General features: G+C 39.8%; 1 protein-coding gene and 1 pseudogene across 25 annotated transcripts; both read right to left on the minus strand.

Annotated features, from left to right (window-relative positions):
• Window positions 1-3,209: 3,209 nt before the first annotated feature.
• Trim9 (tripartite motif containing 9) lies at window positions 3,210-116,639 on the minus strand. Of its 25 annotated transcripts, none has more exons than XM_042677957.1 (15): window positions 115,699-116,556; window positions 57,963-58,058; window positions 54,972-55,094; window positions 41,797-41,907; window positions 40,550-40,703; window positions 30,676-30,833; window positions 27,490-27,628; window positions 17,804-17,822; window positions 15,611-15,624; window positions 14,503-14,691; window positions 11,744-11,785; window positions 11,293-11,316; window positions 9,604-9,853; window positions 7,130-7,292; window positions 3,210-5,220 (listed from the first exon to the last, which is right to left on the minus strand). In XM_042677957.1, the coding sequence occupies exons 1-15, from the start codon at window positions 116,518-116,520 to the stop codon at window positions 5,158-5,160; spliced, it is 2,367 nt and encodes a 788-aa protein (XP_042533891.1). In that variant the 5' UTR covers window positions 116,521-116,556; the 3' UTR covers window positions 3,210-5,157. The 25 variants fall into 25 exon arrangements, with proteins under 25 accessions (XP_042533891.1, XP_042533883.1, XP_042533889.1 ...); XM_042677949.1 differs by having other exon boundaries at window positions 9,550-9,853; XM_042677955.1 differs by lacking the exon at window positions 17,804-17,822 and having other exon boundaries at window positions 27,474-27,628.
• LOC122106557 lies at window positions 68,366-69,639 on the minus strand (annotated as a pseudogene).
• Window positions 116,640-144,179: the final 27,540 nt, after the last annotated feature.

Below are 144,179 nucleotides of genomic sequence, written 5' to 3' on the forward strand. Positions count from 1 at the left end.
TTGCTGTAAGAGAATTTGAGGAATAATGTGTGTGTGTGTGTGTGTGTGTGTGTGTGTGTGTGTTTGTGTGTGTGTGTAAGTATGTGCACTTCATTTCCCTTTTGGTTATTTTGCTTGTATCATTTCTGTTAATTGAATTACATATAACTGGAAGTAAAGAGCATCTTTAGAAAGTAGATGAAAGCCTTTAACGATCTGGACCCTGAAAGAGTACCTTTTACCTATCAGTTGGTCCCAACCACTTTTTCATATGAAATCTGTGATTGATTCTTAGCATTTTTGGTACTTGTTTACTGCCTTCAGTTGTATTTTCCAGTGTATGAATGTTTATTTTGTGCATATAAATCTTTTGTATGCTGCATTAAAATAGAAACTTCTGTGGCGCTGTGGCCCAAGTGGTAGAGTGCTTGCCTTGAGCTGAAGAGCTGAGGGACAGCGCCCGGGCCCAGAGTTCAAGCCACACAACAACAACAACAAAAGTAGAAACTTCTTTTTCCTGTACTGATTGGAGAGATGTTAAATGTGAAGAACATGTTCCTTAATTGTTCCTTTTTTTTTCTGTTTTCAATTACCCTTTTTTTTTTTTTGCCAGTTCTGGGACTTGAACTCAGGGCTTGGCCAGTGTCCCCAAGCTTCTTTTGCTCAAGGCTAGCACTCCCATGTGATTTTTCTGTTTATATAGTACTGAGGAATCAAACCCAGGGCTTCATGCATGCTTAGACAAGCACTCTACCACTAAGCCACATGACCAGCCCCTCAATTATCCTTAAGCAGTTGCTCAAAAGGGTTTCAACATGTCAGTTTGTGAGTACAATGCATCTTGGTCAATGTCACCCTTCCATGGTTCTCCCCTACCTCCCCAAGCTCATGGTGTTTCTGATAGTTGCTGTGAGCAGCATGGCCAGTGTTTCCTAAGTTTCCTTTGGACCTGGAAAGAGGCTTATGGGTGAGTGAAACACAATGCCAAAGGCTTCCAGAAGAAAAACAAACAGAAAAGAAACAAAACAAGATCACGGTGTAACATAATAACTTCTTGTCACCAAGTTACTCAAGTGTCCTGCACCCTGTGGCAGCCCCCTCCGCAGGTGCTCCTTGCTTCATCTGACCATTAGGATTCTCTCCCTACATCCCCAAAGCACAGAGTGGAGCTGTTCAGATTCTCTGAACATCAAGGAAAAGCCTTTCTCAGCTGAGGCAGTGGACTGCTAGCTAGCCAGCAGTGAGTGTGTTATAGGTAAACACTGTGCTACACTGAAATTCTTGGGCTGAGTTAAACTGAGGATGTGGAGTTAGATGGAGGAATTGAGTTTCAGCAGTACCTCAGAAAACTTTAAGAAATATTGATCTCTTGAAGATAGTTGTGATCTTCTGCTGGTGCATGTGTACATCACTCTGTCTAGACAAAGATGTATGCTGTAAATACTACTGTTTTTGCCCAATGCTAAGGATGAGAGCAACCTCTGGAGAAGGTGCAATTAACCTCCACTTGCCCATCAATGTCAGCTTGCCATGGGATAAGGCTGGAGGTCTCATCTGACAGCTTTTCTGCCCTGGAGACCATTAGCAAAATGTTGAGATCATGTGGGAAAAGCAGCAGTACAATAGGCATAATTATGCTGCAGATGAACTTACTCATTATATACTCATTAGCACTAGATTAGAAAACAGAGTCAAGAACCAAAATGGAGCCAGGTGCAGGTGGCTCACCCCTGTAATGCTAGCTACCCAGGAAACTAAGATCTAGAGGACTGAGGTTCAAAGCCAACCCAACCAGAAAAGGCCATGAAACTCCATCTCTAAAATAACCAGCAAGGGGCTGGAAAGTTGGCTCAGTGGTAGAGCGCTTGCCTTGCATGCCTGAGGCCCTGGGTTCGATTCCTCAGCACCACATAAGCAAAAAGAAAAAAGCTGGAAGTGGCGCTGTGGCTCAAGTGGTAGGGCACTAGCCTTGAGCTGAAGAGCTGAGGGACAGTGCCCAAGCCCAGAGTTCAGGCCCCACAACCGGACCAAAAACAAACAAACAAACAAAAAACAAATAAAATAACCAGCGAAATGCTGGACTGGTTCAAGTGACAGAACACCAGCTTTGCAAGCATGAAGCTCAGAGTTCAAATCCCAGTATCACTAAAAGTTGTATTTGTCTATATGTAGTTTTACTTTTAGATGAGCAATTTTGGAATGATAATCTTTCACTGTTTTGAAATGTTCATCATTGCCTTCTTTATGGTTCTCTGTTAAACATCTATACAAATCTCTCTCTTTTTTATTAGCTATACTGCATGTTGAATGGCAGGGTGCTCATGCCTAGGGACATGGGAGGCTGAGATTAGAAGGATTGTGGTTTCAGGCCAGCCTGGGCCAAAAATAAGCTCTCCAGACTCCAACTCAATAGAAAAGCCATCCTAGAGACAGAAGGAAATATAAATAGAAGGACTGTGCCCTGGCAGACCCTATTTCAGAAATAATGGGGAATAGGGGTGGAGGAATGGGTGGGGGTAGAGCTCCTGCTTACCTAGCATAAAAATGCCTTGATTTATAACCCTGATGCCCCCCCCCCCAAAAAAAAAGAGAAAGAGGGAGGGAGAAAGGCTGATAATAATGTAAGATAGTAGGTAATGTTGGGGCTGGGAATGTGGCTTAGGGGTAGAGTGCTTGCCTAGCATGCACGAAGCCCTGGGTTCCATTCCTCAGTATTGCATACACAGAAAATGCTGGAAGTGGTGCTATGGCTCGAGTGGTAGAGTGCTAACTAGCCCTGAAGCACAGAGGAGCTCGAGGACAGAGCTCAGGGTCAGAGTTCAAACCCAGGACTGGCAAAGAGAAAAAAAGAGTAGATAATGTTGTAATTATGCAAAAACAATAGTATTATTTAGCCATTCAAGGACTCACTACAGGAACTGACAGGATATGATACTTTTGCAGCACAAGTTTGTGGCTTTTTAGTAGCAGATTTGGAGGCAGATGCCAGAAGACACACGCTTCACAGCACGTTCAAATTTGGGTGAGAGGTAAAAAGAGAGCTAGTACCACACTCTGGAGGAAATGGGCAGAATCATGCTTTCAAGTACTGGGGAGCCTTCTGATTATACTGTGCTGAAGAAACACTGCTCTGAGAAAGGCAGGTGTCCCCAAGCCCTCCCATAGGTAAAAATTTAAAAAAATTCTATGGAGACATTTTTGTTCTCTCATAAAAATCATTTTATTGGCACACTGGAAATGACATGGTTTTCTTTCTAGTACAGTAGCTGTATGCATTTATAATTGCAATTCAGTGTAAACTAAGTGTTACAAGTCACTAGAAATCTAATTAGCGGAATGGATTTCATAAAGAATGAGAGAAACTAGGAGTCTACAGCGGCCCAGCCATCGAGTCTCATTGGAGCGTAAATCAAATATCAAACTAGTGTTGTCCTGCAACTGAGAATTTCTCTAGCCATGAAAAACGAAGATAGACATAAACAGGATAGCACCCATTTAATAAATTAGGTTCTAACTAGAAAAACAGTATCACTGACTGAAATCATCTAACTAGAAGAAGCACAGGAGTAAATAATGAGCTATTTACATTTATTACTTTTTTTTTTTTTTGCCAAAGCACTGTTAGCTTTCCCATCTTACTCCTTCCTTTTATTGTTATTCCTGGCTGTGGTGGTGGTGGTGGTGGTAGTGGTGGTGTGTGTGTATGTGTGTGTAATATCACAGAAAGTAGTCAGTGAATGAGAACTTTTATTTTTATTTTCCCAAGTCCTACATTTTCTAAAACTTCATGTCAAACTAAAGAATCAGAAGGGTGTCACTCTTTAGAAGTAATATGCACTATTATTCTGCCATCAGTCCTAGAAATGACTCAAATTCAGGTTTTTCCAAACTTGATTTGAACTTCTCTAGAAAGTCAGGCTGTGCATGGCAGCAGGGTAGATGGATTTTGGTTGTCACAGCACAGACAGTTCATGTGGAGACAGCATTTTTGTCCTGAGAATGTAACTTAAGATCCCCATTGGTGACATGGGATCTGCCCTCTGCTCACTATTTTGTTTTGAAACTGTTCATTTTTTAAGGCTTGTTATGATTGCAGCATGAAGGAGTCAGAATGCTGACATCGTTTCTGCCAAAGAAGGGCTCAGTGATGAAGTAGCAGCAGGGTCGAATATTAACATAGTGCAGTTGGAAAGGCATCGAACTGGTACATTCTTAGTGCTACCATGACTAGAATGTGGGGGTTTTATTTAGCCTTGTATTCTAGGAAACCTGAAAGAGCTTGGCAGTGACCCTTTTTGACTCTTGTCTGTTCCCTTTCTGTTACTCATAACAATGTGAAACAGTGTGTAATTTTTGCTTTGTTCTCCTACTAGAGTACATGCTCCGGGGGGGGGGGGGGGGGCAGAAGCTGTGCCCATCTGTCTGCTTATTGTGTGTTTCCACCGTGTCTAAAGCATGACATCTAGAATATTGCCTGGTCCCTCATAGTTTTGATTTAAAAACCTGTATTAGCTAAATGAATAGAACCATGAAATCCTGTGTTCTGCCTCTGTACAGTGTCTGGTCTGTTTCCTGGGCTATCCTGAGGATCCTGCCCTGCTGTGAATCTGTGCAGCTGATAGTTTTTGTGCTTCAGAGGGTGGTAGACTTCTCAATACCTGATGCACACTGCCCATCTCCCAAAGATTAGCCACACATAGCTAATGTTGCCCAAGAGGTGTCAGGGCAAGAACATTCTAGAAGGTAAACTGCAAGCTCCAAACTCAAGTTTGTTCTTCCCTACCTCCTGCTTCAATCTCTGTTTGACCAAAAGCTTAAGAAATAAAGATTGTAAGAGAACTTTCTCCTGGCAGTGCCACTTCAGGAACATGATCAATAAGAAAATGAACTCACCTATATAAAAAAATTAAGTTCAAGAAAAGCTACTTTTGGGAGTGGCGAAAGAAACATGGTTGGGCTGCCTAGGTCCTTTGTTGGTTAGAATCGCAGGGGGTGGCAGGGACTCGGGTGTGGCCGAGTGGAGAGACTGGAGGGAAAGGGCAGAATGGTAGTTGTGAAGATCATAGAGGACCAGCTGTTTTCTCCTTCTCTCTCTCCAGCCAACTCTGTGTTCCGCCACGGCTGACTGGGCTTCTGGTTGTCACTCTCCCCGGCAGCCGGTGCCTCCACAGCACATCCTTAGGCTATGGATGCTCTGCTGGAGTAGAAGTCGGGGACTGGGAGCCCGGTGTGAAGTGTGACCTGGGGGACAAGACTGTGAGTTCTGCAAGACACCGCAGGTCTGGACCCAGTGCCCTAAGTCACAAAGCCATCTCTTCACTTATCCTGAATGTCTGTGCTAACAGACATCCAAGTGGATTCTAGCTGTGCTAAGAGCCTCATTCCAATGGTGGGCTTACAAGTCCTGGTGACACTTGATGATATGGTTCTCAGCCACCTACCTTTTAAAAAAGACTCAGGAAATTTGTAGTTCCTCCTGACAGAAGACACAGGCACTGGTTTATAGGTAATGAAACCTGGTTCCACTTGGTTGGCCACACCAAGTCCAAAGACAGATAAGAGATTAACCTGTCCACTAGCTCCTCAGCTGGGATACACCTTGCTTCTGGGATGGCATGAAAGACCGATGACCAGTTATGAAGAAACATGGGCATTTATTATGTTACTTCCATTTCTTTTCAACCTTAAGCCTAGAACCACTTCATATAGTACTCTCCATCATTTCCTCCTTCATGTCTGTCTTCTCTGACTAATAATCTCTTATCTGAAGACACTCAGAACATCATGGAAAACCCTGGTGCATACCTACTATGATATCCTTTAAAAGAGAAATGGCTGAAACATAGGAACCTTTGAGTGAGGTTTTTTTCTGAGACTCACTTCTAGGACAAGGAATAATTCTCTTTTTTCTAAAGTAGAAGTCAAACTCTGGACAATTAGATCCCAGCAGCCTCCCCGCTCCCTCTCAGTAGAAAGTCCTATCTATTTACAGGAAGATAGGAGGATAGGTAGCACTAGGTTGTGATCATTTATAGTACATATATTGATAGACAACGATGAACTGTTTTGAGATAAACTTCAAGACTATGGTTCTCATAGGGTAAAAATCAGCTGTCGTGCTTTTCTTCTTCAGACCTGCCTCCAGGCACTCATTTGTTGTGTGAGGTGATAATTGTTAATAAGAGGCCCAGCTCAGGAAGGCAGAGAAACCCCAAGTCTTGGCTGGTAGGGGATGGCCTTCCATGATTGCATGGTTCTAGTCTTCCTCCCCATGATCCCCTTACCCAAACCCACAACTTCATTCCTCTGCTCTGTTCATCCAAGGCCATTTCCCCTGTCTAGAAGGCTCCATATGGCTCCATCCTTCATCTTCATTATGGCTCAGCTCACCTGGGAGTCCCACAGGGTCAACCTGTACCAACCATCCTACTTAAGGCTGCAACTACCCTCCCCCAGCCTCAGCAATCCCACCCCCTTTCCCCTTTCCTCTGTTTGACCTATCAATTTATCCATACATTGAAGAGAGTATCATTGTACTATTGTTTCTTGTTGGTCTCCTCTAACGTGAACATAAGCTCTAGAAGGGAAAATTTATATCTGTTTTTCCCCTTACTGATGTACACTGAATATTTGTAATTGTTTCTGATGTATTAGGGGAACCCTGTAGGAATTTGTTGATGAATGAAAGAGAGAATAATGCATAACAGAACTTGTGTGCAGGGACTATGTCTGCTCTTCCTTTTGCACTCAGCAGAGAGGAACAGGACCCAGAGAAGGTGCTGAAAGGTTCTCTATTTTCTGACGGGACTCACACTTTTATCTCATAGTTCCTTCTCAGACAAGCCGGGAGCTTTGTGTGAGTCATCTCAGTTGTTTGGTTAAAGGCATTCATTTCTACTTAGAGACGAAACTAGAGCGGCCCATGAATAGAACAGAACCGTTGAGTTTCCCATGGGCTGCTCACTAGAAAGTATGCAAGGACAGGGAAGGGCTTCGGCGGCTGTGGAATCCTATCAGTCAGCCATATTGACCCCTTTCTCTCCTCTCCTCCACACCTTGCTCTGCATCTTATGTTATCCACCTTCTTTGGGGAGGGGTTTATAACTGCAGCTAGAAGAAGCTGCATTTACACCCAGGGGCCCATGCTTACCTGCACATTCCTGTTCAGGCTGACGGCAGGGAAAAACATGCCCTCCACATTCTCAAATGCTATGGGGCCTTGCTGCTCATCGTTGATGAAGAACGTCAAGGTCTTTCGATTTAAGTCAAGGAGGACCCCAATGGTGGCCCCCTTGGTGATCCCTCCCTCCGTTCTGTGGGAAAGAAAAAAGTGGGGTTAGCCTTGCTTGTTATTCTGACTGACACACACACACTCATTCTTTCTCTCTCTCTCTCTCTCTCAGGTACGGTGAAGCCAGTGTTTCACAATCTGTTCAGAATGTTTGCCCCTTCCTCACCTTTTAACATATTTTTTCTCTAAGCACATTTTTTAAAACGTAAATCTTAATGCCACAGGCAAACTGTATACCTCTTTATGTACTGTATGTATAGCTGGGCTTTCTATGTAAAATATAAGTAAGATTTTTTTCTTCACCCCCACTAATTTCCACTCTCTTGTGGGAGACAACCACCCCTGGTGGGTACACAGGCTGATCCACATTGTTGAGGGTGAATTCATTCATTGGGGGTCTTTACCTCTGAACTGCAGTAGTAGAAAGCCAACCACTAAAGTCTGGGGGGGGAGGATAGCCTTTTGGCTATCAGAGCTCTGACTTAACTATAGTACATACTTTGCACAATGATGTGAATTAAATCATTAAATACAAAATGACTTCATTTGAAAGTTAAAGAAGCACTAGGTTGAACAAAACATATGCATGAGTAATTGGAGTGTGGGAATCTTTTTCTTTCCATTAAATCATAAAAGTCATCCCTGAAACAGTAGTTTTTAGCATGTTGAATTTGAAATAAGAAGCTAAGAGGTTCTCTGTAAAATGACAATATCGAAGAAAAATCTTTTCCATAAAGTGAACAATTATATCACAGGCAAGTTAGAGATTACATACAAATGTCATTTTACAAATTGTGTCTTGGGCTTCAGTTGATGGTTTCACAAAATGCCATTAGGTGGGGATGACTGATGTGTCTTCCTTCCTGTTTTGAGATGTAGCAAGACTGACTTCATCCCCCTCTCAGCAGCACACAGGCATTCATAGGCATTGCTTGCTTCCTCTTGCATGCAGAATAGACTGTACTCAGCTCACAGAGCCATTAGAAGACAGGTTTACAAGTTGTATCTTGTTCACAGGCTTAACAACAACACAAGTGACACACACACAGTTTGCATGCAAGCAGATGTGTTCAGCTTGAAGAACATGTTTCTCTGTGTAGTTTGATGGTCATGTTCTTATTCATTCTGTCACCCCCAATTAAGATGTCAAGCATATAGTATATGGGAGATGGCATCAGGAACCTAGTGACACAGTTCCTTAAAATGGAAATCACTGAAGGTGATTATCTATATCCAGTAGGATTCGAGATCAATTTGAAATGGTGTGTGCTCACTTCAAGTGCAGCTAACACTGCACATATGAATGGAGTTGTACAGAAGCTATCCAAGGGAGTAGATGGCTACAGGAATCTAATCTACTGGCTAGAAAAGGGTCAGTGAGATGCTGACAGAAAAAGCAGAAGTCATGATGTCCAATTATCCTCTCACTGTTTAACTTGCTTTCCCTCTGATCTCACTAAACACAACTGCATCATTACACGAGGCACAATGAAGAATGCATCCTGGGGAACGTTTTGGAGTAAGGAGGACCAGTATCTATGAAAGATACTTTTTGGCTTAGGAAATCCGAAATAAAATACATTAGAAGCAAACATAAGCAAATGAAAAGGGAGATCTACAGGGAAATTATACCAAATGATCAAGTATAATTGTCTTTAAGTGATAGAGGAAAATCTTACGCAGATTATTACACTCTTTCTTCAACAAACTGAGTGTTCTAATTCATACAATAATAAGAGAGTTCTTCAAGTATCAAACTATCCAAATTGGCAACCATAATATTTAGTTGAGTAACTGGCTTCTATTTTGAGCGGTAATACTGATGATGGTTATAACAAGAACAAGGGCTTCTATTTCAAATGCCTCCACTGTGTGAAATGTTTGTACGCCCCACCAGGCATTCAGAACACCTCTGAATGGAAAAATATTATGATCTTTCTTTGGAGGGTTTGCAAACTCAGGTTTGGAAAAATGAAGTCCTTGGGCCCAAAACACTTTCCTGGTATGTCCTGATCTGGGTTATAGAATCCTGCCGTGTTTTCCTAGTGTGAACATCCCTGGGGATTCTAGCTTCTAGCTCTGGGTGAACTACAGCAATGAAGGGCCAAGGGAAATGCTTACATCTCTTATCATTATGCAAAAAGCAAAATGGCAAGATTGGCTCTCCTCTACTGACCACCTACCCATCATCTATGTTATAGATCTTTGAACTGGGTAGGGTTCTCACTGGTGACCAGAAGCCAACCTGAAGAAGGCTTGGTTTGAGGGCTTCAGGGTACCTGTTGGTGTGCGAGTTGTTGTGCATGAACCAGCTCCGGTTATTGTCCACATACATTGCCCAAGCTTTGTCGTCCTTTCCTAACATCACATCCTTCATCACATCCATGCGAGCCACGCCAAAGGCAGGATCAGGGTGGTTGTCATAGCGATCTATCGTTAGCTCCCAGTAGTGGACGCCTTTGGAGAAGCCAGTCTTCCCTAGCACCACCCGGTCATCGTAGCTGCTGCAGGTCACTGTCAGGTTGTCATTGGAGAAGATGATGTCCGAATGTGCTGAGCCAGGGTCGAAAGCAAACCAGGCCACTGAGAATAACAGAAAGGAAGTGGTTATTAAGACACACTTGAAGAGCTCAGAACTCCTGGGCTATATGGATACAGTAACACTTTTCATGCTGCCATGCAGGGAGGAGATGTCTGGGGTCCAAGTTGCCATGAGTGGATGGCACGTCTCCTGGGAGATGGTACTTTGTACCAGAAGTGGACAGAGGACACACGACCGATTCAGCAGGGGTTACCTGACTCAGGCTGTACTCCCAACCAGGTGATCTGGGAGAGTGAGGTGACATGGAGTTTGGAAGGTTCAAGTCCCTCCACCTGGTCACTGGCAGAGCAGTGCACCAGAGACAAGAGGGGACAGGGGATAGGCTAAGAGGCCTGGGTGACCCCTGATGCAGGGAGGCTAGACCTACAGTCCTGGATGGAGGAGGGATAAAACATACTGGGTGAAATCTGGAAACAGTCCCTCAGCAGATTTTCACAGCTGTCTTGCCTGCTGTAAGTTATACAGATTAATTTTCATGTGTGATTGGGAGTGATTTGGATATAGGACAAGTTGCTTGCTTCCTAACTTAAAAATGCAAGTTATTCCTGAAACGGACGTGATGTATTTTGCTACAGTTGGAGGTAGTTTGAATGTCAAATACAGGTACAATTCTTTTTCCTTAAATTGTGTGTGTGTGTGTGTGGTTTGGGGGTTTGAACTCAGGGCCACATGCTTGCTAGGCAAGTGTTCTACACCTTGAGCCATGCCCCCCAACCCTTTTTGCTTTTAGTTGTTTTTTTTCCCCAGTCCTGGGGCTTGAACTCAGGACCTGGGCTCTGTCCCTGCAGCTTCTTTTGCTCAAGGCTAGCACTCTACCACTTGAGCAACAGTACTACTTGTGGCTTTTTCTGTTTATGTGGTACTGAGGAATCAAACCCAGGGCCTCATGCATGAAAGGCAAGCACTCTACCACTAACTACATTCTCTGCCCTAAAAGATTCTCTTTTTGTTGTTGTTGTTGTTCATGGAGCTTGAACTCAGGGCCTGTGCGCTGTCCCTGATCTTTTCCCACTCAAGGCTACCACTTTGAGCCACAGCTCCACTTCCTGCTTTTAGTTTTTAGATAAGGTGTGGCACTTTGGCTGGGACCGGCCTTGCAACGCAATGTTCCTACCTATATTCTCGCTTCCTAAATACCGGAGGTTATAGACCTGTACCACAATGCATGGTGCATGCTTGTTTGTTGAGTTAAAATGTCACTATCTTTTTGGCCTGAGTTGGCCTTGAGTCATAATTTTCCTATCAGCTAGCATGGTAAGCATAAGCCACACGTCTAGCCTACGATGCCCTCAAGTTTTAAATGCTGCCTACAGATAACACACTCTGGAGAGATGGAATCTCTGATTTACTGAACCTGTGAGCCATCTCACATGTACACTTCAGTCTTTGCTACTTGTAAAAGAATAAGGGCATTCCATACCTGCCAACAGCTTTTTAATGTCAACTGTTGTCATTCCAATGAAAGGCATGGGGAGAGAAACAGGAAGCAAAATTGACATTGATAAGAAAACATGTCTCTTGATAGACTAATACCCAAAAAGGGCTCCACTGAAAATGCTATACATGCTAAACAGCTGCTCTGATTTGTACTTTTATAGGTATTTTTGTACCTAAATGCAGATTTAGTGCTCATAAAGAGTGCTTTGCATTGATGCATAAGAAAATTTGGGGGGAAAGGTAAGGTTCAAGGTGTAACATTAAAACAATGAGGCATTTTTTTTCACCCAAGAATTTGAGAAACTATGATGGGGTTAGAATGACCATTAGACAATTTTATTTACATAATATAAGCTGCCACCATTTATTTCATGAAGGAAATTGACATAGCAGTCACATAAATAAAAGATAACAATTACAATAAGTATACTTGCCTAATTGAGAGTAAGGTGCAGACTGTGTCTCAAAATTGCATCCTATAAAGAGATACTACACATCAAAGCTATGCAACAAGCAGTATGATAAAAAATATTTGTATACATTTAAAAAGCACCAACTAAATATAATCACTGGAGGCCTGATTCATGGAAAAAAAACAAAGCCCTTTCAACGTTCCTTCTTTGTAGGTATGTGTGTGTGTGTGTGTGTGTGTGTGTGTGTGTGTGTGTGTGTGTCTGTGTGTATGGGTACTAGGGCTTAAATTTAGGGCCTCATGTCCTCACTTGGTTTGTTTTGCACAAGGATCACACTCTACCACTTGAGCCATAGCTCCAGTTCTAGCTTTTGGTGGCTAATTGGATATAAGACTCTCTTAGATTTGTCTGCCTGGGTTGGCTTCATACCCAGAATCCTTAGAGCTTAGCCTCTTCGGGTAGCTAGGAATAGATGGGCAGAAGCCATTGGTGCCCAGCTAATTTTTTTTTTTTTTTGCTGTTCTTTCCCAATGAAAAGCACATGTTCTTACACTTTAATAAATCATTTTCCAGTTGATGAGAAACACTATAGCTTAAATGTTCATTATCTTCCATGTTCAATCATGTCCACACAATTTTCTGTACTATGAGGGCTTACTGTTTTAAAAGTGAAATAAATTTTGCCAAATTGAAATGGAAAAATCACTGGGTTTTGATAAATTCGGCTTTATTTTATCCTAGCTGTTCTAATTTTGGCTGTGGCCAGAAGTTTCTTTTTGTTATGCTTTAAGTCCAAGTAAAATGAAACATGTCCTAAATGTGTAATATAATCCAAACTACATGTGAATACATCTGATACTTTTTAATAATGACGTAGATGTAATGTTTTTTTAAAACAACACGTGCCTGTTTCTTGAGGGAAAAGAGTAGAGCTACTGGAAGGGGCTCAGAGAGCTTCTGGAATCACAGATGGAACTTTTCCCAATCCCTTCTGTGAGGTCTGAATAACCCACCTGATGAAGATGTACTAAGGTAGAGGTAGGAGGACTGGCTTTAAAATGCTAAAGTTTTCAACTAGGAGCACTAGGAGAAAAAGGATCATGCGATGTGTTTCCAAACTAAGAAGACCCTTCTATATGTATTTCCACGGCAACTGACGTGTACTGTACTGAATGACTTAAAAGGGCTTTAAAAGAATTGACAGCACAACTTATTATAAAAGAAGACTGAATTAAAAACAACACTGAAAGCTTATGACCTTACTTTGGCTAGCTAATTTGATTTTGGGATGAATGCCCATGCAAGAGACTCATTTTCTCCCAACTCATGACTACTTTTATGTCACATTAATCTATATTGTTGAGTTAGAGAATAATACAGAACACTCAGAGTTTTAAAACTCAATTTCATATCCAGCATTTGAAATAAATTTGCATGTAGCATGTGAATAGGGCTTTTAACTTTTTTACATGAACCATACCTTCTGCAAGTCTTTGTTTCTGAAACAAATGTTCTGAAACCTTTGTACTACTTTTAACACAGCATCATACATGGAAGATTTCAATGATACAACTAAAGCAGTGATATTAAATATACCCATCAAATACCCCCCAGGCCCACATTTCATTTTATTCTTGAGACAATATACATTACAAAGACTGTAACAATAGTTCAGTACATTAGACACAAGTGAAGAGTTCCATAACAAAGCATGTGGGAGAGCCAGTAGTGCACAGAAAAACAATAAGAAACAGAAAAGCACAAAGGAAAATGTCATTGTCAAGAGAGCTTGAAGTCCCTGCATCCCTTTTTGCACTGTCATGCGGTGGCCTTCTTCATTCCAGGATGTGGGATGAGCCAAAAAAATAAAAGAAAAACCAAAAGAAACCTTGGGAAATGGGTAATGTGCATTGCATGTATCCATGATTATAATATAGTCCTGAAGAGATCAAATAGATGTGCAACGCAGATATTTGAAGAGCTACATTTGAAGCTAGACAGAGCTTACTGTGACTACCACAGGTCTAGCTTCCCTGAAATTAGCCCCGGGTCCTGTCACAACCAGCTTGACTGTGAGAAACTTTCTGAGGCTGAACCATTTGATTACAGGATCTTTAGGCATTCAGCATCAGGAATGAAAGATTTCTAATTCAGCTAGCAGTGGTCCTTGCCCTTGATTGACCATAAGCCCCAGATCCTACCAGCAAGTGCAGGCTTTTGCAGAAAAATACCTCCAACTTTCTGCCCTCAAGTTTGCCTGCTCTGTAGGATGCATTCTGCTGTTGATGTGCTTTCACTTTTATTTTATCAAAAAGATCTCTTGAGTCTATGTTTAATCAGACCACTCCAGGCTGGATGCACTGATCCAGTCTCCCAGACACCGCTGGTTTTCTGGATACAGAGGGTTGCAAACCTCTAAACTACTGCCATAGCCTCTGCTTAGCCGGTGCCTGTGCCGTGCTGTGCCACTGAATGTGATGATAGAGCAAGTTACCCAAGGTGGTACCAGCTTTGTGCAAAAAAGAACAACTTTGCTCATCACTTTCCAGTGCTATTACAGATGGAACACAGCTCCATGGTGGGTCCTCACACCACACAAACAAGAACACCACAAAGCTCCATCATCCCAAAGCTCCTCACACTGGAAGCAGGCCACAGACACAGAGACCAGCTCATCCCCCTCACCACGCACATGAATGGCAAGAACAGAACATGAGTTTCAGAGAGAGATGCCTTCAAGGCACAGAGATGGAGAGGAAAAGTCTGACAGCTCAGCTCACCGGGTGCATTGAGAGACTGTAAAGAAGAATGCAAGCTCAGCTGGTGGGGTGAGGATCGGAAATCAAAGTAGGATCTCCCGGGGAAGCTGGGTTGTAGATTAAGGGTGGAGGAGAAAGGACTCATTCTACGGAGCGGCAATCTTTCCGAAGGCACTGGAAAAGGGAGGGTCTGTTCTTCTGAATCTGTGTCTAAATGTAAGATCAATGCAAACTAGAGATCAGAAATCTGCTACCTTTCCATGCCCAGTTCCCCAACACCTCCTGACCAGTGCATTCATACAAAGCCTCATCTGCCCACATGGCCACTGGTAGGCATTAGCAAAACTAAGGTATCCAGGGGCTGGCAAGGAATTCTTACCAGGTCAGGCCCCAACACCAAAGGACACTTCCAACATCACAGGCAATCATTTTTTTCATTCTCCTTCTAAATTTTTTTGATAGCAAAGTGTTTTTTTTTTAAAAAAGATTTCTTTTAATTAAATGAAATATTTTGAGTTGATTTTAGAGGTAAATTTGATCCAGTATGACCAAGAAGAAATTAATACTTTATGAGCATCAGCTACTTCAGAAATGATTATTCATTTAACAATATTCTCTAAAAGGATTCTATTTAGGAAATGATTTTACAAATGGTTCCATATTTCCCCTTCCTTGGCAAATAAGTTTATTTTCCTTTGATGGATGAGATGATTTTTTTATATCAGCAACTCAAGATTTCATCTTTTAATAGAGAAGAGACATGGCATTGGCCTACAAAGAGGGCGCTGGGAAAATAATCAGAGACTGAGCCTTACCTTTGTTCTGAATTATGATCAGACTCTAGGGATATCTTCTCAGGTGCTCTAATAATAAACAGACTGTGAGCAGCGAGAAGGTACATTGGTATAAAGTGTCTAATTCTTTTCATCTAATTCTTGACGTGGAGATCATTATTATATCAGAGAAAGAACTTATTAATTACTTAATTATCTTTTTTCTTTGTCAAACAATAGCTGGTTCATGCAGTATTTTGGGTCTTTCATCAATAGGGGCCTTCTTAAAACTCAGTTTAATAGAAGTAGTTCAGGAACTTTAGTTAGCATAATAGGTAATGTTTCATGTCCTAAACCCCCAAGGGGCTTTCTTTTCATTGAAAAATAATTCAGTTTTGGTAGGAATTGTTGGCAATATTTTTCTGGCTTGAGTTTGTTAGTAGCTCTTTGTCATCATATATTCTTCTCCTATCAAAATGGGACTCTGTGTATTTCAAACAGAATATAAGCAGAGTGCACGTGTGTGTGACAACACAATCCTATTTGAAGAGCTGAGGAAAAGGGCTTTGGAAAATTTTAATATGGCCAAGAAGCACCCTCATTTTTATTCCTGAACTCACAATATTAAAGTTAGCTTTTCAGACTTTGGACTTATCCTTGGGGGTATTTTTTTTCTCTAACTATAAGCCAGATGTTGAACAAAAGGAATTTCTATTTATGAAGGTAAGGCTTTACATTCCCAATAGTAATGGAATGAAATTTTCTACCTAAACTTTATATTGTTTGGATGACTTGGCATGTATGACTGTCTCTTAGCATAGATATAGTCATATCCCACCATCAAAAATTATTAATGTCATGATCAACTTGAGGGGGAAATTAACCTCTTTGTTTTAATGGGAAAACTTGAAATACGATGACATGGGTTTCTTTTAAAAAGAGAAGGTATTTACAACTGTAGTTACCTTAACAAACACTTTTATTAACAAGAAACTTACTTGATTTCACCAGAACTGATAATCATCTCATTGTACTAAAATACTCATTGCTTTGAAAATTAAGGAAAAGGATATATGTTGCAAGATGAATTTCAGAGCAAATCATTGGAAATCCCATGAAGAGATGTGTACTGAACCCAGGATTTGAGAATGAGAGCCAATTGTGTAACAAGTTGTACTCACCTTTCTATTTTCAGCACCAGGAAGAACTCAGAGTTGGTAATAACACCACTTTGAGGCCTAGAGACTGGTAATGATAGGGAGCCATAGGTCTACCACGGCTCCATAGGATCAGTAAGTTGGCACTAAAATGGCATTGTTCTTCCTATCCTTTCATGTGGACCCATTGTTTACTGGTAACCCAAATTTTCTATGACTTCTTTTATTCTTGAACCCTATGCTCTCTACTCAGGCAAACATTCAATATTCCTATTACCCAATGATTCCATCTTTGTTCCTAAATTTTTATTTACTTATTTTTTCTCTACTTATTCCATCTCGTTGTCTCATTCCAGTTTAGCTCTTATCCATTTTTTTCTAAGCAGCATTTTTTTTTTTTTTTTGGTTGGTCGTGGGGCCTGAACTCTAGGCCTGGGCGCTGTCCCTCAGCTCTTCAGCTCAAGGCTAGTGCTCTACCACTTAAACCATAGTGCCACTTCTGTTTTTTTTTCTGCTTATGTGGTGCTGAGGAATCAAACCCAGGGCCTCATGCATGCAAGGCAAGCATTCTACCAACTGAGCCACCTTCCCAGCCCCTCTAAGCAGTTCTTTATAAAACCAAATAACAAAAAAAAAACAAAAACCCCAACCAAACAAACAAAAAACAAACTCTAACTTACCATGAGAACATTCTAAATAAATTAGAGAACACTTTCCAGCAACTAGACTAGACAATTCTCCCTTCATATCACTCCCTATGATCACGTGCTACAAGTGTAGACAGTTAGCTGTCTCCAGGTCATCTGAGCTGCTTCTTAGGATCTTAAGTTACAAAAGTCTTAAAGGGAAGCCATGATCTCAATAACATCTGTAGTTATTGTCTGTAGTCATTGCTTATGTTGGTTCCCTTGGGGAGCTCCAGTCACTAGGCAGTGTTACTGTCTGGGGCTACCTGTAATAGATTGTAAGAATCTGAGGTCAGTCACCAAATCCCTTACTATCTCCCATTTTCTGGGCTAAACAGAGTCTATTTCTAATTTTCTATTTCAACCATTCTCCTTCACTGAACTAGTCGTGTCATTGTGAACACACTGAGACATGAACCAAAAACAATATGACAATATTGAGAATAGTATTGCCGCTTCTTGGTTTAGCCAAATAATACCTACGTTCATATGGAACATAAGCTAGACTAGACTATGTAGCCTAGTACATATTCTGTGTTACAGTCAAGGAACTTAAGAAGAAAGGTATATCCCTCTTCTTCATCAAGGAGTGTAAGAAGAAGGCATATCCCTCTTCTTAATCTTCCCTTTATTTATTATTTGTGTGTAGGTGTGTGTGTGTGTGTGTGTGTGTTTTGATAGTAAGGCTTGAACTCAGGCCTCATGCCCTTGGTGGGCAGTTTTTGCTCATGGCTGGTGTTCTACTACTAGAGCCTCATTTCTACTTCCAGGCTTTTGCTGGGTAGTTTATAATAAAAGTAGCTAAGATTTGTCTGCTCAGGCTGGCTTCAAATCTTGATCCTTAGATCTCAGCTTTGTGAGTAACTAAGATTATAAGAATAAACCCTGATACCTAGCTTCCCTTTATTTTTATTTTGTAGTGCTAAGCACTGGATTCAAGGCTTCCCTACCACTTGGGTGACACCTTGTCTTCAGCCCTTAATTCAGAGAAAGCATGTCATTCATTCATTTATTATTTTGGCGGGGCTTGAACTCTGGGCTTGGGCACTGTCCCTGCGCTCTTCAGCTCAAGGCGAGTGCTCTACCACTTGAGCCACAGCGCCACTTCCATATCAGTCATTTATATCCTATTAGTCAGGAGAAAGGGGAATGAGATTCATTTTTCTGGCATACATGATAAGAAAATATGTTTCAGTCCACAGCTGATGTCCATGGTAAAGACAAGAAGCTCTTTAATAGATGGCTATTATCTCATTGTATTTCACCACATGAGTGAATCCTGCCTACTTGAGCCTTGCTGGGCTAAAGGAGGTTATTATAAAAGAGCAATGGAGTGGACATATTCAGGAGTGGCTGAACATGGAGACTCCATACATGTTTATGACTCTAGGATAGAGACTATGTTCATAAAGCAAATAAATGTGTTAAAATATGTTTTCCATGTATTCTGTCAATGACTGTCATTTTCTTCTTGCTCTTTCCAGGACTTCATTCCCTTAGCTTGTGGCAGAGGCCTCTGCTTGAAAGAAGCACTCAAGAATTATCAAAGCAGGCTGTGAGTAGTGGTTTATGCCTTTAATCTCAGCTACTCAGGAGGTAGAAATTGGGAGGATTGTGGTTTGAGGATAGCCTAGGCAAAAAGTTAATAAGGCCCTGTTATCAACCAACAAGCCAGGCATGCTGCTTTACAAGCGTGATCCCAACTCCTTGGTAGCTAGCAGATTCAAGCTCTGAGGCTAGCCCTGGACATAAACATGAAACTACCTGAAAAATAAAAGTAAAAAAGGAGCAGATGTCATGGCTCATGTGGTAGAATGCCTACCTAGTAAGAATGGGGCCAGAAAAAAGAGTTAGCAAAGGCAGATCCACTGGAGGACTGTATGACTCATCACTGACTTTTGGGTTCATGGAGAAAAAGGGAATATCTTGATGGTATACTCTGGCTCATTGTATATTTCTTTCATTTGTTCATTAGCTGACACTGTATATTTGATAAGCACTGTGTGAGGATTGAGCAGTTGGGTTACATGAATAATCAGGGGGAAATGTGTCATTTATTGTTCTTTTGTTGTTGTTGTTGTTGGTCATAGGGTTGCACTCAGAGCCTGGGCTCTTTCCCCCAGCTTTTTGGTCAAGGCTAGCACTCTTCTACTTTAAGATACAGCACCATTTGTAGTTTTTTGGTGGTTAATTGGAGGTAAGAGTCTCATAGGCTTTCCTGTCCCAGGGTAGGCGCTGATCCTTGATCCTCAGATTTCAGCTCCTGAGTAGCTAGGATTACAGGAGAAACCCACCAGCATCCAGCTGTCATTTATTATGGATTAGGTTATATATTTCTCATGATGGCACTTTGACCAACATGTAGAGCATGCTAAACATTTTTTATCCTGCAACATGATAATTATTATAATCTTTGAGGTGTTATGTTGGGGACTAGAAGAGGAAAAGCAAAAGGATGGAAGTTTTTTATGATAATGTACACGAATCCAACTTCCTCTGACCCTTGGTGGAAGTCCTGGGTGTCTTTCCTGTCCGGCAGTAAACAGCCTCATAACTGAGCAGCCCAGAGGCCCTCATCCAATAAGTGGACTGCATTTTAGAGCAGAGTAAAGCAAAGTATGTCACTGAGAACTGTACAGTGGTGTTAAAGATAAGTTTCAGTTCCTTATCAGCCAGCTGTAACATAATATGCTTTTGTTGGGGATTTTAAAATAGACAAAGAAATGAATGAAGAGAGAGGCTCAGAATTGTTAAATGATCTAATAAGAAGCCAAAGTCACAATTATGTTCAACTGGTACATAATTTATAACAACAAATGGTATTTTAAGCTTTCTTAAGTGTGGCATTAATTATAGTGGAGAAGTAAGAAACAAATCTGTTTTGAAAACCTCATCTTAAGAAGAATGAAATAGCCCTTCTCTCCCCAGGACAGCTACACATTTCATCACCAAGTCCTCTGCTCCAATTTAGAACACTGTGGCATTATTATAAGCAACTATAATCAAAAGAACTGAAATTTCCCTGTATTTTAATTAGACACACAAGCTTCCAAAGGATTAAACTGCTCCACTGAATGTCAACTGCTATGTACAAGTACCAGAACCAAAAACAGTTTTGGATCCAATTCAGTCTTATGGAGAAATTTAAAAAATTCTTGGGATATTATACATGCTGTCAAAATTAAAAGAAGTCAGACACTGGTGGCTCATGCCTGTAATCCTAGCTACTCAGGAAGCTGAGATCTGAGGATTGAGGTTCAGAGCCAGCCCCGGCACAAAAGTCCCCATAAGACAGTGCCCAGGCCCGGAGTTCAAGTCCCACAACTGACAAAAAAGAACAAAGAAAAAAGAAGGAAGTATTTTTCTCTTATGGGCTGTGAAATCAATCAGGATTTCTCTCACTTTGCACATTATAAAATTTACTCAAATTTGGTCAGGTATGATTTACTGACCTTGAGGATTTTGTCCTAAATGCATCTCCTTCTAACTAAAAAAAGTTTTTGAAGAGGTCCAAGTGCTCTGGATTAGGAAAAGCAAAGATAGACCTAGAGAAAATATCTTTATTGGCCCATATACTTTCCTTATATAATCCTTTATCTATTATTTTTTATTAGGGTTCAATTTTTCAGAATCCTAGGCAGAACTTTTAGATTTACTAAGGCCCTTGGAGGGCCCCTCTTCTTCCCAGTTGAGATCTAGAAATCCAGAAAGCTTCTGTGAATAAATAGCTCTGGAGTAGCTTTGAAGGACCTCAAAGATGTAGATCTGATGATATTCCCTTTCTTTGACTGACAGTAACCCATCCCTGCAGGCCAAGACCACTCATGGCAGCACTTGGGGTGAAGGAGCCTCTCTGGGAGAGCTGCTGGCCTATGGATGGGCAAGAGAGGTGGAGGAAGCACAAAACCCTGGAGATGCACAGGAGCTGCAGAGGGGCTTGCATATAATGGTGGCTATGACAGCCACTCCCTCATTTTCTTCCTGAAGCAGGGATGTGATTCTTTTTGACAAGTCTAACATGACTCAATGAAAGCATTAGAATCCTACTTCTGGCCTTCTAGATACTCACATACGGTGGCTACATACTGTCATACTGTGGCTTGGATTTGACAGGATGCTTTTAGACACAGTGCAGGTGGACTTAGGCCCATTTCCCCTCTCTTTCCTTTGCTTAAATACAAGTGGCCATTATGCGAGTGCACTCACTGTGCTGGGTATTGAAGGTTGAAAGAACTGAATTGGAAATGCTACATAACCTCTCAGAAGCTCAGCTTCTCTACACAAGGAGTAAGATAGTAATAACTTCATAGGGTGTGGCAGATAGAAAAATGGCCCACCAAAAATGTCCACATCTGAAATGCAGATATGCCTAAATTAAGGCTCCTGAGACAAGGATTGTGTCTGGCTAAGCAGAAGCACTAAAATAATCCTTACATAAGAAAGGCTGAGGGTGTGGTCAGGAAGATAGTGCTGGCAATTATGCTAGAGGAAACAGCCATGAGCCATGAAAGGCAGATGGTTTTAGAAGCTGCAGAAGGGAAGACAAAAATGCCCAAAGGGGGTACAGTCCTGCGAATATCTTATTTTTTTAGCCCACTAGGATATTGAGTTCTAGAACTTGAAGATAATAACTGGGCATTGTTTAAGGCACTAAATTTGTGATGATTTGTTACAGTGGAAATCGAAGACTAATAACACATACTGTGAACCTGGAATAATGCAACTACAGAGTACAGGAGGGATTTATACATTTGCATTGGGCGCAGAGATGTAGTCTGCTGTCTATTTTGCTGTCTTAGGGAGGACAATTTTTTTTGTGTAGGACCTTCTAGTAAAATATGAATGGATAGATTTCATGATTGCTCTGCTGAATTTCAACATCCAAGAAGTATCTGCTGTCCCTCATATGGCTGTCTTCTTTTTTTTTTTTTTTTTGTCGGTTGTGGGGCTTGAACTCTGGACTTGGGCACTGTCCGTGTGCTTTTCAGTTCAAGGCAAGCGCTCTACCGCTTGAGCTATAGCACCACTTCTGCTTTTCTAATGGTTTATTGGAGTCTCATGGAGTTTCCTTCCCGGGCTGGCTTTGAACTGTGATCCTCAGATCTCAGCCTCCTGAGTAGCTAGGATTACAGGCGTGAGCCACCGGTGCCCGGCATGGCTGTTCTTAATTGAATCTTTTGATGGGAAATGAAGAAAGTTCTCAGTGACTTGACACAAAATGAAGCAGAGTTTAATGTAATAATTTTCAGAGGGAAGTGTACCAGGGGATTCCATAAAGCCTTCTGAATATATTCAACTGAGGAGTGTGGAGAACATACTGGTTTTAAATGCATTTGATGTAAACCTTCCTAAAATGTGCATTCTCTCTCTCAACATATTTTCTTTTTTTTTCTTTTTGCTTATGTGGTGCTGAGGAATTGAACCCAGGGCCTCATGCATACAAGGCTAGGGCTCTACCACTGAGTCACCTTCCCAGCCCCTCTCTCAACATATTTTCTATAGTATGCTTCCTTCTTTTTTATGTGTCCTATCTTAGTGTTTAGAAGTTATCTTTCTTGCTCAATTTACTAGTAGTATCTTTTTTGTTTTTTTTGTTTTTTGTTTTGGTGATAATACTAGAGCTTTGAACTCAGGTCCTTGTGCTGAGTTGTGCATTCTGTCATTGGAGCCATTGAGCCCTGTTTGTTTTAAGTTAATTCTTAGAGACTTATATTTATCCAGGCCAGGATGGCCTGCGATCCTACTTCCTGTGTAGTTGGTACTATGAGCACACCATCACCTCACCCAGTTTATTGATTGAAATGGTTCTTGCTAACTTTTTGCTGGGTTAGTCTTAAACTACAATCCTCTTCATCTCTATGTCTTTTGATTTTAGCAAGTGGGTCAATGAGCTCAGTGGACCTGCAGTTCATAAAATAAGAATGAGCATGGACTTTGTATTCCTACCTTCCCAACAGGAAATTAATTGTTCTTACTTCGCTGCTGCAAGATGGCAATCTAGATTGTCAGGTAGTTTTCTGATTTCTAGAGAGGTAAATGGTACTATAGTTTTCCGGTGATATGATCAAGGTGTCATTAAGTTTGGGCAGGAGGAGCAGTAAGGCCCCAGATTCTAAATCAAATGTTGTGCTTATTCCTGTGACCTGGGCCCAGCTTAGTTGCCTAACCTAATTGAAGCAATCAATAAAAAAAATTTAGATTCTTTTCTTATAGTATAAGCTCAAGGCAGATTTTTGAAGTTTTTGCCTTGTCTGTTTGGATGTCTCTCTTCCCTACTTCCTCTGGGAAGTCTTCCTTCCCTATTAGATGTCAATTTCTTGGGTCATTTGTTGCAAATTATTTCATGTAGCTATTAGAATATTCTATGGAAATATAAAGTAAAATTCTTCTAGAAGCAATTTTATTTTTACAAGAGTCTGCCCATTGACCAAAATTAAACATTTAGCTGGGCACTGTTGGCTCATGTCTATAATCCTAACTATTCAAGAGACTGAAATCTAAAGATGATGGTTCAAAGCCAGCCAGGGCAAGAAAGTCTGTGGGCCTTTTATCTCCAATTAACTACCAAAAAGCCAGAAGTAGAGCTGTGGCTTAAGTGGTAGAATATCAGCCTTGAGCAAAAAAGCTCAGGGACAGCATCCAGGCTCTGAGTTTAAGCCCCAGAACCAGCATACACACACAAAAATATTAAGCCCTTGATAGAATTAAGGTGATATACCACAATGGTTCACAAATTGGTGGTGGACAATCTATCTGGAAAACATTTTGGAGTCCAGGACTTTTGAAATATTCAGACCCTCTCGTCTAGTATCTACTTCAAAGAATCCGTCCAAAGAAAAGAATCTTTTTACATAGAGAAGAGCATGTCTTGTGTAGTGGTTGAAATCCTCCATCTTCTGCTTTCCCTGAGGACTGGTGGGAGATCACCTCTGCTGGGAGCAAGTGGGGGAAGCAACCCTTTGGCTTTGAGGGCTGAGAAGAGTGGCATCTCAGGAACCTTTTCTCTTATCCAGTAAATTGAACCTTCGATATATTACCTTTGCTCTAGTTCACGTCTCTCTAGATTAAAAAAAAAAGTACCTTCTGTTTAGATAGGCAGAAATGTACTAGGGAAAAATAAACAGGAAATACCCTACCCTGTTCTCAGCCTTGTGTCATTATTTTTGGTGGGAGTAAAGTCTGTCATGCAGAATGAGCCTCAGCACACTGTGTTAAGACGTCCTCGTTACATAATGTTCACAGCAGACACTCTTACAGATGCGTTCCAAGCCTGGGACATGGCTGTAAATGACTACTCCATGACTTACTTTAAAACTATGTAAATCAAGTTGGCGGGCCTTATTTTAAAATTTACGAAAATTCTTAATGACTTAACAGTTATATTTCTCCTCAATTTAGGAGAACTTGGTTGTGATCTAGGACCAGCTTTATCTCTATGGATATTGTAGACACCCTCCCAGGAATGTGTTTTCAGAGAACTAACCAAACTCGAACTCATGTAATAATGTAGTTTCCTTTCTTTTTCTCTTATTTATTTCCATTGAAATAAATAAGTTTTGCTTGTTTTCCTGATTAATCAGTTTCCTATAAACCACGCCTTCCTCTCATCTTTTGTTCACATGCCCACCAGTGTTTGTAGGTACCTAGATAATTATGTGCTTACTTGTTTTGGTCTGGCTGCCTTTCTCACCTGTAAGCTCCACAGACCAGAGGAGTATCTGTTCAACACTCTTGCCTATACATTAGCACAGGGAGCAACAGCAAGCACTGCTCAATAAATAGACAAGACAGATCAATGTGCTTTTGCGGGAAAAGGATTCTAATCCATAATATGTCCATTCAGTCTCTTCTGTGTAATGTTATCTTTGGCTAGCAGAATACTTTCTGATGGTTCAGAGTATTAGTGATAAGTGATTTAAACTTCAGACTAAATGCACGAATTAAGTTAGACTTGCTATAAAGCCTATGATACAGACTTCATGACCTAGAAAGGAGCTCCTTATTGCTATGAAGAATGTGAAAGACTTATAGTACAAAGTCAAAATGAAATTCCCCCAATACTGACGAAGAAACAACATTTTAAAAGTGAGCTTTCCAAGAACTGTAAGAAACAACATCTTTAAAGTGAGCTTCCCAAGAACTGTAAGAAATAACACAAATAAAATATCACTGCAATGAACTTATCAGAAATCTATGATAGGACTTTTCTCATCAATTTGAAAAAAAAAAACAAATAGAGTTATAAATATTTACTACTATAGGCTTTTTCTATAACAGAGGGATCAAATCTTTGTCAAAATAAATATTATTAGCTTGCTTTCTAAGTCTCCTTAGAAAGAGGGAGAAACAAATAGAACAAACCAAAGTTAAGGAGAAAGTATGTGTGCGAACTTTATTTCATCATGAGAAAATCACTTCTGTGCAGTAACAGAGAATACTGGTATCTACATGATGATAAGTGTTTGTTTTGTATTCCGATACATACCTTATATTTGTACACAACATATAAAATCCATGGAGGAATTGAACGTCTACAGTACAGTTTCTTTGTTGATAGAGAACTTGTTCCATTAGTTTCATTTGGAAAATGACCCCCCAATTCTGTGACTGTGATACCAAGGATCGCAGTTTCAAATCCTGTAATTTGTTGTTAGACACCATAATCTTATGAACATGGAAAGAAACTTAAGAAATTACATCTTCCTATAGGACGAAAGGAGCGACAGAAGCACTCAGAATGCTATGCTAATAACTGACTTTAGTGAAATAGTTATGATTTCTCTAATATATTATGAATAGAGATGGTTTTCCTATAGGTCTGATGACATATATTAGCAACACTGTTGCACGGTATCTCTGCTGGCATGCACTGAACTTTTCAATCTGACCACCTTGTGCACAAGTGGAAAATGAGGCCATTGCCATCGTGACTTCTGCATTGGTTCTGGGGAGAAAAACAAACAAACAAACAAAACCTTGGGACAGTTCTTGCCTTTTAGCATGGTATTTTGGGAAAAGAAGCAACTGCTCTCAAACTGATAGGTCACCAGGGGGAGAAGTTGCTAAAATGATAATTAGAGGATAAATTCTAGCTACCATGCTACTGCAGTCTAAATAAGAATACATCAAATGGGCATTTTCCCTTCAACAAATACTTCTCTTTGAACAGTATCATTCAGACTTACAACTCCCAAAGCACTGTTCTTCACAGGTCAGAGCCTGCCCCCTTGCTGTAGAATTCAAAGTTGTGCTTGTTTTTAACCATGTGGACCATTTTAGGGGTGACTGACACATGCCGAAGTTTGTAGAAAGTGGGAAACCCCACCACAATTCTTCTAGCTAACATCTTGAAAAACAAAACAAAACAAAACAAAAAACCCACCAAATCAACATACTTAGTTGTGCAGAGGTAAGTTCCAGAGAATGGCAATGGGGTGGGAGGTGATTTTTATGATTAGAGTGATACCCCAGAGTCTCAAAATGGTTTGGCACCAGTCACAAATACCTCTAGATAGGTTTAATATTATTAATAGCATGTGTTGTAATTGCTCTTAAGATGAAAATGTTAGACGCCTCAGAGGTTATACTTGGCCATCAAATTCAGGCCTCTCCCCTGAGGGGATTATTTTTCTTTGATGACAAAAATATTTACAGATAGCCAAGGAGCAAATGTCCTCTAGAGATTAACCTTGTGCAGTGGCCTTAGGCAACCTAACCACTACTGGAGGGACTGGCAAAGATGTAAATGGCGAGGTATTGTGGAGTTGCTTGTCTTTTCCTGTTTGATGCCCACAGGAAGTCTCAGTCCTAGTGCCGAAGGCCTGGGCTTTGGGTAGGAAGTGGTATCAGTCCATGCTGGTTAAGCCAAGAGTGGCCAGCAAGGCCCTCTATGAAATGGCTCTAGCACCCCATGCCCACTGGAAACACATTCAGTCATACAAATACACAGCTGGAAAGAACCTATGTCCCCCACCCCACAGAAACAAGCAAGCACTACAAAGAAATTGAGAATCATCTGGGCAAAACTGGCAAGTGATGTGGATTGGTGGAGAATGGGAGCCTGCTCTAGAGCCTAGATACATCCGTCTTATAACCAGGGCCTCATTCAGGCCTTCAGTTTCAACTTCTTCAACTGGAGCTTATTTAGTGTTATCAAAGGAAGCCGACGGCCCAAGCCATTGGAACTGTCGATGTGGAATCTTTGGTTTGCTCACATCCACATCCCATGAGCTCTCTAAAGGCAGGAGAGGAACAGCGGCTCGGTGGCCGAGTGCAGAGCAAGTCATGGAAACGCTTGAGGAATGTGGGCAGTGGTGGGGTTACCTCCGAGCTGCCAGCCACGTTAGATGCCACGCAGTTCTCGCTCTGAGGGATACTGCTGAAGGGCCTTACCCTCAGACGTCTGCAGGACCAGGGTCTTGCTGTATGGGCTGACTCCTGTTTTGTTGAAGGCCTTGACTCGAGCATTGTATGTGCTGTTGAAATGAAGACCATCCACCGTACACATTGTTTCTTTTCCGACATATACTTCCTGGGGGTCAACAAACAACAGGATGCCATTTAATATGAACACTTGTGATGAGTGAGGAAAGGCAGGGATGTTGACTGGTTAGGAACTGGAGCTTTGCATCATCAACCTGATCTGGATTTGAATCTTGTGAAATTCTGGGCTTTTAACCTTGTCTTATTAAAGCCTCGGTTATCCAACCGTAAAATAGACAGGAATGCCCACCTCGTTGGGCATTGGTATAGGAGTATATAAGGGAATAGGTGCAGACTGATCGGCACAGAACCCTTCATTTCACAAGGGCTAGGCAGTTTAATGAATGATAATTGTTAGCAGTGAGGAATTATAAAATTAACTTAGAGATGGGAGTGGTGATGTATGCCAGTAATCCCAACATTTGCAGAAGAGACTAGAGTTTGAGGCCAGTCTGGGCTACATAACAATATCTTGCCTCAAAAAGTGAAAAACAACAAAACAACAACAACAGAAAGCTCTCAAAACAATTTGGATATTTATGCTAGGGCCATGCTTATTCATATTAATTTGGTATTTCTATAGTATTTCTATAGTATGTTTCTGCTGAGTTTTCCACTCATCAGTGTGATTTGCAAAAGCCATGTTTGAAACATGAGCACATGAGGTGAGCTCTATGCTGTGTTTATATACTGGTGGCTTCAGAAACAGTTTTCACAAAGACTCAAAAGCCATAAGGGTATAGGTTTTCATCACAGTACAGAGAGGAGGAAGCTTGGCATTTCAGAGGCTTAATAATAAACCCTAGCATAATGTATCTTTAGCACAGGTTAGGCTTTTGCTTCCTGCTCCAGCTGTACAGGGTGCAAAATTATGCTGATGTAATAAGTGAATATATTTTACATTCAAATCACAGCCTTAAAATGACAACTCTCTGGTATGCTACTAAGAAGACTGGGCTCTTGGACTGTCCATCAATTCATTAGTACTCCAGCAGTTACAACAATCTGAAATGTTACGTCCCTCACTGAGTGCTTCTCAAATTTTATGAGTCACCTGTGAATCTCATTAAAATGCAGTTTTGATCTGGTAGGTCTTTGGGATAGGCTCTGAAATTCTGCATTTTTAATGTTATAAGAAGAAGTGGAAACAATGACTGCATTTTAGTAATAAGGCAAGATATAACCTGAAGCCTCTTCCTGGGGTCTTAAAGTCATATCCCCATTAAAGGTCACATCTTATGGCAGTTCTGTAAGTAAGAGGAAGTGACTGGATATGAGCACCAGGACTTGATAGCAGGGGATCAGGGAACTCAATGGCTTATTAATGTTATTGGGCTTAAAAAAATAAGGAGGAGGGGGGAAAGGAAGGAGGAGGAGCCACGTGATACTAAGATACTAATATCTAAGAAAGAACACTGGAATGTAGGGAAAACAAAGCTAAGGGAGCTGGGAAGGTGGCTCAGTGGTAGAACGCTTGCCTTATATGCATGAGGCCCTGGGTTCGATTCCTCAGCACCACATAAGCAAAAAAAAAAAAAAAAAAAAAAAGAAAAGAAAAAAGCTGGAAGTAGCACTGTGGCTCAAGTGGCAGAGCCCTAGCCTTGAGCTGAAGAGCTGAGGGACAGTGCCCAGGCCCAGAGTTCAGGGCCCACGACCAGACCCCCCCCCCCCAAAAAAAAAAAAACAAAGCTAAGTTGTCAAAGAAAATTATAGGTTTATTTTAAAGCGAGTTTCAGAGTACAGAAATGGAAAATTCTATACAGGTGGAAATCGGGGCCTGAGCCTCTGATGAGAAACATGTGTGGAAAAAATGGACTTGGGAGGTGTCTGCATCTGGGTTGGTGAGGAGGCAGGAGGAACATACGGCCTCAGGACTATAAGAGATGGAGACTATTCCCAGGATGATTTCATGAATAGACAGATTATTACAGAGAGAGAGAGAAGTGGGAAGGTAGAAGGAATGGGAGAGGGAGAAAAACACAATACCAAAGATATAAATTGAAATGAAACCTAAGACCCTTAATTTGGAAAAGCAGAAAATTTGATTTTTCCTTGCCTATCAGTGAATGCGTATGTAAGAAAAGGATTCCCTACTAAACAGGTGAGCCTTTGCTCTTGAGGACAGTTGAGGAAGACATAGATCCTGCTTCAAAGTGTTTAAACCTAGTGCTTGACAGGCTTTGATCTTGCAAGCTAGTGGCCCAAGTTTGACCATGGATGGCCAGAAAAAAATCCTTATCCTTGGGGCTTAGGGTATGGAGGGGCAGTATGAATTCCTTTTCATCAGTGCAGAGACTGGTCTCAGAACTCAGAAAGGCTAATATGTTTGGGGGTCACAAGCAAGGACTCTCCCAGGGAAGAAGACTCAGACAAGACTGAGATAGAGCAGGTTCAAATCAAGGCGGGAGGAAATAACAGGTGAGAATGAGGTGGTATGTGCATGGACCAGATGCAGACATGTAGTCACACACAGATCATCAACCTGCAGGCAGCATGGCCATGTCTCACCAAAAAGATGCTTGTCTTATTTTCAAAAGGGATATCCTGGGATGAGGACTCTGTTTCTTTGAGGAGGTAATGATCTGCTAACACTAGCTCTGTTTGGTTAGAGGGCCAGAAAGTAACAGCACTCTGCAACAAAAGTTTTAAAACCGAAGGGCTATAATAGGAGAGCATGCCAAGTACAAGGAATACAACCCAAAACAATGATTTATGGTATTACTAGCAATAAATAAAAATGTTAATAATAATAATAACTACTACAGGCAGGTTGTTGTTTACTAGGTAGCATGTTAAAAGTTTTATATGGATTACCTAATGGACTTTTAGCAACCAGATGTGACATACATGTTATAGGTCTTCCGCTTTCTGCAAATGAGGATCTGAGGTTAAAAGAGGTGAGAACGGGCCAGGCCACAGAGCTAAACTATTTCTCTGGAAGTTTTGGCTGTTTTAGAGACTCTTTCATCATTAATGAAATAAGAAGGCAGGCCTCAGTTTTAGGGCAGGCAGACTTGCCAGGGTGGCTCAAGAAAGATGATGAAGCAAGGCCTGAGACTTCATGGTAGATTAACAAGTAGCAGATAGTTTACTTACCCGGAACTGACCACCACTGCCATCATCCAACTCTAGAATGTATCCATCAGCTGGCACTGTAGACAGGGGGGGCTGTTTCCAGGACAGTGTGGCGCTGTTGTTGTGGGTACAACACTCCTCCAGCTGTAGGATGGGGGTTGCTGGAACTGGAGAGGAAGCTAAACAGAAATTATAGTTATTCTGACTTCTGTCAAGTTGCAAACATTTCAGTATCTTGAAATAATAAACACCCCTGATAAACAATGGTTAGAAGGAGCCAATCTCAGGGTAGGTAGAATGGTCTTCCCTGAGTTTCCAGGGATAGGGTGAGTTCCTGAAGTATTGTGAGGTCTTGTCCTAAGCTCACAGTGCCACTTGCCACCTTAATTTTGTGGCTATAAGTATAGGAATATCCACAGAACTCTGATTTTATACCTTTCCCCATGTGCATGGAAGACATCACCCCTCAAGGAAAGATGTTACATGGGGACTAGATTTCCAGCCCAGCTCATTAAAGCCTATTTACTTCATAACATGGTAAACTGGTGCGAATGAATCTACCACAAATTTCAAAAGCTGAAATCTCAGAGTTTTTTTTTTTTTTTTTTTGGTCAGTTGTGGGGCTTGAACTCTGGGACTGGGTGCTGTCCCTCAGCACTTCAGCTCAAGGCAAGCACTCTACCACTTGAGCCACAGCACCACTCTGGTTTTCTGGTGGTTAATTGGAGATAAGTCTCAGAGACTTTCCTGCTCGGGCTGGCTTTAAACCGTGATCCTCAAATCTCAGCCTCCTGAGTAGCTAGGATTACAGGCATGAGCCACAAGTGCCTGGCTTTGAAATCTCAGTTTATAAACTGCAGACTACCTATTCTGAGAAGACCTCTGAAACCACTCCACAATAACGATAGTGAGGTTTTGAAATCTGGAGCCAAGTGACTTAAGCAGCCATCTCCCCACCTCGAAATTTCTGAGGAACCTGATTTTATAGTTGGGAAACAGCACAAGGTGAAGACCACTTGTTTGTTTTGGATATAGAACACCTGACTTTGAGCCTAAACATTAGTACAGGATAGAACAAGATAGAACAGGCAGATCCACAGGTTTTCACAGCCAGGTGGGAATCTGTCATGGTTTTACTAGTTACAATCCCCAACCTCCACATTTTATGCTGAGCTTTTAAAAAAATATTTCAACTGCCAAGTCACTGAACCTCATATACCCAGACATAGAGATGTTGGTTGAGAAATAATCCCTGTTCTTCACGTATGCACTCAGTATATGTAGCTGAGCACAGTGTTTCTATTAACTGTTAAATTATGTATTTTCTAGTACCAAAACATGGATTTCTTTTTTTTTTTTATAGCATTTTAGTAACAAGAGAGAACAGCTTGGATCATATTCAGGGGCAGTGAGATGAACAAATGTTAATCATGGAACACCTGGTATATTGTCCCAGAATTAGACTCTATGTGTCAGCCGTGCATTGAGCTAAATCTGCTCTTGTCAGCAACCCCAACCAAGAAGATATTTGATTTAACAGCAGTTCAGCAAACAAGGTTTATGGTATGTAACCTAGAAAACAAAAGCAATGACCACAACACAGGAGATAATGGACAAAGAGCAAGTCATTCATATTATACTTAAGAAAAGAGTGTAATACATTATAATAAAACCATATTTCACTTTTAAAATCAAGCATAAGTAAGTCAGCTTTAGTGTTAAGGTCATTGGAAGTAGACAGTTTAATGAGGGAAGCTGTCTTTCAATGGCACAGGGTTTGGATGAAATCTTCATAGAGGCCTGTGGTTTCTGCAACCTCCAGGTCCCAGAACATTGGGTTTGGAGGAAAAGGATATTAAATGCATTGTCTTGTTCACTAAAATAAACTCTAGGACTAGACAGAAAGAGGGAGAAACATAACACATACTCTTCTGACATAGACGTTAGGCAAGGAGCTAGGACATCTGATGGCTGGGAATGATGGAGGTTGATAAAAATCATATCCTGGCCAGCTGATATTAACTGAACAGAATGACTCATGACATACAACAGAGTCTTGCTGATCCATATCCTCTGTCATCCTTTGGTAAATAAAAAGTCCCAATCTGACCATCTAAGGCCAAAAACTCCCCTGTCAGATGTGTGAGAAGAATTGATACATGAGCCAATCTGTAGGAGTTAACCCAGTGTCCAGGAATGGCCTTCCTCATAGATCTCAATCAAACCTTGAGACCTTGGAACCCTTAAGGCAGTTACTCATTTTTGAGCCTTCCGACTACCTCTGTCTAGAGAGTGTCCTTTCACTTTGTTTTGCCTTCATAAGCTTGTTCCGGCTGAAATTCCTCTGTCCTTGAACTCTTTTTCTGATTAAGATCAAGGACCTTCTGCCACTAGACTTGGTTTGACCCAGAAGCTCTTCTGATGATTCTAATGAACACCCACAGAAACAGGATCAAACAGGAGTTGTAACTGTAGGGCTAACACTAAGTTGTTGAAAGTTTCCTTTACAAGAGAACACATTTGGTCATATTTGCTGTGGAAATAAAACATGACAAAGTCTAAGCAAATCATTCCTTGAAAGGCTTGCAAAGACATGAACAATCCTCCCTGGTGAATTTGTTTTGAACTGTTCTTATTAGTTAGAGCCTACCTTACAAACACTTCCTTGAGACCGTCTTATTAGTCCATATTAGTTTTTCCTTTCCCCTTCATTCTTGTTTCAAGCAAATTTACATTTCATTAATTATAAGATCAAAAAATAAGATCACAAGATGATTTCACTTGAGTCATATAAATGCTTGCAATGTCTTTGGTAAGAAACTCAAAGTTCCCTGTCAGATGTTGGTATAATTAAAAGATTAATTGAAACACATAATGTCACAGGTAATTAATAATATTGGAACTTCACTTATCTGAAGTCCTCAGTGGATGTACTTTAAAAGAATAAAGAGGGCTGGGAAGGTGGCTCAGTGGTAGAGCGCTTGCCTTGCATGCATGAGGCCCTGGGTTCAATTCCTCAGCACCACATAAGCAAAAAGGAAAAAAAAAAGCCGGAAGTGGTGCCGTGGCTCAAGTGGCAGAGCGCTAGCCTGAGCTGAAGAGCTGAGGGACGGCGCCCAGGCCCAGAGTTCAGGCTCCACAACTGGACCCTCCCCCCCCCCCAAAAAAAATTAAATAAAAATAAAGAGATCAAGAAAAAAAATATAACCTCTCACTTAATTTTCAGACTTAATATTGTCTCAGATTTAAACAAATAAGAAAATAAACCAAAAAGCAGGAGAGGACAGGAGGAGAGAAGTTACTCAGAATGTTTGTATGTTTCTAAATCTATTTTTTCATGTGCCAAGAATTGTTTTTTTTCCCCTATTTATCTTTTCTTTTTTTAATCCCAAAATGATGTTATATATAAAAGAGAAATGTGACAAAACCACAGTCTCATTAGCAAAGGGTAAGATTGACATGTGAAAAATCAACTTTATAGTAAGAGTTATTTCCTTATTTTATTAGGTATAAAAATCAATGACTTACAAAACATCCAAAGAAGTATCAAGTTAACCAGTGTTATTATGCCTTGGAAGTGGCTGGCCCCACAGTTCCTGGGCTGATATCTAAGACTGAAAATTTGATTTTTTCCCCCCAGTCCTGGGGCTTAAACTCAGGGCCTAAGCTTGTCCCTGAGCTTCTTTGGCTCAAGGCTAGCACTCTACCACTTGAGCCACAGTGCCACTTCTGGCTTTTTCTGTGTATGTGGTTCTGAGGAATGGCACCTAGGGCTTCGTGCATGCTAGGCAAGCACTCTACCACTAAGCCACATTCCTAGCCCCAAGTGTTACATTTTATTGAAGCATCCGTCACTAGCCAACCACAGCTTGATCTTTCAATGCTCAGTCCCTGTCACCTTTCTTTTTTCCCTAACATCCAGCTTCTCCAAAATTTAATATTAGCATTTTTTTTTATCTTGTAAAAACTTCAAGCTGAAGATTTTCTGGGATGGCAGCCATGTTCACTGGCCTTCGTGAACAGGTTGGTGTAGCTGCCAATATTTTCAAATGTTTTAATGTTAGAAGGTTGTTGCATGTCAATTTACAGTTCACATTTTCCTTTCTAATGCTCCAGGTTGAGAACAGCTGCAGCCCTTCAGAATTCCTCTGTGAATGAACACTAGTATGGGAGGTCAGGGAAAGGAGAAGCATGCCTCCAGATCTTTGCATGGAGCGTCAATCCTAAGCCACGCTTTGTGAGCCCTTGGCCGAGAACCACTCTGCAGGGTAGGAAGCTTACATGTTTAAGACACTGAATTTTCACAACAACCCCACATAGTAAGTACTTTCTCTATCTCTGGTTTGTAGTTGAGGAAATGGAAATCCAAAGAAGCTTCACGTCTGGACATTTGAAAGTACTGACAGAAAAAAAAAAAAGAAACAAGTAGAAAACAAAGATGCCTGGGAATGAAAAATCTAGGTTATAAAAAAAAATCAAGGTAAACATTGCCTAGTGACAGGAGTATCAATAATATCTAAAGCTCAGTCATAGACATCAGCCAGGAACTGTAGTGCTAGCCACTTCCAATGCATAGCAGATGACAGATTAATTTGAAATTACTTTGGATTTCTTGTAGATCATTTCTTTTATACTTAGTAAGATAAAATAGGGTACATGACACACTCTATAGCAGCAGGGTTGGGACCTGGTCTCTGTGCTTGCCACTGCATTAAGGCTCTTCTCCAGTGTGGTGCCTGACAATAATGTGCTGAAGGCAAGCCTCCAGGCCTCATTCTGGAAGCTTCTTCCTGTTTCCTATAATGTGAAAAACAAGTGAGTGATATTAGTGAAATAGTTCATCTTCAGAGCTATAGTGTATGCATCTGCATGTTGTTTACTGGATGATTTTTACTGCACCCTCTCTGAAAGCTCCTCTGTAGACTGTCATCAGTCTCTATTTGGGCTGGACAATAGGAATGGCATTTAGATTTACTTCAGGCCATTCCTGGAAGGCCATCACTGGCCCACCGTGAATGATGAACATCAACCTATGTTCTGAAGACAACTTCCTTACATGAACAGATTATGTGTGCATGCATGTTCACCCATATCTCGCAGCTCCTTTGCTAATATTTATAAGAATATCTTTTCAGGTCAAACTGTCCTAGTTTATGACCTTGGTACAAAATGCTCTTGTATTCAAGATGAGTTAATGAAGATAAATTTGCCCTTAGGGGTGGGTATACAAGAATAGAGGCACTTAAAGGAATTAATAGCCATTTGGTCCAGTGCTAAAAAGGGTTGGTGAAGTTTTAGGTTGTGTTGCCCTGGTTCAGCATGAACATGCTGACACTAGATATTAGCATTACAACTCATATTTGGAATATTCTGTGAACTTACTTATACACAATCCTAGGGTAATATTCTTCTGGGAGGATATAGATATCTGAATTCTTCTTGGTAGACTAGGAAAAGACTTAAAATTTCCTCCTCAAGCTGGAGGGAAGAGTTGACAATATCAACTTAGAATTAAGGGGAAATTTTTAAATTACTTTGTAACAAAACCAGAAGACAATTTCATATGTTGTTTTCTATTTTTTTAAAAAAGGTTAAGAGTAGTTCTCTCTCTCTCTCTCTCTCTTCTGGGGTTTGAGGCCTGGGTGCTGTCCCTGAGCATAATTTTATGCTCATTAGTACTCTACCACTCGAGGCAAAGTTTCACTTCCATTGCTTAACTAGACATAAGAGTATCATAGACTTTCCTGTCAGGATGGCTTCAAACCATAATCCTTAGGTCTCAGCCTCCTGAGTAGCTAGGATTATAGGTGTGAGCCATCGGTATCCAGCTATGTAAAGATTTCCTAGTCAAGATATAGCCAGAAAACATACCATTAAAGTTTAGGGTTATTAGAATAAAGAAAGTACCAATATTCTCCAGATAGCTCTCACTTGTTGGGGGTGATAGAGATCAGAAAGAACAGACCAGTTAAACCCTTAGTTAGTAGGAGAATGACTTTAGGCTCTTGAAAAAAGAGCAGCTAACCTAAACAGAAATATGTAGAAACCAACAGCAGACCTGTCTTTTTTAATGTCAACAATGAAAACAACAAGAATAAAAAAAAGCTTTTGAAATTTAAAAAACAGATGCTTGATAGTTTTTGAGTAAACCAGTAAACATACTTTAAAGGTAATTGGAACACAACTTTAAATGTATCTGTTAAGCAATTTTGAAAATATTTTAACTTTATACTCTAATTCACTTTGTACAATTAGAAAACATATAAAATTACCTTTATAGTTACATTCAAGTGGCCAGATTTCAGTTAGCAGCATTCCAAATGCTACTTAATTTTGGCCATTTATACAGATTTAGGGTGCAGCTCATTGGGATATTTTTTACTGACATATTGGGAAAGTGCAGTTCATTAAACTAAGAATGAGAAAAGTCAGACTGTACTAGGACAACTGTATATGTGTTAATAGATATTATAGAGGCCAGTAGGAAATTTCAAACTACAGCCAATCAAGCTCTATTGTACCATGACCTTTGGCTTTTTCTTTCCATCACAAGCAGGACAGGTAAAAATTATGCTGAGTCCAAGGAGGACTGGACTCTCACTGAATTAATTAAACTTAATGAGCCCAAAGCAAAACACATAAATTAACAATGAAGAGTGATAATAAGCAGAAGTAAATTACATTAAGATGAAGTGTTAAACTGAAATTAGATGAATCTATTCTCATACCAAATGGTCTGTTTTATGTATTTCATAAATACTTGTTCTAGATATTCTGTGTTCCAGGTTGAGTTGTTGCTGTGAAAATGTTCTGCATTTTGATCTTTAGAGTATTTGGCATTCTTTGCTATATGTATAGACTTCAACAGCCTGAAGACATAGCTGTGTTCACTCTTACCTTCTGTGTCAAGTGGCCCAACAATAGTGCTTTAGAAATGTGGTGTGTGGTGCCAGCGGGCACATGGACCAGCGGTCCTTATATCAGTTGAATAGCCTGCTCTTTCAAATATAACTGGTGCCATCCTGCCAACTGGCCTGGACTTCACCATGCTTAAATGGACAGAACTCTGAAGGGCAATTAATGTAGCAGATGGGGAGCTCAGTCAGCTGATCAAAGCATTTCAAAGCCCTGAGGCCCCTGCCCTCCGACTGCCCTCTTCTGCTTCCTTACCAGGCCTAATTAGGTTAGCTCATTTTTCTCTTTTCTATCTAGTCTTTTTTCTTTTTGTGACACATTTCTTCCTCCAAGTTACTTGTAACTTGATTATATTTCATTGCAAAACTTGGAGACTAAAAGAAGGATTTCCTGGGACTCTAAATTCTATGAGGGATGGATTTAAATATTAGGTTAGTGTATAGGTGTGAAGGAAAAAAATTTTAAACAGTATTAAGTGTACTAAAGGAGTTAAGGATGCAAAAGGAATTTCCATTAAGAGATGCACATTAAGTATACAAAAGGAATTATTTTTATTAAGTGTATAGAAGGAATTCCCAGGAAGAGCTACATAGGATGGCCCTAGTTTCACAGAATAAATTAGAAGCTGTATGAGTGTGTTCTTGAATTATTTCCTGGGTGTGAATCCAGGCCTTGCCACTCACTAGCTGTGTGAGCCTCAGGCAGGCAGTTCAGGGTTCTTGTGTCTCAGTGTCTTAAGCTGACTACTAGTGCTGTGGAATAAAATGAGGAACCATACGTAAAACTTCTCTGCACTTGGTGAAGAGGGGGATCTGGCTCAGTTAGCACTCAATAAATGCTCAACATTTTTTTGTTACTATTGCAAAATAAAAGCATTTTAATTTATCATGTATCAACTACTTCAAAAATTGGTTAAGACATCTTCCCAAAGCAATACTTGTTAAACAAAAGATGAGAAAATTGAAAATAAATGAGAGCAAACATACATTAAAATGATGAAAGAAGTACATATGACAACTAGCAGGATGAATTTGACTATGGAACATTAGATCTAATAGATAGCCCTAAAATTTGTTAGGTGACCAGGTTCTCCATGTCTGAGAGAGAGCACTGCTGTGTGCCAGAGGCTCATACCCCTAATCCTAGCTACTCAGGAGGCTGAGATCTGAGGATCAGGGTTCAAAGCCAGCCAGGGCAGAAAAGTACCTGTGAGTCTCTTATCTCCAATTAGCCACTCAAAAAATTGGAAGTGGAGCTGTGCCTCAAAGTGGTAGGGCTTAGCCTTGAGCAAAAGACCTCAGGGACAGGGCCCAGACCCTGAGTTCAAGCCCCATAACTGGAAAAAATTTTGTTTCTGACGTTGAAGGTGTGGCCTTGCCAATGCACAAAGTGGCCAAGTTTGTGTTGTGGTCTCAAACCTAAAAAATGTTGTTTCTTTGGGAAAAGCTCTGCTTCCTATTTTGGGGGGAAGTTGGGAAGTTGTGGAGCTGGGTGGGCCTGGGTGGGCAGTGTCACTGAGCTTTTCTGCCCAAGGCTAGCCCTTCCACTTTGAGCCACAACCCCACCTCCAGTTTTTGAGTGGTTAACTGGACATAAGAGTCTCATGGGGACTTTTCTGCCTGGGCTGGCTTTGAACTGTGATCCTTAGATCTCAGCTTCCTGCAGAGCTAGGATTACAGGTGTAGGCCACTGGTGCCCAGCTAGAAACAAAAAATTTTAATGCTCTGAATTCTGAGTCATTTTCTTTAGTTTTAAAAATAAGATGATTCAATGGTAGAGATGGAGTGGGGTTCGTGGAGGGGAAAAATAAATGGAATACATTTGCTGGTTGTTCTTTTGTTTGTCCTAAGCCGGCCAAGGCTGGCCTTAAATTCACAACCCCGCTCCAGTCTCCTAATTGCTGGGATTATGGCATTGCTCAGCTCTCCCATAGTTGTTTGTGCTCATTGTTGTGGTGGTTTTATGAATCTACATGTTATAAAATAGCACAGGACTTCACATAGACTGTACAAATGTCAGCTTCTTGGTTTTGGCATATTATAGTTCTGAAAGAGCAGGAGGACTTTTCCTTGCTATTTTTGTAACTTCCTGTGGATCCATGTTTTGAAATCAAGGATCAGAAAAAAAAATATTCTTCCAATGGACATTAACAATACTATCATAAAGTATTGTTGCACAGTTGGTCTGAATTTTCATTTTTCTTTGAATGAGTTATTTTCTTAAACTAAATTAAGTACTTGTACTTCCCTTTAGTCTTCATCCCTCAGAATCTCAAAGAGACTTTGTTGTATTCCTCAGTTATATAAACTACTTTTAAAATTTATCTCATAGTTTCTTTTTCCTTCCAGGCTTGTACTTCCTGCCAGATCAGAGGCCAGATGTGATTCTCTCAAATTCTCATAGATCCAAGCCCAAATGTTACTATCTTTATCTTACATGAAGATAGTTAACTCTGGACTCCCTCATTTATATCACTGTTTCTGGTTACTATGTGCAATAAGGTTTTCTTTCTTTTCCTTTTTAAAACAACTATGTATTTATTTATTTAATCTTTAGGTAGTTGTACAAAGTGGTTTCAGTTCAACATGTCAATTAATGAGTACAATGCATCTTGATCAAGGTCACCCCTTCCATCATTCTCAACCATCTCTTTCATCTTCGCCAGTCCCTTGTTATACATAAAGGCTTTCTTTACGTGCAGTGATGTTCTTTTTATCCTTGCCTCTTTTCATGTCAGCTGTTCTCTGTTGCTGAGTATGTGGAAGCTAAGATTCTCAGAATCAAACGTAGAGTTTTATCTGAATTTATCTGATATGCTCAGAGGTAGATGACACAGCCACAAGGAGACAGTTTCATTACCTGATGAGATAGGAGTCACTTCAGATTTCTGTAACATTCATCACAGGGGTAACTGACCCTGCTTCAAGCACCACCATCTATGAGGGATGATGCTCTCTGACTAGGCAATGCAAGCACATACCTTTCACCTGTACAAAGTCCAGCTGGTGAATAGACTGTAGCAAAGGGCTGTTGTCCAGACTCAAGTCAAAGTCGGTGGTCATCCTGGGGGTGAGTGTGCCTTTCCCCCACTGATCCTCAGTCAGGTGCACTCTTCTTATGAGGGCATCAGAAATCTATACACATCAAAGACCACAGCCTAAGAAATGCAGAACCACCCTGGGACCACAAGATTGTTCCTTGACTGTCTCTCTGGGAATGCAACGACCACTTCCTTGGGATTTACAACCTCCTGTCTCATAGCTATTGATGAAGAGGATCCTAGCTGACTAGAATGATACACAATTTATCTAAATACTTAGGTGAGTGAGAGATAGGATACTATAATTAGGAAGTATTCGTTGATCTTATAGACAAATGTGGATATATGATCATGAGATTTATGACTTTCCCCCTAAAATCCAACAACTGTAAAGAATAATGTCATGCTAGTGATTAATCCTATTACAAGATACAGATTGAGGCTTCCATTTTGAGCTATGGGTAGCCTTCTAAGACTTGAAAATGAGTTTAACAAATTAGCTTCAAGTGGTTTGCATATGGAATTTCTTACATTTTAACACACCATCTTTTTGTAGTTATGACTTTTATTCTTTGGAGGAGCCTTTCATTGCATGCATTCAGTGGCACTCTCATTATTGACTAGTTTAGTAGAGTGTGAGCTATAAGAATCTACAAGTCCCTTAACAAAAAGGTTCCATATCATTGGTTTCAAACTTAAGTGAAATCTAGCATACATCATCTTAGCATTTAGTTAAAACAGTTAACACTGAAAAAAGTGAGAATGCAAAACAAAAAAGCCTTCCCTACATTTTAGAAATCACTGACTTACTGGCCAGTAGGAAGTGACAAGGAGTTTGAAACCTTGCACATTCAAATGTTGTTGGCTGAAAAGCTGTCCAAGAGATGGTAATGGAGATATAATGGGTGCCAGTTCTTAGGCAAAGCAATACTCTACACAGGAAGAACTTAAAGGGGATTATGTTTCATGATTAAACACAAGAACAATCATCTCCATTTCTCAACCTTATCAGCACTCCTTGGAAGTCAGTGGAGTTTGCTTTGCAGGTACCCACATACCCAGTGCAGCATGAAATCAAGTCCTTTTATTGAGGTACCTATGCTTTGCCAGCACTGTTGGATGTCCCATTTATGTGTCCTACACTCAGTCCCATAGGCCACCTGGAATCTGAGGCCAAAACTACTTACCTGCAAAAAGCCACTGGGGTCATTTTCCTTAATCACCTCCAAGCAATATTCCATGAGACCTGTGGTCTGGCGTAATTTCACTGTGCAGTGAGAGATCTGATCTCGAACCACCTAGCATTAATGAGAAACAGAATGGTCCACAATGGTTGAGTAGAAGAGAAACAAACTGTATCTTGAGAATGTTTTTTCAAACCAGATTTTAAGAGCATTATGGAAATGGAACTGAATTTATTTGAATAGTTTGTGGCAAGGTCCACATGAACCGTGAATCTAGAAGACAGACTGGAGGAGTCTTCTGGAACCTAATAACAACAAGACCCAACAGAAAGGAGCACAGAGGTTGGGATCCTGTGATCCCTCTATAGGATCCCTGTGCCACTCTTCTGGGAAGATGACTCTCCTGTGAGCTGCTCTGATTCATGGGTAAAGATGCTACAGCTTTCCAATAAGTGGCTACAGAGTTGTATAACACTGCCACCCACTCTTCCCACCTCTGCCTGTCCTTCTAAAGACATCATCATCTGAACCCCAGGGGTGTTCATTCTGATGTATTTTCATTCACTGGGAGAGGGCCCATGTGGAGTTTGTGGGAGACGACGAAATGAACTTGGAGAGATGATAAATGGATGAGAATAACCCATTTAGAATTATTGCCCTCATTCTAGAACTCACTTTTATAGGCTGCCCCATTTGGCAAGCTATATCTGCTTTAGCCTAGATAGGCATCTGTCAAAGCCTGCAGTTTTGCCTCTAGGAAGTTGTCTTTGCCTGTTGACAAACTCATGACATACTCTGAAAAGTTTCTTCCTTCAGATGTGTTCGTATTCCTGTCCTCTGCTCAGTGACCTGCATCCTGAATGACTTTTGAAGCAGAGAAGGAAACTGAGATTTTCCAGGAATCTTAATGACTTTCTTCTTTGATATGTATACTACTTTGCAAAAGCCTTAAAATATCCAACTATTTGTATTTTATAGATAATTACTAGAAAAAGATAATTACTAAAAAGGATGGTAATGATAAATATTAAAATGTTTTATATTAATATTAAAATGTTTTCTGTCACTTTTAAATTTTTGATTATAAACTAATTTTCCATTAAAGATGAAGTAGATGAAAATAAAGCAAATAACCTCACCATCCTACTGTAACTTTTTTTTTTTTGGTTGGTTGTGGGGCTTGAACTCTAGGCCTGGGCACTGTCCTTGAGCTCTTCAGCTCAAGGCTAGTGCTCTACCACTTGAGCCACAGTGCCACTTCCAGCCTTTTCTGTTTATGTGGTGCCAAGGAATCAAACCCAAGGCCTCATGCATGTGACGCAAGCACTCTACCTCTGAGCCACCCTCCCAGCCCCCTAATGTAACTTTTTTAAGCAGATCGATATTTCCTTTCAGTCCTTTTATTTTTTCTGAAACTCTACATACATTAAACACTATATCACAGGCATTTTCCATGTAGCCACCATGAATAAGTCCTTTTGGCTACATACATATCTCATCAAGTGGGTAATCATAATTTAATCATTCCTATTCCTCTATTATTGAACTTTTAACTTCTTCCTAATAATGCATTCACTCATTGTTTCTGTTTACTTATTTTCTATTCTTCTATTGTGGGAAAAATATAATAAAATATCCCAGTTTTGACATTTTTAAGCACACAGTTCTGTTGCACTAAGCATATGCACATTAAGTATAACTAACCACTGCTGACCTCCAGATGTTTTTGTCTTCTAAAACCAACATTGATATTCTATACACACTTAGGGTCAGAAAGGTTCAGTCTATAGGGTATATAAGAGCCAAGAAACCATTTCATACATGATGAGAAATACATGTAGGCTTTTCATTGGCTGCCTGTAGCCCATGTACTGGTATTCATAGTTTCATATAGCCTAGTTATAAATACCCAGATGGTCCTTGGCAGATAAAAGATTCCTCACCCCTAAAGTTAGACTACAACTCTGCATTCTCCTCCTCTAGCAACTGCAATTCTACTCTGTCCTTATAAATATGACTAGGCTAGAAACCCCACATTAGTGGGATAGCACAATAATTTATTCTTTTACAACTAGATAATTTCACTTAGTATAGTATTTTAAGGTCTATCCATGTTGTATCCATGTGTGAATTATTTTGTCTTTTAAAGACTGAATAATATTCCAACATATACACATTCCACATTTTGTTTACATTTCCTCCTGTTTCAAAAGTTGCCTCTGCATTCATTTGATAGTATCCTTTGAGGCATTTTGATAAAGTCCAGTTTACCTTTTTTTTTTTTTTTTGCTGTTCATGATTTTAGTATCATATTCAAGAAATCACTGCCAAAGCCAATATCCTTAATATGCTTATAATTTAAGATCTTAAGTCTCAGTCTTTGTTCCATTTCTAGATGATTTTTGTATATGGCATTAGGTAAGTGTTTAACTTCATTTTTTGAAAAAGCAGTACTACATTTTGAACTCAGGTCCTTGCACTTGTTACGTAGGTAATCTTCCTATAAAGCCATACCCCCAGCAATGATTTTTGCTGGTTATTTTTCATGCACAGGTAAGTGCCTGGGTATGACCTAACTATGTTAGGTTTCTTGGTAACTAGGATAACGGGCATATGCCACCATATCCAGCCATTTGGTTGAGAATGGATAATGATCTCAACAATCTTAGCCTCCCATGTAGCTAGGAAGATAGATGTGAACCACTGGTTCCCAACCTTACTTCAATTTTTTTCACATGTGGATATCTAGTTTCCCATTTGTTAAAAGGATGGTTCTTTCCCCATTGAATGACTGGTACCTTTGTGAAAAATTATTTGAACATATACATGGGAATTTATTTATGGACTATTCTAGTCCAGTGGTCTATATATTTGCCTTTATTCCAGTAGTGTTTTTGATATGGTAGCTTTGTAGTGAGTTTTGAAGACAGACGTCTGAACAATACAAATCTGTACTTCTGTTGCCATGATTGTTTTGGCTATTTAGGTCTCTCAGCTTTCTGACAGATAATTTGGTATTGGTTTTTAACTTTAAACAAGAATTTAGAGAAAGAACAAAGTGTTAGATTAAAAGAATCTATTAGAAGCTGGGCGCCAGTGGCTCATGCCTGTGAACCTAGCTACTGAGTCTGAGATCTGAGGATTGCGGTTCAAAGACAGCCCTGGCAGAAAAGTCCATGAAACTTGTATCTCCAACTAACCACCAGAAAACCAGAAATGGTTCTGTGGCTCAAGTGGTAGAGGACTAGCCTTGAGCTGAAGAGCTCAGGGACAGTGCCCAGGCCCAGAGTTCAAGCCCCATGACTGACCAAAAACAAAACAAAACAAAACAAAAAAAATCTATTAGGATTGGCAAAAAAAAAAAAACTACTTTGATGTAAAGGTGATCGTGTGATTTTGTGTGTGTGTGTGTATGTGTGTGTGTGTTTAGGAGGATGGGGATCAAGTTTAAAATTCACTGGTTTGCTAGACACCACTAGATCACACCTGTAATCCTAGTTACTCAGGGGGCTGGGACCTGAGGATCATGGTTCGAAGTCTGCCAGGGACAGCACCCAGGCCCTTAGTTCTAGCCCCTAGGACTGGCACGCGCGCGCGCACACACACACACACACACACACACACACACGCACACACACACACACACAAAAACTAAAATTCACTGGTTTAGTTTGGCTCATAAAATGCTTGTAACCCCGCTATTTGGGAAGTAGAGATAAGAGGAATATCTGTTAAAGGTTGAAGCTATTAAAATTAGCAAGACCTCATGTCCACAAATAAACTGGACATGGTGTGTGCCTATGGTACCAGCTTCATAGGAGGCTTAGGTGGTAGGATCACTGTAAAAGGCTGACCCGGGGGAAAAACTTGAGACTCTATCACAAATAATTAAATGGGGCTAAGGGTTGGCTCCAGTGGTAGAATGCCTGCTTAGCAAGCTTGAAGCTGAGTTCAAACTCTAGTAAGGCCAAGTAAAAAAGAATCACTGAAAAATGATTACATCTATTATTTTTTTATATTTCTGACAACCACCATCACCATGTTTTGTTCTGAGCTCAAGAAATTACAAGTTAATTTAATTTTCCCACCAAATAAAGAGGAAGGTTAGGCATCTGCTTCTTGGGGAGAAAGTTCTAAACTTGTTCTACAAGTAAAGCTTAGAAATGCAAGATATGTGACCAATAAGTAATTCATTACTTCTTCCTGCTGCATGAGCCATTAGTTTGATCTTATATTTTAGTAGGCAGTGCATCCCTGTGGCAGTGACAACTTTAGTGTCCTAATGGCATTAGCCCTGCTACTATTGGTTCCCCCAAGCCCAAACAACAAGCCCAGACTGGATCTGAATACAGTCACCCAAAGAGAATCTGCTTTTGGAACAAAACAGAATGAATTGTGTTTAGTTTCTAAATGATCAGCTCCATAATAATCTAATGCCATCCATGTACTGAAATAAGAACATCACTCATCTATAAACTTCTTTGTCGAACAGGGCTGGGGGTAGGGGAGATGTTGCTTTCTGAGTATTGGGGCTCTCTGCCTAGTCTTGAGAACCTTCTTTGCTGACAGTGAGTTCCAGCAGACACTTGCAATTGGCTCTTCTATTCTAGGCCTTGGCTACTGGGAAGAACTCAATGTCTTCCCAGTTCTGGCTCTCAACTGCCACTGTTGCTAGGATAGATTTTACTCTGCTGTTTTACATTTTAATCAGCCATTTGGTAAGAGTCATAATAGTCTGTGATAAAACTCAGGGCTGAAAATTAAACGAAAGGGTTCTCAGAACCATATTTTTGGGGTGTACTGTAGTTGATTTCCAGTTTTTGAATTAATTGAGCAAGATTTCTCACCTTATAGAAATCAGCCAGATAATTAGGTCTTTTAAAGAGTTGAAAAAGATTTTTCTTCTGATTGAGAGACTTTTATCAGCTATTTACAAGCTACCTTCTGCAACCTGTATTATTCACACTCATTTTTTATTACTGCTTATTTTTGTACTCGTGTTTCTATGGAAATCAAAAGTAAGACCATGCCATTTTTCTTCTTTGAATTACACATTTATGTGCTTTGGCCCTGGAGCCCCAGAGAACCCCTTGGCTCCATGTTTGCAGCTGGCACAACTCAAGAGCTCCTTTTGTTAGGAACTGCTCAAGTCACAGGAATGACACAAACAAGGACAGACTTCCTGCTATCATTGCTACTGGAGCCTAAGCTAGTTCCCACGGAAGTAGTTCATATTTCAAGGAAAGCTTTCAAAAATTTATCAGTAGAGCAGCCATCTTTTCTGGATGGCATGTGCCCCGTTTTGTTAAGTGGCAAATTTAAAAAGGTCTATTCTTGAGTCAGGATATGACATAGACATCTATTTGGAAAAGGAGAGTCTGAAAATGGACTGTTGTCCATCCTTTGAATTCTCAGACTTTCTCAGCAGCACGAAGTGAGTCAGGAGAGCTTGTTCAATACAAATGTAGGTTTCTTCTGCCTGTTGACAACCACATTCCCATCACTGACAAGCCAGACTCCTTCCTTCAGTCAGCTAGTGTTATCTAACCATTGACTAAGAAGAATTTTGCTACTTTATACAACTTTGGCCTTGACAACTTTCTCCCATCTCCATTCACCTCTTCATTTCACATGGGGCTCTTCAATATTTTCCTTTCTTTATTCTTTTTCTCATCATGGGATGTGGAGGTTTAAGACATAAATGGTTAGTTTAAATAAATGTTCACCCTTTCTCTCCTATTTCAAAAAATTCTTTTCTAAATATAGTGCCTTTCAATCACAGTTTAAAATGTTTTCTCTCTGAGGCTGGGAAGGTGGCTCAGTGATAGAGCGCTTGCCTCGCATGCATGAGCCCCTGGGTTCGATTGCTCAGCACCACATAAGCAGAAAAAGCTAGAAGTGGTGCTGTGGCTCAAGTGGTAGGGCGCTGGCCTTGAGCTGAAGAGCTGAGGGACAGCGCCCAGGCCCAGAGTTCAGGTCCCATCATCAGCCAAAAAAAAAAAAAAGTTTTCTCTCCAATGAAAAGGGTAATCCTTTATTGTTTGCTTGTTTATGTTTAAGGCACACACAAAGACACAAATTTGAAGGATTTGTTCCCCATAAGTTTTGTTGGTAGATGGTGGTTGGTGGGGGAATTTTTTTTTGCAGGGGGAGGGAAGGCTTGAGCTCAGGGCCAGGGTGCTTTCCCTTAGTTTTTTCACTCAAGGCTGGTGCTCTACTACTACCACTTCTGGATTTTGGTTAGTAAATTGAAGATAAGAGTCCCAAGGACTTTTCTGCTCAGGCTGACTTCAAACCATGATCCTGAGTAGCGAGGATTACAAAGAACCACCAGTGCCAGGCAGTGGAATTTCTATGTGTCCCACCAGGTTCTGAAGCATGATAAACAATTAATGCTAAATAGTGACTCATGTGAATTAAGGGTAAAGTGCTTTGGCTATGGATTATTTGTAAAATAAAGAACTTTCTTAATTTTTTTCCTTGAGTAGAGTATTATCTACTTTAGAGGAATCTAAAAAAAGGTATTATAGTTTCTTATATATCACTATTCTCCCACAGAGTTCCAAGCAAATATTTTCTTCCTCATTCTCTGTTTATCTCCCTCTGTGTAAGTGTTTTCATTTACCTACCCAGGCAACTGATAATTTCAAAGACAAGCTTGGAGCTTTGAGTTGTTACTCAAGAAGAGGATCATGTAGGCCTATTAAATAAACAAAACAGGTACTTGTTTTAAAAAAAAATCTTGAGATTTTAGCAGTAAAATTGCAAGTCTTCTCAGCAAGCACTGAGTGAAGTACACAAAGCATGGAGTTTTGTGTATAGAAATTATATCTTTGTATAGAGAAGGTAAGGAAGAAATGCAAGGTAATAGGGAGAGAAGCAGTTTGGTGAAGTCCCACCCACGAGAGAACATCTATCACAGAGTTGGCAGCAATTGAAGTGATACTATAGGGTGTTTTGTAGGATGCAAGAGGTAATAAAGTACAGAGTAATATTTCATCATCTTCAAAGTATAAGTTTGGTACCTCCTAGATGTACAAAGTGTCACTCATATCTAGGTGTAGGCAAAGAGTCTGAGGCTGTCTGTCATTCATTGGCATTGCCAGAGTGGGTTGGGGATTTTCAAGGTTGTGCCCTTAATGTGTGAGAGCCCAAGCTGTGTCTGGTAGCTCCCTAGTTATTCCATAGAAACTCTAGGCACTGTCTCTACATGGACTTTGTGACCTTTGTTCCTACATGGTGGAAAGCAGAAGATCCCTGAATTTGTCAGACTCATTAATGATGGGCTTTAATCAGTCATAATGGTAGTTAAATTAGGGTTGGTACCTAGCAACTTCTGCTGATGGGCAGCTGAAGGTTTTAAGTTGCTCCAGGTGCCTATTTTTGTGATTATCAGCATGTCATTCAACTAATTCCAAATATGAGCAAGAAGAAATATTTTTCCTCTCCAGCAGCTTTCTGACATTTGCTTTATCTCCCATGTTTTTGGAAGAGACTTGTGACATGCAGCATTTTTCAACCACAGGATGGCACTGACTATAATTTAAATTTCAAATAGGATTCCTAAAATTTGACCACATCTGCACATGTCTCAAAATCTTTTTTTTTTTTTTTTTGGTCGGTTGTGGTACAAACTGGGCCTGGGCGCTGTCCCTCAGCTCTTCAGCTCAAGGCAAGCACTCTACCACTTGAGCCACAGCGCCACTTCCAACTTTTTTTTTTCTGCTTATGTGGTGCTGAGGAATCGAACCCAGAGCCTCACGCATGCAAGGCACGCACGCTACCACTGAGCCACCTTCCCAGCCCACTCTCAAAATCTTTTTGCATAATAGCTTTTCAAACTTCTAAACTATTTTATAGCTTAATAGTATACTCTTCAGTATATCTTCAGTCTTCTCTCTCAATGGTAACAATAATAGCTAATATTTAATAAGTACTATGCTAAGTACTTTACAGTACCCCAGGAAGTGAGAACACTAATTCTAGTATTTTATACATAGCTGAAAAAAACCCCCCAAAACAAAAAACTAAGCCATTAGACATGTCCAACCTGGTAAACAACAAGGTATAACTTTGCACCCTAGTTTCTATGACATGGGACCTGGAGTTTTCTCTCATTCAGCAACATCTGGCCCCGCCCAACCACATCTGGGCTCTCAGAGAGTGTCACGATCAGTTTACTAAGACTGGAAATGTACACTCACTTTCCAGCATCCTGTGTCTTTTCAATTGCTCAAGGAGAGTTGCCAGAAAAACATACATACAACTCCTCTCTTTGTCAGCCAAGAGCAGCCACAGAGGACTGAGCCAAAGAGAAGCGGAAGAACTCAAGATCAGCAGCAGCACAGAGTGGCTGAGGCAACAAAGACAGAAAGAAGTACTGTGCTTGGCAAGGATGTTTGTAACAGGCCAGTCTTTTCTCACAACTCTCAGTAGCAACAAAAGTGACAAGAAAGGAAAAAAGACAGGGACAAAAGAAGAAGGAGGGAGCGACTGTGGCCTGTATCAGTAGTCAGGCAGCAGCCACATTATTGAGGGCTGCTTTTAGAGGCAGTGACAGATACAATTGTCTGAAAAAAGAAGAGAAACCAATCACATCAGACAGAAGACAGAGCAGCTTTGCTGCCATAGGGGACAACCAGCCACCTGTCTCTGCTTCTGCTCTCTTTGAGGTCTAGGGCAGGAGCTCTAGCCTGGGCAGGGTGAAATGGGGATTGGCAGGTTCTCTGCTTTGCATTCCCAAGGCATCAATGTGCCCTGCAGGGAGGTAAGTCCCCAGGAGTAAGTCTGGAGGGAGGGAAAGAAGCCATTTTCAGCTTGTATTAATGCCACTCTCATGCAACTACATATGCATCGATGTCATAATTGATTTTTACATGGTTCCATTCTGCACTGGTAGCAGTAAGCCAGGGCAACTGGAGACTTTTCATAACCTTTGCCATTCTCTGACATGGATCCATTATGCCTTCTCAATCTTTGATTCCCTCTTTCTTCCAGATTGCAGCTCCTGTTCACCACCCCGCCCCCACCTCCATTATAGAAAAGCTGTAGTGTCACTACATTCATCATGTGATTTATTACAAACCATTCACCATGTTCTGTATAATAGTGCCAGATAATGTTTGCAATGTTTTGTAAAAGAGATTTCCACTGAGGAAAAAGTTAAAAATTTTATGTATAGATATTTAAAGGTTGCTCTATTATTTAGCAGAGAAAATTCCAGATGTCCAGTTCATTTTCCAAAGATATTTGGTTTTACTTAATGTGATTCAGAAGGTATTTTAGAAATTGCTATAAGAAAACTCTATTTCTGAAGGGTACTGACATGCAGCAATGATGAGAATTTTTTTTTTTTTTGTTGGTCATGGGGCTTGAACTCTGGGCCTGGGCACTGTTCCTCAGCTCTTAGCTCAAGGCTAATGCTCTACCACTTGAGCCACAGTGCCAGTTCCAGTTTTCTGGTGGTTAATTGGAGATAAGAGTCTCATGGCGTTTACTGCCCGGGCTGGCTTTGAACTGCAATCCTCAGATCTCAGCCTCCTAAGTAACTAGGATTACAAGTATGAGCCACCAGTGCCTGGTTTGATGACAGTTTTTTTTTTTTTAACTGATGTTAGAGCAGAAGATGGAAACAGGAAACACCTATCCATCCCTCAGGACTAACTGGATGGAGTAATATAATACAAGCTGTGCTAAATACTGTCTTCTTTCCTGAAATCTCTGCCCAAATCATTGCAGGCAGGAAAGTGGTAGTAACTCATGTCTCTTGCAGTCTGGGATACTAATAACTCTTGCATTAGAGAATCTGTAACTATAAGTAATTCTATCCTCACCTGGAAGCTAGATCTCTACCCGTGCTGCAGTCATTTGTAGGTGTGGTTTGCTTCTTCCACTGAGTCAATTAAGTGCCCCTTCTTTCCCTACGTTTCTGTTGAGGATTGAGGTGTGCGTTAGATTTAATGAAGGAAAGGGAAAGGCTGAGAGGATTCACAATCTCTGCATTGTACTTCTACCTGCTATCAGCAGTGCAGTGCTGATTTTGGGCTCTGTAGCCAAGTTCCCAGCACACAAATTCTGTTTCCTTATACCAGTTCATAATATCTTGGTGCTATTGCTTATTTATCTGTATAATAGGAGTGATTCAGCTGATCCTTACAGCACAATTCATATAGAGTTGTCTCAAAGAAAATGTCTGGGGGGGAGGGGCGGTTGAAGGGAAGGAAAGAGGGAGAAAAATGAGGGAAGGGGTAACAAGTTAAACAAGAAATGTACTCATTACCTTACTTCTATAACTGTAACCCTTCTAATATCACCTCGACAATAAAATTGCAATTTTTTGAAAAGAAAATGTCTCTAAACTTCAGCCATTAAATGATTAAAGGAAGGACTTGGGGACCAAGAATGCTCATTTGTGTTGCTCTCAAGGCAACATCAGAATCATACGCTGTAAAATTCACAAACTTTAATTCAGATAGAAGGTGGTTCAGATCTAACCTAAGTATCTTGGATGAAAATATTTTGGAATAGAATCATTTTCCAGATTGTTGCAGCTAAATCAATTAGCTTGCTATCCACTAAACAAAACTTTCAGAGAACTATCTAGGTAAAAACAATACTGTTACAACATTTCTCAGTTTCTACTACATTTTAGGAATCAGTACAAGTTACCATGAATCACAGTTCTTTGGCCCTTCAAAACCAAATAACTTGATTGGAGACATTAGGAAGCAGAGGCCTAGAAACTGATGAACTGGACAAAGCAATGTAGGTAAATACTCTCCATCACTGGCACCTTGTAGATTACAAATGCTCAGGCCATAAGAAGTGTTTCACTAGGAAAACTCTAGTTCTTATTCCATCAGCTTTATGAAGGACCCATGTGGCTGAGGCTGGTGTGCTCTCCTACAGGAGATCAAGTTCATCCTAAAATGAATCTAAAAGGTCTTCTAGTTAGACTTACCACCAGGAAACATTAATGACCACTCTGGAAGGAGCTAAAGGATTGCTTTTGTTTGCCGCCCAAACCAACAGGATAGAGTTCTTTGAACATGAGCACTCTGGGTACTTTTCTTTATAAACTTACAGTTCATTGTGATTTTAAGATGCACAGTTTTATTTATTTAGGAATTTTCTGTCTCTCTTCTTGATAAAATTGTGCTATTGCTGACCTCATGGGCAGCCAAGGAAGCATGACACTGTAAGCACTAAAGGAGGTCAGGTGGCAAACTTCATTGTAAGGTTCAGCCCTCATGAGCCCTTTCTGGACTGCATGGACCTTGCTATCCGTTCAGCCTCCTGTCTGCTTCAATTCTACAGGTACCCCCAGAGTGACAGCCAGACAACTCACAAAGGTAGGGGAGAGAGAGCTTTATCTTCCTGTATATCTCAGTCTGATTGGGGAAGGAAACAGCAGGTTTGCAAACATTAAATGGGTTTTGAGGGGCTACAGGTAAGGGAGGGTAGAGAAACCCAAGTGAAGGAGCTACATTGGGGCTTTGTTCACCCTTGGAGGGAACCATGAGGCTTTCCAAGGGAAAGAAAGGTGTTCCTGTTCCTGCTCCTGTTCCTTCCCTTCCCTTCCCTTCGCTTCCCTTCCCGCCTCCCTGCTCCTCCCGCCCTGCCCCACATCATTCCTATGGCTTGATGTCAGGTTCTGAGTGCCATTCTTGAGCTTTTGGGTTCTACCACTTGAGCCACAGCTCTACTTCTGGCTGTTTGCTGGTTAATTAGAATAAGAGTCTCATGGACTTTCCTGCTCAGGCTGGCTTTGAACTGTGATCCTCAAATCTTGACTTCCTGGGATTACAGGTATGAGCCTCTGGTGCCTGGTTTTCTTTCCTTCTTTCTTTTCTTTCCTTCCTTCCTTCCTTCCTTCCTTCCTTCTTTCTTTCTTTCTTTCTCTCTCTCTCTCTCTCTCTCTCTCTCTCTCTCTCTCTCTCTTTCTTTCTTTCTTTCTTATACTGGCTGTCTCTTTCTTCAAACCAGAGTTTTTTGGGGCTCTGAGTCCTAGTATGAGGGTGAGACACATACTAATGATTGGCAGCTCTGCTGCTCAGGGCTCAGCATTGTCAGTCTTGCCACATCCTTTGCCCAAGTCTCATGCCCAGGTTAGTTACTTGTCTTATTTCTGGTAAATATAAATTAGGTACAGGCCCTGCTCAAAGAGTCTCTCGCATCAGCTTTTAGCCCCAAATTTTGTGAGCTGTGTTTATCTTTATCTACAGTCTTAAAGCTCTTTTTGGTTTGCAAACTAGAACTCTATTCTTTAGAAAGGAGTTCTACTGTTCTCCAAGGACAAGCGCCTGCTTCAGACCTGAAAGGAGCCATCAACCACTATTGAGCCACTGACTACACACTAGCTTCTCTGAGGTTGCAGCCACTCAGCGTTCCTATCAAACTTCCTAATACAAACTTTCTGACCAGCAGAGTCTTTGGTCAGACCCTACTTCTTATTCCACCCTAAAAGCAGGCCCACTGTGTACCCTGTACCTCACTAGACACTCCCTGAGACATGGGCATGTGACTGCCCACTGCTGGTTTCCTTTCTGATCCTCTTTTTCAATCTATCAGCCCTGCCTCTCACAGCTCATTGCCTAACTCCAACGGAAACAGACAGGACATCAGATGTCTTCCAGAATGATCAGCCCTGCCAATTGGACTCTAGAGTTATAAGCAATCAATTTCATTTGTAGTAAGAACAGTCTATACTTCTATTCAACTGCAAAGTTCAATTAAGAAGTTAAGCAAGTAGAGACCCTATTTATTTCCCTATTCAGAAATACATTTTGCCTCTATGTGTCCACTTGGCCACCACAGCTAAAATTTCAAATCTCTTCCCTTGTGTTCACCATCGCTTTATCTGCATTTAATGCTCAACATGTTTTACAAACATACGATACAACTCATTTACCTTGCTTACTGTTTATCCCTTCTCACTGACTATAAGCCACATGAACACAGAGGTTTTGATTTACTTTCTTATTGCTCTGTACCCAGAGTGTATTCTGGCCCACTGGATAGGAAAATGAAGGAGTGAATGAAGGATGTGTCTGCTCCTTTCTGGACATGCCACATGGCCATGGAGACTAGACTGTATCCTCCGACCCAGAGCAGGGAATTCTGCCAGCCTGTCATCTGCTGGCTCATCAGCTTTCTGCTGTCCCCACGGTCACACTCACCTTCAGCTTGTGTTCATGCTCTTTGTTGACACGGGCCAGCAGCTGAGCCTTTCTTCGATTGAGGGCATCGATGAGGGCGTCACACTGAGCCACCAGACAAGCCTCAAACTCCACACTGTTCTCCTATGTGACAAAGAACAATTGTCAGACACAAAGTTTTGGGGAAGTTGGGGTAGCTAGAGAAACCAGGGCTCCCCTGACCAAACTACTGAAGGGGATGGACGGAAAGGAACTCTGTTCTCAAAACACATTGTGTTTTTAAAGTAACTGGATAAATTGTATTCTACAGTGGTAGTGTTTTGCTTTAAATGTAGATAGGAAAAGATAAGTATGTATTCTTTAAATTCAGTTTTGTCAAAGGGAAACTACCTCTGCAGTATGAGTTATGGTGAATTCAATAATGTTCTAGAGTCCAGAGTGAACACAGGTAAAAAATGATCTTCAGGAGGAGTGAGTATAGGAGAAACAATCCTTCAATGGGAGGAAATAGAAAAAGGATGGTAGTGACCATCACATTGGAAATCACAATGGAAATGCCAAAGGTATAAGAATAATGAATCAAAGTACTTTTGACTCTCACTAGGGATAGCAATAGTACAGAATAATGAATGTCTGTAGCAGGCATTACTATGTTGGAGAATTCAGCTACAAAGCAATAGCTTCTAGGGGAAAGTAAATTAGCTTCCCCATTATGTTTGAATTAAATGTGGGCTATAAATTTTTAACTTGACTTAAATCCATATATATCTTTCTTCAAGCAATGCTCTCAACAAATTACAGACATTTATTAGAGATAATCTTTTTAATAAGTTATATATGAGATTTTGATTCTTAAATCATAATCTTAAAAATAAAACCCCATGCAATTTATAGCACATAAAAGCTAAATACACTGACACCAGCACTTAAAAAACAGCACCCAATTGAGTAAACTATAAATCTGGGGGTGACTGGCAATAAAAGAACAATTTAGTCTATCAAATTTTATACCCAAAGTCATAAAAAACTGTAGCTCTTTATATAATGGTCCACAGATCTTTATTTGGCATTTTTTTCAAATATGCAGATCTGTGTACAAGGCACTAGTAATTGCTTGAGCAATGGCTCTTATAGATGCTAATTCTGGCTTTCATGGCAAGCATTTTTGAGTTGTTAGGAAAGGCTCTTGGGAAACATTTAAGAGGTCTCTGTGGCCCAGTAGGGTAAAGGTGGTGGGAGGGAGCCTTCCCCTTGAAAGCCTCTCTACTATTTTCTTGCAGAAAGAATGCTTTACTGAGATGGAGGGGCAAGGCTCAGGCAAGCCTGGAGCTGCACAGTTTATGCCAGCAAAAGCAAAGAAAGGACTGATTGATAAACTCTGCTGCTTCAGAAACACAGAAGGAAGTGTACAAATCTGTTAGGCTGTTAGGGAATCAAAGTCTTAACATGGACATGCATGCCAAAAGAAAGGCATAGAAATCAGTGTATAATGCTTTCAAAGGCTGGCTTACATTTAAAAATCCATTTCTGCTTCGACGTGGGTTAAATATCAACTCAGAAAGCCCATTTACTGGAGGCCAGAGCTAAGGTTATTTCTCTGAGTCAAAACTCAAAACCCAAGAATGGTAAACAGTACAGAGGGTCATTATCTTAGTGTCCCATGAATTTTATGGTTTCCCCCTCTCAGCTATAGTGGAGAATTTATGGCTTCTCAAATGCTTGCTGACCTGCTGGTCATTGTGTCCAGATAAAGCAATCTGAAACCACTGTTGCTATGGGATCATAGCTGGGTGATATCCAAATACCTAAGTAGAGGAGAAGCATTACTATGGGACAGGAAGAAAGGGAAGGAAGAAAGGAAGAAAGAAGGAAGAAAAATGTAAGAGAAGGGAAGCAAAAGAGAAAATGTGACCTGTTAATGTTAAATAAGATAAAAATCATTACAAGGGGTTTGAGAAATCTATAGAGCTGTAAAAACTAAATAATACCTTGTATTCACAAAGGAGATAAGCTTCTTTCTAAATACACAGTAGTAGAGTACGAGGATCCTGAGTGTGGAAGACCGGTACCACTTGAAAAATGAGGCTCTGTTTTTGGCTTGCTGGCCAAAGTCAACCATCTCCAGGATATCTGAGATGGTGTGTGTGTGTGTGTGTGTGTGTGTGTGTGTGTGTGTGTGTGTGTGTGTGTGTGTGTGTGTGTGTGTGTGTGTGTGTGTGTGCGCACATGGATAGAAGAGATCATATAATAGGTACAAAGAAAATATTTTTGCTAAAAAGTGCTGACTCCTTACTTGGGCCTATGAAATAACTAAAAGCAGGACAAAAGCTTGGCATCTCTGTCTCCATTTTGTATCTGTATTCTTTTGAGCCATTCTTTCTGTAGTTACTTTGCAACTACCCTGGAATCCAGGAAGGACAAGAGTGGTTGATAGCATCTTTACAATGAAAGGAATAGCAGAGCCTGAGCATGGCAGACTAGACAACCCACAATAATTTGCTTAATGTAACAAAATCACTCCCTTCAACTGAGGAGAGCAATAACAGCTGGAGAACCCCTTAAAAATGATCAACCAGATTACAGTTTGACCGTTAACTAATTATACATTTATAAAATTAATAAAAATAATGAATAGTTACACCCTTGCCCTATTTTTCTTTATTTAAACCAAGAGCTCATGTCTGTATGCTATAGATGAGCTGAAGGGCTTCTTTGCCTCTTTCCAAACCATGAAATAAATCTCACCACTACTCGTCTGTTTATTTAGTGTGTTGACTGGACCTGACATATGGAAACTCTGGAGTTGGGCCTGGGGCCTAAAACTCATCTCAGTAGAGTAGAAATTAATCAACAGGAAATTTCTTTAAATATAGGCGAATATAGAGGAGAAAATAAAGGAGAAAAAATAAAGGAGAAATAAAGGAGAAAAAAAAACAAGTCCCCTCCTCCCACTACCCCGTTAGGCACCAGCTGGCTGGGTTTGTTTCTGTCCATCTCAGGTGCTGTCTGTACCTGGATCTGCTGCACCATGTTGCGAAGCTGCACCAGAAACTCCTTGGCTTCTTTGGCCCTGTCGGACAATCCATTCAGTGCCTGGGAGAGCTGGTTCTGCAGAGAGAAAGAAGGAATCTATGGAGCTACAATCACACAAGGCTACATAGGGTTCTTTTCAGAGCGACAGGCCCCAAAACCTAGAGTCACCATCTTCCTGAGAACAATTGTCTGAGGTTGACCCATCAAGCCACACAATTTGTACTCTGATACCAAGGGCATCCACCCCTTCCATGGGCAGTCAAACATCCTCACCAACTGTTATCTCTCTAGTTTCCTCACCTTATTAATTAATTAAGCAATCATTTACTTAATGCATTACATAAAAGAAAAGGAATTAAAAAGAGTAATAGGGGGGTTGGGAAGGTGGCTCAGTAGTACAGTGCTTGCCTTGCATGCATGAGGCCCTGGGTTCAAATCCTCAGCACCACATAAGCAGAAAAAGCCGCAAGTGGCACTGTGGCTCAAGTGGTAGAGCGCTAGCCTTGAGGTGAAGAGCTGAAGAGCTGAGGGGCAGCGCCCAGAGTTCAGTCCCCATGACCGACAAAGAAAGAAGAAAGAAAGAAAGAAAGAAAGAAAGAGTAATAGGGATAGTGAATATGATTAAAGAAAATCATTTGCATATGAGTGTCATGATGAAACCCTTTACTATCTCTAATTTAATACATACAAGAAATATGAACAAATAAGACTTAAAAAATAAATACACCCCCAACAGTGACTTAGATGCTCTGATTGTTATTGATACTACCTACCCTAAAGGAGTAACTGGACTGGGGTTGAGGTAGAAAGAATGAAGAGTGTCAAGGAAAGAATTCTTGCACTACTCCATCTTCCTAGGACACACTTCTGCTGAGGAAGCAATGTGTCCAAGTAAGCACTTGCTTCACCAGAGTCACTGCTGGGCAGCCATAGCTGAACAATGGGATCTGGATTCGTCTGCGGGGTGCTGGAGTGGCTGGAAAAGTGTTTGCTTCTCTGCAATGTGACTGGTGTGTTCTTTCTCCTTTGATTCCTGCCTTTGTGATACATTGTGATGGAAGAGCAAGGGTGAAGGAATGGGGAGAGAAAGAGCTTGGGTTCTAGCATTTCTGGGCACCAAAACCAGCATCTGAAGCCTCTCCCTCCTAGGCTTCTTGTTATGTGAGAAGAACAAATTCCTATTTAAGTCCCTGTACTGGACTTTTCCATTACTTGTAGCTGTTAGTATTGCACTTGATACAAAATTCCATTTGTATCAACCTGGGAAAATCCTTCTGTTCCTCATAGAGCAGTGATAGAATCCCTTTTCTATAACACTATCTGTGAAAAAGTAAACCCAACTATCTTCCTTATTAGCCAATCTCCAAATTGCATCTCTTGGTCCTGTAAATACTGTGTTGTTGTTTTTTTTGGTGGGGGGGGGGCTTGAACTCTGGGCCTGGGCATTGTCCCTCAGCGCTTTGGCTCAAGGCTAGTGTGCTACCACAAGAGCCACAGTGCCACTTCCAGTTTTCTGAATGGTTTATTGGAGATAAGAGTCTCACGGACTTTCCTTCCCAGGCTGGTTTTGAACCATGATCCTCAGATCTCAGCCTCCTGAGTAGCTAGGATTACAGGCGTGAGCCACTGGGGCATAGCTTTCCTGTAAATACTTTTATATTCACCTCATTGAATACAAAGTTGGAGCCAGGCACCAGTAGCTCACACTTGTAATTCTAGATATCCAGGAGACTGAGATCTGATGATGGAGGTTCAAAGACAACCTAGGCAGAAAAACCCGTGAGACTCCATTTTCAATTAACTAGCAAAAACTGGGCTGGAGATGTGATTCACATGGTAGAGAACCAGCACAGGAACCAAGAGGAACAAAGCTTGAAGCACTGAGTTCAAGCCCTCAAAATGGCTAGTAGTAGTAATAATAATAACAATAAAAGGTTGGGCACGGACTCTCTTTTAAAATATGCATGTCAAATGCTGGGTGGTAGCAACATGTTCTAGTATGAGAAAGACAGACTTTGATGGGGCACAAATTCTGACCTTGTCTCTTATTAAGTAGGGTCCTAATAAAGTTACCTCAACCTGAATTATTCCAGTGGGAAACCATTGGAATAATAATACTTTATCATTGGGTTATTGTGAAGGTTGAATTAATCTGTGTGAAAGCTTCTGCTAATAAAGGGGAGTTGATTAAGGTACTACTCTGAACTCATAAATGCTGCAGTTACAGGCTGTTCAATCTTCCAGACATAGTTTTACCTCCTACAAAAAATGAGAAGAACAATACTATTCTTGGATGCTGTGGGCATTGCTTGAGATACTATATCAAAAGCCCAGAGGCATGTGGGTGTACAGTGCATAAGGCACTTAATAAATGTTGCCTGGCATTCATTTCTTCCAGTTTTCTTCATTCTTTCTCACATAAACACATGCAGACTAGATGGCTTTGAAGAATAGATTCTGAGGACAACTGTGCTTTGCTCTATGTATCAAGGCTCCAGGAGGGTAGAGCTACACAGCTGAGTAAGAAAAAGCACACAGTGAGCCTATGGCTTCAAAAGGAGTTACAGTTCTTTATTCCTAGGTTTCAGCAATACCATCATTTGGGTAAATGTTTCTCCACAAGAACTATTAACAGGAGATAAAGATGGAAAAAAAAGACTTATTTGGAAGGGTAGTAATAAAATGAGAAACATTTTAAAGAAGGATTTATTTTTCATTGTCACTCTTAGAACTCATGTCTGTTTATTTTTATCCAAATGGATAAAAGTGTGTGGGGATATCACATTTTACTTCCACTTAATATTGTAACCTATGCCTTTGTAATGAAACAGAAATTTGGGTACAGAAATTAAAATCATTTGGCTATTTAGAAATGAATTGAACTGATTTCTTACATTTCTGATCTTACAAATAACTGTGTATATATAATATACATCAGACTGGACACTTAAAAAATTATTGACCATGTGAGGCTATATTCTTGAAAAAAATTAGTAGGAGACAAAGAAAGCCGGCTTCATAGAGGACTTTACAGGCAAAGCAATAAGTAAACTGAAAAACTGAATTCTTTGGATGTACTTTCAGGCCCAGTGCCTTTTACCTGCTAATGACTATTCTGGGATTTGATAAAACAACTGCATTATAAGATAAAGATCTAGAAATTGCTTTCCTAAGCTTTGTCTACTTGTGGAAATGGAGCAGGAGACAATGAAAACTCCTGGAAATCTATTTATCACTAGAAAATGTCCTTGTTTGTAAGGATTTATATGTACATTACTTTTATAGAATGATTTTTACCACATTTATAAACTATATCTGATGTGGAAGGACATTATTATTGATTGATCTTGTTTCTTACAAACATTTATATTCCTAGTCTGGGCTCACAGAGCCATTCTATATTCAGGACAGAAAGCAGCCCTGCAAATTCACCATAAAAGCCTGGAGATGCAGATACATGGTAAGTGTTTTCATCTCAGCATCTTTAGGTGTCTACACAGTCATTAGAGGGAGAAAGTGATAGTTCTCAAAACTGTTAATAATGCCTAAGCAGTGGCATCCATATTTCTTGGGCATGTGTGTTATAATTTACTGAAAAGCTATCTGAAAGGAAACAAGAGTGGGAAGAGATGCAGCCGCAGAAGCCCTGACAGATTTCCAATCAAGTAGCTCTCAGCTCAGAGCATGCTCAGAATAACCAAATTCTCCCAAGATAATAGCAAATTGTTCAAGCTTGAAGGAGAGAAACAAAGAACCCAGCATCCTTCTTTCCTTACTTGCCTCTCCCTTGTACTCCTGAGCTAAGCCTGGCTCCCTGTACCTTACAAAGGCCTGATGTTATGTGTGAGTTCAGGAGTTTAACCTGGAAGGTATTGTGGAGGTTTCAGAATCTATTTCTTCCACTCAGTAAAGGGAAGAGGGAATTCAACCCCTGCTGGTCAGTTTTGCCTGCCTCCAGTGAGCCACTGAGTATGCAAAGTGAGGGGACAGTGGCCCTTCTCTACTGTAAATGTTATTCATTTGTCATTTCCTGCTCAATTTACTACTAAAATTGGACAAAGCTTTGTGACTGTCTAGGATCTAAAGTTACAGGATTGACACAGGTCAAAAAGCACCAACCAAATGGTAGGTACAGAACAGATGAGACAGAAAATACACAACAGCAACTTGATAACCCAGAAAATGACCCCGCTTCTTCCTCAGCACAAGGCACCTTTTGGGTCTCCAGCAAAGCAAAACACTTACCATGTATCTGCATCTCCAGGCTTTTATGGTGAATTTGGAGGGCTGCTTTCTGTCCTGAATATAGAATGGCTCTGTGAGCCCAGACTAGGAATATAAATGTTTGTAAGAAACAAGATCAATCAATAATAATGTCCTTCCACATCAGATATAGTTTATAAATGTGGTAAAAATCATTCTATAAAAGTAATGTACGTATAAATCCTTACAAACAAGGACATTTTCTAGTGATAATCTCAACATTTTCTGTTGAGATGCTATGAGCATTGATGGGCCAAGGTACTAAGGCAGGCACTGAATACAGGAGTACAGTAGCTATGGATGCAATGGATTCTAAAGGAAAGCCCAGGAAGAATACTAATTATTTTTTCTTCAGAGATTCTGAGTACATAGATACTAATTACATATGTATTCTAGACACAACAAAGTAAAAGTAAAAAAATAATAGTTCTAATACATATATATGTGTGTGTATATATATATATATATATATATATTTTTTTTTTTTTTCTGTCGGTCGTGGGGTCTGAACTCTGTCCTGGGCGCTGTCCCTCAGCTCTCCAGCTCAAGGTGAGCACTCTACCACTTGAGCCACAGTGCCAGTTCCAGTTTTCTGGTGGTTAATTGGAGATGAGAGTCTCACAGACTTTCCTGCCTGGGTTGGCTTTGAACCACGAACCTCAGATCTCAGCCTCCTGAGTAGCTAGGATTACAGGTGTGAGCCACCAGTGCCCGCTATATTGGTCTTGTTTTTTTTTTTTTTTTTTTTATGAGTCAGGATACTGGTGGGAGCTTCAAATGGATACCCTACTTATAATGCCCTCTTGTTCCTCATCATTAGACCTGTGTACACAAACATAATAAACATCTATACCAAAAGCTAATGTACAGTGTCATTGACTCCCACTTCTGTAGCAATTGAAATCCAAATATGCCATTTTACTTTTTTATTTTTTGTGCCAGCCGTGGGGCTTGAACTCAGGGCCTGGGTGTCCCTGAGTTTAATTTTCTCAAGGCTAGAGTTTTACCACTTGAGCAATAGCTCCACTTCTGGCTTTTTGATAGTTAATTGGAGATAAGAGTCTCATGGGCTTTCCTGCCTGGGCTAGCTTTGAATCTTGATCCTCAGCCTACTGAGTAGCTAGGATTATAGGATTATAGCTCTATTTTACTTATTTTTAAGCCATAAAGTCTTTTTAGAAATTCATTATTCTATCAGATATTAGCCACTGAATTAAAGAAATACTAATGTGGCATGGAATTACAAGGACAAACTTTAAAGTCAGAAGCACTTGGATTTAAATGCTAGCATTTTGCTAGTTGCATGATCATGGACATATTGCCTAACTATTGGACACAAGTGCTCTATCTGAATCCCTCTTTTAAAGGCAAGTATCTTCCCCTCTGCTGGGAATATTAGCTGTTGATAGATTATACTAGGAATTGCTCTTAATTTGCCTCCTTCTACAGGTGTCTCATGGAGTGATAGGCTAGGGCCCACTTTCTTCCATTGGAAGGCAATGCTGAAGGATTATCCCAGCAACAGAACTCCCCTTAAATTAAATAAGGTCACACTGTAGGTCAGCTTCAGCCACTGCTCAGCCATTGTTTCATTTTCCTGTAGGTGAATTTACCAAGAACACTAAACAAAAATGCATCCTTACACAATGGTCTATGTTCAAGGCATCCCCTCTAAAAGACTAAGGTTCAGGTTTCTCATCTGCAACATGGGGATAACAGCAGTAACTGTACCATATGATCAGCACTATATGAAATCATATATAGGAAGTTGTACACAATGTCAGGCATATTATAAGAATTCAGTATCTATTATTATTTTATAAGAATGACAGTACAGTATGCATTATTGAAACACTTGGAACCACATTTCTTTTTTTTTTATTTGGAACCACATTTCTTGATTTGGGGTTTAGTCCATTCCAATTATTAAAACATTGATATAGGTTTTAGTACTGTTCACAAATATTTGCTCCTTCTCCATTTTTGTCTTATGACTTTCAATGTAGAGTCCTATAACACTGCCACCTTTGGTCATGTGACTTTTGTTTAAAAAGACACAGTGATTTTCTGTCAGATATTTTGATCTTCCTCTTTTTCATACAAATCACTAAGTAGTGTGTTAACAAAATCAGCCCTCATAAAACCAAAAGCAAAACAAATTTTGGTCTGTCACATTTGCCACTTTCTATAGTGTAAATATATAGTTGGTTTTAGGCTATCAATGTGACATCATTGAACATAGATTTGACAAGAGATGTTGCCTCTGAAGTTGTATAATCTAGCTCCATATACTATTAGGTGTATTTCAAAAGAGTGGCTATGCATTTCAGAACTAAATGACATGAGGAACCTAACTCAAGAAAGCCTCCTATTATGTAACATGAGCAAGAAATAAACTTGTTTGGTAAGCTGCTGAGATGTTGGGGATTATTCATTATTGCAGCAGAACTGACTTCTAAAGACAGCAATTATGATTTCTTCTTCATGCCTTAGTAATTTAAACAATCCTTATAGAATATGACCATTGAACATAATAGTTTGTGCTAGGAAAACAATAATAAAGAAAATAGAGCCGGGTGCCAGTGGCTCACACCTGTAATCATAGCTACTCAAGAGGCTGAGATCTGAGGATCTCAGTTCAAATACAGCCGGGCCAGGAAAGTCCATGAGACTCTTTTTATTTTTTATTGTGAAAATACTGTACAGAGGGGTTACAATTACATAGGCAAGATAATGAGTACATTTCTTATCAAGCATTGTAGCCTCCTCCATTGTTTCTCCTTCTATCCCATCCTCCCCCACCCCCACCCCTCGTCCCCGCCCCCTACCAAAGTTGTAAAGTTTGTTTTGGACATAATGACTTGTATGTCTCATTGTTGCAATGGGTCCACCTGTATCCCTATTTAAATGATTTGTTTTTCCCCTTCCCCTCCACAAATTATAACAACATCAAATATAGTGAAAGCAGGGGTTATACCGTGGGGGAAGGATATACAAAGCAACAAAGAAATAATCTTATAAATGTGTTAGAAACAATCGCATGAAAGAAAAAAACATTTGAATACATATCTTAGGGTTCATTTCCCTAACATCAACTTAACTGATCTTTTCTGCTTGACTCAGACATATACTAGTTATTGCAAATAAGGGAAACCATGGGACCTATGTTTCTTTGGGCCTGGCTTACTTTACTTAATATAATTTTTTTCCAGGGGCTGGGAAGGTGGCTCAGTGGTAGAGCGCTTGCCTTGCATGCATGAGGCCCTGGGTTTGATTCCTCAGCACCACATAAGCAAAAAGAAAAAAGCCGGAAGTGGCGCTGTGGCTCAAGTGGTAGAGCGCTAGCCTGGAGCTGAAGAGCTGAGGGACAGTGCTCAGGCCCAGAGTTCAGGCCCCACAACCGGACCCCCCCAAAAAAAATATATATATATATATAATTTTTTCCAAGTCTTTCCATTTCCTAACAAATGGGGCAATGTCATTCTTTCTGATGGAGGCATAGAATTCCATTGTGTAAATATACCACATTTCCATGAGACTCTTTTTTTTTTTTGTGGGACTCTTATCTCCAATTAACCACCACCAGAATACTGGAAGTGGTGCTGTGGCTCAAGTGGTAGAGTGCTAGCCTTGAGCAGAAGACTCAGGGACAGTGCCCAAGCCCAGAATTCAAGCCCCACGACTGACAGAGAGAGAGAGAGAATAAGAAAGGTAGTTTCTACCCTCAGAAACTACCATTGCTTTGAAAAGACTACCATTCTGAAATGTAATGATAGATACTTAAAAAGTCTCTCTCACAGGGCATGATGGTACATAATTGTAGCCCTTGGGAAGTAGAGGCATAAGGAAGAAGGCCAGTCTGGGCTACATAGCAAGTTGAGCTACATAGGGAGATCCACTCTAAACAAACCAAGGGTTGGGGATATAACTCAGGATACAGCACTTTCCATAGCATGAGTAAGGCCCTGGGTTTGATTCTCAGCACTTCAAAAATTAAAGTACAAGTTCTCTTTAATACAACAGCAGTCTAGGATATTCTAACAATCAACCACAGACTAGAGACATGAAGCCTTTTCTATCTCTGAAGGTAAATGAAATGTATCTGTTTTCCCAATAAGATACAGACAGTTCTGGTCAGAAGTTGAACCTCAGAGATGCACATTGACAAGGCATGTTTTTCCTGCAATAAGACAGAAGAAGCCACTTTTGGCCTCAAGGCACAGCAATAAAGAAGCCCTTGCCTCCCCCAGTGTTTGGAGTTTCTTAAGTGAAAATTGATTGGCTGGGTCTCCATGGCTTTGGCTTAGAGTGCTGGGAGCTGTGAAAGAATTCGTGCAGTGACAGTTGTCACTAAGGGCATGAAACTTTAATAAAGCAGCAAGGACGCAGGCTGTGAGGTCACCGCCATTCTACCCCATGCTCTACCGAGAGCATAACCCTGATATTTTGACTCTGATGTGTGTGTTGTTAGGCAGTTTCTAAGAATGTACATCTGAGGTTGAAAAATACCTTTGCTAAGACCATGTGTAAATATTGGATTCTGCAACCAGAGACAGACTACAGAATAGGCTGCCTTTCTAGACATACTATGTGGTACTGAGGGACCGAATCCAGGGCTGCATGCATGCTAGGCAAGCAGTCTACAACTAAGCCACATTCCAGCCTACCTTCCCTTTTTAGAGGGCCTTAACTAGCAGGCTCTCAGTGCTTCTCTAGAAAGCTGTGTTCTCTATTGGACCCTCTGGCTGCCTTCTTGTCTACTTTGGACCTCCATTGTTCTCACAGGTGATATAGCATTCTGATGTCTGATATTGCCAGCAATGATTTTTTTGGGTGGGGGGGTCCGGTCATGGGGCCTGAACTCTGGGCTGGGCGCTGTCCCTCAGCTCTTCAGCTCAAGGCTAGCGCTCTATCACTTGAGCCACAGCGCCACTTCTGGTCTTTTTCTTTTTGCTTATCTGGTGCTGAGGAATCGAACCCAGGGCCTCAGGCATGCAAGGCAAGCGCTCTACCACTGAGCCACCTTCCCAGCCCCCCAACAATGATTTTAAGATAAACTAACAGAGATCCATGACTTTTCAGTTCCCTTGACACAACACAGCAATTCTCATGTAAGTGCTTTATACTAATTAAAAACATGTGATTAGAAATATACATGGTTAAGAGAAAATCATTGAAATACTTTCCACATAGAAAAGCTTTCACTGTGTTATCTTTTCTGTACCAGTCCTGGGGCTAAAATCAAGGCCTGGACACTGTCCCAGACTAGTATTTTACCACTTGAGCCAAAGCGCCACTTCTGGCTTTTTCTGTTGATGTGGTACTGAGGAATCCAACCCAGGACTTCATGCAGGCTAGGCAATCATTCTATCACTAAGCCAGCATGCCAGCCCCACTGGAGACTCATGTGTTAAGTGCTGACAGGATAAATTCACTCCTCAAGTCTCCAGTGAGATCTCAATGGTTAGTAAGGGTAAGACGTATTTCAGAAACACTTTTCTGACCCCTGATTTCAAAAGCAGAACATGTTTGTTTCAGGAAAACCAGGTAATTAAAAAGACTTAGAAGGAAAAAGCCCTCAATTTCAATTTCATCAGACATATGGAATGTTTGGCAATAAACCCTAGAGTGGCCTGGTGCCAGTGGTTCATGCTTATAATCCTAGCTATTTAGGAGGCTGAGATCTGAGGATTATGGTTTGAAGCCAGCCTGGGCAGAAAAGTCCATAAGACTCTTAGAACAAAGAAAATGTCACAGAGTTATATGGGCTTTAAAAAAATCTAGTAGAGGTCACAAGAAACAGTTACCAACAGAAAATATTTCTAAAGCCCACAAATAGACAAGTTCAAATATTTGCAAAATTCATTCTTATGGTACTCATATAATCTTTGTACTTGAAATGACAGTTTGCACAGACGAATTAAATAAATTAAAAGAGCTTTTTTTAAAAAAATGACACAATAGTCCATACTTCAACCCTTGCTAAAGGTATTTTATAAGAAAATGGGGCTATTTTTATTCTCAGGAAATGGTCACGTTTCTCTTTCCTGTCTGTGTCACTTCAATGTGCTCTCTGTATGTTCTTTCTCTACACACATCTGGACCATGGCTTTCTTCTGCTCTTCACGGGGACTGGCTATCGCTGGATCCTTGCCTCCTTTACCTTAAAACCACCAGGACTTCTGCTGCGGCTCCTCCTCCATCTTCTCTCATCCCTGCTGCGGCTTCTGATGCTCCCCCCTCCCCCCCCCCCCCCCCCCCCGCCCATTTCTTTCAGATCCTCTCTTCTCTGGACTATGATGCCGGCTTCTGGACTTCTTGTCAGAATCATAATGGCTCCATTTGCTATTCTCCTCAGAACGCTCTTGTTTTAAAAACCTAGGTTTTTCCTTGCTTCTTTCTTTGTTATGACTGATAGAAAGTTCTTCATAAAGTTTTCTCTTCTTAGATTTGTCCTCTTCAGAGTCATTGGTGTTATTTCCTGTACACTTGTTTTTCGTTTTTTTCTTCTTTTCTATTTGCTTTTCTTTACTGTCACTCTCGCTGCTGCTTTCAGAAGTCTCAGTAGAGGAAGAGGAGGAGGAAGAGGAGGAGAATTTATTTATTTTTTTTTTTTTGTGCTTGCTTCTTGTCTTCTGTAACTTCTTCTTTCTTCTATCCTTCTTCTCCTTTTTCTTTTCAACTCTATCCAATTTCCTGAGAAGTTTCTGTTTTTGTTTAGTTGTTAGTGACTTTAAGAATTCCACTTCTGGATCTTCTTCACCCTCACTTGTAACATATTCCTGTGATGGATCATTTGCGGTTAAGTGCGGTTTCAGTGCAAACCCCCTGTTTCTCATCTCGGCTATTAGCTCGGAGGGGTGCATCGATGGCCCTGAGCCATCAGTAGGAACTGAACTTGCATTGATTCCAGAAAGACCGAACAAAGGACACTCTCTATCTGTGTTGATGTGACCCCATTTGTGGCATTTAATGCACCTCACATTTCGAACCTGAATACCAAAGGGCTGATCTCTGACGTTCATGTCATCTTTGGCATATTTTTCTCGTGGTGCTTTCTACCATTCAAATTTGTATTCTGTCTCTCCTTCTGTCTCTTCTTTCTCTTTGCTTTCTTTTTTAGCTCCTGGTGGAGCCTCATACATGAAATTAAGGCCATTCTTTACACGTTCTTCTCCCATAAGCAATCTGTTATCATATGATTCTTGTTCTTTAAGGTATCGTTGCATTAATTCTTCTTGTTTCTTTTTATCATAGGATATTTTCTGTTCTGTCATCCATACCTTCTTGATGTTGGATTTGGAGGCGGGGTGGAAGTCCTTTTTGCACATGAAGTTAGCGAAGGACTTCCCCATCTTGAAGTCCGAGTGAGGGAAGCCAGCTGCCGAGGAGAGCGACGTAAACAAACTCTGCCGCCTACTAGGAACTGCACCCCGTAAGACTCTTATCTCCAATTAACTACCAGAAAACCTGAAGTGGCTCTGTGGCTCAAAGTGGTAGTGCTAGCCTTGAGTAAAAAGAGCTCAGGGATAGAGCCTAGGTCCTGAGTTCAAGCCCCATAACCAACAAAAACAGGCAAATAAAAAACCCTAAAGTTTACCTTTTGAACCTTATATATATAGTATTACATTATACATAGTAATTTCATTACATATGTAGTTATTATATTTGCATGTATATGGCCCTTTCACTTAACATATTTTCAATCTAATTAAATATGTTAATCCTACCCCCAACCCCTGCTATCTTTTCTTTGCAATAGTGGGGTTTGAACTTTGCTTTTCACTTGCTACACAGGTGCTCTACCACCTGAGCTGCACATTTCCAGCCTTTATTGCTTTAGTTGTTTTTCAGGCAGTGTCTCATGTTTATGCCTGGACTGGCGCCTGAATCATGATCTTCCTACTTGTAACCTCCTAGGGAGCTGTGATGATATACATTTGCCACCATGTCCAGGTTTTTTATTTTGTTTTTGAGATGAAATTCTCACTAACATTTTGTCCCAAGTGGCTTCAAACCATAATCTTCTGAATCTCCACCTTCTGTAAGTAGCTGGGATTATAGACATGAACCACTGCATCCAGTCTATTACATCTTCTTTAATGACTATAACATACTTTGATGACACTCTTGTCAGACACTGTAATATTTGAAATATATTACCTTTTTTTCCCCACAAAACAATTTGTTTTGGTGGGAGAATAGAACAAGAAAATATAAAGTTCTTAAGAAGCAGAGCAGAAGTCAGATATGGTTAAAAACACACCTGTAACCTCTCAACAGTTGGAAGGCAATAGAAAGAACTTAGTTTCAAGCCAAACATGAGCTCAAGTCCAGCCTGGACTACATAGTAAGACTCTCAAATAAACCAAGTAGTCAGGGTTTGGAATGTGGCTTAGTGTTAGAGTGCTTACCTAGTATACATAAAGCCCTGGGTTTGATTCCTCAGTACCACATAAACAGAAAAAGCTAGAAGTGGTGCTGTGGCTCAGGTGGTAGAGTACTCACCTTGAGCAAAAGAAGCTCAGGGACAATGCCCAGGCCCTGAGTTCAAGACCTAGGACTGGCAAAAAACAAATTAAAAAAAAAACAAGTAGTCTTGGTCCAGAATCCATGATATCAAACTGCTAAGCCACAGTGTAATTCATTGTATATGTCACAAAACAAACAAACAAATGAACATTGTATATGTCACCATGGTTTAATTAGCCTCTCAGATATGTGGTTTGTTTTCATCTTGTTGGGAAGAGCTGAAATGAATTCACGCTTTAAGTATTTGAACATACTGTGGATTATTCCTGGTCCTGGAAATGGAAGTGATTTATCAACAATTTTTTATATTTAGAATTTTTTTGAATCAAGTTACCAAAAATGTCCCTCTGAAGAGTCATACAATTTATATTCCCACTGAAGGTGGAGAGAAATTCTTTCCTGTATATCTAACTCCAAATATTATCAACTATATATGAAAAAAAGTTTCATAGAGATTTATTTTAGAATAACAGGGTTACAGTAGGGAAAAGTGGAGAAGAAGGAAAAACATTTATTGCATCCCACGCAGGAAATGGGAATCTCTCTATGATGCATTTGTATTTGCTTTTTTTAATTCCATAGCCAAAGAATGAAATCTAGTTTTTCAAATTTACATTTAAATATTAGCAAGATAGGAAGGGAGGAGGAGAGCTTTTCAAAAGTTTCTTAGTGATATCCCTAGTCAAGGTAGAAATTGTCATTGTAGTTACCTCTGATGCATTTGGAAGAGGTCTTAGCAAATAGAGCACTGTGTAAGTGTGTGTTCAAGAAGTTCGTTATTTTTCCTATTGCAGAAGACTATGTTTAAGGCTGACTTCACTACCAAGACAGTTGTAGGGTCCCAAATCTGGAGAATTCAGTAGTTGGATTACTCATAGGAAGACCATAGGAAGAGTGAGGAGACCAGAATCTCTACTCCTTATAATATATAGTTGTTGATATGTGGAAACTTACATGGTCACCATGATTTCTGGTAAATATTCAATGTGTATAACAGAAGAATACAACTGCTTCATAGAGAAGAAAATATGCAGAATGTATCTTGTAACATATTCATAAACATAATTGAACTTGTTAACTGGATTATTCAGATGGCTTTAAGTTTTCCAATTTGATCTCTGAATTTAACAGATACAAACCCCTCAAGTCACCATAACTGACTAAGAATACTTCAGTCAAATGTGTTGAGTACTCGGTATGGGCAGCCCTTGAAGACATCACCTTTGCTCTGGCCTTTCCCCACATCTGCTCTCAGCATTTCTTTTGCTACAGATACCCAGAAACACCTGAAATTTAGTCACATGCCAACTGTGAATTCTGTGTGGCTGTGCACCCTTCCACAGTGACACAACTTTATGACTAAGTTGAAAAGTGGCAGTTCTCCAGGAGAGCAGGAATGATTGCAGCCATGAGTAAGGAATCAGCCACCCTCTGCTCATGCCTTGACAGACCTAAAAATATATCATCCTTTATATAGGCACAACTAGCATAAGGCCTGTCCTACATATGTACTTTCTGGACCATTCATGATGCCTTCAGTTTGTAAGAACATGTACGCAGACGTGACTTGTTCTTTTGCGATTATTTGGGTAGCATTCGATTCATTCATATTCACTGCCACTGCTTTAATTATTCTGGGAACAAATTAAAACACAGTCTTATTCTAATAATTGACCATCTTCATTGGCAAAAGAGAAACTCTTTACCATACCTTAAATAGTGTCTACCTTACATGTAAAGTTTCCTCTGAATATTGAAAGATTTGTTAGGATACAGTATTTATAGGCCAATTTCTATACACAATAAATTCATAGTGATCATTAATATTATTCAGAAAAAAATGGATTTAAGCTGTATCTGGTTTTTTTTTTTCAGCCTTTCCCTTTATCATCTTTGTCAATTCACTTCTTTGCAAGAGAACTGCAGCTCTGGCCTAGTGAAGATAGGAATGGTTTCCATGACAACAGTTTTCTCTCTGCTAGCTAGGATCTAAGATTTGACTCCCACGAAATAAATCCCACCGTGGGAATTGGTTGATTTTGTAAATGACTAAATAGCTGTGCAATGATTTCCAAAGAAAAGCCCAAGGAAAGTTTGCTCAAGGAAAGGCATGTTATGAGATGTGACTTCCAATTCTCCCGCTAAGATCACATAAACGGCAATGTTCAGGGCACTCCTATTTTGAACTCCAGCTCCTAGGGCTCATATTTACCAGGCATGGGCTGTATAGCTGGTCCTTTTGTGAATCACAGAGATGTTTCAAACCAAGTAGAGAGGATGCATTTGAAAGTATCTCAGAGAAAATGACAAGTGTTAAACCCCATTTGCCTTTCCTCCTCTTCCTCTCATAATTTACTTATTTGAAAAGTTGAAATTTCTAGAGCAGATTTAAAGGCATCTATGAAGGTAGGAACTTAATTACTTCTTATATATTTCTCCTTCTTAGTAATCTCGTCTAAAACACAGTAAAAATTTTTCAGGCTTTATTTTTAATTAAAAAACTCTGACAGGGCTGGGAAGGTGGCTCAGTGGTAGAGCGCTTGCCTTGCATGCTCAAGGCCCTGGGTTCGATTCCTCAGCACCACATAAGCAAAAAGAAAAAGCCGGAAGTGGCACTGTGGCTCAAGTGGTAGAGCGCTAGCCTTGAGCTGAAGAGCTGAGGGACAGTGCCCAGGCCCAGAGTTCAGGCCCCACGACCGGACCCCCCAAAAAAAAAACAACAACAAAAAAAAACTCTGACATGAAGCCAGGAGTTGCTGGTGCCTGCCTGTAATCCTAGATACTTGGGAGGCTGAGATCTGAGGATCGAGGTTCCAAGACAGCCCAGACAGAAAAGTCTGTAAGATTCTTAACTTCAATTAACTACCAAAATGCTAGCAAATGGAGGTCTGGCTCAAATGGTACAGAACCATCTTTGAGCAAAAAGCCAAGTAAAATTGTAAAACTCTAAATACAAGCTGTAATACTGATGTATGCATGCACACACATACACACATATACACACACAAAAACCTAATGTGAGGCTAGGCATGACAGTGCATGTCTGTCATCCAGGCTACATGAGAGGCAAAATTAGGAGGTTTGTGGTTTGAGGCTAGTCCTGGAAACGTTTAGTGATGACATAGCTCAAGTAGTAAAACACTTTCCTAGGAAGTACAGGGCTCTGAGATCAAATACCATAACCATCAAAAAATACTGGTGTTTCAAATAGTATTTTCTAAACATGATTTCCTAGTAGCCTTCATACAAGTCATTATGAAGAAGAAAAAGATTTCCTCAATCTAGTGGTATATAATTAATGAGCTGTATTGCTTGTGACCCTGTATCCCTGACCCTCCATTAACCAGGGAGTTCTTCTGAACAGTGGGCCTCCATACAGGAGCAGTAGTATCTCAGCACATGTCTGAGTTGAGACTGCATGCATAGCTTTGAATAAGGCTGCAAATATTCAACAAGGCCATGAAGTTGGCATATTCTTCAGAATATAAAGTTGATGCCAGATCAATGCCACCAGCATGATGGTGCACTACTCAAAATGAGATAATGTTTTTAGAGCCATTGCAAGTATGTGATGGAAGTACACCTAGCCATTGTCCCCATGCAGTACAAGATTAAGGATGGCCTTTCCTGATTCCTCAGTCCCATCCCCTGGGAACATTCCTCCCTCTGCCCTCCTCTCAAAGCTGAGGAAGGATCTGAAAGTCATTATCCCTGCACTGAAATTCAGTCACATTAAATTTTTATCTAAACCAAAGATTTCTTTTTTAAATCTTTTATTTCTAGTTGTGAAATGAAAGGCTTTAAAGGACTCTTTATTAATGTTAAGAAGAATGGGAACAATTTGGGTGTGGAAGAAGATTTAAAATCACATTAATTCTACTCTGCTGGCTACAAAGGCATTCTTGTTAGATAAAGTCTCTGTCCTGAAAATCTCCCAAGGACTATCTTCCTCTTTGAGGATAAGAACATCTCGGAGATCATTGGTGGCTTGGTCCTGTTGGAAATTAGGGGTGTGAGAACTGCTTTTTTTTGCTGCAAGCTTTTCCCAGGATATGACCCTAACTTGTTCCAGGACTGACCGGCCACCCTCCTCAAAACCTGATCCCAACCTTCTCTGGGTGAAGAGAGGGCTGGCTTCCCCTTTAGTCTCCCTTAATCTGAGCTGTCCTCTATCCTAGGTATCCATCTATTATCTCTCTGACCATCTCTGGTATTAAAATACGAAGTACTCAGTGGTAGAGTACTTGTCAACATATTCAAGGCCCTGGATTTGATCCCTAGCATCAGGAACAAAGGATTACTAATGTTAATGGCACAACGTACTTACATGAAACCCTAATATGCACATACTGTATCTCCTAGGGTGCTTCTTCTTCTGCAAGAAGATGTACTAGAGTACATGAGGTGTTTGTTTTTTTTTAACAATTATCTTCTTACCTTATGTTTAGAATCTGTCCATTTCTATTTTTAGAAAAATGACAGAGCTCAGATTTACTAATGGATAGTTGACTGGGGAGAGGAGAGGCAAGTGGGCAGGACAGAACCACAGTGTGCAGAACACATAGTCTTGTGAGCTGAGACATTGAGATGGCCAGGGGGTGGGGTAATGAGAAAATGGGAATCAATGTAGAGAAGGAGAGAAGAAATAAGACCGCTATAATCTGATTAACCAGTTCACAAAGGAGTTATTATAACTATCTGACTATGGAAACCTACTCCATAGGAAGACTAAATTCCAAAGATGGCCATACCTATGCACTTAGTTCTTTCTAGACACGCTTCTAACATGTGACCCACCAGCAGAAGAGAGTACATCTGAACAAGGACTTTGGATTGCCCCACCCTATAAAGAAAGGCACAAATGATTCTCTATGCTTTGAGTATAGTTCAACAAAAGGGTCTAGCTTTTGCCTAGAATTCAAACACCACAAACCTCCCCATCCACCTGCCTTCTCTATTTCCCCCATGGGGGTTCATAACTAAAATTCAGCCAACATCAACTGTCACCATATAAGAAAACCTTGTTGGAAATGACTTCTGTAACCCTACTCAAGTCAGATAGTGACTATAGTGCCAGTCAATATCTGACTTCAAACTCATGAGAGACTCCAAGCTAAGCCAAACCAAGTTAATTCAACACAGACACAGTGTGGCATAATGAATATTTTTTAGTCATTAAATATTATCCTCACATTATGTAAAGCTTTGATCATATAAAGCTTTGAAGGTCATGGTAAGGAGCCTGGATTTTATTCTAAGTATGATGAAATAGTGCTTTAATAGGGAATTCTTATTAGAATTTTCATTAGAGGGTGTTAATAAGGAGTTCATATGCTCTGGTTTATGAATACAAAAATATTATCACACCCAGATAACTGCCTGAAATGCACTGTGTCCTGAGATGTTATTTATCTCTTCTTTTTCCTGCTCTCTATCTTATCTCTTTGTCCTTGCTCTCTTTAATCTGTTTCTTTAGTTCTTTCTCACCCTTGCTCTGTATCCTTCTGATTTTTGCTGCTCAAGGCACTTCAGAGGTCCTGTCCAATGCTTTTACCCAAAACTACTGAAGTAGAGAAAGGCCTAAAGAGGAATTTGGGCCAAGCAGAGTGATGAGAGATTTTTACATAAAGCACCCAGGAGAAAGGCTTATTTATGTACAACTTGCTAGTGTGGGTGTAATTAAAAGATGAGTATAATGAAAATAGCCATGTCATCCTAAACTACCATTGTTATTGAGATATAAATGTGGGCTCCCAAAGAAAAAGATGTCAGCCTGGAACTGTCTAAAGACAGGCATAGTGATCCAGTTAAGTTCTATTAAAATTGTTATCTGGTATGACATTGAATTCTTTTTAGATTTTTTCCCCAAAATCATTAGTATTTTTAGTAAGAAAAAAAGACCTGTAAATGCTGTAGAGCAAACTATCAACTTCCCAGCACTTGAAGAAACCACCTAAAGATGACGTGAACCTAAAGGTCTGTGAACACAGTTAGGAATTAAGTGTTGTACTTAATAGCACCTCTTCAAATCCTTTTACCTTTAACTGTGTATCTGCTGAAGTTCTTCTCTTGGGAATTAAATTTGAGTTCAACAGCCACAGCCCTTAGAGCTATTTATTTTTGGCATTGTTACTATTAGTAATGTTAAATTTATATTTTAATCCCTACCAACTTGATTTTGAAAGGGAAGGCAAAAATGATGGTAATTGCTTGAAGCAACAATCTATCTGACATATTATTGCTTTAGTGACAATAAATTTTTTAATTTAAAGTTGTCAAGATTCTATAACATTCTAATTAGCTGTTGCCACTATGTATTTGGACTCCATTAAGAAGATTCTGAGCCAGGGGCACTGTGGCTTATGTATGTAATCCTAACTACTCAGGAGACTGAGATCTGAGGATTATAATTCAAAGCCAGCCTGGGCAGAAAAGTCCATGAGACTCTTATCTCCAATTAACGACCAGAAAACTGGAGTTGGCCCTGGCTCAAGTGGTAGAGTGCTCGCCTTGAGCTGATGAGCTCAAGGACAGTGCCCAGGCCCAGAGTTCAAGCCCCACAACCTACAACAACAACAACAACAAAAAATAAGATTCCTCATTACCCCATTTTTTATTCTATCTACAGGCATCATTGCCTATATATCACTAAAAGTTGAGAATAAGGGGGGTAGATCATTTGACTGAAATCCTGTATCTCATGGCTGACACTCAAGTTGGCTAGAACCAACCTGCCATTTTATCTGTAGAGTAAAAGAGCAACACCTCAGATTCAAAAAGAACCTTGAAAATGTCCTACACAACCATGTTCATTTCATATGTCTGAAATGTTTTAATGATAATAGAAAGAGCTTTATTTCAAGCTCTCACAGTATTTATCAGATCCCCAAGACTTATAAGTCAGCTTTCCAATACCTTTGTCTTCCAAGATTCTCGGAGAAGCTGTGTTTTCTGGCTGTCAAGCAGATGACAATGTGTCCTAAGAATTGTGTGATAAAATGTTTTGACCACTGTGTGAAGATTAACTAAGATGGTTATGTCATTAGGTAATACAATCTTATGGGACCGCCATCAGATATGTGTTGGTGCCCTGTTGACTGAAACATTTTTATGTGGTCTCGGTGCTTTCCTTTAATTGTTTGTTTGTTTGTTTTTGCTGGTCCTGGGGCTTGAATTCAGGGTCTGGGCACTGTTCCTGAGCTTCTTTAACTCAAAGCTAGTGTTCTACAACTTGAGCCATAGTGCCGCTTCCAGCTTTTTCTGTGATTAACTAGAGATAAGATTCTCACAAGGATCCAAACAGGGAAAGATCAACTAAAACTCACCCTCTTTGAAGAAAACATGATCTTGTAGTTAAAGAACCCCATGGACTCTACTCCTAAGTTACTCAAGCTGATCAGAAACTTTGGCAAAGTAGCAGAGTATAAAATTAACCCCCCAAAATCAATGGCTTGGGGCTGGGAAGGTGGCTCAGTGGTACAGTGCTTGTCTTGCATGCATGAGGCCCTGGGTTCGATTCCCCAGCACCACATAAGCAGAAAAAGCTGGAAGTATCACTGTGGCTCAAGTGGTAGAGTGCAAGCCTTGAGCTGAAGAGCTGAGGGACAGCGCCCAGGCCTAGAGTTCAGGCCCCACAACTGACCATAAAATAAAATTTTAAAAAAACCATTGGCTTTCTGTATGCCAATAATGAGAAGAGCAATGCTGAAATCAGGAAAACAACTCCTTTTGTAATAGCCCCACAAAATAAAATGCCTAGGAGTTAACTAAAGAAGTGAAGGAGCTCTATGATGGAGACTTTAAAAACCTGAAAAAGGAAATTAAAGCAGAACTAAGGAAGTGGAAAAACCTCCCATGCTCCTGGATTGGGAGGATTAACATCGTGAAAATGGCAAATCTGTCAAAGGCTATATACAAATCCAATATCCTATCAATATCCCAACTTCATTCTTCAATGAAATAGAAGAAGCAATCCAAAAATTCATATGGAACAATAAAAGACCCAAATAGCAAAAGCAAATCCTTAGCAGAAAGAATAGTGCTGGAGGAATATCAATACCAAATTTCAAACTCTACTACAAAGCCATAGTAATCAAAACAGCTTGGTATTGGCACAAGAACAGACCTCAGGACCAATGGAAAAGAACTGAAGACCCAGAAATGAACCCACAGACCTAAAGTCACCTAATCTTTGATAAGGGAGCTAAGAATATCGAATGGAAGAAAGACAGCCTCTTCAGTAAATGGTGCTGGCAAAATTGGTTAACTACTTGTAGAAAACTAAAGCTAGATACTTATATATCACCCTGCACCAGAATCAACTCCAAAGTCAAAGCAGACACCCTGAAAACATTACAGGAAGGAATAGGAGAAAGTCTAAGGCTTCTTTGCACAGGCTGAAATTTTCCTAATAAAGACCCAGAAACAACAAATCAAAGAAAGGTTGGACAAATGGGATTGCATGAAATTGCAGAGCTTCTGCATGGTAAAGGGCATAGCTAGCAAGATTAATAGAAAGGCCACAGATTGGGAGAAGAGCTTCACTAGCCATACAACGGACAAGGGTCTCATATCTAAAATATACTTAGAGCTTAAAAAATTAAATCCCCAACAACAAATCCTCAAAGAAACACTGCCCGATTATTAAGTGGGCTAAAGACTTAAAGAGAGACTTCTCTGAAAAGGAAATAAGAATGGCCTATAGTAGACCCATGAAGAAATGCTCAACTTTTCTGGCCATAAAAGAAATGCAAATCAAAACAATATTGAGATACCACCTCACCCCAGTTAGAATGGCTAGAATTAAGAAATCTAATAACAACAGATGCTGGAGGGGATGTGGCCAAAAGGGAACCCTACTGAATTGGTGGTGGTAGTGTAAACTTGTTTAACCACTTTGGAAAACAGTATGGAGGTTCCTCAAAAGACTCTACATAGAGTTCTTCCCCTATGACCCAGCAATCCCACTTTTGGGCATTCACCCTAACGGTCACAAACAAGCCTTACTAAAGCTACCAGCACATCTATTGCAGCATTATTCACCATAGCTAAGATATGGAACCAACACAGATCTATATATCTATATAGATATATATCTATATAGATATATATATATATTGGTTAGCAAATGGAAAGACTTGGAAAAAATTATATTAAGTGAAGTAAGCCAGGCCCAAAGAAACACAGGTCCCATGGTTTCCCTTATTTGCAATAACTAAAACACATTTAGGACAAGCAGAAAAGGTCAAAAGTTATGTACATATGACCATATAAGATGATGCTAAGTGAAATGAAACCCAAGATAGGGACACAAGAGGTTTTATCGTTCTTGCTGTTGTTTTTAATGTACCTATAATGTACTATGTGATTTTTTACTTCTTTCATATGTTCTTCCCGAACCATGGTTTTCACTGTATTTGATTTCAGTGCCCTGCATCTTGTATATACATTTTTCTAATTTGGGGAGAGGGAAATAACAAAATGCTGAAATAAGGATACAAGTTGACCCATTGTAACAATGAGATGTACAAGACACTATGTTGAAAATGAACTTTACAGCTTGTGGAGGGGGGGAATTGGGGGGGGGGGGAGAGAAGGGATGGTAGGGGAAAAACAAAGGAGGAGGTAACAATGCTCCATAGGAAATATACTCATTGCCTTACTCATGTAACTATAACCCCTTTGTACAGTATCTTTACAATACAAAACATATATTTTTTTTTAAAAAAAGGTCCCATAAACTTTCCTGCCTGTGCTGGCTTTGAACTGAGATCCTCAAATCTCAGCCTCCTGAGTAGCTAGGATTACATGCATGAGCTACTGACGGGTAGATGGTGCTTTCTTTTAAAGATTTGTGTTTTCAGGTAGGTGGGGGTTTTGATGTATAAGGGAGCTATGCATAGTGTACATTGACTATTGGGGATGCTTTTCAAATGCAGAAAAAAACATTCAACACTCTTTGTGGTTCACTTTTGATACTCCTTAGGAATGTCTCAGTTATACAAGCTGAACTATAAAATTGATCAGAACAGATATTCTTTTCTTTCCTTTCTTTCTTTTTTGTACCACTGTCACTTACATGTTAAGAGCAATTTCAAGATGATGCAAAGGGATTGGAGATTGTTTTCTATTCTCTAACTAGACTTCAGAGCAAGTATTCATAGAGATGGGAAATTATTATCCAAAGATAGAAACAATACACTATAAAATAGAGAAGAAATATATTAGGGATAGGAGTGAACCTATAAGGGATAAACTATCTGAAAAGTCTTCAATAAAGTACATTATCAATTTACTCAGATACTATGTCTAAAGATAGATGAGTGTCAACCTGAACTTTAAAAACTGAGTAATTGAAGTCCAGAGACTATCACAGAATTAATGAATCTTTTTTTTGGGGGTGGGGTCAGTTGTAGGGCTTGAACTCAGGGCCTGGGTGCTGGCCCTGAGCCTCTTTGTGCACAAGGCTAGTACTCTACACTTGAGCCACAGCACCACTTTCAGTTTTTGAGTGGTTAATTGGAGATGAGTCAGCCTGGGCTGGCTTTGAAGCACGATCCTTAGATCTCAGCCTCCTGAGTAGCTAGGATTACAGGTGTTAGTCACTAGCACCCGACTAATTCCTCTTTCTGTGGAAATAATTTTGACATCATGGACAGCATGATGGATGACTCATAAAAAGAAAGGATTAGACATTTATAAGCATTTATTTATTAGACATTTATTTTTATACTCATTTGACTAACTTTAGTGAAGTTACAATAGTATTTCATTGAACTTAAAAGTCATCATTTGAGCTGGGAATATGGCTTAGTGGTAGAGGGCTTGCCTAGCATGCATGAGGGCCTGTGTTTGATTCTTCAGTATTACATAAAAACAACAACAACAAAAAAATAAAATCAGAGTTTGAAAAAGAAACAAAACCATCAATTGCCAGACACTGGTGGCTCACACCTGTAATCCTAGCTATTCAGGAGGCTAATATCTGAAGACTGGTTTGGAGCCAGCTGGGGCAGGAAAGTCGATAAGACACTTATCTCCAATTAATTACCAAAACTAGCTGTGGCTCAAGTGCTTGAGTGCTAGCATTGAGAAAAAAAGCAACAAAGATAGCACCCAGGCCTCAAGTTCAAGCCCCAAGACCAGCATACACACAAAAAGTAATCAATTTTAAGGTGCACCTTTATGTTCCAAAAAGAATACAAAAGCATTATCAATTCACGTATGAGGCAATTTTTTCTTATTATGTGTATTGTAAAATATAACTTGATTACAGATATTATAAAGTATGAAAATAGGTGTGTAGTAGGTAGTATAATGTCTATGATCTAATTTCCAGAACCCATCATTGTGTTAAATTATATGACAAAGGATATTAAGTTTGCTAATAATCAAGTGGGGAGATTACCGTGGATTGTAATCACAATGTAATCACAAGAGTTCTTGAAGGTGGTAGAAAAGGGCAGAAGAGTCAGAAGGAAGCTGGCTTTTAAAGGTGGAGGAAGGAGCTATGAGCCAAGGAATGTGGATGGATCCTGGAAGCTTAGAAAAGGGGAGACAATGGATTCTTTCTTTCTTTTTTTCTTTTTTTTGGTCAGTTGTGGGGCCTGAGCTCTGGGCCTGGGCGCTGTACCTCATCTCTTCAGCTCAAGGCTAGCGCTCTACCACTTGAGCCACAACGATACTTCCAGGTTTTTCTGCTTATGTGGTGTTGAGGAATTGGAACCTAGGGCCTTATGAATGCAAGGCAAGCACTCTACCACTGAGCCACTTTCCCAGCCTCAATGGATTATTTCTAAGAGTCTCCAGAAAGGTAAGCACCCTCCTGGGCACCTGGATTTTAGCACAGCACAGTGAGACTTCTCACCTACAGGATGGCAATCTTTCTATGAAAGAATCTGTGTTCACTGAAGCCAGTAAGATGTATAATGTGTTTTGGAAGAGATAAGGCAGATAATACAATGTATATCTTAGGGTTCATGAATACAATATAACTTGCACAATTTTGAATTTACAATATTTATATTTTGCTACATATTTAAATTAATGAGATTTATCCAACATTATTATTTGTATTTTAGACCACCCTGGAAACTTCATAATGCCCTCATCTTCCAAAAGGGACAACTTTCATTTAGATCTATCTATGACTTCAGCTAAGTATATCTAAAAAGGAACCTACAACTCAGCATGAACAATGTTTAGTTCATTCTATTTGTTTCATATTGAAAAATCAAATGTGTATAATGAGGCTATAATTTTGCCTATTGATTAATAATCTTTGGTCTAGAACAAAGTTAGAATATTACAGAAGTTTAAAAAATCTTTCTAACTAGATCAAAAATTTGTTTATTACTAGTGACTCTTTATCCCACAAGGAAAAGGTAAGAAAATTAATTGGTATGTTTCTTTTTTTGTGGGGGAGAGGGGTAGGTGTGGGGCTTGAACTGTGGACCTAGGTGCTGCCGCTCAGCTCTTCAGCTCAAGGCAAGAGCTCTACCACTTGAGCCATAGCGCCACTTCTGGGTTTCTGGTGGTTTATTGGAGATAGGAGTCTCATGGACTTTCCTAACTGGGCTGGCTTTGAATAGTGATCCCCAGATCTCAGCATCCTGAATAGCTAGGTTTACAGGTGTGAGCCACCAATGACTGGCTTTTGTTTCTTAAATTAAAAAATAAAATCAAACAGATTTACTGTATTAGTCCTGGGTCCAGCACACTAGACATTAATGCTACACAAATAAATAATTTGTAGCTATGCTAACTAAATCCAGAGCTGAACTTCTAAACACCAAACAAAATAAACAAAGTTATCATGAAATAATCCCCATGCTAAATATGATATCCTCTTGATCCCAGCTCTTATAAACTTACATAAAATCGGACATTCCACAAATGAGTCTAATAGTCTCTGGGCAGCCTGGAAATATCACATCACATACACATTGTCTTGGGCACCCACTCTTAATACAAAATAAATGACTCACACAGTTGGTCTGCACTAACAGCTTAGCAAATCACCTAAGGAAACTCTTTATTTTGCTGTTCTTGTTCCATCATCCTTTTTCCCTGTCTCACAATTTCAAGATCTTAATGGCAACTTCCCCAAGATTTTGAGGTTGTTTTTTTATTGCCAGTCCTGAGACATTAACTCAGGGCCTGGGCACTGTCCCTGAGCTTCTCTTGCTCAAGATTAGCACTCTACCATTTAACCTACAGCACCACTTCTGGCTTTTTCTGTTTATGTGGTACTGAGGAATCGAACCCAGGGCTTCACGCAGCCTAGGCAAGCACTCTACCACTAAGCCACATTACCAGCCCATGATTTTGAGTTTTTATTTCGTTTCTTCACTCCCTCTGTTATTGCTGTCTTGTCAGGAAAATAATGCAGTTTGCCAGAGCTTTTCCTTCATATCAAAGGTCAGTGTTTTCAGCTTTGGAGAATAAGACGCAAATATTTATTAAAATTAAATGGTAATTTAAGATTCTATTTTTAACCTGCTAAATTCATCTGATGTTGCATTGCTTTTGCCAATAAGGTAAAAGAATGAATAAATTAACTCATCTCCTATTCATTAGCAAAATCATTCTGGGCCTTCTTTCTTATTCATTAATAAGTCTTTTGGGATAGCCAGCAGAGGGTCTTAGAAATATGTCTACATGACCCCTGATGTTGTATGCTTAGCCTTCCAATTCTTATTTTCATCACCCTGAGACTCTACAACCCTTCCATAGAAGTTGCTGCCTACAGTTTCCTCGGAAGCAATTTACTTAAGTGGCCATGAAGCAAATGATTGAGCTAATGAATTGTTCTACCACCACTATTAGCCTGATTATGAAAAGTGCTACTGTTTTTGCAAAATTGAAATGTGTTTGATTTCTAAAATAATTCCAAATAATTTACTGAATTCTCTGAATTGTCTTCAAGAAGGTTATGATGGAGGTGATATTGCTTGTTTTTATAAACGAAGTGATTCGCTTCCTGACAATCAAAATAATTAGCATTAGTACAACTCAATTTTTATTTTTTTGCAATAATAAATACTTAAAATACTTATTTTGTCAATTTAAATTTTCCTAAATATTTTCTCCTTAAAATTTCCCTGACAAATATTTACTTATGATCCATACAAAATATGATACATGAGAGCAGAAATAACACTGTACAATAGAAATGTCCAAAGCCATGAAAAAATGATTGTTGTAAAATAAAATCCATGAATTTTTTATCTGAATTTATTCATCTCTTATGTAGTAGTATAACCAACCTACTGACTAAAAACAATAGGCCACACTTACAAAATTCCTAGGCTGTAAATATTTTTTTGATACTAAAATAGTTGTATAAGAAAGAAGAGCTGGGGCTGGGAAGGTGGCTCAGTGGTAGAGCGTTTGCCTTATGTATGAGGCTCTGAGTTTGATTCCTCAGCACCATATAAGCATAAGAAAAGCCAAAAGTGGAGCTATGGCTCTAGGGATAGAGTGCTAGCCTTGAGCTGAAGAGCTGAGGGACAGCGCCCAGGCCCAGAGTTCAGGCCCCACGACCTACCAAAAAAGAAGAAGAAGAAGAGGAGGAGGAGGAGGAGGAGGAGGAGGAGGAGGAGGAAGAAGAAGAAGAAGGAGAGGAGGAGGAGGAGGAGCTAATTAGGAAAGCTGCCTTCAGGGCCCAAGTTGGTATGCAAAGTTATCCACTAAGGATCAGGAGAGATAAGTTTCTTTTTGTGTGTGTGTGTGGGGGGGGGGGGGGGGGGGGGGGGGGATGTCCGGTCGTGGGGCCTGAACTCTGGGAGGGAAGATAAGTATCTTAAAGGACAGGTCTTTGGGTCCTGATTCTGAGTCAATTTACTCTAGTTTTAAATTAAATTCCAGCACTCTCAATTGACAAAAAGTAGAAAACAGAAAAAAGTAATGTAGGAACCCAGGCTACCACCTTTTAACCTCCACCTGTAGGCGTAAGGGCATCCCCACATGAGAGCAGGGCATGGTCATGTACTATACCTCAGACCCAACAACGAAGTCCAGCTTACACATACCATTTGAGCTAGGTTCTAGGGTGCAGTGACTTTCATCTTCACAAAAAGAGAAGAGCTAGTTCTGCCTTGCCAATATCAGTGTTACTGCTTGGGAAAACCAAAGGAGATTATGTATGTATTCGTTACATTACTGATTTAGTTGCATATGACTTCTCTTTACCCAGAACAAAGATTTTATTTTTTAGCCTCTCTTTAGCTGAGTTGCCACAGAAGGAAGTAGTGCATCTACAAACATAGCAATGTGACTCTTGGTAACCTATCAGTAAAGGGAGAGAACAAAATGGAAATTTAAAAAGTCCTCTGGTGATCCATGACCCTAAACTAGCACAAGTCAACCTCCTGACGCAGGCCTTGAGAACATCTTGAATTATAGCAGGGATGTGCTCCTAAGATTAACTTCTGACCAATGACATTTGAAGGACAGTGGTATATACAGCTGACTTACCCATAAAAGAAACAACTGGTCTACTTTGTTTAATCTCCTTCAATTCAGCCACATATGGTATGCCTTTATCACACTAATTCAAAATGACAAGTGCCCTGAAGATTATGGAAGGGATTTGTTATGTCTGAAGAACATGAAAAATAATGCTAATTTTTAAGCTGAATGCATTACATCCTTTGTTTTCCACATATAAATAAGAATGCTTTTGCATTTTTCTTCAGAGATTGTGGAACCCCTAAATTGTCTTCACAGGTTTTTAAGTTTGGTAGGGCAGGTTAGAATCTTGTCTGTATAGGAAGAACTTAAGCAATGGAAAGTGAGTTTAACAGCCTCCATGGTTAGCCCCAATATGAGTACTACCTCTTCCTTCTGCCACTACAACCTGCAGTGGTGTTGGGAAATCAGTTTTCTACTCCAGGAAGGGAGAGCATGGTTCAGAGGGTAGATGTTTTTCATTTCTCCTCAACCCCACTTCTACAATTTGCCCTCTTGTTCCTATGGTTACCACATGACTTCAGAATTAGTTTCTAAGAAACAGAGGTTGTGAAAGCTGATAAGCATAGCATTTACTCAGGTGCTTTCTGTAAGGTCCGCTCCTGGATGGTGAGCAGACTCCACCCTCCTCGCAGCAAAGTCTCCACCCAGTACCTGCCTTACCTAGGCAACTGGGACACCTGGAAGAGGTCACATCTGCATCCGCTGAGGTCACATCTGAATTTGATGTGGCCACACCTTTCTCCACCCATACCCGAGATAAGGCCTAGCCCAGGCCCAGACACTCTCTCTCTGCTCTTGTCTAGCTCTTCTCAAGCTCTTTTCTCTCTCCTCTCTTTCCCAGCTCTCTCTCTTTCCTAGGCCTTTCCCAGCCGCGTGGAGTGCCAACCTTGCCTGGTCCCAGCAGGTCTACTGAATAAACCTACCCCTTACCTGAATACCACGTGTGTGGTGCTGTTCTTACTCGGCCACCTCTTTTTAAAAACCTAACACTTTCATTAATGGTAAAATACACTGGCTATCTGTTAAAAATTCACACAATCCAAGAGGCTTTCCTTTCAACATTAACTGTTCCCCCAATTGTTCTAATTGGATGCATAGCATCAGCAATGAAGAACATAAAAAATGAAGCAATGAAAAGAAGAAAAAAAAACCAGTACTTTATGCCTTCATCAGGGCTAGCTAACCACCAAGAAAGCTTCTTCAGAATACTGGTTATTAGCAATGCCCTAAATTTGGTTTCTAGGGCTGAGGCTGTCACTCGGTGGGTTGTCAAGCACTGATTTAGCATATGGAGGGCCTTAGGTAAAAATCTTTAGGACTACAATAAACACCAAGAAATAGGTTCCAAATAATACATTAAATGGAAAACAGAGAGTAAACTATAAAAGAAGTGTTTTATCCTATCCTGCCTAGTACTACAGGTTCTAATGTTTCTCCTATGCCATCTTGCAATAGTTTCAAAGTTTCAGCTCTAACATTGAGGTCTTTGATCTATTTTGAGTTGACTGTCCAGCTTTTTATTGGTTGAGATGAAGTCTCACAAACTTTTTTGACCATATTGGCCTCAAACTGTAATCCTCCTGGATCTTTACCTCCTGAGTAGGTAGGTTCCAGGCATGAGCCAATACTCTTGGCTTCAAATGTCTTGACTATTCTTGACTATATGTCAAACATCACATTATAAAGATCAACAGAAGTGCCAGTTTCACTAAAGGCAAGGTAGGGTTTTTGTTTCTTTTTATTTTTCTGAATAATCATTGTGCAGATAACAATTATAATCTTGGGTAAGATATATATTAACAACTATCTGGAGACACTGCTGTAACGTAAATTATCCCAGAAGCCACATTTAAAATATAGAATATTGGAGTCTTTATTATACAGGTAACAGACTACAGGCCGCCAGTTGTTACAAAAGCCTACAGCACGCAAATACACATGACACAGCTAAGAAACATGCTAAAGAGGAAAGAAATAATAAAAACAATACCAACAAGCCAATTCAGCTCCAATGGAGAGCTGAATTGGGACTCCATGATGACTGGAGACAGGAGATAGGACACAATCACAGAGAAACACCTGGCATGGAGTCCTGGCGGCTAGGCTAGTCCTGGCAGGGCATAAATAGGTCTGCACAGGTGGCAGATCCTCAGGAAATTCCCAGTCCCAGGCACTAGACTGACAGATTCAGTAACCTATCAGCCAAGTGCCTGCCCCAGCCTTCAGGGGTCCTGGGGGTCCTTCCCCCAGCATGAAGACAAGATGCCTGACCCTACCATCCACCATGTGGCCAATATGGCATTGACCAGACCTGGCCTCCTTACTTCAACACTGGAGAGCAACAACAACAACATAAAGGCATCAATGTGAGGGAATTACACGTACATCTATTTTTTGTTTTGTTTTTGGTTGTGGGGCCTGAACTCTGGGCCTGGGCGCTGTTCCTCAGCTCTTCAGCTCAAGGCTAGCACTCTACCACTTGAGCCACAGCGCCACTTCTGGCTTTTTCTTCTTATGTGGTGCTGAGGAATTGAACCCAGGGCCTCAGGCATGCAAGGCAAGCACTCTACCACTGAGCCACATTCCCAGCCCATGTACATCTATGTTTTTCTGGCAAGGGTAGCCAGAAAAACCCAAGTCTTATTGTCCAGTCAGAATGGATGGAAATTATGGCAAAGAAAACATTCTATAAAAGAAAATACCATAGAGAGGAAATCCTAAAATCTACATTTAAATTTCTCCTGAAAACTTTGGCTTATCTCTGAACTATGAATGCATAGAGGAGCCTAGAAAAAGCAGTAGCTATAAGGGTAAAGTAAATGAGCAGAGATAGATGCTAAATTAAGAGAAATTGGTCTGCGCTATATCCACACAAGATAGTTGGTAATATTCTTGGAGTTATGGGAAATAACAGATAGTTAGAAATTGCTTTTGCTAAAAAGTCTTTACTTGGGCCACATGTTAGCTAAAAACAGGATAAAACCTGGCATTCTTGCCTTTGTTGTCTCCTTTGTCTTAAAACTTCTGGTGAGACTCCTGTTCAACATTGCACATAGGCATGTTAACCAGAGTGATATCTATAACCACCATATTCAAGACTGAAAGTACTAAGAGTCTTTGAGGCATTATAAAGTTAGCTTTTACAATGCCTTGTTTTAGACCCCCCCTCCCCACCTCCCCGCCAAAGGCACTGGAAATTCTGTCATTGTCCTAGGCCTGTAGTCACCATGGATTCCAAGAACAGCATCATCCATGATGATGACCTTCAAGCAGGACCAATTACTTCTTCAGGACACCTTGCACAACTAGAGATGAAATATAATAAGCAACCTAACCACACTAGAGTGCTTAGCCTCCCTACCTCCCCTACCCCCACCTCTCTTTCTCTCTCTCTCTCCCCAGTCCTGGGGCTTGAACTTAGGGCCTGCACATTGTCCCTGAGCTTCGTTTGCTCAAGGCTAGCACTCTACCACTTGAGCCACGGCACTACTTCTGGCTTTTTCTGTTTATATGGTACTAAGGAATGGAACCCAGGGCTTCATATATGACAGGCAAGCACTCTACCACTAAGCCACAGTCCCAGCCCAGCTATAGATATCTCTTATTCACTTCACCAGTCCTCCTTTTATAAGTCTAAAGCTCATGTCAGTACTAGTATGATGGATGAGTCTAAGGAATTCCTTTATCTATTCTCCACAGGGCTACATTGATGAAATCTCTTACCACTCCTTATCTTTTTAATTGGTATATTTGGGTAAGTTGCGGCACCTAGTCTTTCGGGACTCATAGAGCAAGACTTCTGTTGTAAAACAGTAACATAAAGAACTCACGAATAAAGCTGAACACTAATGCTGTACAAGATCAAATTTATTATCAAACAATTTATATGTTTACCAGGAAAATCATACTCTAGTTAAAGATATAGAAGCTAGGATTTTTTTAAATGGATCGCTTTTTAAATCCTCAGTATTAACAGCATATTAAGAAACATGTATAGAATTTGGGCCCAGGAAAAAGGGCAAATAGAGCTAAAAGATAAAGGGTCTCAAGTGGCAGCAAACACAAGGTCCTGGATTCAAATCCCAATACTACCACCACTAGAAAAAAAGAAAAGAAAAAAAAATACAGGCAATAGAAACTAGCTCTGGAATGACTCAAATGTTGTAATTAATGAGAAAAAGTTTCAAAATAGCTGTAATAAACACCTTAATGACTTAAAGAAAAAGAGATGCACATGATGTATGAAAGAATTTCAGTGAAGAAATGGAAGCTATAAAAAGAATCAAAGGGGCTGGGGAGGGCATGGTTCAAGTGATACTGTGCCATCATAGCAACCATGCAGCCCTGAGTTGAAACTCAATACCTAAAAAACAAACAGATGGGGATAGAAGAGACAAACACATCTGTAGCAAGTTTTCAATGTGCATAACAGTATAAGAAGTTAGCATAATAAGGAATTCTGAAAAAGGATCAATAACAGTTTTAGTCTGAAGGAAAGAACAAAGGTATAAAAAGGAATGGAGTTTCAATGACCTGCAAGAAAGTATCAATCCAATTACACTTAATAAAGAGAAGAAAGCAAGAATGACATAGGAAAATACATGATTAGATAGTAGTAAAACATTTCCCTAATGTTTTTATATCCTCCTCCCCAATATAAATCCAACAAGTTCACTGAGCTCCAACAAAGATAATTTACTTTTAAAAATACTATAAACACACACATACACACACACCTAGATAAATTATATTCAAACCCCTAAGAAGCAAAGATAAAGAGACATTTGCCCAAAAAAGACACATAATACAGAGAGGAAAGACAATGTAAGTAATAACATCCAGTTAGAAAGAAACACAGAAAGATGACAATAGAACAAAAATTTTACACTCTAAAGAAAAAAAATTCCAGAATCTTATACCAAAACAAACAAACATGTCCAAACTGAGTGCTGGTGGCTCAAGCCTGTAATTCTAGCTACTTAGGAGGCTGAAATTTGAAGGTTGAGTACTGAAGATAATCTAGGCAGAAAAGTCCATGAGAATCTTATCTCCATTTAACCACCAAAAAAGCCAGAAGTGAAGGTGTGGCTCAAGTAATAGGGCCAGAACTTTGAGTGAAAGTTAAGAGATAGCACCAAGGCCCAAGTTCAAGTCTTAGTACTTCTCCCTCCCTCTTCCCTCCCTCCCTCCCTCTCTCTCTCTCTCTTTCTCTCTCTCTTTCTCCCAAGTTCAAGTCTTGGTACCTCTCTCTCTCTCTCTGTCTCTCTCTCTCTTACACACACACATGCACACACAGACTGAACAAATAAGGATAAAATACATTTTCATATAAGGAGAAGGTAACAGAATTTTTATCCTATACAATTGTAGAAATCTTTTTAGAATGAGGTGGAATGATACAAAATTATAATTTTATTGTAGACACTATATAACACTTAATACATATATAAACATCATGTATACTATATACTGTGTATTTATTGTGTATATACACAATATATACTGTGTATATATTGTGTATTTGTATCAATGAATAATAGAAGTATATTAAAAGATCCTAATTTTAATTTGCAGAAAGAGCACTGAGCATAAAAATACATATATGAGTAACAAATTAAAAACTGTAATTTCCTTTCCCCTACTTTATTTAACAGGCATAAAACTTGCTAAGGGCAAAAATTTTGACAGTATATGGTGGGATTTACAACAAAAACAGATTAAAATATTTAGTAATAACAGCACAAAGGAAAAGGTAGAGAACTGAACTAAACTGCTGAATGTTCTGATATTTTGTAGAAATATTAATTCTAAGTAGATAGTGATCAAAGTAACAATATATAGTATAATAAGCTATTTATATAGACTGATCTATTGAAGACATATGTCATAATTATAGAGAAGTCAGTAAAAATAATGCTAAGGAATTTAGTCAAATTATAAGAATTCTCACAACTTTGTAGATTTAATTTGTAATCCCTATTTTACAAACAGCAAAAATGAGTTAAAGTTTAAAAAGTTAGGAAAGTTTTTAAGACTATCCCTGACTTCCCCCTTCCCCACTACTTCTTCCTTTCCCATTCTTTTCCTTCTCTTTCCCCTTGTCCCCTTCTCCTCCCCCCCTTTTCCCCTTCCCTCCTTCCTTCCTTGCTTCCTGTTTTCTTTCTTTTTCCTTTTTCTTAGTGCTGGGGTTTGAACTCAGGGCCTGTGCATGCTAGGCAAGCACTCTGCTACTAGGCTTCACCTCACGTCTTAGACATTTTTAGGCGCCATTACAGATCACAAGGTCTTACCCATACTGTTTTCTGCCACTATGGGTAGGTTCTGAATCAGGAAGGACAACAAGGATGGAATGTCAGGTAGGATTAGAAAGGATATAGGATGAGGCTAGCCCACACTGTAGTCAGGGTTTATTTCAGGACACTTGGCTCCCTAGAGCACTTGTTTATTCTACTCCATTCTGTGTCTTGTGATAAGCTCCTGCAGAGGATGCTTCCTAAAGACTTCCTTCAAAGGAAGAATTAATTAACGTTTTAAAGCAAGAGCTGAGGTGGTATGAGGTTAACAACATGGTTGAACAGAATCATGTCTTAAAATATCAATTTGTTAGTACTGGTTTGATGGAATATAGATGGAAGAGATCAGTGTGAGCTGCCCACTCAGGAGACCTTCAGTTCTATAGGTCAGAGGACACAGGAATGAGGGCAAGGTTTTAGTAAGAAGAAAGGAACAGTGGGATGTGAGAAAGGATAGGCTCTGGAAATGCAATGGATATAAAAAAGGAAAGTATCCTTGCACTTGAACAGACAAACCTGAACAATCACAACAGTAGGTGCAGTATTGTCTCCACACCAGGAGAGGGCACCATGAAGGAAAAACACAGAAGCAAGGGCAGCAGAAGGCTTGGGGAAAACCCCTTTCTTCTCAGTTTGACACTGGCTGCCAATGGCTGAACAGGAGAGTTGAGCTTTGGGGCAGCTTGGGTTTTCAGGAGATACCAGAAATAGCCACAGTTCTTTCCAGAACACTTCAAAGAAATTCCCCGATTTTCTTTTTTTTTTAATTTTTTTAATTTAAAGTTTATTGTAAACGTAATATACAGAGGGGTTACAGTTACATAAGTCAGATAAAGTATAGATTTTTTTTTTACCATACAAAGGAGTTACAATTACATGGGCAAGGTAATGAGTACATTTCTTATCGAGCATTGCTGCCTCCTCCTTTGTTTCCCCTTCCCATCCCTTCCCCTGTCCCCTCACCTCCCCAAAGTTTTAAAATTCATTTTTTGACATATCATTATTGCAATAGGTCCACCTGTATCCCTATTTAAACGATTTGTTTTTTCCCTTCCCCTCCACAAATTATACCGACATCAAATACAGTGAAATCAGGGGTTATAACGTGGGGGAGAGATATACAAAGCAACAAAGAAAATATCTTATAAATATATTAGAAACAATAGCAAGAAAAAAACATTTAGAGTCCTTATCTTGGGGTTCATTTCGCTTAACATCAACTTATCTGACCATTTCTGCTTGTCTCAGACATATACTGGTTATTGCAAATAAGGGAAATCATAGGACCTAGGTTTCTTTGGGCCTGGCTTACTTCACTTAATATAATTTTTTCCAAGCCTTTCCATTTCCTAACAAATGGAGCAATGTCATTCTTTCTGATGGAGGCATAGAATTCCATTGTGTATATATACCACATTTTCTTGATCCATTCATCTACTGAGGGGCATCTGGGTTGGTTCCATATCTTAACTATGGTAAATAATGCTGCAATAAACATAGTCGTGCTGGTAGCTTTAGTATGGTCTTGTTTGTGATCATTTGGGTAAATGCCCAAAAGTGGGATTGCTGGGTCATGGGGAGGTCTATGAGGAGTCTTTTTTTTGGGGGGGGGGTCCAGTCATGGGGCTTGAACTCTGGGCCTTGGCGCTGTCCCTCAGCTCTTCAGCTCAAGGCTAGCGCTCTACCACTTGAGCCACAGAGCCACTTCCGGCTTTTTTCTTTTTGCTTATGTGGTGCTGAGGAATGGAACCCAGGGCCTCAGGCATGCAAGGCAAGCACTCTACCACTGAGCCACTTTCCCAGCCCCTCTATGTGGAGTCTTTTGAGGAACCTCCATACTACTTTCCAAAGTGGTTGAACAAGTTTACACTCCCACCAACAATGCAGTAGGGTTCCCTTCTGTCTACCTCCCCTCCAGCATCTGTTGTTATTAGAGTTCTTGATTATAGCCATTCTAACTGGGGTTAGTTGGTATCTCAATGTTGTTTCGATTTGCATTTCTTTTATGACTAGGGAGGTTGAGCATTTCTGCATGTGTCTATTGGCCATCCTTCTTTCCTCTTCAGAGAAGTTTCTCTTTAAGTCTTTAGCCCACTTATTTATTGGCCAGTTGTTTCTCTGAAGATTTGTTGTTGGGGGATTTGATTTTTTGAGTTCCAGGTATAGTTTAGATATGATACCCTTGTCTGTTGTATGGCTAGTGAAGATCTTCTCCCAATCTGTGGGCTTTCTATTGATCTTCTAGCTACGTCCTTTGCCATGCAGAAGCTCTGCAATTTCATGCAATCCCATTTGTCCAACCTTTCTTTGATTTGTTGTTTCTGGGTCTTTATTAAGAAAATTTCAGCCTGTGCCAAGAAGTCCTAGGGCTTCTTCTATTCCATCCTGTAATGTTTTCAGAGTGTCTGCTTTGACTCCGAGGTCTTTGATCCATTTGGAGTTGATTCTGGTGCAGGGTGATACATAAGGATCTAGCTTTAGTTTTCTACAAGTGATTAACCAATTTTGCCAGCACCATTTACTGAAGAGGCTGTCTTTCTTCCATTCTATTTTTTTAGCTCCCTTATCGAAGATTAGATGGCTATAGATCTATAGGTTCATTTCTGGGTTTTCAAATTCTATTCCATTGGTCCTGAGGTCTGTTCTTGTGCCAGTACCAAGCTGTTTTGATTACTATGGCTTTGTAGTAGAGTTTGAAATTTGGTATTGATATTCCTCCAGCACTGTTTTTTCTATTATGGATCATTTTTGCTATTCAGGGTCTTTTATTGTTCCATATGAATTTTTGGATTGCCTCTTCTATTTCCTTGAAAAACTCCCCAATTTTCATGGGGAAACTTAACTCTTTCTTAACATAGGAGTCATAATGTTTTCTCATATTTCATTATACAAGGAGTAGAGGGTGAGAGTAACTCTGAAAATAAGCGATTTATTTATTTTTATTTATTATTTTTATTATTTTGGGGGGGGGGGTCAGTCGTGGGGCTTGAACTCTGGGCTCAAAGCCAGTGCTCTACCGGTTGAGCCACAGTGCCACTTCCTAATGGTTTATTGGAGATAAGAGTCTCTCTGCCTTTTCTGCCCTGGCTGGCTTTGAACTGCGATCCTTAAATCTCAGCCTCCTGAGTAGCTAGGATTACAGGCATGAGCCACCCAGCATGATTTATTTTTTTAATGATCTATTTATTGTTATATTTAATAGATTTATATTATGTAGATATTTAATAGATTATACCTAAGTATCTAAACATGTATTTTTTAAAAGTAAAATAGGCTATTCAATACATAAAATGAATTGTTTTTAGAGGTAAAGACTTTTTCTTTTAAAAAATACTTAGAGGGCTAGGAAGGTGGCTCTGTGGTAGAGTGCTTGCCTTGTATGCATGAGGTCTTAGGTTTGATTCTTCAGCACCACATAAACAGAAAAGGCTGGAAGTGGTGCTGTGGCTCAAGTGGTAGAGCGTTAGCTTTGAGCTGAAGAGCTGAAGGTCAGCACCAAGGCCCGGAGTTCAGGCCCCACAACCAGCAAAAAAAAAAAAACCACTTAGAGAACATTTTTTTCTATTAAAATAATGAAAAGGAAAAAGCAGAACACTTCTGGAAATTTTCTAAAATTCACATTTAATATGAAATCAGAATTACTTTTTGAATATCGTCAAAGTTTCAATTAATTAAATTTTTTTCATAGGGACTATTTGAATAGTTCTTACTTTCATTTAAGAAAGAAATATTCTCTTTTGAAAATGTATTTTCATTTATACTGTTTGCTCTTAAGAAGCCTTCTCCTTGGGCTGGGAAGGTGGCTTGGTGTTAGAATGCTTGCCTTGCATGCATGAGGCCCTGGGTTCGATTCCTCAGCACCACATAAGCAGAAAAAGCCACAAGTGGTGCTGTGGCTCAAGTGGTAGAGCGCTAGCCTTGAGCTGAATAGTTGAGGGACAGCACCCAGGCCCAGAGTTCAAGTCCCATGACCGATAAAAAAAAAAAGAAAGAAAAAAGAAGCCTTCTCCCTAAACTGGTTTATAATATATCCAATATGTTTATTATATGTTGATATACTTTGAAATATGCACAAATCTGATAAAGATTTAATACTGCACCGACAAAAATCACCAGATAAGCCAGGCACCAGTCGCTTACACATGATCCTAGCTACTCAGGAGGCTGAGATCTGAGAACCATGGTTCAAAGCCAGCCCGGTAAGAAAGTCCGTTTGACTCTTATCTCCAATTAATGACCAGAAAACTGGAAGTGGAGCTGTGGCTCAAAGTGCTAAAGTGCTGGCCTTCAGTAGCAAAGCTCAGGAGCAGCGCCCAGGCCCTGAGTTCAAGACCCACAGATGACAAAAAAGAAACAAAACTCCTCAACCAACCAACTAACAAAAAAACAACAACAGGATAACGTAGAGATTAGAGCTTTTTCATTAGGTATCTTTAGCTCACAAGACAAGATTGCAAGGATAATTCAGAATCAGATTTTATTTTGTTTTCCTTTTCCATATTTATGAAAGAAATTTAAGGAACAAATAATTAAGAAAAAGACAACACAATGGAAAAATGGGCAAATGACAGTAGAGTCTATTCAATTCAAAACATATGAAAACCTTTGATATTGCAACTCTTTCACACTATTCACCCAGTGGACTAAAAGATATGAAAGGTGAATAATAGCAAGTGCTGTGGGAATGAGGATTGCTGGTAAGGCTCTTTAATGGCACCTCCAATCTGGTAACACAGCTTTGCAGTATATGTAAAAGTGGAGGGCATACATAGGTACTCATCACCCAGCAACAACTCTTCTAGGAATACACCCAACAAATTGCTTGCATGTGTGTGCAGAAGACAAACGCTATCATGTTTATAGCTATGTAACTCACAGTAGCCCAAAACTATGCAAACTACAGAAGGCCTGCCAATGTTAGAATGGATAAATTGTGGAATACTCAAATGTAATACTATTTAACAATCAAAACTGAATGATATAAAACTACTTGCAATAATATGAGTGATTCCAACAAATTTAAGGTTGAGCAAAAGAAGCCATGATGCTTTATGATTACATTTATGACGTACAAAATGCAGGCAAAGTTGTCATGCTGTTAGAAATCAGGATACTGGTTACCTTGGCAGGGGTGGGGGTGGAGGTTGCTGAAAGGAAGGGAACATGAGGAGTGTTTCCGGGAGTGATGATTCTGTTTCCTGATTTAGTTCTAATTATACAGTATGATCAGTTCGTGGAAATTCTTGGAGCTATACATTCATGATTTCTACCCTGAAATTTTCTGTGACATATCAGGTTTTTTTTTTTTCTTTTAACAGCTGCAAACTTAAATAATTTTAGAAAACTTGCAATCTGGCAGTTCCTCCTGTCTGATGTAAAGCTAAAATTTGACAAGCAGTGGTGTGCTGGAGCTGGCTTCTATGGTTTTTACAATCTCCAAGGTCAATGATCTCAGCAGGTGGCCCAAAATCAGCTGTGGCAAATGCTATAAATCAGAGCCACTGAATAGCAGCAATGACAAGCACAAAACTCCAACTTATCAGTTTCTCCTGCATGAAAAAAGAATCTTATAATCATTTGAAATGAAAGGAATCTAGCAACTAAAATGAGCAACTCATTACTGCCTTAAGAAATTTGGCACCAGGGGCTGGGAAGGTGGCTCTACCCCTTTAAACTGCACTCCACTTCTGATTTTTGAGTATTTAATTGGAGATAAAGAGTCTCATCGGGACTACTCTCCTGCTCTGGCTGGCTTCAAACTGAGATCTCAGCCTCCTGAGTAGTCGGATTACAGGCATGAGCCACCTGCACCCAGCTTTTAATTCCCTCTTAATTTCCCAGTATACCCCTTTTTTTCTCTGTAAGAAAATGACAATGTGTGTGGTTTGTAGACCAAGGTTATTACTGATTAGCCAGTATGTTGTTTCTTGAAACAGAATAGAGTGGGCAAGTAGTGTCTTCAAAAACAAGCTCACACTGGGCTGGGAAGGTGGCTCAGTGGTAGAGCGCTTGCCTTGCATGCCTAAGGCCCTGGGTTCAATTCCTTAGCACCACATAAGCAAAAAAAAAAAAAAGCCGGAAGTGGCGCTGTGGCTCAAGTGGTAGAGCACTAGCCTTGAGCTGAAAAGCTGAGGGACAGTGCCCAGGCCCAGAGTTCAAGCCTCACAACTGGACTCCCCCCCCCCCAAAAAAAAAAAAACAGAACACTGAACCTTCCCTACAGCTCTAGCAGGTAAAGTCTTCTTGTTACAGAGATGAAGAAACTGAGGCATAGACAAGTTATGTATCTAAATCAAGACAGTCACATAAATAAAGAAGTTAACATTTCCTGGCTCCAGATTCATTTACATAATGTACAGCCTTCCCACTCCCTTTTCAAATAATAATATGTACTCAAAAATCAAGTATGACTCCGGGTACTAGTATAGATTTTATCTCCTAGATCTCTTCCCTCTCCCTTTCTTCTTCTTCTGTCATTTTGGTTTATCTGGCTACTTGACTTCCCTCATTCCCAGGGGAAGGGTTCTTATACATAGGAAATCAGTTATGAGCACTGTGGCCATTCTCTCCACCCTTTGTGTAGCCCACTATCTATATAGTTGCACAGCCATAATGATAACTTAGATTTCTTACAAAAGACTCTCATATATTCATCCTGTCATTTGGTCTTTCTATCTGTGGGTCTAAGCAGAAGTTGCCAGCATGATTTAACAGGTAACAATAGCTCACATTAATCAGAACTCATTCTGGCCAGGCTCTGTTCCAAGGGCTTTATGTCTACCATTCTTTTCATTTTCACACTCCTTGGAGGTAAGTCAATTATGATTTCTGTTTCATAGATGAGAAAACTGAAGCACAGAAGACAAGTAGCTCACCCACTATCCCTCCCCACAAGAAATAAGGCCTATATTTTTAATACTTCCATTGTGCTCCTGAATTTCAGTAGATTCAGAAAAAGAACCCATATCTCATATATTCATATTTCATATGGCCAAGATGTAATGTCTTAAGGTTTGAGTTGTTGAATTTAAATCCTGACCATAAATCTCAGCTTCAATATGCACAAAGCCTTCTATCCCATCTTTGGTGAAATGCCCTATTAAATCAAAGAAAAGTTCAGTTTATAAAAGACAATGATATGGAATCACATAGTAAAATTCATCCTGCAAAGCCTGTTACATTGATGGCTGTTTTATGACTTTGATTTCAATATACTGCAAAGACCAGTTCTCAAGAAGTATCTGGGAATGAAGATAGTCACCTACTATTGTCTGAACTGGCCAGTCTCCTTTCTGGGAATATAAAAGTGCTTTGTTCAAATCAGAAATCTCTTCTATGGTATGAACATCTCAGTTGAGAAGCTGAATGAACCTGGTACTCAGTATCTACTAAACAGTCCATGTCTTATCACTAGTACCCTGAAGTCAACAAGAGTAAGCCTCAAGGTAGTTACCATGAGGAAGAATGATCTGAATATAGATCATCTAACTTCCTTACCATGGCTAGCAAAGCTAAAGAACAGTAGAACAGGAAGTACATACTAAAATACCACAAATAAATATGACCCAACTTCTGGAGAAAATTCTGAGATATAAACAAATATTAAAGGGAATAAAATTTCAACTCCAACATCTATGCAAATTTTATGCTAACCTTTCAGATATCCTAATTGAATAAGTTCAGCTAAGATATGAAAATAATTTAAACATTGACCAATGAATAAATAATTAAAGAAACTATAATATGCATATACAACATATATGTGATATGAAAATAATCTAAACATTGACCAGTGAACAAATAGCTAAAGAAATTATAATATGCATATACATCATATATGTGTGCGCATGACCACACACATATGCACCCACACTAACAGCCTTGGAAAAAAAAGGACAGTCTGCTATTTGTGGCCTGTTAGCTAGACCATTGCCTACACCTGGAATACACTATGTTTATGTCAAGTGAAATAAGTATGACACAGAAAGAAAAATACTGTACCATTTTATCTATATGTGCAACAAGAAAAAGTCAAACATGCAAAGACAGTGGAGAAAATTAGAAGAAATAAGTCAAAAGACACAAAGTAGCAGCTGGATATGATGAACCAGGTTTGAGAGCTAACATACAACATGAGAACCATCATTGATAAAACTGTACAGTAGTTATACAGTTGCTAGGTTAATCTGCTTCACTAGGGTAACTAGCTCTCTGTATCCCACAACATCATGTTGTAAACTTTAAGTGCTCACAATCTGAAAAATAAATAAAAATTTGAGTCAATTTTGATGGCTATTTCCCAATAACCTTTGTAGACATAGTTTTAGGAACCTTAGTAGCTGACAATAACTGAAGAGCTATAATAACTGAAAAATAAATAATTTAAATAATAAATTGACGGCTTTGTTCTCATAAAAGTAAACAGAAGACTTAATGGAGTGAAACTATAACATAATTGAGCTCTTTGGCTCCACTCAGAAGAGAGTAGCTGGCTAGTCTTTGGCCAACTTCCAAATTAGGTTATAAACTTCTACCTTCTAATTTATTTCTCTCTATATTACACATGAAATTCATAAATTATTCTTTATTTTATGTCCTTTATGTAGGCAGAACATCTAGGTTCTACTAAATATCAGTTCTAAGCCAGGAATAGTGGTGCACATCATTTAAAGGTTGAAGTAGAAAGATCACAAGTTCATGGCCAGCCTTGGTAAATCACCTGCCTCGTATGCCCAAGACTCTAGGTTCTCCAGTAACAGCCCCATAGACATACACACACAACTGTACCCCCCCACACACAATCAGCTATTTAATTTCAGTGGATTCTGCGTGTGCATGCACACACATATGTGTATGTGTGTGGGGGGAGGGGTACTGGGCATAATGCTTGAAGAGGTTGGCCTACCTTTTTGTTGGTTATTTTGGAGATAATAGTATAGCAAACTTTTCTGCCTGTTCTGGCTTTGAACTATGATCTTCTGGATCTCAGCCTTCTGAGTAACAAGGATTCTAGGCATGAGCCACCCATGCCCAGCTTGTCAATATATTCTCAGCTGCATTTAGTTTAATCATTTTATTACATTTTTCAAAAGAAGAGAGTTATATAAGAGTACATTTGATACAACCTAGATGTCATGCTGTAATCTTAGTTTAACATTGCAAGTTATTGGCCAAGTACATCACAATAATCTACTGTTGGGATCAGTGCCAGCCCTAACACTGCTACACACAAGATATGATGTGAGGAGCTGTCAACACAGAGACCTTCAGTGGGAATAAAGCCAGGGCTTGGAAGGCTGGTATCTGGCTAAAGATGGAAGGCATGTAAGCCACAGTGACTAGGCAGGCAGACTCCCCAGAAGTTTCTGGTCAGAAGCTGATTGAGCACACTGGACACAAACTGGTGTGAACAAGACATACAGCTGACCAAGAAGTATTGCAGAATAGACTTGGGGTGTAGCTCAGTGATAGATCACTTGCCTAGTATGCTTGAGGCCCTCAATTCAATTCCTAGCACTGCAGGAAACAAAGCAAAATACATCAACAACAATAAAAACCCTCCCCAAAAAGTTTCCAGAAAAAAAAGATTATATATTGGGAGCAAAACTGGCTTTACAAACAGGAAAGCAGAAGATTCACAGTAGAGCACAGGGAGACAAGGGGAAGAATGGAGTGGTGGTCAGAGATTGGCTTGTTGGGCAAAGGTAATGCCAAAGTTAAAGTAAAAAATGGATATATTCTTTATATCGAAGGAACATCAATTCAATAATAGAGACATATATAAATTCTCCTTGAAGAAAGAAGACAGGTTAAGGTAAACCTTGATAGCTGTAGAAATGGAGTATAGGGAAAAGGACACCTATACTTATGGATATCTGGAGTAATGGGAGAAAGGAAGAAAGGAACAAAGGAAGAAAGCTGTTTCAATTGAGCTTCATTAAACAGGTCTACACAGAGATGTGTATGTATGCACATACACACACAAATATAGAAGCAATTAAAAGTACACTCTTGGATGTTCCTAATTCTTTAACAAATGCTTTTTGGCAAGATGTATTGTGTCACTTTGATAATTTAATGAACTTATTTTTAATCAATTTATTTTTTTGACTTAAGAGAGACTTGGACAAGTGATCTTTAAAATTCAAGATTTTGATTCTATCAATTTGTAGCTCCAAATGAGGGAAAGAGCCTAACCATTTGACACCATAAAGTAGCTTTTCAAATACCACGATGATAACCTAAAGCTAACAGAAACCAACCACTGGAATGTCATACAGCATTTTAAGGATGTGAGCTTCACAAAATCAGGAGTTATGGAACTGGGGTAATGAAGAGGAACAGCCTCAGTACTCAGGCATTGCACTGTATTCATCTTCTGTTTTCGGATTTTTTTATATCTCCAATTTGTCAGAGCTAATTTGGACAGAAATTCGTGTGGGTTTGAAGTATTTAATTTGTGGTCTTTGATTTTAAAATTATATTAGTTTTGAAATTACACTCTTACCTGACCCCACTGTTAAGATGCTTGCACTCTTTAGTTCTTATTCAGAAAAGGAAGATGAGGAAACAAATGGGAGCAAGACCATCTCTAGACATGCTGAGTGGGAGGGAGGTAGTTGTATGTTGACTGGGGACAGCAGTGAGCTTTATACATTAGATTCAATGCAAAATGTTTGGTGAATGGCTATTTGCTTCATTTAAAAATGACTACTGGAAATACATTTTAACCAAAATAGTATTCACTGTGGTACAATTGAGAAGAGTGTGGGCTTGTGTATTAAATAAATTGATCTAGGCTTAAGCTCTATCTTTTTCAAGCTATGAGATTCTAGGCAATAACTTAACTTCTCTGAAATAATGTTAGCAATTTAACATGTTGTGTTAGAATCAAATAATGAATATGATGTGAATAAGAATGAAGTATGTGCCAGGTGCCAGTGGCTCACGCCTATAATCCTAGCTACTCAGGAGGCTGAGATCTGAGGATCGCAGTTCAAAGCCAGCCCAGGCAAGAAAGTCTGTGAGACTGTTATCTCCAATAAATCACCAGAAAAACCAAAGTGGCACTGTAGCTTAAGGGGTAGAGTGCTCGCCTAGGCCCAGAGTTCAAGCCCCATGACCAACCAAAAAAAAAAAAAAAAGAATGAAGTATGTTACCAATGCTAGAATTTTTCTCTGTAGATTAACAGAATTCAGAAATTTGTGGAAATATTTGTGCAGCAATTTGCTAAGGAATACCAATAGATTTTTTTTTCTTTTCTTTCTTTTTTTGGTCGGTCGTGGGGCCTGAACTCTGGGCCTGGGCACTGTCCCTCAGCTCTTCAACTCAAGGCGAGCGCTCTACCACTTGAGCCACATGCCACTTCTGGCTTTTTCTGTTTATGTGGTACTGAGGAATCAAACCTGGGGCCTCATGCATGCAAGGCAAGCAGTCTACACTGAGCCACCTTCCCAGCCCTACCAATAGATTTTGTATCTTGTACCAGGACCTTACTACTACTTCAGGCTTTTCTACATATTTTTTTCTTTTTTTCCCCCCATATATTTAGAAATACATAGTGATAAAACAATCAAAATCCCACTTTGGAAAGCAAGGAGGTTCCTCAAAAGACTCCACATAGAGCTTCCCTATGACCCAGCAATCCCATTTTTGGGCATTTACTCAAATGTTCACAAACAAGACCACATTAAAGATACCAGCACGACTATGTTTATTGCAGCATTATTCACTATAGCTAAGATATGGAACCAATCCAGATGCCCCTCAGTAGATGAATGGATCAAGAAAATGTGGTATATATACACAATGGAATTCTATGCCTCCATCAGAAAGAATGACATTGCCCCACTTGTTAGGAAATGGAAAGGCTTGGAAAAAATTATATTAAGTGAAGTAAGCCAGGCCCAAAGAAACATAGGTCCATGGTTTCCCTTATTTGCAATATCTAGTATATGTCTGAGTCAAGCAGAAATGGTCAGATAAGTTGATGTTAGGGAAATGAACTCTAAGATATATATTCAAATGTTTTTTTTTGGGGGCTGGGAAGGTGGCTCAGTGGTAGAGCGCATGCCTTGCATGCCAGAGGCTCTGGGTTTGATTCCTCAGCACCACATAAGCAAAAAGAAAAAAGCCGGAAGTGGCGCTGTGGCTCAAGTGGTAGAGCGCTAGCCTGGAGCTGAAGAGCTGAGGGACAGCGCCCAGGCCCAGAGTTCAGGCCCCATGACCGGACCCCCAAAAAAAAAAAAACAATCAAAATTTTTTTTTCTTTCATGTGATTGTTTCTAACACATTTATGAGATTATTTCTTTGTTGCTTTGTATGTCCGTCCCCCACAGTATAACCCCTGCTTTCACTGTATTTGATGTCGGTATAATTTGTGGAGGGGAAGGGGGAAAACAAATCATTTAAGTAGGGATACAGGTGGACCCATTGCAACAATGAGATGTACAATTCATTATGTCGAAAACGAACTTTACAACTTTGGTGGGGGGAAGGGGGGAGAGGGGAAGATTGGGTGGGGGGGCGGGGTGAGGATGGGACGGGAAGGGGAAACAAATGAGGAGGCTACAATGCTTGATAAGAAATGTACTCATTATCTTGCCCATGTAATTGTAACCCTCCTGTACAGTATTTTCACAACTAAAATAATAATAATAATAGTGATATTAAAAAAATCAAAATCTATGTCCTAGACTGGTTATAAATGTGTCATTTTTGGATCCTAAGAGAATTAGTCACATTCTATACTACATTGAGCTTGTTGAAGCCAGACTAGAAAATTCTTCTCATAAAAGTCTCAATTTGGGGGCTGGGAAGGTGGCTCAGTGGTAGAGTGCTTGCCTTGCATGCATGAGGCCCTGGGTTTGATTCCTCAGCACCATATAAGCAGAAAAAGCTGGAAGTGGTGTTGTGGCTCAAGTGGTAGAGTGCTAGCCTTGAGCTGAAGAGCTGAGGGATAGAGCCCAGGCCCAGAGTTCTGGCCCATGACCGACAAAAAAAAATAAAATAAAAGTCTCAATTTTATTTATTTATTTATTTATTTATTTATGGTCAGTTGTAGGGCTTGAATTCTGGGCTTGGGCACTGTTCCTAAGCTCTTCAGCTCAAGGCTAGTGCCCTATCATTTTAAGCCACAGCACCACTTCCAGTTTTCTGGTAGTTAATTGGAGATAAGAGTCTCATGGACTTTCTTGCCCAAGGTGGCTTTGAACCGTGATCCTCAGATCTCAGCATCCTGAATAGCTGGAATTACAGGCGTGAGCCACTGGTGCCTGGCTTAAAGTCTCAATATTTTATATTTCTTGATCTTCAAAGTAGAAAATAGAGAAATTTTTATGTACTACCAAATAGGTATTCAGTAAATTTTATTTAATACTGAATATGATTATGTTCCTTATGGCAGAAGGTAGTTAGATAACACAGGTAGCTTATAAACATGCTTCTGCATACCACATTGGTTATGTGTTGAAAGCTATTTATCACATTTCCTTCTTAAGTCTTCCCAGATGATTGATGGTTAATAAAATCAATAATAACTACTTGTTAGAAGCACCATGGATTTATCTATGCCATATAAAATTTATTAGACCAGATTGAAGTCCAAGTTTACATTTGACTTTATGTGACTAATGTTCTTGGGATGACATTTCATAGGTGAGAGAGGACACTGGCAGAGCACAGCAATACCATTTTATCAGTTTCATAAATTGCGTGGAGTGGTGATGGCACAGATACAATCAGAAGTACCAAATAATAGACTTTGCATGTCTATTGAAAAATCAGCTGTTGGCTATTTACATGAATGAGAAGAGACTAAAGTATGAGCCATCAAAAAACATAGATCATGTTATCAAGTCATTTTGATTTGTCTTTGGACAAGCTGTATTTACAGTTAGGCCTGTAAGTATCTATACCACATATCATATACATATATATGTATATGTTTCTGTGTGTGTATATATATACACATATATATATATCCATATATATATTTGACTGTCCTAGATTTTGCTTCCTACAAAATCACAAAACCCATTATAAAAATCGGCTCTAGGTAGAAACTTTTAATCCTCCCCTATTCACACTTACTCCTCTCTGCAAGCTGCTTTGTTCAGAGAAAGGAAAATGTTTTAATGGACACACATGGCAGGTTAAAGCAGTTATCCCCGATTAGGCTTTTCCTGGAGCACAGAGCAGTGACAAATACTTGGTGTCAGTTACTTCTTAAAATGTAGTCTGCAGGCAAAATAAGAGTCAAGAGAACTGAACAGAAATCTCAACAAAGCAGAACTGTTGCTAAGTGGATAAACAGTCAGTTTCACACGCAAAAATATGCAGTAGATGAGAACTGATCAACTATGTGTATGGGCTATCAACAGAAGGTGGTTATTCTCACAACTAAGAATAATGTTTAGCATTCTCTTTCCAAAGCTAAATCTTTAGAGAACAGTTTCTTCTTTGATCAGAGATGTTAGAAAAAAAAAAAACCCAAACCATTCAGTTCTAGTTTTATGCAAGTATCTTAGTCTGTTTTGTGCTGCTGTAAAGAATACCAGACTGGACATTTTACAATGAGCAGAAAGTGTTTTGACTCAGAGTTCTTGAGGCTAACAAGAACAAGATGGAAGAGCCACATCTGGCGAGGACCGTTTACTGCATCCTAACGTGATAGATTACATTGCATGGGCAAGAGGGAAAAAGAAAGGGGCCCACATTCATTTTCTCATGAGGAACCTTCTTCCCCTAGAAGTAATCTTAACACATACATTAATCTACACAGGGGCTGATCACTTCTTAAGGGTCTTACCTTTCAATATTCTTGTATTGGGATGAAGCTTCAAACATAAGAACTTTGGGGGACACCTTAAAACCATAGCAACAAGGCATGGGAAAAGGAATTCTGGTTAGCCAGCTTAAATCCATTCCTAATTAATAGCCATTTCCAATTCACACATTCTGTTCTTTCACATTTATGATGAAACGCAGGCCAATTATCTATTCTTGAATGATTACTCATGTTTCATTTGAGCCAGACAGGTATAAAGGTACAAGGAAAAAATTGATGGTAAACACAGTGCAGCTATCTGCACTACCTACAGGTTTAAACATATTTTTGTGTTTTCCAAAATGAACTTATAAATATTTCAGATCTGTAGAAATAGATACTTAAAATGCATACATAATTTTATCTTTAAATTTTATTTTTATGTTACTTTTAGAAATTTTAAGGTGCATTATTTTATTAAAGGAGGACAACAAAACAACAAAAGTTGGGTGTTGTGGCACTCCCTGTAATCCTAGCTCTTGGGAGGTTGTACAAGAAGATTCTGAATTTGACATGAGTCTACATTATAAAAAAAAAAGTTCAAGGCTGGTCTTCGCTTCAAAGTGAGATCTCAAGAAACTAAATCCCAAACTAAACAAAACCAAAGTGGACAATGACTCCATGGATGAGCTGAGAGACCCTTACTGCTTATATATGTGACCTCATCCTGGTCCTCTCATCTGATGATCTGGTTTATGGAATATTCAATGTATTTGTATCTCCTTTCCCCGAACCCCATATTTTCCTCTTTAAATTTATCCTTTTACACGAAAACTTAAGAGAAAAATGCCTTTAAGCTTCTTAACAATTTTCATTCACGAGAAATAAAGGAATATAGCTGTTATAGCACTGTAATTTATAATCCCCCAAGATTCTGCTCTGTAAGTCACATATTTCCTGGGTGTGTTGGCAGGTAGGACAGAACATCGATATAATGCCTGAATTCTGGAATCATTCAGCCTGGATTCAAATTCTGCTACTTACAACTATTTATGACTTTATAACCTCTCTGTGCTCTGAGTTTGCATTGAAAGATGTATGAATTATAAGGTTTAAATGAGAAAATGCTTGAATGATTTACAGTATGTGGCTAGTAGTTAGTTTTTGGTACATTTTAATAAGAAAGTATTAAATGCAGTTTTCAAATTTAATCATTACACTCTGGCTAATGTATGAAATTTAAAATGTTGGAATTATATTGGTAATTATATCTTCCTCTTCCTGATTCTTTTCTTCATTTCACCAGTCTTTATTATCTACCAAGTAGTCCAGAAATGAGAGAAACAAAGATACATAAGAGACAGTCTATGGTATTGAGTTACTAGAGCCCAGTGGAAAATTCTAACATAAACAATTGTAAGTGAAGGTTGGTTTGTGTTAGCATCTGGATAGAGGAGCTGTGGGGAGGAGGTAGATAGACAATGAGGCTGGCAAGGTAATTTGGAACCAAATCTTGAATGTGTAAGGGACTGAGACTAGGTCTGAGACACTGGATTTGGGTACAACAGAAGTCAAAATCATGGAGTAGATGAGTAGAAGAGGATACAAGCCAATGATGTTTATTTATTCAAGACAAGAAATTCAAGAATAGTTTTCTTGCTTCTTCAACTTAAAAATGAGTAAGCCAAAATGAAGACAAGTCTCTCTCTAGAGTGAACAAACACTGTCTACAGTTAAAGCCATCTGGGATGAAGGCGGCTTGTGGCTACAGCAGGATGAACACAGCATCAGGTTCCAGATGTGCTGGCTGGTCTGATGCAAACCTGTTGAAGCTGGCTCACCTGAACTAGGCCTGGCAAGGTTTGTTAGTGGGAATCTGAAAATGTGGTCTAAGAAAGGAATAGAAGACAAGTTGGTGGACAAGAAGATGGGCTAGTACCCTTAGGGGAGGAACCCGAAGGTGTAACTTCTCTAAACATATAAAATTCTACTTATCAAAATGAGTTCCAAGAAATAAAAACATGTTTTATGTTGTCAGTAGTGGTAGCAGGTTTTTTGCTTTGGGATTTGTTTTCCTCTTAGAAGGCATAAAGGGGAATACAGAAAGGGAAGGAGGAAGAGGGAACAAATGCAATCATGCTATTGAGTATATATCATGTGCAAAATACCTTATGTAACTTGTGGGCAGTGATGGGAAGGAGAAACAAGGAAAGTAAAGGAAGGGGTGACATTGTCCAAAAATATATATATTCATTACCTGACATTAGAAACTGGTAGTCCCTCTGTACAACACCTTAATAATAACAATAAAATTATATTTAAATTAAAAAAGACAGGCTAGGTCTTCTGGACAATGGCTAGATGGGGATATGCTGGACAAAGGGATGACTCACATCCCAAGCAGGACAGTATAAGCATAGATAAAACATATATAATAAAAATAATTTTTAAGAAGCATAGATAAAAGATACATGATCAAATAATGTACCGTGATGGAAACTATAAGAAGTATGTTTTGAGTGGAGGGCTCCCAAAATTATTCAGCAAGGAAAAATTTGTGGAATAAATTCTAACCTAGAGTATAGGTTAAAAACAAAATAAATTCTTGAGTGTTTACATAGCTCTTCAGAGGTTTCTTGCCTTTGGAAACAAACAAAATTGATTACTTTCAGAAAGTTGATTACAGATCCACCCTGTCCAGCCTATTATCCAGAAAAGTAACATTGGAAAAATATATTGAATAAGAGTTGTTTTAAATAAAAATTACCTTAAGACTGTCATGTAACTAAAAATAGTTGAAGAAATCAGCAAATAGACCAATGAAGGCTACCAGTGGTAAATAGGTAGTTAATATTAAATCATTAAATAACATATGATTTCTTCTTTATTAAAGCAAAACTGCCTATTTTTATTTATAGGACTGGTATGTACTTTTCTAGGTAAGCATAATACTCCAGCAATAATGTCTAGTATTAATAACATTTGGAATCTTGAGAAGAGTGAGAAATTAAATTAGAGAAATTAAATTAAATTCTTATATTCTTACTGAGCTTTGCAGATTGTTACAGAAGCATAATTGTGTCCAAGCTGACTGATAGTGAACTTAGTTTCTGGCTTCCCAATCTCTGAACTTTGTTTCACCAATCTCTGGACTTTGTTTCACCTCCCATGAAATCCTCTGTGATTAACTCCTTGAGTTTCTATTCTTTACTATGATTTTTAAGTGATTATTTAGAATTATTTAGTTAAACCTTTAGCATGGAATGAGTTTTACCCTCCTCTGGATGCCAAAGTTATATGTTGAGCATCTCTACCATGAAAATCTGAAAGGCTCCAAGATCCAAAGTGTTTTCAGTGTAAATGGAAAATTTCACATCTGATTTTATGTGATGAGTCCCAGTCAGAACACTGATACACTAAAAATATTGTATGAAATCATCTTCAGACTATGTGAATAAGTATATATGAAAGGTAAATGAGTTCCATGTTTGGGTTGGGTCTTATCTGCCAAGATAACTTGTTATTTAAGTAAAAATGTTCTCCAACCCCAAATTCTGAAAACATTCTGGCCTCAAGTATTTCAGATGAGGGTTACCCAAACCTGTATACACATACTGGAACTTCATTTACATATCTAGGTGAAGAAAAACTCAGTTATTATATTGCTGGTAAGAATAACTTCCACCTGTACATTATTTGTAATTATCTGGTAGTAGATGACAGTGAAGATATTTTTTCAGTGCTATTTGGCCTACAATTATATTTAATAGCATCATTTAATTCCATATATAGGAAAAACAATTACAGCTATTTCAAGGTGATATCAATATATTTACTGGAGAATTTGAAAGCAATAGAGTTATCAGTGACCATGTTAGCTTTCTTATGAAAAAGCAAATTTGTTTGCTTAATAGATCTTGGTGTGGTGTTCATATTCTTGGAAACTAAACCAACTGAGTATTCTCTCTGGCCCAATGAGCACAAGGGCCACCTTCTTTGAAGACACTTTTCAGAGCTACTGTGAACTACACCCTTTATACTCTGAAAAGAGAAAGTAAAGTATTCTCTAATGGGGAGGGATGAGATTTTTGTATAGTCTTTGTTAACCAATAAGACATTCACTTCTGTTTTACATCAACAGTTCACAGCTATGCTAAATGAAGATCAGAAAATTATAAACATTTAAACAATTTTCTCGAAACACTTTCATAACTGCAGGTATAAATGGTTTCCATGGTTGTGGTGGGTGGGTGGGAAACACAAAAAGGTATGAAACTTGTCTAGTCCAGGGAGTAACTTAGCCATGTCAGTTCTGAAACCTAGCCCTCCCAGCATCTAGCTCTTTCACTGTGTCTGGGTACAGAGGGGAATAATTTTCTCCTCTGTAACATCCTCCTTAAAATGTGTGTTTACATTACATACAGAATATTCTGATTGTGCTACAGGAGAATTAAAAGAATTTTTTAAAAAACTGGACATAGACTACCTCTTATACCATAGGCACATATAGATTATAAAGTATCTACTGCAGGTACATAATCAACCAAACATCATTTCAATGACGGGCTAATACATTTGGCTACAAAAATACTTGGTGAAACACTACCATATAACTAAACAATTATTCTTTCCAGAATACTTTTTAAATAAAAGTATATCAACTGATAGTTTATTTTAATAGGTTTAAATTGCAAATCTTCTTTTAAAATAAGAAGAAAGAAACAACATTTGAGAAAAGATATAGAATGGATAGTAAAAAGGAAATGCAAATCTTCTAAACAGCCTCAACATAAAGGAATCATTACAATATATTACTGACCCAGGGATTGATAAAAATACAACAAGAATTCAACAATAATGTTAGAATTCAGAAATGAAAACTGCTTAAGATCATAGTGACAATAGTAATTACAACTGCCTATTTGTAAATCCTAAAAATGTAGCTCTTTGTTATCAGCCTGAGTTGAATAAAGAACTATAGCAAATACTAGTACTAAAATCTGCTGCTGGATATTTGTAAGGCCATCTCATATATTATTATTTTTCCTGGGTTTTGAAGGTCACAAATAATCTAAAAATTTTAATATTATATCAGCTGACAAAATTAAGATACATTTTAACCAGTTGTTTTTAAGACTAGTTAACAATATACTGCAGCCATATTTCCTTGAATGGGAAAGATGATGATGTATACCTAAGAGAATGCTAGTCACAAGATTTTTTTCATCTAGAAATGATTAATATGGTGGAATGTAAAACTTTCAGGTCTCCTAACAGTCTGTGTTGATAACTAACTGCCCAACCTTGGGAGAACTAAGTAGAATTCTTGGTTCTCTTTTGTTGTGAAGGGCATAGAAATTCTAGTCCATACATGTTTGTAGTGATATTATTAATTATAATTATTAATTAAAATATAGACTGTAGAGAAAATGGAGTGTTAACACAGTGATTGCCTTATTAAGGAAATAAGGCTGGGAAATAAAGTTTGTTGTTCATCTGGCAGATGACAATTGAATATTCAAACCTGCCATCTTTCTGCCTTATTCTTCTAGGCAGTTTAATTATTCTGCTATAAGTAAACTGAACAAAAATGAGGTCTACTTACTTTGGGGAAATGTGAGAAAATGGGGAGATCTAATAGTCGTATAGCCATCTTATCGAATATGTCTGGGTTTTAATATTATTCTTTTTAATCAGACAACCCTGTCAACCCTACAGTATTTACTCATAACTAGCATTATGAAACAAATGAATTAATATCTCAAGCCTCATAGGGTTGAAAGGTGCCTTTTGATCTTAATGGATATAGTTTTTTTACACTGTGGTTTGATCATCCTAATTAGTATGTAGTACTAAGCACTTCACATAGACAAAGTGATTAATTTCTCAGACGCTTTTTAATGCAAAGACTATAGTTAGCAGTTGGAGAGTAAAATCATAATATGAAGAAAAATTGTGAACTAAAGTTTTGCAAACTTTCAGAAATGTCATTGTTTCGTTTTGTTTTTTTTTAAAGAAAAAACAGTGGTGTATGGTTATGACTTAAATACATACCAAAGGAAGGCCCCAGCTGTGGTAATATCGTTGACTAGATTATAAAGGAAAATACAAGTGACTGTAAACATGGGTCACATTTAATGGGGACAGAGTTGAGAAAACCTCCAGTGATTGATTAAAATAGTGACACTCCTCCCTTCCTTTGTCTGGGAATAAATCATCACTGTTACTGCTTAACCCCAGGGTTAGCATCCCTCAAAGCTAGCCTTTCTGGGCTCCACGGAGTGCTGGGAAACTCTTCCTGGGCCACATCAGAGGCCTGTACATCACCTTCACTGCCTCATTTTTGGGTATAAACTCAGTGATGTAAAGCTAATTTCTTGACAATAATCCCAGCCTCTACCCTGCTCTCCACACTTCCAGCTAAGTGGATTATTTAAAAAGTCTGCTGGGTGCCTGTAGTCCTAGCTACTCAGGATGCTCATGCCTGTAGTCCTAGCTACTCAGGATGCTGAGATCTGAGGGTTGTGGTTCAAAGCCAGACAGGGCATGCAAATCTGTGAGACTCTTATCTCCCATTAACCACCAGAAAAACAGAAGTAGAGCTGTGATTCAAAGTGGTAGAGTACTAGCCTGGGGTGGAAAAGCTCAAGGACAGTGCCCAGGCTCTGAGTTCAAGTCCCAAACAGACAAAAAATAAAAAGTCATAGTTAAACAGCACATCATAGCAGAGTGGTTTCCTTCTTTCTAAGCAATCTAGGTATCATACTATAAAGATCTATTTCTTCATGAAGCTTCTATCCTTCAGGTGGAAGTGGGAAACAGATAAATACAAAAATAACATAAAGCTGGGTTCCTGTGTAGTTCATGCCTGTAATCCTACCAATTTAGGAGGCTGAGATTTTAAGATTGAGATTCAAAGCCAGCCTAGGCAGGAAAGCCAGAAGTGGAGCTGTGGCTCAAGTGGTAGAGTGATAGCCTTGAGCAAAAATGCTCAGGAACAAGGCCCAGGTCCTGAGTTTGATCCCCAGGATAAACACATAAACACACACACACACACACACACACACACACAGAGTAACAGAGTAACATGATAATCCACATATGTGGTATCATTTCAGAAGGATACAAAATCAAGCAGGGCTGAACTAGAGGATGTCTGAGGAAAGATGGTGACCACTGCCACCAGCCAAGTAGCCTCAATCCAGATTGCTCAGCTCTGAGCACAAATGGGAAGAAGCCAGGTGAGGAAGCCACTTTGGCCTAGGCATTGGGAAAGATTTAGACTTCCCCAATAATGAAAGCAACAATCAATGCAAAGGCCCTAGGGCAGAAAGATGTCTGGTTTTGCTTGAGCCAAGAGGCATAGTGTAGCTGGAACAGAGGGAATGAGTGGGAGTCAAAGAGGTCTCTGAGGAGGCTGAACGTTCACAGAACTGGTCTGAAAAATACATAGAGCTATTAGCAGATTTTGAGCAGAGGAGGGGCATGACTTCAAATGATATGAAAAACACTTGACCAGCTGTGGTGGAAACCTTATCAAACAGACCACAAAGGTAAATCCAGTAACAAGTGTCCCAAAGTTTGCACATACAACTATTGAAGGAATTAAAAGGTTGAATCCTGAAAACCTGGAGTTGTGGATGAATGACAGCCTGCTTGGCTTTCAAACAGGAACAGCACAGAAAACTCTAGCCCTGCCACTCAGATCCGCTTCTGGGAGGGTCAAGCCTGGAGCCTGCAAGCCACGTTGCTATGGCGACCACAGGAGGACCCCCCCCCCCCCCGGCCCCCTCTACACTCATGAGCCTTAGGCACTCCAACCTGTGTGGCCTCTGCTGGGAGCACCAGGCCTGGCCCAGTTCGAGCTCATCAGCATTCTGCCCATAGCAACACCGCGTCCGCCAATCCAGCAGCGACCGCCCCCCCTGCAGTCCGCGCGACCCCACCTCCCTGCCCGCCCCCTCCACAGGGGGATTCAGTCCCGAGGGGCCTTGAAGCTCGCCTGGCAGCCTTCAACACTGGCGCGGCTCTGCCCAGCAACGCCAGCGTTTTGCCCACATTCTGGCGGCGGCCCTGGGCTGCAGACCCGCCGCGTGGAAGGGGCGCTTGCTCTCACAGGCAGCGATCCCCCCCCACCCCAGGAGGAGGCGGCTCCCCCTAAGGCATCCCCGCAACAACTCCCTGGGAGACATTCAACTTTCCTATTCCCCGAGGCTTCCTGCAATGCACCAGACCCAGGAAGGCGGACTTGGATGGCACCTGCATTGCGCCCCCGCTGGGAAAGGGGAAGGGAGGGGAGGAGGGACTCTCTGGTGCAAAAGTGAGGATCCAAGTGAGTTGCGGGGGGCGGAGAGGAGGGGGGGCGGACACTCCCACAAAACTCACCTTGTGCAGTTTCCACATAGCCCCCAGGGCCTTGACTTCGTGGCTGGAGTGTTTGCCCTCCTCCAAGCACTGGTAGCACACGGGCATTTTGCACTGCACGCAGTACATGCTGTGGTTCTCCAGCTCGTGGTCGGTGCAGGTGGACACCTTGCGCGGGCTCAGCCGTCGGCTCACGCGGCCCTGGGCCGGCGGCACCAGACGATGCTTGGCTAGAGGCCCCCGGGGTGGGTGGCAGCGCAGGCGACAAGGGTCGCAGTAGAAGACGTCGCACTGTTCGCACATGACCGTGGCCTCCTTGGGCGCCTTCTCGCAGAGCTGGCACTTGAGGGCCGCGGCTTTGCTCTGTTGGTAGCGGTCGATCACCCCTTCCAGGACGCGGTTCTTGGGGAAGCCGCGGAGCCCCCGGTCATCCAGGATGAGGCTGCGGTGGCACTGGGGGCAGGTGATACAGGAGTTCCGAGGCACCGGGGCCAAGGCCGGTGACAGGTGGGTGGGCGGTGGTGGCATGGCTGGCGGAAACACGCGGACGCCGTTGGGAGACTTCTGGCAGGGGGTAGTGGGAGCGCTGGCGAAGCCCCCGTAAGAACCGTAACCGCTGTCCGCCTCGCTGTACAGGCTCATCTTGTCTAGGTCCAAATAGTCATAGTCGGAGACCCCCGAGCCCGAGGCCCTGCGACTCTGGGGAGATTCGGATTCCGGGGTCTGTACCAGGATGTTGCGGGCGCACGCCTGACATAAATTGTGCGAGCAGGGCAAGATGATGGGCTCCCGATAGAAGGAGCCACACACGGGGCATTTTAACTCTTCTTCCATCTCTTCCATGAGGACTGTGGCTGGCAGCTGAGGCTGCAAGCAGCGAACGCCTGAGCTGGTGAGGTGGCCGGAGGGCCGGTCGTGTCCACCACAGCCGCGGCCGCCTTCCCGCGTCTCCTCTAGGCGCGGACTCCGTGAGGCTCCAGCTCTGAGAGCCCCGGAGCTGCCGCGCCGTGCTCCGCTCCCGGGCCGCCCACTTCTGCCCTCTTGGTCCCGCCCAGCCTGGCATCCGAGGCTCATTGGATGACGGGCGAGAGAGCAGAGCTCTCATTGGCCATTTGCCCTGTCTGTCTCCTCTCTCTGCAGGCCACGGTGGGGCGCGGGGTGGTGGTGTTGGTGAAGACGGAGGCTGAGCGCAATCTTCTCTGGCGGCTGCAGGATCTTGGGAGGGGGCTGGTGCGCGGGGGCTTGGGGAGTCGGGAAGGCGGAATTAGGCGGGATGATTCATTCCTCTCCCTGCTTCCTTCCGACCCCGGGTATAGTCAACTTCGGAGCCGAGGGTGTGCGAACCACCCCCCCCCTCGCTGCGAGGGGGCTGGCGCCTGTGCGCCAGCAGTTTGCATTTGGTTGGCAGCTCTGGTCTCCGCGGCGACCCGCCGTCGACGAGCGCTGCGCCCGCCGCCGCGCGGAGGACGCCCCCTTCTCCTTCCGCCGCTGGCAGCCCGCCGCCTGCCGCCCCCAGACCTGGGCTTCCGCACGGAATTTGGGTTTTGCTGCCGCTGCACCAGTTCTTAGAAGGGGGGTGGGGGTGGGGGCGGCTGCCCCGGTCCCGAGGGGTGCCCGCAGCCCGGTATCTGGGTGTAGGCCCCAGAAGAGGCTCGGCCCCTTCCTCCCTCAGCCCCTGCACGTTACGAGATGCTGCTGTGGAGGAGCTTTAACTAGATAACCCGTGGTCCAGGCTCAGCGATCGTCCCTACCGGTGCCACCTGCACTGCATGCTGTAGATTGAGGCTAGGCTTGGAGACCTCGACTCTGTGGTCGATGGTGCTTCCCTTCCCTTCCCCCTCTCAGCTCCAAGCCAGGCCCTCCTCTTGCTCACCTGGTTGACATTCACACGGTCAGGTCGGCAGGAGCACGGGTTCAGTGGAAGCGGGAATCATTTGTCCATTTCTCGGTGCCTTCTAGTTTAGTAATTTAGCTGGGCGAGTGAACCACCGTGCATCTTGCGGGAGTTCAACGATGGACTTCCCAAACAGCAGTCCTAATGTCCAGGGCCTGATCATCTACCACAGGTTCCAGCAGAAGAAAGTCTGTTTCCAGCTCTCTGAGGTGATATTGATTGGGACGGAAGAGTTCTTTTTTTTCTTTTTTTTCTAAGTGTTATTATAGGGGGTGGACAGAGGGGTGACAGTTACAAGTCAGTCAGATAAAGAGTACATTTCTGTTTGGACAGGGTCACCCCTTTCTCCCTCTCTCCAGCTTTTCTCTCCCATTGCTAACCATAAGTTGTACAGTTCATTTTCAACATGGTGTCTAGTGAGTAACACTGCTGCATTTGTTTATCTTTGTTCCTCCATTTCTGTGTGGGAGGGAGGAGTTCTAAGTGTTCTTCCTTATACCAAGCAGTGTCTTTTTCACTCAGACAACCATTGCTGGAGATAATGGGTCCTGCATCTTTGCCAAACCTGTGTGTGAGAGAGAGAGAGAGGAGGGGGGGGGGAAGAGGGGGGGGGAAGAGGGAGGGGGAGGGAAGACAGCGATAGAGAATGAATATGAACATCATTGGATCAAGTGACATTCCAAGGTAGTAATTTTTTTTTGAAATAGCACATGGCTGATTGCTGAGTGATTCATGAAAATGACAAAATTTTTTCCAAGTTAGAAGAAATTTTTCGAATTTCTATCTTCCAGAAAGAAAACTTGATTATATGCAGCTACATTTATAATTGTAAAACACTTTATTGCCTGAAGAAATGTACTTTCTACAATCCTACCCTTGGAAATATAGTACAATAAACTGGGTTGCCTTTCCAATATCTTTTTCAATTGCAATGAAAACATTACTTGATTATTTTGTGTGGGCAAAAAACCCCACTCCATCGTTATTTAAAGTCATGTTAATAATAAATTCTACACAGTTTATTTCTAGCTTGACTTTTAATTAGTTCAGACAGGAGAATCCAAAGGTAGAGGTAGTCTGTTCAAAGACCTAACATTTCTTCAAGTATGGTTGGGATATTTACTTTGCAGGACACATCCAATTTAAGAGACTCAAGAGGATTCATTTGTATCATGTAGTTAGGTATAGAGAAACTGTTAGAAAGAAGGATATATAGGAGTTAGAATCTTTGCTGTCAAAGTGGTTACTTGACATGAGCACTGCCATTTTTAGGATAGCGACCATCTTACGAAAAGCAATTTTAGTTAAGTCTCATCTTATTATAAGAATTGTTTTTCTTGGGGCTGGGAAGGTGGCTCGGTGGTAAGAGTGCTTGCCTTGCATGCATGAGGCCCTGGGTTCGATTCCTCAGCACCACATAAGCAGAAAAAGCCGGAAGTGTCACTGTGTCTCAAGTGGTAGAATGCTAACCTTGAGCTAAAGAGCTCAGGGATGGCGCCCAGGCCCAGAGTTCAGGCCCCACGACCGTCAAAAAAAAAAAAAGAATTGTTTTTCTGGGGTCTAGAGGTGTGGTTCAGATGGTACAGCACCAGCTGAGTAAGAATTGTTTTTCTGGTAAGTTCCTGCTTTGGCAGGTTATCCTGGTTTTGGTTGATTGCCGAGATAAACTTTTAATGCTTTTCAAACTAGCCAGTCACACATATTGTGAATGTAAGTTCTTACCAATCAGGACAAAGGGCAATAATTTGTCAGAGATAAAACCTGGGCAGACTTCCTGCCCAGAATTTGCTCACTTGGAACCTTTGCAGAGTTCCTCCTACATGATACCCCAATAACCTGAGACATTTCCAACAGGTACAAAACATTACAAATATAAAATTGAACATTAATGGTTAAAATATGCCTATAAAAGATGTTTCCTCGGGCTGGGAAGATGGCTCAGTGGTAGAGCGCTTGCCTTGCATGCCTGAGGCCCTGGGTTCGATTCCTCAGCACCACATAAGCAAAAAGAAAAAAGCCGGAAGTGGCGCTGTGGCTCAAGTGGTAGAGTGCTAGCCTTGAGCTGAAGAGCTGAGGGACAGCGCCCAGGCCCCACAACCAGACACCCCCCCCAAAAAAGATGTTTCCTCAACTTTCTGTTGAAAATAGAAACATCACACTCAACATTAGAAGCCATATTCACCAAAAGACCTTGGTCACTAAGTAAATACAAAATATTTTTGTATTTATAAAAATATTTTTACACATGTGTTAGAGAATCGTAAGTGTTAGAGCCATAATCAGCACTGTACAATATTGTTGTTTTATTTTTTTCTTTTACATCTAATGATACTGGCCTTAGGAGAGAATGTAAAAAGAAAGAATCATTTCTTCTCTGTGTTCATTTTTTTTTGTTGCTGTTGGTCTGGGGGCTTGAACTGGGCCTGGGCTTTGTCCCTGAGCTCTTCAGCTCAAGGCTAGCACTCTACCACTTGAGCCACAGTGCAACTTCCTCTGTGTTCATTCTTGAGATCCAAAGAGACTATTGTATTAATGATCAAGTATTGTGGTCAAAAGCAAATAGGAAAGTAACTTCATATTTCACTGTGAAACATTCATTTTTAAAAATGGAAAAGCTGCTAGTGAATTTGTGTATATGTGTGTGTGTGTGTGTGTGTGTGTGTGTGCTGATACTGGGGTATAAACTCAAGTTCTGGGTATTGTCACTAAGCTCCTTTAGCTCAAGACTAGCACTTTACTGCTTGAGCCACAGCTCCACTTCCAGCTTTATAGGTTGATTGGAGCTAAGAGTCTTACATACTCTCCTGCCTGGGGTTAGCTTTGAACTGTAATCCTCAGATCATAGCCTCCTTGTTGCTAGAATTACAAGTGTTAACCACTGATCCTAGGCTGCTAGTGTATATTAAATTTACTCAGCTCTTGGCTAAAGAATAGCATTTGGGGGAATAATAGTAAGTTTCAAAGGATAATGAAACAATGCTGCAACTCAACATGATTGAGATTATTGTTTATTCACTGATGAACAACAAAGGAACAAACTTTCATATGTCTGAGTTCAAATTCCAGCCTCAATCAGTATTTGATTTTCAGTAATTACTTAAGTGTTTTTTTCTCATTCTGTTTTTTAGTCTGTAAAATGGGGGGAACTGTACCTACCTCTTCTAACTATAGAGACTGAATCTAGTAATGCATATAAATAACAAACTTGCTGCCAGAATGGATAAATTCTCAATAAATAGCATTTTTAAAACAGCTCTCCTAGGAATGATAGATTTAGCCAATCCATGACCAAATAGGTCTAACAATTAAATCACCTCAAGATACTTCATAATATGTCAAATATAAGGGGATTGATTGTGTTGTAAATCTGTATTGCCAATCAGGCTGTTTGTAAATGCAACACAACATTCTACCATCAGACATTCCCTTTAATTATCTTTTCCTTTGAATTAAGTGTAAGGGCTCTGCTAACAAGCAGAACTCTTAGACAGTGATAAGCAGAGTTCAACTAATAAGAGTAACAGCTCACCTTGCTGGCTCAAGGATACAATGACTTGTGGCCAAATGCATAGAAACCCATGAAAATACGGCAACTTATGTTTTACTTATTGTTGATTTTCTTTGTTATTTTATTTTATTTTTTAACTCTGGGCTTGGACATTGTCCCTCAGCCCTTCAGCTCAAGGCTAGCACTCTACCACTTGAGCCACAGCACTACTTCCGTGTTTTTCTGCTTATGTGATGCTGAGGAATCAAACCCAGGGCCTCATGCATGTAAGGCAAGCACTCTACCACTGAGGAACCTTCCCAGCCCTCTTTGTTATTTTAAATAAATAATGGCAATAGTGAATTAAGAGGGGTTTTGCCCACTTGGTACTACTAGAAGATGACTTTGTTTAAATTCTGAGGTATATCTAATTGTAAGTAATCTATTACTAATGTTTTGGGAAGGGCAGATGGGAGAATCAGAGGAAAAGGGAGGCTTAATAAATACTATGAAAAGATAAGATAGTTGGAAAGTAAATCTTGTGACCTAACAGGAATCTTGGTAAGTAACAGAAATCCTAAGACAAAGAAAAGACAGAGATTAGAAGGACAACTACCACTGGAAAAAAATATTCCCTAAAGGAATATATGATGACAGTCTAAAAGAATTTTGGAGTTATAGATGACATGAATAAAAAAAGACCCAAATGTTTACAGATATAAGTCTTGAATTGAAGAAATAATGAAACAGCTTACAAGCTCCTAGATAGACAAAAAACTATCAACAAAAAAGAGGGCTGCGAAGGTGGCTCAGTGGTAGAGTATTTGCCTTGCATGCACGAGGCCCTGTGCATGAGGTTGTCGTTCAAGTGGTAGAGCACTTGCTGTGAGCTGAAGAGCTGAGGGACAGTGCCCAGGCCCAGAGTTCAGGCCCCATGACCACCACCAACAAAAAGAATCAAATTGGTAATGGATTCTATTATGCAAACTTAAAGAAGAAATAAATTTGTAATTTACTATGCTAATCAGGTTTCTGATACTGGGACAATACACCTGAAAAAAAATCCCTCCGAGAAGGAAAAATTTATTTTGGTTCATGAACCTAATGAAGAAGTTAGAGCCTCATGAGCCAATCATTTCCCAGAAGATCCAGTTCTGCACTGAGGACCAAGCCTTCTATGATCATGTCGGGGATTTCAGATCCAAACTGTAACATCTACTCAATGTAAAAGAAAGGATCCTGCCTGGTGCCAGTGGCTCATGCCTGTAACCCTTGCTACTCAGGAGGCTGAGATTTGAGGATCACAGTTCAAAGCTAGCCCAGGCTGAAAAGTCTGTGAGATTTTTATCTCCTGTAAACTACTCAGAAAAAGCTAGAAGTGGTGCTGTGGCTCAAGTGGTAGAACACTCGCCTTGAGCACAAAGAAGCTCAGGGATAGTGCCCAGGCCCTGAGGACTGGCAAAAAGAGAAAGAGGGGAGGGGGAAAGTATCTTATTTTGTGTCTATAACAATACTGTTATCTATAAGGGATAATTTATAATGATCTGAAATATATTGGCTCACAGTCTGGAAGACTAAGATGTCCAAGATCAAGATACCAGCACCTTGTGCAGGACTGCTTGCTGCGCCATCCTCATGTGTAAAGGGCAAAAAAGGTAAGAGAGAAGACTTGAATGAGCTAGACTTTTCCTTCTTGAGGAACTCACTTCCTATAATAGCATTAATTCACCTGTAAGTGCCCCCTTGACCCAAATACCCTTAAAAGTTTTACCTCCATTCATGACATTTGTTGATCAAACTGCCCAAAGCATGAATACATTCAAATCATAGCATATCTTAAGTATTTTTAATGTTGGCTAGTCAATAGATCATTTGATTGTCCAGTCAAAGAAAGATATTTATTTGAGAAAACACAGTAGTCAAATATTTTGTATGAGTAGAATATTGGAGTAAGAAGCGTGTGTGTGTGTGTGTGTGTGAGAGACAGAGAGAGAGAGAGAGAGACGCATGTGTGCTGCCTACATACACACACAACATTCCTGGGGCATATACAAGGAACTGGCTTTCTTAAAAACACTAGGTGCCGGGGATTGCTTTGCTATGTCTGCAGAGTTTGTTTTACTTTCTACCAGTTGACCTTGTCTTGTTTTTATTGTACTCTATTTTTACTGAAATTTTCCTTGTTTTTTGGACTATTGTAACCTTATGTTACCTCTTGACTTCTGACAGTATATATTAGGGAAAGTTAAGAATAAACGGTCTGCAGTCTTGAGCTGCAGACCTCTCGACCCCATCCTTTGTCTTATGTCTTTTTTTTCCTCATCCTCGTCCCCTAATTCAGGATTCCCTTTCGTTGCCGGCAGGCTCCAGCAGGGGGGTAGAGAGGGGTTAATTGGAAATGAGAGTGCCCTTGACTTTCTTGCCCAGGCTGGCTTCAAACTGTGATCCTCAGATCTCTGTCTCCTGAATGGCTAGGATTATAGCAGTGAGCTACTGGTGCCTAGCTTTGATGAAAGGATTTTAAACCAAATGAAAAACAAACCTTAATAGAATCCTAATAATGAAATAAATGGAGAGATTAGAGCATTGTAAGGATCTGATAGTGGGGAAAAAGAAGAAATGGGTAGGGAAGGTGAGAATTAGTATGCCTGAGTTGAAGAAATCACTTGGTATGTTTATGTAAACACGTAGGACTTAATAAAGCATGTATACCAAATTATCAACCATGGTTTCTCTAATTAGATATGCATTTATTACTTGATAATTTTTCAATAAACCTAATAAGCTTAACTTTTCCTTTTCTTCCTTGTAATCAAAAGGTGAAAATAAAATTTAGTTAGTTGTATTTTAACTATTTACATAAGCATTAAGTAGATTACAGATAGAGATAGAGGGCAGAGTAGAAGTTTCTGAGAATATATTTATTCTACATCCCCATCTTATATACTATCCTAGTAAGTCTGTGAGTGGTTATGTGTTTCTCTCTGTCTCTGTCTATGTCTCTATGACTTTTCCTCTCTTGCTTTCTTTCTATTTTGAAAGAGATCAATAGATAATGACACATATGATTAGCCCAAATACAAAGAACAAGGCGTGAATATGTACATTTTAATGCTGTTTTTTTTTTAAACACTCAATCTACCCGTCCACCTGTAAGTGTAAATACACTCACAAGGATTTCTGTGAGTGCAAAGGGGAAAAGCACTGCATCTAATGGGGGCTGGGGAAGGTACAAAGAAGGACTTACACGTGGGTTACATGATTGGCTTTACCAATCTTTGTTCTAGGAGATTTTCATTTTTTATAACAAGTGTCTACTTCAAGTCTGATATAATCTGAAAATTATCTAATAAATAATTTTAGAGAAGAATATAATGCTTCTTTTTCTTTTGGTCTTACTAGAGTTTGCACTTAGGGCTTTGCTCCTTCTAGGGAGGCGTTCTATTACGTGAACTATGTTCCAACCCTTTTTGCTTTAGTCATTTTAAAAATAAGATCTCACTTTCATGCCAGCCTGGTCTGCAATCCTCTTATTAATGCCTCCTATGTAGCTAGGATGGCAGGCACATACCACTACTTTTTGTTGGTTGAGAAGGGGTGTTATGAACCTTTTGCCTATGCTTCGAATTTCTAATCTCAGCCTCCCAAATAGCTAGGATTACAGGAATGGGCACTGTGCCCAGGTATAGCTTCAAGTTTGCAACTTGGAAGAGACAAGTATCTTCTTCCTAATGGTTTATTAGTTTCAGGTCCCATTAGAGCTGGCATTAATTTGGTTTCTCTAATTAGATATGCATTTCTTACTTGATAATCAATAAACCTAATAAGCTTAACTTTTTCTTTTCTTCCTTGTAATCAAAAGGTGAAAATAAAATTTAGTTAGGTGTATTTTAACTATTTACATATTTGGACTTCCACTGTAACTGATGTTATTGATGCCCTGCCTATTTTTTTTCTTAGCATTCACATCTTGATGCTAAAAGGCCATTTATTGTAGAGTCCTTTGAGTCTTGGAAAGAGTATTTCATGTCAAAGGAGAAGCCAAGTTTATACACTCATCCACTCAGAAGTTCCAAAGAGTAAATGTCATTGGAAATAGCCTAATCAAGGATGCTGGGTAGGTGAGGGTACTGTAGTAGAAATAATTTTGAGCACAGTCCAGGTTGGGTCCCAGAGTTTTGCAGTGGTATGAACTCAAGCTGCCCAAAGTGCCTTACTGGATAATTTAACCTTTACTGGCTGCTTTCTCATCTTTTACTTACATAATTTCTTTAATCATATTCTTTGGAATTAGCCACATATAAAGTACTTGCATTTAAATTCCTGTCTCAGCCCCATGCTTCTTGGAGAACTTCAAATAAAAATAATCATTGGTTGTTTGTGTGGAGAGGGAGCAGGTGCATGTTGGAATTTAGGCAAGTATTGAGTCATTTGAGGATATGGAGCAAAAAGAACTATCATTGGTTGCTGGTGGGAATGCAAAAGTACCACTTTTACACAGTTTGATAGTTTTTTTTTTTTTTTTACACGAAACTAAACAAAGTTTTATCGTGAAATCCAGCAATCATGCTCCTTAGTGTTTATGCAGGTGAGTTGAAACCTAACATCCACATAAATGGTTATAGTCCAATTGGACTGCTCTAGCAAAACACTATAAACTGGATAGCTTATAAACAATAGGAATTTTATTTCTTACAGTTGTGAAAGCTGGAAAGTCCAAGGTCAAATTGCTAAAAGAGTAAGTGTTGTGTGAGGTTTTGCTTTATGATTTACAGATAGCATCTTCCAGTAGTGTTTTTATGTGCTAGAAAGGGCAAATAAACACTTATGGATTTCTTAAATAAGATCACTAATTCAAGGACCCCTCCTCCACCATGACTTAATCATCTCCTAAAGGTCTCACCTCCTAATACCATCCATAATCTGAGGGCTTTGGATTTCAAAATATGAAAATTAGGAGGACACAAATATTCAAATCATAGCATATATCCTTAGAGCTACTTTATTTGTATATAATTGCCAAACTTACATATCCTCTAAATGGTAAATGGATAACACTTTTGTAGTACATTAATGTAATAGCATATTCTTCATTGGTACAAAAAAATGAGCTACTAAGTCATAAAAAGCTATACAGGAACCTTAAGTATATTATTTCTAAGTGAAATTAGCCAGTCTAAAAAGATATTTCACTGTATGATTACAATCAAACAACATTCTTGTCACAAATCTTCTTCAGTAGTAGATAATATATGGTTCAGATCAAGGCTTTTGTGTCAAATGTGGATTATAGTCTTAGTTCTTTCATTTAAGAATTGTGTGAGGATCTGGAAAAGTTGCTTGGCTTTCCTAAGGCCCCATTTACCCTTCTACAAAATTTGAGGATAAACATTATGTTATGTCTGATCAAAAATGTCCCCCAAGCCAGGCACTGGTGGCTCATACCTGTAATCTAGCTACTCAAGAGGTTGAGATCTGAGGATTATGGTTCAAAGCCGACCAGGGAGGTAAGTTCATGAGACTCTTATCTCAAATTAACCCCCAGAAAACTGGAAGTGGCACTGTGGTTCAAGTGGTAGAGTGCTAGCCTTGAGCTGAAGAGCTGAGGGACAGGGCCTAAGCCCAGAGTTCAAGCCCACACCAAAAAAAAAAAAAAAAAAAGTCCTCCAGATTGTCATGTGCTGAAGGCTTGGTCCTCAATACATCACTATTCTGAGGTGACTGAGTCATAAGCGCTCTGACCTCATCAATGAATTAATCTACTGATGAAGTCATAGTTGAACAGGCTATTGTGAAATTATATGGTTGAGTTTTGTTTTGCAGCCATTCAACTACTATCTCTTTTGATTGAGGAGTTTAATCCATTTACCTTTCAAGTAGTTATTGACAAGGAACAATTTACCATTGCCATTTTGTTAATTGTGTTCTACTTTCCTCTCTTGCTGTTTTCCTCTGTATTTCATTGATTTTTTTTTGAAGTGGTATGTTTCTTTTCTCTGTTCTTTTTCCTCTAGAGGTATTTTCTTTATGGTTACTATGAATCTTTATAACACTTTATATTTCTAACACATTGTTTTTTGGAATTACTCAAAAATATACTTTTTCTGAATGCACAAGTTTTTTTTTCTGGTGGGTCAACTCTGCTGTAGAACTGTAATGCATTGAAAAACTACTATTTAGTTCCGGTGCTGTTCTCTCATTGTTTTTAATGGTTTAAAAGAATAATTTAATAGTTCATAATTTCTATCCCTTTGTCCATATTCTCATTTTTTCATATGTTATTTTCTGTGATATAATTTAGTTGTCTATCTGTGTTCAGTTTAAGGTCATTAATCTTATTTATTTATTTCTGTTGTGGGGCTTGAACTCAGGTTCTGGGCACTGTCCCAGAGCAATTTTGCTCTACCATTTTGAGCCACAGCTCCACTTACAGTTTTTGAGTGGTTAATTGGAGATAAGAGTCCCACTGACTTTCCTGCCCAGGCTGGCTTTGAACCTCAATCCTCAGATCTCAGCCTGCTGAGTAGCTAGGATTACAGACAGGCATGAGCCACTAGTGCCTGGCTCAGTAACCTTACTGAATACAGGTAATTTTCATTCTTTGTCAGATAATTTATAGATCTTCTCTTCTCTATGACCAGTTTCTAGAGACTCATTTTCATCCTTTATTTGAGTCATTTTCCCTGTCTCTTTATATGCCTCATGGGACCTTGGCATTTGAAAAAAAAAAAAAAGCTACTTTTTTTCTGTTTTAGGTTCTCTTCTTTTCTAAGCATATAGTTCTTTGGAACTTCTCTGTGTAATTTTCCAACTAGAGAGATTTTCTTGCTTCTTTTTAAGGAGTTCACAAACTTTTGCCCCTTCCAGTGTCTCTTTAGTATACCAGGTTAGTAGCCTAAGTTGTTAAGGCCCTTTGGCTCTCCCTAGCCATTGGGCATCTGAAGTAGTCTAGTTCTTGGATCACTCTGATGAGGATCACCCTGGAGTGCCCCACCTCTACCCACATTATAATATACATTGCACTCCTTTCCTCCTTCAAATTCAGAGTTGGGTGGTTTTTCCTGAGCTTTTCCAACTTAGCTGAAGAGAAATTGTTGACTTTTAGGTGAAGAGAAATAGCCATGGCTTTTCTTCCTTTTAGTACAGCTATTTTCCGCTTTGGGCTCACCTAGAGCCACTATGACTTCTTAACTGTTTTATTGAATTTCCTTAAAGGCATTTTGGTCCATACATTGTTGTTAGGTTGCTTTCTCTCTGGGAAAGTAAGAAGTGAATCCATTTCTATCATCTTGCTGATATCACTGTTACCTTCTAGTTTAGAATGGAACTGAGTTTATTTGTGTTCATAACCCATAGAATATAATTCTATCTTTGGATCTTTAAAAACATTTCCAATCTGAGCACAGGTGGCTCATGCCTGCAATCCTAGCAATTCAGGAGGCTGAGATCTGAAGATTGTGATTTGAAGCCAGCCTGGGCAGGAAAGTTGGTGAGTCTCTTATTGCCAATAAACTACTCAAAAAAGCTGGAAGTGATGTTGTGGCTCAAGTGGTAGAGTGTTGGCCTTGAGCAAAAGAAACTCAGAGACAGTGCCCAGACTCAGAGTTAAAATCCCAGGACTGGCAAAAAACAAAACAAAACAAACAAACAAACAAAAAAACCCAAAAGCAAAAAGTTCCAAACATTTCTAGAGGGCCAGACATGATGACACATACCTATATTTCCACGTGTTTGGGTGTCTGAAATGGGAGGATCACAGTTCAAGGCCAGCATAGAAAAGTTAGTGGACCTTATCTTAAAAGCTAGAAGTGGGTTTGCACACCTGTAATCATAGATATTCAGGTAAGAGGATTGTGGTCCAAGTCAGCACAAGGCAAAATAAGCAAGCAAGAAAACAAATAAAAAACAAAAGACATCTGTGACTTCTTTAAGGTTATGTAGTAATTAGCAGAGCCAGGACTTAAAAACCAGGATTTCTGACATATATTCCAATTCTCTTTTGACTATATTTAGCTAGGAGAAATATAAGAATAATATTGTCATTTAAAAAATATATATGAAGGAATATTGTTAAAGAATAAGTAAGAGAATTTGTAAAGCTTTTGGATTTCAGTGTTAAGAACTTGATGGACTGATGATTTCAACTGTTCCTTATGGAAAGAAAGCACAGATTATGGTACTGTAGGGGTTAGAGGCAGGACTCAGGTGGTAAAACACTAGCCAATGAATGAAAGCATCAGATACCAAGTTCAAGTCCTGGTCTTGGATTAAAAAAAAATTAGATCCTAGAGTTTGAGTCCTCAGGATTATGTGAGCTATATGCTTTTATGTTATCTTAAACTTCAATGAGTTTCCAAGTCCTTGGATACTCTGAGGTCTGCCAATCTCTGACTTCAGTACATAAATTATGTTTTAGAGGAGAAGGAAGAGAAGAAAGCAGGAGGTAAAAATGACAGGATAAGGAGGAGGTGGTAGAAGAAAATCTGCCACATAACCACCAAAGAGTAAATGTTTCAGGTTATTCTTCCCACATTCTACTGAGAATGAGAATGGAGTCCACTGACAGTTAAAGTATCTTATACATGTTCAGGCAATAAGTGAGAGGCCACAATTACTTGCTAAGTGACATCTCAACAGGGTGAAATGAAGTTAAAACTCATTCAAGGAAGCAAAACGGATCAGAATGGTTATATTATTACTAGCCCTTTGATTCTTTTGTTCTTTGTCATAAATTTTTATTCAAGTGGTCAGGCAGAAAATATCTATGCCTTCAAATAAACACAAATTTAATGTAATAAAATGTAACTTGATAATTTAAGCCGAGGGGGGAAGACACAATAACTTTGGTATGGGTGCCTTATTTCCATTAGTATTTCCATGTTTGACCTTGTTTGCTTCTTCCAACCCTGGTGAGTATGGACTTCAGGAAAACGAGATTCTGAGAAGGTATCTAGTATGTCAGGTAATCCATCTGCAATGAAGTAGAACTGAAGGAGTTCTGCTTCAATGAAGTACTTGATTGGCTACTCCTGGGTATCAAGGGAATAGTTGTTCGTCATGTGTTTTAGGAATAGCATTATAGTATGTAACATTTTCTCAGTTTCATCAATACTTAGAGGCTATTGCAATTGAAAATCAAAATGCCAAATTTGATAAGATGGCTAATGTTTGCCGTTACGTATATGTTTTTCTTGATATTACTAATGGGCACTCTATTTCTGAGCCTTTAATGTAAATCTTTGGGTAATTTTTATTTCATTGGTAGTTTTTGCACCCTAGATTTTAATTTTAATGATTTTCTGATTGCACTTCAAATGGGAGTCCCAAACCCATGATTGAAATCTTTTTGAATACCATACATCACTTCTTAATTAGCTATTACTGATATCAGCTCACAAATCCAATTACACGTCAATCAAAATGCTTATTAATAATGAAATACATTGATAATGAGGTACCCTTGCCCTTTCAGATTTACTGTATGTCTTCAGAGAATAAGGTAGAAGCCTCTCGTGATCAGACCATGAATTCCAGGAAAGGGATCCAGAGCATTTTGGGTAAGAAGACCCAATATAGTGGGTCAATATGCCTTGGTGAACCTCTGAAGTCTTTGTGGGTCTAAGTCAAAATAAAGAACTAGGGTAGTGAAGAATGTTTAGTAGAAGACAAACTCAACAGAGAAGTTGGGGTTTGAGGCTGTTGAAGATTTAATTTATAGTAAAGAGGAATCAGTCCTGAGTTATTATATAAGACATGGGAATGTACAGATAGAAAAATCAGCTTTATTGCCCCCCCCCCAAAAAAAATACAGAAACAGGTCCATCTGCTGACTTTGAAACACTTCTCACCAATTAGAAACAATCTGATGTTATCCAGAGTCTAAACAGGAAAAAGGTCTTTAACAATATCTCTTCTAGGGGCAAAAATGATATATTTTCATTTCTTTAAAAATAATTCAAGCCAGACACCAATGGTTCACGTCTGTGATCCTAGCTACTCAGGAGGCTGAGATCTGATGATTTCAATTCAAAGCCAGCCTGAGCAGAAAAATGCCTGTGAGACTCTTCTCTCCAATTAGCCACTCAAAAACCACAAGGGGAGTTGTGGCTCAGGAGTGTTAGTCTTGAGCAAAAGAGCTCAGGGAAATCAGCTAGACCCTGAGTTCAAGGCCTGTGACAAAAAATAAAATAAAATCAAGAAATTGAAGTATTTTTACTGTGTCTATTTAGTGGAGAGGGGAGCTCAGACAGGAGCTCATAACATTTGTTCAAGTTACTCAAATACTGCAGACTTCTCTCATCTCTCTCTGTTCCAGTCACCATGTGGAGTGAAAAGATAGTAACTATCAGGGTCTCACAGATCAAGATACAACTCATTAACAAACAAGCCGCAGGGGATTGTCCTGGGAGGGTTTTGTTTCATTCATTACTGGATTGTTAGTATTTAGAATAACCCCTAACACATAATGAGTACATACTGAATATGAACTTGAGCAAAATTAAATATCAATACTGTTTTAAAACTCAATGCCTTTAAGGGAAAACTATACCAGCTCAAATAATTGTGTTAAGGAATTAAACAAAATACTGCCAGGCAAAGTGTCTACAATACCTTTCCCAGGTGAAATGTCTAAAAACATGGTTTCCTTTAATTTTTACATCAAAATTTCACCTAACTCATGTTTTGCCAATTAATTTCCCCTTTATTCTGATGCCTATACATCTTGCTTTTGAGAAATATCTGATTTAATATGTACAGGTCCCCCCAAATTTTGAAAATATGAATTTTCATTTTCATATACAAATCATTATTGGCTCTAATGCTTTTTTGCTGGCTCAGCCAAAGCCTGCCATGGATGAAATGGAGATGGGGCTCAGAATGAATGGTGAGACTCGCCAGAGTCTCTGCTTTGTGTCTGTCTAGGAATACCAGTTGGTTCACTTTTTAGTGTCTCCACCAATTAAATCACCAAGTGAAAACATTCCAATCAAACTAGATTCTGTCTGTAGATGTAACTTGAGAGCTCAAGTTAGAAGTAAGTCCCTTGGGGAGAAATTTATAAAATTCCTTTGACTTTTTATGAAAGATCAATCCCATAAAATAAGGGTCAAGATCTATGTTAGATGCTAGGTATCCAAAGAAAAAATTTTTTAAAATTTCACATTATGTTTAGATTTAGGATATGAAAGTGACAAAGAAGGCAGTTTGAGGCTTAGTCTTGCCTAGATCTGTTGCTTTTGAAATTAGTGTAGTCATGTTATGAAAAGCGAGTAGTCGAGAACAGCTCAACTTCAAAAAATAAAATCTCAAATCATGACCATACCTTGGGTGGACTTCTATTCTCTGGTCCTAAAGAGAAGGACAGGTCTTCCTCCATGCTCAGGTATGACCCACCTCCATTCTTGCTCTGAAAAGATTGGCAAGGGGATCATTTTTTCTTGTCTCCCAAATTGATGGGGGACATGTCCATCCCATTTAGGAATGAATTTGCTTCAGTCAGCATTGCAGTTCCCTAGGTTGGATAGTCCAAATAATTGATGATACCTTCCCTAAACATCTAACTTGCTCAATTTTAAATTACTAATAGGATAGATAATACTTTTTCAAAGACAATTTAGACTAGGGATTTTACACAATTAGGGATTTTGCACAATTAGGGAACAGAATATGGAATGTTTCCATTGGAAACCTGTGCTTTTGGGTTAATGCTGACAAGGCACAATTTTCCAGCAAACACTAGGTGAGATAGGCTTAGGCAATTTTCACTAATCAAAAGAAATCTATTGTATAGATTTTTATCACTGCTACAAACAGAACAAAAAAGTCCCTTTCACTTGTAAGTGACACTTTCTCATTTAAGGTCCCATCACCTGCCTCAGGCATTGATGAAGCCCCACACTGTGGGGAATATGGCTTGCCAGTGTCTACACATCTCTGCCAGCATGGATCTGACTTACAACATGGTGCCTTCCTCACTTCTTAGTTTGTTAATGAGGAATACCGCATGGGATTTGTTGCTTCTAACTTTATTTTAGCCATTCTGTTTTCTCTATTCTGGGGAATCCTGTGATTAGGCTAGTCATATCATGGGTTCAGTATGTTCTTCTGCAGGTATGATTTATAGATCTGCTTGTGAGAACACATGAAGATTCTGTTATGCTCTGCAATAGGTATCTCAGATCATCCACAGAAGCCATTGCATCCACTACTATTAATCCAAATTTCTCCATAATCCTAGAAAAAATTCAAGCATTACTCATTAGTACATAGTAAAAGAAGGCTGGGGATGTAGCTCAGAAAAGACTAAAAAAAAATAACAAACTAGTTTATAAAATAGATTGACAAACAATATTGCAAGGAGTTAGTACAGTGAAGTCAGATGCAAAATCAGTGAGTCTGGATATCATAATATCAAAGACACAATAGGTTCCTGTGCAGACCAAGTTTACCTAGGAGCCGAGGCAGTGAGGTCACCTAAACAGTAAGAAAGGAATGAAGGATGCCATACAAAGGAAATCAATATAGTCTTGGCTTCCATTCTTGCCATTTACTGTAAGATATAAATGTTCAGAGGCTAAGGTGAATAAGCCAATTGATTTGTCATTACTTAAGAAAAGTGGAAAACAAATACTGACATCTTTATTCATCTCTGCTATTTAGTGAGTAAAAAAATATATGCAATAATGGGTTAGCTGCACCATCTATAAAAACTACAAGTTACACCAGGACATAACAGATTATACACGCCTTCAGCATTCACACAGTGAGATCAAAGAAGGTTACTCTTAGGAGAGAAAGTGAAAGGCACATGTCTATGTACATCTATCTGATCATACAAAACAATATTCATTGAAATGAACTCTAGGAAATGAAAACAAGAGTTTTTTTCCTTCTTTTGCCATTTTTCTTTTCTTTTTGTTCTGTTTGTTCATTTATGTGTCTCTGGGAGTGTAAGGGGAGGCAGAGAAATGGAGGGACAAAGGGAGAACAAACGAAGCAGTAGTACTCACTGGATACTAGGTTTGAAAATGAATTATACAACTTGTGGGTAGGGATGGAAGGGGAAATTTTTGAGAAAAAGGGGGAAAGAAATGTACTCTTTACCTGATGTATGTAGCTGTAACCCCTCTGTACATCACCTTTTTAACAATAAAAAGAATTTAAGGGGCTGGGAAGGTGGCTCAGTGGTAGAGCACTCGCCTTGTAAGCGCGAGGCCCTGGGTTCGATTCCTCAGCACCACATAAGCAAAAAGAAAAAAGCTGGAAGTGGTGCTGTGGATCAAGTGGTAGAGCTAGAGCGCTAGCCTTGAGCTGAAGAGCTGAGGGACAGTGCCCAGGCCCAGAGTTCAGACCCCATGACTGGACCCAAAAAAAAAATAAAAAAAAGAATTTAAGCCCCACAGATTAGTCTCCTTCTGTTGGACCATGTTGGGTGGGGCTGGCAGATCAGGACAATAGGGCACTAAGGGAATCCATCAGGTGGTCATTTGTGTTCTGATGGAAATTTGAGAACTGGTTTTCTGCAAGTCTTATGTAGATATCCACTTACAATGAAGTGTTTCACTTTAATTCAAAGTAAATTATCTTGTATCCACGTTGCTTAAAGAGATCAACTATAAAAGAAGTCTAGAAAAAACAAAGCCTTTGTCTCTTTCTGCAAAGGTTTTAATGTTTGAGTCAATTCTGAATGTTTTGAGATGTTGCATTATCAAGAGAATGATACAAACTTTCAGAAACCTGATAGAATAAGATCCAGTTCGGCACTCCCGTGTTCTCAAGATCCTTAAATCTGTTGCGCAATGATCCTAGTTGCACTTTACCAGGAAAGAGATAGGAGACAGATTCTTGAGAAGAAGGAGTGTAATGAACTCTGGGTTCCAGAGAGTGGAGGGGGAGAGCCTGGAGAGAAGCCAGGAGGACAGAATAGAATGTACAGCTACAGCATGAGCACTCAGGGTTAGTGAACAGAGACATTCAGAGCCTCTCACAGAGGAGACAGCTCAATGGAACTGGGAATTAATGATCAGGCATCGGCTATCAGAGATGTGAGCCAGAAGGAAAGCTACCTCCGGTTTTATATTTGGAGATGTACCTAGCTGGTTCGATCTCAGCTCTATGTCTATTGATAAAAACCATGGGAAAAAACGTACACTATGCAGCAGCTGGGAATGTGCTCACTTGTAAAACTCCAGAACTCCGAGGCCCAAAGAAGCTCCATCCTGTTTCCTGGGAGGAAGCGAGGCAACATGTCATACTTATATTGAGTGTGGGGAATGCTTTGAATGGCTTGTTTTATAATGCTTTTTGTAACTATGGGGTAAGAGAAATGGTGTGAGTTTTAATGTCTTTGCTTCCCACATTGCAAGTTTTGGTTGCCAGAGAAATAAATCACTGATATAAAAAAAAAATTTAAATGCTGAAATTCAGAATGTTTATTTGAAATTGAATGCACTTAACCTGACACCATAATTGCTAGATAACCATTCTCCAAGGTGATGTTTACCTAAGAATCTGTGTTCTTTTCTGGTAAATTAATTAAAAACATTTTTTTCTTTAGTATTAATGGTTTAATAAGGTACTTGTTTAACCATAGTCACACGTAGTTCTCTCAGTTTAGAACTTACTTCATTCATTGGTGTAGGTATTTTCTCACTTTTTTTTCTTCCTTTTTTTCTGTGGGAGGGATTCTGCTTCCATTTTCCATGATTCTTATCCACATTTTGGAGATCAAGATGTTGTAGGATAAGCCACTAGGAGAGACCACACAGACACAGAGTACAGCCAAAAGAAAGTCTTTTTTACCTGCCAGGATTATACTGGGTAGTCAGGTGCCCCAAGTGCAGTCCCAAACCTAGTCTCATGATACCTTTGAAAGCAGAAAACCCACCTCCTTATTTGCTCAGGTATGGAAGTCCCAAAGGGTTCTTTCTTACAGGTACAAGCTAAGTGGGGAGTTACAGAAGCCAAGCACAGCATTGAGCTAGGGCAGCATGACCTATTACCTAGGAACATAAATGGAACAGTGGATACATATATCTTTAACCGGCAAATCATAAGGAACTAGTCTTATGGGTGGGGATGCAGTCCTTTCTTTAAGATGGAGTCGCAAAAGCAAAATGAAGTTACAGAAGCTGAGAGTAAACTCTAAGATGGTGTGGTTTGATAAGCCCTATCACAAAGGAATGTTTGTAGCTTTTGGTGGCACCTCTCTGAGAATTAAGGTTATCTTAGAAACGAGAAGCTATTGGTACCAGTGTGCTTGGATAATACATTTTTTTCTCAGCATCTACTGTTTAAGACAAGTGACAGTGCAGAAGGTCTGATTTCATTAATCTAAAATCTCATCCAGTTAAAATTCCAATATAGTAGTAGTAACTATAATAATACTAGAACTTCATGAAGTACTAAGTGCTAAGGACCAGGCAGGCCCATGGCAACCACTAACAAGCATCGTCTCATTAGATCCTCATAACCACTTACATTAAAGCAGCCATAGTGAGCTCTGGGAAACTGGAGCACTGAAGGTTTGTGATTACTAAATGAAAAAGCTGAGATTCTGACATGTGCCACGGACTCCACCTGAACTAGTTTTCTGGAGCTATGCATTGGGCAACTTCAAAACACAAATATATTTCCTCACAGTTCTGGAAACTAAAGATCCAAGATCAAAGCAGGAATGGATTCTTCTTAGGCCTCTCTCTGCCTTGAAGATGATTTTCTTTCTCTTGTGTCTTCACAAGGTCCTCCACTATATACCTGTGTCTTAGTGTTCCTCCTTACCTTTCTTCCTTCACTTCCTGCTCCTTTTCTTCCTCTTCCTCACCCTTTTCTCCTTTCAACTTTTCCTCCTCTTTTTCCTGCCCCTCCTCTTCCTTTTCTCAAATGGAATTTGATCTTTCTTTTTTTTTTCCAGGCAGCTTTGGAGTTTAATCTTTCTACCTCTGACTTCCCTGTTATGATGACAGGTTTGCAACACTATGTCCTGTTTATTGACATAAGGGGTGGAAGGATGCTATCTCTTTAACATTTTGCCCAAGCTGGCCTTGAACTATAATCCTCCCAATCTTTATCTCCCAAGTAGCTGAGATTACAGATATGTGCCACTAGGAACACCTTTGAATCTCTTCTTCTTACAAGGACACCAACCAAATTAGGTTAAACCCTACCTGCATGAAGTTAAGTGACCGTTAAAGTCCTTTAAAAGTTCTTTAAAGACTACATCTTCAAATGTAGTCCCATTGTGAGGTACTAGAGGTTAAGACTTCAACAAAGGACTTGTTTCTGTAGGAAGGGGCATAATTAAGAATCTCACACCACAAATCTGTTTAGGAATATCAAGTCAGCTAGACAGTCCCAGTCTGCCTCTCTAAAATTAGTTTTCCCTCAACTAATTTCTTGAAAGATTTCGATGACAAAACTAACAGAGAAAGTTGTGGACTCTGAGTCCTTTAAGGAATGAAGAAAGCCACCAAAGATGTGAGCAAGCAAGAGGACCTGAGAATGCTAGAAGGCTGTATCTTCTAAACCACTGTTTTTGGTTTGGGCACACATCTGAAAGCAAATGGAGCATATCATTTTCTATCTTTGCTTCAATGTTTCATCCTTTCTAGCCTCTTTTCACTTTTGTACTATAAATGCCGCTACCAGTGAGTTCTTGCCTCTGAGATCTCTTATCATTTAAAAGTAAGTTATTAAATTTCAGACCCCTTTTGATATAGAGAGAAATCCAAAAAATGTTAGAGGGCACTTGTAATGTGTTAGTAAGAATTCACAGGGAGCCATTTTTTTTTCTTGGTGAACTCCCAAATTTCATCAGACCTGCTTCATCCAAAGAAATATATCAGAAAGTAAATTGGAGCACTGCCTACAACCTGCCTTGTGGGAGTCTTTATTTCTATAAACTCTCAGGGGCCAAAGCCAATGGAGAAAGCAAGACCTTCCTTCCACTCTCATTATCAAGATCTTGATTGTCCTATCCCATATTATTCTTTTTTCTTTCATTACTGAGTTTGTCCATGGATACATACCCCTACTTTCCAGGCAAAATTAACTACCAATTTACTGCTGGATACCATGTTCAGTGTTAATAATCATGTTTGACAGCCTGTTAAGAACCTTCTGAGCCAGTTAGAGCTAATAGGTTTCTGTTTACATGTCAACTCCATATGATTGATTGGTTGTGACATTTAGGCAAGGGCAGTCTTGCAAAAGTTGTTAGGTCTTCTCTTCCTTCCTCCCTTTCTTCTCTCCTTCCCTTCTCACGGCAGGGAGGGGTGCAGCAGCAGTTCCTGCCTGAACAGCATGTGGTTTTCTCTTCATCAGCTATCTGATGAAACTACCTATTTAATATAGCTTACATTTACCATATTTCTTTGTTAGTTTCAATAACAAAGAATGGCTATGCTTCAGAACTTGTCTGGGATTCAATCTCCCAGCACAAAACCATGTGCTGGCAGAGATAGAAATGACTTGCCTGCTCTTTTCTCCCCACCTACTCCCTAAATGTCTTCTAAAAGGCAGTCAGTGAGGGGATCACACATGCCCATACTTCAGCATTGTGAAACATTGAATTACTTTACTTAGAGAAAAACATGAACTTACAACATGTCTTGGAGACATCACACATTAATAAACTTCTAATAGGGAGAATACTTTCATTAACCCACCTAGTTTATCTTTGTATAGAGGATCTTGAGGATCCAAGAAAAGGGGAGTTATTTTCACAAATCTTCCATGATGTGGACTCTCCTAACCACAGCCTTTAGACATCCTATTGAGGGGAGATCAGTGTTTAGTGAAAGGACAGCTGTGTCTTTTCTGACAGTGATTTTGAGGTTGACTCATATTAGTTATAGATTGTACAGGCATCTGTGATTATTAGCAACAGGACAAGTATTAGTTAAAAGCTTGATCAATATTTGCAAAATGATATATAAAAGTTTCCTTTCTAGACAAAACCTCTGGCATTACTGTCCCTCATATCTGTGCTTATTTAAGGAGCTTTTGGTGGGTAGCAGAAGGCTATTCAGGAGGCTGAGATCTGAGGATCACAGTTTAAAGTCAAGCCAGAGCAGGAAAGTCCATGAGATTCTTATCTCCAATGAAACAGCAAAAGCTAACAATGGAGCTGTGGCTCAAGTGGTAGGAGTCCTAGCATGGAGCACAAAAGCTCAGGGATAGTGCCCAGGCCCTGAGGTCAAGCCCCAAGACTGGCCCCCAAAAGAAGAAAAGAAGAGAGAAGGAGGAGGAGAAAAAGAAGCTTCAGTAGTTAAACGCTAGTCAACGTGACATATAACCAGAAAAGGTCCAGGTTCTGTGAGAGATAAAAATCATTGTTTTCATGAGAAAACTCACACTTAGTTGAGGATATTGAAAGGACTAAGGAACAAATCTAAAATAATTCAGGGGAAAATGATCTTCACATACCTTTCCTTGTTTCCACCACACATTGGTCTTTTGAGACTGTTAATTGTATTATCCTCCTTTCACAGATGAGGAAACAGGATTAAAGAAGTTGGGTAATAGTTGTATTCATTTCCTATAAGAGTTACATTAAATGAGAAATGTCTTGAAGGGGCTTAGCACAGGGCTGGGATGAATGAGGAAGGTGAAGGGTCAGAATAGGACACCTGCAATCTTCTGCCTTTCAGTACAAGGTACTACCTGCCCTGTGAACTCCAGTGTCTCTCTTCTTAGGTTAGACATATGGCTCAGACACATATTTATAAAGATGACCATGAGCAAGCTACTTATTTGCCCTGTGACTCTGTTTCTTCATTTGTAAAGTAGGAATAGTTCAGTGATTTCCCCCACGGGCTGATGTAAAGATAAAGTGATTTATTACTTGTGCAGCTTTTAGAATAGGACTCAGCACACAATAAGCTCCCTGAAGGAACTCCCCAGAAGGGATGAAAGATGGAGGTGGGGTGCATTCAGTGTGGAAGGCTTCTTCAAGCAGCACACATCACTTCTCCTGCTGGAACAAATGCCAACAGGAACTGAATTGGCACATCCTGCCGATCACCCACCTCGAACAGTTGGGAGAGGCATCGTGTGGCTACATTTGCAAACCTACCTCCACCGCCTCTCTTGCACCTGTCAAAACTGCAGGGGCTGCTCAACCACACATGGAAAATGTAATTTGCCATAAAGTCATTTTTCCCCAAATACATCTGTCCACGCTCGAAGGTGGCAAAACACATTTGAGAATTCACAATCCTAGATAGAGGGTATGAACTTGTCAGCTTGTGCTGTCAACAGGCTTGATGTCTCAGCATTGCTGTCATCCAAGAGCTGCTTGTTATCTGCCCAAGTGGGAACTGGAAGGTTCTCCAACAGGAGAAGGAAGCTTTATCAAGCTCCAGGGATTATGAAAAGCCATACCCTTTGACCTTTATAAACTGGACGGTTTAGTGTTGATGTGCCCTTAGCTTCCTGATCCTGTGATCTTCTCCCTTTTCCTCCTCCCCTCCCTTCATTTTTCATTCCCTTTCTTCCCTTCCAGGACCCCATCCCAGGGGCAGGAAGCAGGTCAGCTTTGTTTGCCACTCTGCAAACGTTTGCTAAATGAAGTTACTGCTTATTGTGTGTTTATCATGTGTTTAAGACAACTCGGTAAGGATTTGAACACAGGCCTGTTCTATGACTGAGACAGAAATTTAAGCTATGATGCTTCTTCTGATTGTGTGCAAAGAGCTTGAATTCCAATCTGTTGTCACTGAAGCTTTGGTTCTTTTAATTTTATAGTTATATGGGAGGAAATGAAAAGGTCAAATATAAGCAAGTTATAGATTAAATAATACTCTAGCTCCAGAAACTAAATTAGATGAATAATGGTAAATATGCATGTCATTCAAATAAGCTTTATTAAAAATTGAGCAAGGTGTGGTAGGGCATGCCAGTAACCAGGAGACTGAAGAGGGTATGGGTTCAAGGCCAACATAGCAAGACCCCATTTCAATCCCTGCTCTCTTTAAAAAAATGGGAAAATATGACTTTGGAGTCAGACTCCTAAACGTGGAATCCAGTTCAGATTCTGTATGTCCTTGGGCAAGCTTTAATTTCCTCAACTATAAAACTGGAGTGGTAATGCCTAAATTACAGAGCAGTTGTGAAGACTAAATAAGCTAGAACATGTAAAGCACTTGGCTCATGTTAGTACTAAATCAGTTGATATTTTTCTCTGTTTGAATCACACCTCTTCACAAATATAGAGGAAGGCAATTTTTTGACAATTTAAAGAATTGGGATATGAATATAAAAGAAACACTACTCTTGATATGTCATGATCAGGCAAGTAAGAAAAAGCAACATTAAAAATAACTAAAATAGAGGAGACAAATGAGGAAAAAATAATGATTTTCAATAGTGGCCATTTCCCATTGAGTAATATGATACTTGTCTTTTACAACTTTTTTTTTTTTTTTTTTTTAGTGCTGGTCTTGGGGCTTGAACTCAGGAATTGGGCACTGTCTCTGAACATTTTTTGCTCAAGGCTAGTGAACTAACACTTTAGCCACACTCCCACTTCTGACATTTTGCTGGTTAATTGTAGATCCGAGTCTTCTAGATTTCCTTACATGAGCTAGCTTGAACTGAGATCTTCAGATCTCAGCTTTTTGAGTAGCCAGTGAAACGATCCATCAAAGGATCCATCACATCCATGCCAGGGACCACGCAGAGGCAGGCAGGCACAGGAGAAAGATTATTATAAGGTTTATTAGAGGAGCCATGTTTTCCCCAGAGAGCGAGCACATGGTGACCTCAACTATCTAGATAGCAGCAGGGTCTGGGATAGGAAGTGAGGCAGATGGGAGCTCAGGTGGGTCTGGGTGGAGAGAGGGAGGGGCCAGCTGTATGGCGGGAACTCCAGGGCAGAGGGAGGGGGGGGAGTCAGGTCTGGGTGGAGCTGAGGACCAAAGGTGGGTATAATACTTACAGCCAGGATTTACAACTCTTTTTAATGAATTTTTTTGATAATCATTGTCAAGAGAAAAAGATTGAGTGAAATTAGTATAATTTTCCACTTCTTTTAGGAAGCTCCGTTGATTAACAATACAATTGCTGGGAGAAGGAAGTATAGACTTTGAATATTGGGTAAGGAGCATAGAGGGTCCCCAAGATAAAGTGACTTAAGGTTGTAACTTTGTTTTGGAGGTTTGCAATTTCTGGTCCAATGGGTGGTGCTCACAAATGATATAGATGTGGGCATGAGTTGGTTATTTTGTTAGATATAAAAAGGTCATTCAAGCCATTCACTACTATCCTGAGTATCATAAAAGTTACTTGGGAATATTACCTTCACAACACACTGCTCTGCAGATCAGTATTCTGAAAAACAGTTCTCTAGAAGTTGTGTATTTGCAGGCAAAGGTGTAAGTTACAACAGCAATTAATTTCCTGGTTGGAAAAAAAAAGCCAAAACCTTGAAACAAAGATGTCTTTAGTGAAGGCTTAACAATTTTTTCTCTCTTTAGAAAGAGAAAAACAATTTTGTGTTATGTGCCTCGTCTTGACAACTTCTACCATGTCAATTTTAGGAAGAGCATATGGAAAAAGGATCACATCTTATTCATTAGTAAAAGTGATTTATCCTTCGGGTTTAAACCAAATGTCTGGGCGGTTTTCACAAAGCGAGATAAGTTAAATGACTAATGGTATAATTTGTTTTGTTTTACCAAAGAAGGAGAGTCACTGACTTAAGGGCTTGTTTACAAAGGAGGTTTGAAGAAGCTTTCCATCTTCCCAGACGGGGTACCTGAAGCATAGATCAAAGTTGTAATCTATCTTCCTTTTGTGCTAGAAAATTGAAGACTATTAAAAACAAAACACAGAATACAAAGAAAAAGCAGTTTGGGGGAAAAAAGCATTAAGTAGAAAAAAGCTGACTTAAATGTTAAGGGATTTTTAAATATTAATATTTGTATCTGCTCCTATAAAATATTTTTTTCCATAGACTTTTACTACATAAGTGAGGATAATGTGTTTACCTAATTTATATTTTATAGCAAAGGTAAGGTGCCTGATATAAAAATGCCTGAGGTTTTTTTCAAGATGAAAGTAAACACAAATTGGTCTAAATCTGAAAAGCCCCTGACTTTCTTGCTGTGGTAGGAATCAAACCCAGGACCTTGTGTCTGACTATTAGACAAGCTCACTATCCCTGGGCTATGTATCTTAGACTGTTCCCAACATTTTTGTTGTTGTTGTTGTCGGCTGTGGGGCCTGAACTCTGAGCCTAGGCACTGTCCCTCAGCTCTAGCTCAAGGCTAGCACTCTACCACTTGAGCTACAACACCATTTCCAGCCTTTTCTGCTTATGTGGTGCTGAGGAATCAAATCCAGGGCCTCATGCATACAAGGCAAGCACTCTACCACTGAGCCACCTTTCCAGACCCTGTTCCCAACATTTAAAAGAGAGGAAAAAAAAGCTTTACCATGGATGATAATGGTGGGCATGCTTCTTTTTCCTGTATTTGAAGCCAATTCTGTTTCAACTGGTAAAAGTAGGATACAATGGGAGAAAAATATTAAGCAACCCATAAATAATGACAGAAGGAAATCCTGTCCAAAGTGTTTTTCTTTACTCTTTTGATAATCACTATCTTTTGATTGCCATACTGTTGATAATAACATAGCTTGATTTCAAATACCCTAAAATTCTAACAACTAAATTATCAAAATATTCATTGAATAATTCATTGTAATGAACATTTGATTCCTTAAAAGTCTGTATATGATCTCTATCTATCTGTCTGTCTGTCTGTCTATCTATCTATGTGTATCATCATTAGTCAAAAATATTACCATGAAAAACTAAAAGTAAATAAAGGCCAAAAGCTTAAAAAGTCATGTTGAAACCAAAATTAAAAATGAAAGCACAGAAGCATAAAAGTTAAGCTTAATTTTTTAAGGATGAGTCTATTGTGTTTTTTCCTATATAAATTTATTTATTCCTTCCTTTTTTTTCTAACTTTAATATTATCCTTTTGGTTTCATTCTCTCCTTCACCTATCATTGAACTACTATTTGAGCTGTTACACCAGAGGGCATACTGCCAGCCTTCACTTTTAGTGCCCCAGTTTCTGCCTCTTTTCTCCCATTAAGGAATCTCTACCTTGT

Source organism: Dipodomys spectabilis, unplaced genomic scaffold (assembly GCF_019054845.1).
Source record: "Dipodomys spectabilis isolate Male_0828 unplaced genomic scaffold, ASM1905484v1 ptg000042l, whole genome shotgun sequence".
Taxonomy (NCBI): domain Eukaryota; kingdom Metazoa; phylum Chordata; class Mammalia; order Rodentia; family Heteromyidae; genus Dipodomys; species Dipodomys spectabilis.

What these genes read in the sequence shown, in the direction of transcription:
- Trim9 (XM_042677949.1), bottom strand. Translation starts at nt 116,520, where the DNA reads ATGGAAGAGATGGAAGAAGAGTTAAAATGCCCCGTGTGTGGCTCCTTC. An exon ending in CTATGTGGAAACTGCACAAG is followed by an intron (nt 58,059 to 115,698) that starts GTGAGTTTTGTG and finishes TTCTCTCTGCAG; the next exon opens with AACCAGCTCTCCCAGGCACT. An exon ending in ACCCCAGTGGCTTTTTGCAG is followed by an intron (nt 40,704 to 41,796) that starts GTAAGTAGTTTT and finishes TGATGTGTATAG; the next exon opens with ATTTCTGATGCCCTCATAAG.